This window comes from Squalius cephalus, assembly GCF_949319135.1.
Source record: "Squalius cephalus genome assembly, chromosome: 7".
NCBI classification, from domain to species: Eukaryota; Metazoa; Chordata; class Actinopteri; order Cypriniformes; family Leuciscidae; genus Squalius; species Squalius cephalus.
In genome coordinates this window covers 27,641,516-27,785,694 of record NC_137128.1, presented here as the reverse complement: position 1 = coordinate 27,785,694, position 144,179 = coordinate 27,641,516, and the positions used below count along the sequence as shown (strand labels likewise).

At 36.5% G+C, this 144,179-nt stretch overlaps 8 protein-coding genes across 16 annotated transcripts in view; 4 read left to right on the top strand and 4 right to left on the bottom strand.

Moving 5' to 3' along the window:
• The first annotated feature begins 58,835 nt into the window (after positions 1-58,835).
• LOC307161996 (E3 ubiquitin-protein ligase RNF31) lies at positions 58,836-76,237 on the top strand. Of its 3 annotated transcripts, none has more exons than XM_079877029.1 (21): positions 58,836-59,027; positions 59,409-59,499; positions 62,223-62,288; positions 62,425-62,591; positions 62,681-62,841; positions 62,977-63,068; positions 63,760-63,930; positions 64,026-64,130; positions 68,317-68,562; positions 68,651-68,742; positions 68,835-69,017; positions 69,898-70,077; positions 70,178-70,276; positions 70,399-70,488; positions 73,149-73,263; positions 73,355-73,473; positions 73,556-73,669; positions 74,334-74,397; positions 74,482-74,569; positions 74,671-74,839; positions 75,528-76,237. In XM_079877029.1, the coding sequence occupies exons 1-21, from the start codon at positions 58,983-58,985 to the stop codon at positions 75,696-75,698; spliced, it is 2,628 nt and encodes an 875-aa protein (XP_079733155.1). In that variant the 5' UTR covers positions 58,836-58,982; the 3' UTR covers positions 75,699-76,237. The 3 variants fall into 3 exon arrangements, with proteins under 3 accessions (XP_079733155.1, XP_079733154.1, XP_079733156.1); XM_079877028.1 differs by having other exon boundaries at positions 62,974-63,068; XM_079877030.1 differs by lacking the exon at positions 59,409-59,499 and having other exon boundaries at positions 62,974-63,068.
• Positions 76,238-76,589: 352 nt separating this feature from the next.
• On the bottom strand, positions 76,590-82,087 carry impa1 (inositol monophosphatase 1). The gene is made up of 9 exons (XM_079876433.1): positions 81,836-82,087; positions 80,361-80,438; positions 80,138-80,271; positions 79,929-80,033; positions 78,075-78,120; positions 77,843-77,951; positions 77,646-77,754; positions 77,396-77,547; positions 76,590-76,995 (listed from the first exon to the last, which is right to left on the bottom strand). The coding sequence occupies exons 2-9, from the start codon at positions 80,421-80,423 to the stop codon at positions 76,862-76,864; spliced, it is 852 nt and encodes a 283-aa protein (XP_079732559.1). The 5' UTR covers positions 80,424-80,438; positions 81,836-82,087; the 3' UTR covers positions 76,590-76,861.
• Positions 82,088-83,564: 1,477 nt separating this feature from the next.
• On the bottom strand, positions 83,565-99,591 carry asph (aspartate beta-hydroxylase). Of its 4 annotated transcripts, none has more exons than XM_079875791.1 (10): positions 99,257-99,591; positions 94,852-95,007; positions 94,699-94,743; positions 94,137-94,205; positions 87,249-87,320; positions 86,538-86,606; positions 85,230-86,111; positions 84,954-84,998; positions 84,762-84,806; positions 83,565-84,506 (listed from the first exon to the last, which is right to left on the bottom strand). In XM_079875791.1, the coding sequence occupies exons 1-10, from the start codon at positions 99,291-99,293 to the stop codon at positions 84,499-84,501; spliced, it is 1,428 nt and encodes a 475-aa protein (XP_079731917.1). In that variant the 5' UTR covers positions 99,294-99,591; the 3' UTR covers positions 83,565-84,498. The 4 variants fall into 4 exon arrangements, with proteins under 4 accessions (XP_079731917.1, XP_079731916.1, XP_079731919.1 ...); XM_079875790.1 differs by lacking the exon at positions 99,257-99,591 and adding an exon at positions 95,916-96,072; XM_079875793.1 differs by lacking the exon at positions 94,699-94,743.
• Positions 99,592-102,942: 3,351 nt separating this feature from the next.
• Positions 102,943-108,695, bottom strand: ttpa (tocopherol (alpha) transfer protein). Of its 2 annotated transcripts, XM_079877802.1 has the most exons (6): positions 108,415-108,692; positions 105,241-105,394; positions 104,961-105,154; positions 104,624-104,734; positions 104,297-104,538; positions 103,107-104,149 (listed from the first exon to the last, which is right to left on the bottom strand). In XM_079877802.1, exons 1-5 carry the CDS (start codon positions 108,607-108,609, stop codon positions 104,308-104,310), a joined length of 885 nt encoding a protein of 294 aa, XP_079733928.1. In that variant the 5' UTR covers positions 108,610-108,692; the 3' UTR covers positions 103,107-104,149; positions 104,297-104,307. The 2 variants fall into 2 exon arrangements, with proteins under 2 accessions (XP_079733927.1, XP_079733928.1); XM_079877801.1 differs by having other exon boundaries at positions 102,943-104,538; positions 108,415-108,695.
• A 7,758-nt stretch (positions 108,696-116,453) lies between these two features.
• u2surp (U2 snRNP-associated SURP domain containing) lies at positions 116,454-128,975 on the top strand. 2 transcript variants are annotated; one of them, XM_079876372.1, is made up of 26 exons: positions 116,454-116,583; positions 117,505-117,603; positions 119,616-119,727; positions 120,403-120,524; positions 120,632-120,699; positions 120,788-120,876; positions 121,060-121,095; positions 121,213-121,295; positions 121,380-121,545; positions 122,692-122,903; positions 123,483-123,526; positions 125,104-125,208; positions 125,591-125,657; positions 125,739-125,905; positions 126,037-126,199; positions 126,295-126,374; positions 126,466-126,553; positions 126,646-126,783; positions 126,909-127,089; positions 127,301-127,375; positions 127,461-127,524; positions 127,745-127,901; positions 127,998-128,108; positions 128,195-128,322; positions 128,423-128,590; positions 128,724-128,975. In XM_079876372.1, exons 1-26 carry the CDS (start codon positions 116,539-116,541, stop codon positions 128,860-128,862), a joined length of 2,907 nt encoding a protein of 968 aa, XP_079732498.1. In that variant the 5' UTR covers positions 116,454-116,538; the 3' UTR covers positions 128,863-128,975. The 2 variants fall into 2 exon arrangements, with proteins under 2 accessions (XP_079732498.1, XP_079732499.1); XM_079876373.1 differs by lacking the exon at positions 121,060-121,095.
• Positions 128,976-129,787: 812 nt separating this feature from the next.
• Positions 129,788-134,897, top strand: tmem59 (transmembrane protein 59). Its single transcript, XM_079875679.1, has 8 exons — positions 129,788-130,042; positions 130,224-130,329; positions 130,434-130,528; positions 130,656-130,808; positions 131,215-131,287; positions 133,883-134,015; positions 134,098-134,215; positions 134,304-134,897. Exons 1-8 carry the CDS (start codon positions 129,887-129,889, stop codon positions 134,457-134,459), a joined length of 990 nt encoding a protein of 329 aa, XP_079731805.1. The 5' UTR covers positions 129,788-129,886; the 3' UTR covers positions 134,460-134,897.
• Positions 134,898-139,281: 4,384 nt separating this feature from the next.
• lrrc42 (leucine rich repeat containing 42) lies at positions 139,282-142,629 on the bottom strand. Its single transcript, XM_079877782.1, has 7 exons — positions 142,035-142,629; positions 141,385-141,516; positions 141,125-141,243; positions 140,220-140,305; positions 140,005-140,118; positions 139,808-139,886; positions 139,282-139,662 (listed from the first exon to the last, which is right to left on the bottom strand). Exons 1-7 carry the CDS (start codon positions 142,466-142,468, stop codon positions 139,382-139,384), a joined length of 1,245 nt encoding a protein of 414 aa, XP_079733908.1. The 5' UTR covers positions 142,469-142,629; the 3' UTR covers positions 139,282-139,381.
• yipf1 (Yip1 domain family, member 1) overlaps positions 142,378-144,179 on the top strand; it is a 5,292-nt gene continuing 3,490 nt past the window's right edge. Inside the window, exons 1-5 of one of the 2 annotated variants that reach the window (XM_079877783.1) lie at positions 142,378-142,604; positions 143,130-143,206; positions 143,569-143,618; positions 143,806-143,960; positions 144,048-144,128. In XM_079877783.1, the coding sequence (XP_079733909.1) occupies positions 143,585-143,618; positions 143,806-143,960; positions 144,048-144,128 (270 nt within the window). In that variant the 5' untranslated portion in view covers positions 142,378-142,604; positions 143,130-143,206; positions 143,569-143,584. Of the gene's footprint in view, positions 142,605-142,991; positions 143,207-143,568; positions 143,619-143,805; positions 143,961-144,047; positions 144,129-144,179 lie in introns of those variants that run through there. The other variant, XM_079877784.1, reaches the window with a different exon arrangement.

Genomic DNA, 144,179 nt, shown 5'->3' with positions numbered 1-144,179 from the left:
TTAAAAATAATTAATTTTCCATTTAAAGAAAAAAACACCGTTCCGTACATAGCCTAGATCTACGCGCTCCCTGAACCCCCATAATAAAGATGGACAGTGACACAGAAATTTGCACAAATTAAGCATACGTTCCATACAATTGAGGTATTATCGAAATATCTAAATTTGAATAACGAGTGCTTATTTATCAAAAGGCAAGTAAAACGGTCAGGGTTACATTTTAGACACACACAAACTTCTGAAGGGATAGAAAAGTCCTCGGGACTTGGTACCTCATCACTCGCAAGTCGCAACCTGCATAGGTGAACAAGGCCGAAGTCCACCATTCTCCAGTTCTCTCTCGAGAAAAATGCTTGCTACACACACAGTTTAGATGTGTCCGTGGTTGATGGCCAACCAACCGCCCGCAGCCAGAGTCTAGCCCTGGCAGCATCGCGGGGAAAAATATGCAACGCACTGGAACTTTTGCACCACGAAACACTTGCGTCCCATGATTGCCTCTCTCATCTACTACGCAATATCACAGTTTGACATGTCTGTCATTGGAAAGATGAAGATTTTAAACCCGGAAGACGAAAATAGCGGAATTTTTTTTACCTTTTTCCCCCTACTATTAAATCTAACAGATGATAACATTGTCTTCAATGGTGTTCAACACACATACCTCTGTTAAAATCTCAGAAAATTTGGTTCAGGGTTTCATGACCCTTTAAGAACATCCACTGTATACGAGTGTAGTTGTTACCTGACCCTTAAAATTACTCTTATTGGTGTGACATAATGGATTCAATTTCCATTATATTTTTGACTTTGATAAAACTAGTTATTTTAGCAGTTTAAGCATTTTTTTTTTCAAAGTTCATGCAGACCGTTGCATTATTTTTATTGTTTTCAGCTGGCGTTTAACCACACTTGTCTGTACCCTTTGCTTATAAAGCACCGGATGCATAGTCGTGAAAGTTACAGCGCAGGACTTGAATAAGAAAAAGCCTCAAAACAAGCAAATGACTCAACAGCGGAATTAAAGACCATCTGCTTCAGCTGATTTATCACAGAGGAGCCGAGAGAGAGACAAGAGCAGAATTAGCAATGCAAATACAGGCCAAGGATCAGCTAAAGTACAAGGGAAAGGACATGCTGTGTGATAGTAATAATAAATTTGACTCCGGTTCTGTGCCACATGGGGACTACGGCCACTTATGCAACAGCCTCAATGACATACACAGAATATCATTTTTCATCCAATTTCAACAGTAATAGTAGTTTACCTGCATAAAATCTGTTCAATATTAATATTGTACGAGTTTGCGGAGTGTGATCTACCTTTTCTTTTTTCTTTTTTTGACATAACTGCAGTGTGTATTTTTGTAAAATATACGATCTGCAAGTAGTTATTTTTTAGAAAAAAAAAGTTCTGGTGCTTCTCTTAAAAACAGCTCAAGTACGTACAAAAACATTAACATAACGCTTTCTTGTTGATTTCATCCATGGTGTACCATGTGGATGTACAGCGATGGGTCATATTTAATGCAGCGCTTACCTTCATTGATTCTCCATATAGGGATGAAAAGAAAAAATATTTAATTAGATTAGCTCCCTACAGTCCCATCATGAAGTAATGATATAAGAAGAACGAGAAAAAAAAAAGGTTATCCTTTGTCTTTTCTAAGGGAGATTTTGGGTCTCAATAGACTCCTCACTGTTACTGTAAATTAAACAATAGGGAAACAAGAGCCAGTCTTCACCATGGTAATTAGTGAAAAAATAATTCATGCAGCTTTCACAGTAGGCATCCGCTTTGATATCTCTCTGCTGATCTTTATTTTCAGCACATCTTTATTGGAAAGAACTCAGCTCAATGGCTGCGATCTTTAATAGCATGGGGTGCCTTTGGATTTATTTTGTGTTAATTGCAGCTTAGCAGTAAAAAAGGAAACATGCCCACATTGTTGTATCCACACTATGATAGAAACTGAGAGTTAGACAAGTGATACTGAATGCTGATGAGGAGGACAACTGGGTATTCATCTAAGATCATGCATTACACATGACCTCCCCTAAGTAAACAACTGCTGTCAGAGTGTGCAACGTGATGGCATATTTTCATCTTTTGTCATCTAGCATGCAAAGAATTCTTTGGAAGCACCGTGGTATAGATTATAGCCTTTTGAATTTCTATTTTCCTAAAGCGGTCTGTTGCTGTGTAACACTGAATAACAGTGCTTTGTTCTATCAAGTATTCATTTAAGGGTCTGTGATCTGTTTAGAAAAAAGGAATCAAACTATAAGTCATGTTGACATTTCCTTATGCAGATTTCATACATTGAAAGAAGAAATTTGAAACCAACATCAGAAGCTACCTGTAATCAATGGATTTAACCAAAATTGTCTTTTTTTCTTGTATTTATTAATGACATTTTTATTTCATTTTAGGTTTTTTTTTTTGTTTTTTTCAGTATCATGGGGACTTTTTTCTGGAAAGGATCGCACATTAGCATTTAGTCGTTGGTGATGAACTGTTCTCCTCAGTTTTAAGTCTGATTGACTGAATCGTGATTTTTATCCTGGCATTATAGAGGCTATAAAACAAAATCCTCTGTAGTCTTTTGATACAAAGCCCCCTGCCAAGCAGCCGTCATCTATTAGACATGATTATAGTCATTTACAACTTTTCCTGGAGACTTGTCTCACCTTTTCAAAGACGTTTCGCTTTTTGTTTGTCAATTTTACTCTTGGCAAAGGAGTGTCAGGGGAGAAAAATAATCTGGGTGCAAGTATAAATAAACAAAATGACACAGTCGCTTATAATCATAAATTTATTTCATTTTGATGTGCCAACAAACTGCTTTTCAACTTTTTCACATAATCTACATTGCATTACTACTTGGCCTCACAACAAAGCATGTTCACTTTTTTCACACCGGATAGCTTAAATGTAACATCTAGTGACAGTAAGCAGCAAATAAGCATAAGTAAGAGCAGTTACTAGGCTAATTAATTAAAGGGATGATGGGGGAGTTGATGACCTGTGGGCCTGTTTTGATCAGATTCCAACAAGCAGCTCAGCGGATCCGCGGGTCGCCTCTAGACTGGGTGGTTCAATGCCTTCACCATAACCTGGCTTCATTATGGCTCAGTAGCTGCTTAACCACTGTTCTGTGTGCAATCAACATGCTAATGAAGCCTTCCTAGCAGTTCCTTCAGCCATGGGGGACAGAATACATCAGGCCTCCTTTGGTTCCACACGGCTGATTACAACCACTACACTAAGAATGGGTATAGCATGCTGCCAGACTCAGGTGAAGATTTAGTTGTACTGTATGTCTCAGTGGTTGATTTTGATTAAAACTAACAGATTTCAACTTTTCTTTCTTTTCATGAAGGTCACGTTAAAACTGGCTGGGAGACTTTTTATGTTCATTTATTTTTACTTTTCAAATAATTCCCTCGATTTTATTGTTTTACCCTTGTCCGCAACCCAGACTATTTTTCAACTATGAATATCCATTATAAAATATGACATATTACATATTTAAAACTATGATAATTTGTAGTTGCATATTTATTAACAATTTAAATATATATTTAAATAATGTAAAAAGATCACCCATTTGCTATAAACAATTCACTCAAATTAAGAACTTCAGAAAGTGTTATATTTGTATGTTTATTGTGTTTGTATGAAATGAATCTTTCCTCACATGCCCTTTTTTTTCACTTTTAGTTTATTGATTTTGATATCTTTATTGCTTGTTTTGACATTTTTCTTTTTTTCAAGTGTATGCATTGCTTGTTTTTCTTTCATTTATTTTCAATCTTTACCCACACTTCCAATATCATGATGAAGAAGATGCAAAAATTCTGATGCAAACATAATGTCATGCAATATTTACAGCCCTATGAGAATCTTACAGATGAATGTCTTCATTCATTATGTCTGTCATTATCATGAGAACAGATGACACAATGATTGACGTTTATTCATGATGGAATTCATTCAACTCCCACATCATTTTGATCTGTCCGGTGCATTATTCTTGGACGTAATTAACATCAGCTCAGAAACAATAACACTGCGGTGATAATTGTTGGTGAATACTCATCTTTATATTTCAGTGTTCTTTCTGTAATTAACCTTTTGACATCATACAAAATCCTAGCTGTACTTAAAGCTATAAAAACATCATATCATATAAGTAATTGAAAACAGCCTGATGATTTTAACACAACATTGCTTGGGAGATGTATCCCTATAAGACTGTTGTAAATGATAAATTAGCTTGTTCGAACAGCAGCAACACATGTAATATTCCATAATAATTGGCATGGTGATATGTATGAGAAAATTTAAATTCACATCCGAATCTACACTCCTGCACCCCAGTGATTCCTGGAGGAATCTTTGTAAATGTCAATGATGCCCTTTCTGAAACTCCCATAGCATGTTTATGAAAGATTAATGATGTAATTTGCAAGTAATAGGTGATGTTTAGGCAATATTCGAATAATGAAGTTCTCATCCATGTGTAATATATCCATTAATTATTCATTATTGCGTGTTTAATTCAGTTACGTGACAGCAACGTCCAAACTGACCTGTAAATAACTGGAGACAATAAAATAATTAGAAGATATGCTTTGCATTCTTTTATGGGGTTAGGATGGCAGTCATTCTGCAACCCACGCAGTTTCGTTGCCCATGACGTATATTAGATTGGCTAATGGCATCTCTTTTTTGCACCCAAATTGATCTAGAACCATCCATAGCAAAATGTGAATCTTCACTCAATTACTCTTTCAAACTCTTCTGTCTTACTGCAAGTAAAAAAAAAAAAAAAGAAATCAAGCTTCTATTGGCTTAGACATGACAGATTCACGGAGCAGAGAAAGAGAGAAGTCTCTGAATCACTGAACTGTTACTTAACAGATTTTCCCAGAATTGAACGGCTGACTCTTGGGTTAATAGACCAAGACACTTCTGACCCGAAGTAATGTTGCTCCAAATCAACAAATATCAAAGAGTCAGTTTAGACCGTTCACCGTGCTCATGAACTGAAGTGTCAGAGCAATATAGAGTAGCTTAGGTCATGTAAGCATGATGTCGATGTTGATAGACATTGGAGAGTTTGTTTCCAGTCATCGGCTCCTTCAGCTTTCTCCCGTTTGATGCATAACAAATGGCAGAAAAATAAATAAAACATTGGTAGACAGTGGAAACCGATGTAGACTTTACAAGTAGGCCTCATTGATTTTGACGGTCAGTCAGCTGCAAACGTGTGCTTGATGGAGCGGGAATTAAATCAGCGTTGACTGGAGGAGATTGCCTAAGGTTAAATGACAGATTCTGTGTTTTTCATCCCATACCTTACTAAAATGGTTGTTTCTGATCATGAGTTATGACCCTATAGCACAACGTTGCTGATTGCTGTAGTTTTGAGTCAAATATTTTTCAGCCTTTCACCAGGATTGAATGCAGTCACAACAGGCATTTGTTTAAAGCCTTCGAAGCCTCCAATATTATTCAGCGTAATTTAAAATAGTGCAATGTTGGATCTGTGCATTTATCTTTTTAAATCAGGCATTTTAAAGCATGCTGTTTTCTCTGGGACTTGTGTGAGAATCTGCAGACTTCTTATGCATGCTTACATTTCATGCTTAAATAAGTGATACAATGGAGAAATAAAAGACAAACTTATTTAGCTTTATTAAAAAAAGAAGCGGAAGGCGGTTCTCATACTCATTTAGGCTGAACTCATCTGTCCCTGCTTTTCTGTGAGAGGTTCAGTTTGTGTACAGTCTGTTTATTTTAATTACCAGTGGTGGAGTGTGTAAAGGCTTGATTGCTTTCACACTGAAAACACCACTGATTAAAGGAAGCCAGTGCTCTTTTGATAGATCTACCCTATCGGATTTTGATTCATGCCATCGGCTGTGGCTTTAACTGGTGTCTTTTATGTGCTCAGGGTAAATAGTTTGTTTACTAATGAATGGCAATTTTGGCAAGACACTCTATCCCATCAAACAGTCCCTGCAGTCAAATAAAACCACTGCAGCACCCAGACACGTGGATAGTTCTAATGAGAGGAAATTAAACATCAATGCAGAACAGTGTGCTTAAATAACCTGCCCAGGAGCCTTTAGCCACGAAACAAGTCTGGGGAAAAGAGTAGGTTTGTCAATTTCACCTGACTACATTTGCTACTACTTCTGATGCCAAAGTGAATTTTTCATTCTTTGTTAAGAGCACGTTCTTACATTTAAAAACATGTTTATTAAAGGGGTGGTTGATAATGATTTCACTTTTTTCATTTTAGTTAGTGTGTAATGTTGCTGTTTGAGCACAATCAACATCTGCAAAGTTAAAATCCTCAAAGTTCAAAGCAATAAAGGGAGATATCTGCTTTTTAAGAAATCGGTTTTTTTAGGAACTACAGCAAACGGCTGTTAGGGACTATAAACGACATTAGTGACACTATAGTGACATCACAAACCCTAAAATTTACATAAACTCCGCCCCTGGGAACGCAATTTATAGATTATCATGATAGAATATATGCTAATCAATGACTAGAAGATAACTACACATAAGCTACATAAATTAATTAACTAGCTATTCAGAAATGTCTTATTGCTCTACATCAGGGGTGTCAAACTCAGTTCCTGGAGGGCCACAACCCTGCAGAGTTTAGCTTCAACCCTAATTAAACACACCTGATCCAGCTAATCAAGGTCTTCAGGATTACTAGAAACTTCCAGGCAGGTGTTTTTGGAGCTGGTTGGAGATAAACTCTGCAGGACAGTGGCCCTCCAGGACTGGAGTTTGACACATGTGCTCTACATGTTGTCACTTTTTCTTGAGTCTCTCCATCATTGTCTGACTCCGGTTTGAACATAAAAGGCTAAAAGTTTTAGAAATTTTCAGTGCATGTGTGTGTGAGGTAAAAGGACACAAGCCCTTGAAGCTCCGCCCACTGTGTCGGGAGCAGCAGCTCATTTGCATTTTAAGGGACAGACACAAAAACGATTAGTTTTGGCTCACATGATTATATAAATGCTATATAAAAATATATGTGGGGTATTTTGAGCTAAAACTTTACACACACACTCTGGGGACATCAAAGACTTATTTTACTTCTTGTGAAAAGGGCATTATACCACCCCTTTAACAGCTTAACTTATTTTTACTGAACTTAAAGGAAATTTTACTTTTGCCAGCTCCAAGGCTTTTGTTAAAAAACTACAGTACTTCTGAATTTTTGTATTCCCACAAAGCACCACAACAGTATGAAACAATGATTCTCTTCTGTGAATCTTGGATCGTTATTCTGATTGGTCAAACGAATCAATATTTCCTACTACTCACCACTTTCCGTAGCAATGCCGTAGTCCGCTGATCCGGGTCTCTGAAACATCTTTTCATACATTGTTTCATACAAGCGCGATTGACGCCATCTTGCATCTCTGTTATAAATTAAAATGAACTCAGATGACTTCAGTATATTCAGTACATCAGTATCTGCATGAAAAAATAAACTGATCCTATTTACTTTGTTAGCACACATTGCTAGTCTTGTGGTGAACAATTAATCTGGGCAAGTTAATCCACAGGGGAAAAATAATCTTCATAAACTAGTCAAAATCTGAAAATTTGCTTCCCCTCTGTATTAGTGTCCCTTCTCTGATGGCATCATTTTCTATATCTAGTTTCACTTGGAAGTATGTTGCAGTAGGGAAGTCGGTTATAACTTTCGGTTCGCGTGGACTTTAATATTACTGATACTGTTGAAGTGTTCCTCTTGTTACTAGGCCGATTGTTTTGTACATTATAATGGACTGTTTTATTTATTAACAGAAGCTTTACGTCAATATACCGGTAAAATTCTAAATTAATTTCATTTCAAATAAATATTTAATGTCCATTTGGTGAGTAATAAGCTGGATAATGTACAATTAGCTGGCCATTATAACAAAATAATCCCCTTTAGGGCAATACAAGACCACTGCAGACTCGAAATTACATGAAGGTGAATAAACAATGGGATCATTTTCAGTTTTGGATGAACTTTTACTTTCCACAAGAGAGTTCCCATCATTTGCATAGCAGTCTAATTTATACTGCATATGAGTCAATCCATCCTGTCCCTGCCAACCAAACACTGAATGACATGTAGTGACATGTTTTCAAACGCTATCTATCGTTCCTTGCCTGCAGAAGGAGCGTGTGTCAGAGAGAGATGACAAAGGACATTTGTCAGAATAATAAGGGTGACGTTTATTTGTCAGACCGCAGGCAAGGTGAGCTGCAGACTGATCATTAGAGCTTTGGCCATGTCTGGATGCCTCTAAATATTCTCTCAGCTCACGCAAAGATCTGTCTCCTTGCCAAGGAAAAGCGCACTGAGGCTGGACTCCACATTTGCAACACGTCCAAGAGCTTGTGATTCTCTTTGCTTAAGTCACATGAAGGACAATTACAGTGCTATGAGTTATTTAGGTTTTACTTATCTGTGAAAGGGGGAAGCGAGTAAAAAACAGTAAGTTATTTGAAGTCGTAACAGTACAGCGAAATGTATGTTTTTATATTGGGACTAAAAATATGCATGTTCAGCTGTATATCCATGTAAAGATTTACCTCAGCAAAGGGACCAGCATGAAAAGGCGAAACACCAAAGGCCTGCGTTTGTAACTAATTGACTAAGATCTGAGTTGGTTATTTGCATTTTGTGGTTTTGTTTATTATCTGTCCTCGGCTTTCTCATTAGGGCCAATCGACTCCATCCCTGCCACTGTGTTGTTGTGCCTGCATCACTGGGGCTGCTATAAATTAGCCATATTTTCTCTCTGAGTCTTGAAACTCACAACACCCTGCACAGCATCTGCCAACTTTGAATTAGTTGGGAAAAACTACCTTTTAACAAGAAAAGGAAATGATTAACATAACTCAATATGGCAATTAAGATAGAAGAAAGGGCAGGGAGGCTTGTGACGTTCTCATGTGTCCTGAGGGACAGTTAGCTCCAGCATGTTGATGTGTCTCTCCAGGTTGAGCCAGTTCAGCTCATCTCCAATTAGCTGCGAATGTCCCCCTGATTAAAACCAGCCCAACAGTCCCCAACCCCTCATTATCCCGACCCCACATTTTTACACATTGGTCGCGATGCACTTATCTCTCCCCAGATATACGGCTGACTTTTAATTACCTCGCTCACAACGGCGCCGTCCGTTGATAAGTTTGAAGGACAGCCTGCTCTGGGGTATACGGCAAAAGAGCAAGGAGAGGAAGCGAAAGCGGAAGAGAGGGCTAGAGGTATTGGAAGCCAAATGAAGGAGGAGAGGGAGACGTGTCGCTCTCTGACAGAACATCACAGTGTCGAGGCAGACATTTCATTGCATTGCCTGCCTGTGATGTCTGAGTTCAAGCCTTTTGTTCTCCGCTCCTTGCCTTCGTGTGGTCTCCGAGGTTACGGTGACAGAGTTTGTCAGAGAGTATATGAAAGTTATCAGTGCTGGATAGAAACTTGTCAAGGTCCAGAGCCTGATCATGTGACTTAACTGAAGGACGTTTCCATCCCAGAGGCATTGGGGAGCTACATTATTGGCTGGCCTTTAACACTGTGCTGCTCTCAGTGTCTGCGTGATTATAATATATGATGTTGTTTAAAGTGTTATTTTCAGTGTAGGTTTCATTGGTATTCAACACACATTTAGCTTTCATTTCATTTTTAGAATTTGATTCTTTTTTATGAAATAAGCTTAAAGCTACACTGTGTGATAATTTCCCCCATCTAGCGGTGAAATTGTATATGACTACCCAGTGAATATTAGTTTCTGATCCTTTCAATTTCGAGGGTGTTTTAACTCCTACGGTGGCCGTATTATTCCAAGATTAACATGGCTTCCAGTTCGACTTAGTCCAATTGCGCCTTTAAAACTATTCATCACCTGTGATCCGTCGCAGCACAGATTTATGTTACAAGGTAAACAATACTTTTTCACCAATGACATGAGGAAAAGTAACGCAAGTTATACTAGAGGTCGTTCTGGCGTTATGCACAACCATGCTATGGTTAGACAAGCAACTATAAAACTTTGAATTTACACAAATAGGCTGGATTACCTGCCGAGAAGAAAGCAGGCAACTTCGGCGTCCGTTTTAAAATCTTTGCTCCTCATGAGCTCTTTTCATCTGGGAAAAGTTACTCCAATATTGACTTTGGTCTTGCTGATTTGCCTGTCGTGTTGACGTTTTAATACTCTCTTTCGCTTCCTTGGCAACTCTGCTACATGTCCTCGAAAATAGGCCTGATCCTCCATCAGCAATCTTTCAAATCTGCCGGCAGTCGCAAGTAATCTCCCCCTCGCATTCGTCTCTGTGTCACTGAGTGTAAAGCGCGAAAGGCGAAGCTTGAATTTACAGGTATGTCCCTCTTTGGCTAATGTAGTTTCAAGATGGAGGGGCAACATGGCGACCGGCATTCGAACCCCTCACCAGTATGTACTTTCAATGGCAGATTATAAACTTACGAGAATACTTTATTACTTGAAAGAAGTAAATATACATTAATGAGCACATATATTTTTGAAAGAACAAAGTGTTTTTTGCTAAGAATCAACTAAAAAAATTACACAGTGTAGCTTTAATATCAGTGCCCATGTTTGAATAGGAGCAAATCACTCCAGCCATGCTCGACATGTAATGGAAAGCCTCACATAAGAGCTGAAGCGGTTATTGAAGTCCTTCCAACTTCTTATTAACCCTCTGGAGTCTGAGCTGTTTTCTGGGCCCTGGAGGTGTTCTGACATGCTCTGACATTTGTGCTTTTTTCAGTTATTTATAAACATGTTAATGGCAAAGGTGTAAATTCACTCTATATAGCACAAACAGGGCTACCAAAATATCTGATCAACATGCATGTATATGTTTGAATTTTTAAGAGAATAATGTTTATGCGTGGTTATTGGAAAAAATTAAAATGAAAGTTGCAGAAATAAGGCCACAAAACACATAGTAAATATGTGTCAATAAGACTTTTGACTAATGGATGTGGTCGCCTATAGTTTTTTCTTCAAAATTATGTGAAAATAGTCTTGCTTTATCGTTCACATAAAACCATACATTGATTTAAATTGATGTAAAACAGGTTTTGCTTGGAAAGCCAATATGCGAGGGGGGCGTGAACGAGGAGTGGTTTTCACCTTAGATTACATTGTCCCACCCACTCTGCATAATGACTCTGCATAATTAGCCATTCATTCAGGTGTGAAACTGACTGAGCCACAATGCAAGGACAAAAGATATATTTAGAAGAAGACTTATATTGACCATTTAAGATTTTGCTTACATCTTGTAAATATGTTTTGCTATTTTATTAAAAAGGTTACAATTACAACAATAATTACAATTTTAACAATATTTCAAGTGTACTCTTTCTTTGTAAAAAAAAAAGATTATAGGCCTACATTTTATCTATGTATTCATATTTCAGTCAAATTTTTACTCATCTCAGTCTAGCAATACAGTTTGCTAAAACATCATTCACACACGCGATTTAAATTGAACTTCTGGTAAAAAGGAAGTTGATGATAGGCTTTTGACTCGCGATCTTCGCAGTAGGCTAGTGAACGCACCAGAGAAATGCACATTTATTAGGCTACATAGTTTTTTTGTTTTGGATGGTTTTGTTTAGAACCAGCTTTCTGTAAATATATTTCAATTTTTTTTTAGACATGTGAGGCGAGTAGGCTACGGGTTCATGATGATCTCCAGTTCAGACCTTATGTTGTGATTGCTAGCATATATATATTTAAAATCCAGGAAATTTGTTAATGAAAAAATTATTAAAATTAAGATACAATTGATACAAAACGAAATTCGTTTTAAAGAAAGGATTTGTACTTTCTGTTTTGAGGTCTCTGTGAATGTTTGAAAGTCTTTTAGTGCTTAGAGCGCTCGCGTCCATAATGGAGAACTGTCACGTAATATTGTTTTTTTCCTCATAAATGCGAACACGAAAAATAAAAGACAAAAGACCTTTTCTTGTTCATGGTTTTGTCATTAAATGCTCAACAGGTGCTCGAGCATCCACATGCTTGTAATGTAAAATATTATATTCGTTTTGAGATATCAAAAGTTATGTTTCAGTACTCATCAGAATTCACTGTCCTGTAAAAGGCTGCCTCAGAGTAAAGCATACAAGAGTTAATTCAATTATAAATCTTAAAATATAAAAATAGGCCATTGTGAGGTATAAAATTGCAGTTATGCGAAAAACAATGAACTGTGAGATAGAAAGCTGGAATTACTAGAAAAGTTAGAATTACCATTATTGTATATATTATTTATTGTTGTTGTTATTTTTATTGTTTATTTTGTAAAACTTTGAGGCAGAAAAAAGCTTCCATCTGTATCCTTAACTCCAAACCGCCCTAAACACTTTTTATCACATCAATATTTCCATCAATATTACTGTATCTACTCCTTGGTCCATTAGACTGAATTTACATCACAGATGAATGCAGCCTGAATTTAATCTAAGCGTTGAATCGGTGATGTTCAATTTCTATTTGGTCCAGTATGTGGAAATAAATAAGATTCTAATCTGATTTTCTACATTGTGACTTCAGCTTAAAACAGTCGGGTTGGAATTCATGTGGTTTTAGATACTTCATCATCATTGATTGCACACTTAGCCTTAGTCATGCCATTTGACTACATTACATGCAAATAATCAAAGTACAAAGGAAATGTCATCAGATTGCAAATGTGACTTGCCCAGCATAGGTGACAATGGTGCTCTGACTGATCATCCAGACAAAATGAGTAAATGCAGCAACAGTAACACAAGAGAATTGGAATAGGATTAGCCATACAGACGGAGCGACACATGAAAAAAAGAGTCTCTGCGTGTGAAATGTCATCATGATGACTGAGCAGGGTGGCATTTTAACCTTTGTTGGTACAGATGAATATGCTATGACTCCAAATCATGAATGATAACTTTAGAGGATGCAAACACAGCTATAATATCCCTCCTTCTTATCTCCTCTCAGCCTTCACGAGTGTTCTCACAACACAAGTTCAACTTCTGCTGCTGTTGACTCACCATATAAGCATTGAATGTTTGTGTGTGTGTGGTGTGTGTGTGTGCGTGCGTGCGTGCGTGCGTGCGTGCGTGTGTGTGTGTGTGTTTTCACACTTTGCTGCCGTTATGGAATGTGTAACTGCCTTAAATTCTCCTGGGTTGATCTCTCAGTAGTTCATGTTTAGTCAATCTTACACCTTGGGAGACTGCCAAGTGTTATAGCTTCTGTCTGTTAAGCAGTCCTGCTCCCGGTTTTCCAGCATTTGAGTGTTGACAGCTGTCAGTGTTGCATATTTTTCCCCTATTTCTGGAAACCAGCTAAGTAATCTTTATAATTTATCCAGTAAGCATTGTATCATTTGGTACACGGTAAAAAAAAAAAAAAAAACGATCAAATTGGTACAAAAAAAGCTGTGGTTACCAGGACGTAATATAACTTCTCCCTCTTGCAGTGACATTTCTTCACAGTAATAGCAAACCACGACGATCCGATAAATTCCCAATGGACAAAATCAAGTCCCTCCCCACTTTTTTTCTTGTTCGGGAAGCTGTTTCACTTGGATACACGTCAAAATATAGGGGAAAAAAGACTATCGTAACTTCCGCTTTGTGTCAACTTTAAATTTAGAGTAAAAACAACATACATTTCATTAACTGATATACCAACATCCTGAAGTACTAAAATATGTTTTGTGTTTTTATAATACACCGACAACCGCCAAAACACACAGGTGGTGTATAATCAAAGTACATCACAAGAAGCTTTTCCACAAGCTGAGGCAAATACTACTATATTGAAGGTGCATACAGTCAGTGTCATACACACAAATACAAAACACCATCATGGCAACACACAACAATAAAATAATGAAATAAGTATTCATTTAAAAACATTGAATATACAGTAACATCCTAATCATGTACATAACGGAGAAGAAAATATGTATTTTTTTTTCACTGTATATTTTTTTTAACTCATAAAAATTACTTGCTCTTTTTCACTTACAAAAAGTATACATCACCCTATATATAGTAGGAGAACCATAGTTTGCAGTCTTTTTCATGTAAACTTAAAATATGTTTTTACAATGTAGAGCCTGCTGCTGTATCAAGCATCTTCTAAGTTGCTTTAGTGACATCAATCTCTTAACACCCATCTCACATGGGCTGTCATCTGATTTGCAGTGCTTTTCGCAGCACATGTGTTCAGGTACCCATTAATCCATGTTAAACACATCTGAGGCCACAGGCTGTCATGTCCTCATCATGTTGACGTGTGACTTATGGCACACTGGAAACCACAGCAAGCGCATTCTCTTAATTAAACCGAAAAGAAGTATATGGGTAAAGATATAGTCGGCCAGTTATAACTGCACCTCTTATTAATTGGAATGACACATAAATTGATCCGCGGGTAATTATTTTTCTCTAAACCATCAATGGTAACAAAATGTCGTGATGTTAATTAAGAGCAGTCCCAGAGACATTTTTCCACACTAACAAGGTAGTCACATTAACAGGGAAGTTATGCAGACACTGTGTGTTGGGTATGAATTAGTATCTTAGAATATTAGGCCTCTGAATACGCTGCTCAGAACTACGCTGTGCCAACATAACGCTGGGCAATTAGAGGTTATGTATATTACAGGTATTAGTGCATCAGATTTATAGACACAGTTTTACATAATGAATTGAAACACTCTGCTTGTTCCTGGATTGATGACGTTAATAGAAAAGATGACTTCATATGTATCTAAAGGATAGTTCTGCCTACAGTATACGTATATCAAATAAATGCAGGCTTGATGAGCATAAGAGACTTCTTTCAAAAACATTTGACCTGTACTGTAAGTACTAGCCTATATATATATTTGTTGTTGTTGTTGTTGTTGTTTTGAATGAACCACCTTGATATTCATTGTATTAACAAAAACATCATTCATCACCATCATTTCCACCACATGCTATTAAACGCAATGCATCATGTGATATGTGTTGGAAATGACACTATGGTGGGGATTTCCATTCATTTAAAATCAAAACAAATTCTCCTGTGATGTGTATATAAGTTCACAAATTGTATTTGTTTTCATTTTTAAAAGTCCACAATGCAGAATGTGTCCATTTCACCAACTGATTCGATTAAATGAATAAGATATTCCAAGGTTGCATTGGTGAGAAGGGGTGATGTTTAGTAAGAAAACATATTTAATTGTTGTTTCCACAGATATTGTAGACTTCCTTGGCCTCTGCTCACTCTGTTGTAAAGCTACATGTGCAATACAATGTAACAAAAACAGTGATGTGGCTTTTTGTCATGTTACACTGCTACTTGTTGGAAATATTTGCCTGTTGCTGAGGGAAAAAAAGCTGTTTTTAAAAACAACCGACATACTGTCAAGCTACTGAAAAATGTAGCCGTTAGTAGTGTTGCTAGTTTTAGTTAGCTGCAGACAGTAATTGACAGAGGTGGAAAAGGTACACAACTTCCTTACTTCAGTTACTGTTACAAGTAAAAGTTGTAAAGACCGATTTATACTTAAGTAAAAGTACAGAAGTACTCGTTTTTAAAAATACTTAAGTATCAAAAGTAAAAAGTTAATGTCAATGCATTGTTTTATTATTGTTGCATTGTTGTATGTAATACTTACAGACCTTATGCCTCTAAATCTATGCCTGCCTACCTACCCTCATTTCAATATCATATTTATTTCTAGAACACAGTTCCAGTAGTGGGATTGAATGTGAGATTGAATAAGTGCACTCACTAACGTCCACAATAGTTTCGGACACCCAAATGGCTGTTCTCTCAAATAGTGCCCTATTTAAAGTTTTTTGGCTTTTAGTATGAATATGTTAGCCTTACTGTTAACTATAAGCTAGTGTGCTCCAAAACAATGACAAAATTCGCATTTAGAAGACCAAACCCAACGTTGAGAATGAAAATCAGGTTGATGTCGGAATCCAACGTTGGACAGACGTTGTATTGTGGCTGAAAATTAAAATCGGGTTGACGTCAGAAACCAACATCAGTCTGGTTCTGACGTCAACCCGACTTTCATTTCCAACCAAAATCCAACGTCTGTCCGACACAGGATGGTGACGTCAATCCGATGTCGGGTTCTGACGTCAATCTGACGTCAAATGTCTTACAAATTTAGTGAAGTTAAAGTAAAAAGTTTCCAGAAAAAGAATTATATTCAAGTAAAGTACAGATACTCAAAAAGTGTATTTAAGTACAGTACTCAAGTAAATGTACTTTGTTACTGTCCACCTCTGGTAATTGATTAATTTGATTAATGAATAGTAAGGTCAAGATAAACACAATTGTAATTGTCCTCTTAGACCAGATTAAGCCAGTGATTTTATTGTTAACTAAAACTATTAAACATCATTTCTGTTAATTGATATATAAAGTTGAAATAAAATAAATATTAAAGGAGAAACTTAAACTAAAAACTTGCAAACTAACTGCAATAAAATAATTTAAAATTATTCAAACTTAAACAGAAATACAAATAAATTAAAGCTAAACATCTAAACTAGTAAAATTGACAAAATTATAAACAAAATGACTAAAAGGTAAACTAAAATTAAAAACTGTCAGTGTGAATGAAAACTGAAAATATAATATATAAAATCTAATTCAAAATATGAATAAATACTATAATAGTATATTAATAATACTTAAACAACACTGATTCTCAACAAGTTCTCAGTATCATTTCTCTTTCACTTCCCTTTTCTACATTTCATTCTATACCGCTCAGGTAATATTCCACATATTTGGTGGATTCTTTCCCTAAAACTAATTTCACATGCATCGTGAAAATTGGTAACTAGAGAATGGGTTGACTATATGCAACCCAGACTTTTGATTTAATTTTTCACTTTGCATTTTCACATATTTTTCTATTCTAAATGCGCTTATTTCTATCTGTGGTTCAAGTGGCAGCCGGTGGTAATAGCCAAGAATGTGTGCAGTATTATGCCATCATGCTGTTTCTTCGGTCATTTCTGCATTCCTAAGAGCCACTGGAGTGAAACCACCTTACATAATGCAAAATGAAACCCTGAAGTAACATTACATAAATCTACAGACTAGAGTGAGCTATATATTTAGACATACATTTAAAATTTGCATTTAATTGACAGCAGTAGGAAATCCCTGGCAGAAATTATTTTTGATGTGTCACAATTAGGGGCTGTGTGCCATTTTCAAAATGACAGCATGGCAGAAGGCCAATGATATGTGCCAACATCTTAATGCTGAGCACTATACTGCTAAACCATATTTGAATTTGGCTAAAAAAAAATTATCTGAAATTAGCAGTGTTATTCAAGTACTGTATATATTCAGATAGTTTATAAGAGAATATAATAGAGAGATGTTGGTCTTTAGGATGGATGCTGTTTTATTTTTAATTGATAGATACTGTACATCAACTAACTGTAACTGCTTGCATAGTATGAATAATGTATGAAAAAATCAATGCATTGCTGTGGAATGCTAAAAGTACTTTTTGAACTTATGACATCATATAAACCATTCAACGAGTGGGCTTAGCCTTGAATTTGTTTAATTTAGGATTTGGCAGCAGTTTTAGAAAATTAGTTGTTTATAACATTTTTGCAGTAGGTACGTTTGATCCACAAAAGGTTTCTGGAACGTCAAGATGTGGGAGCAGAAAAGAGAATGAGAAAGAAGTGCTGACAAAAGGCTTTGAAGCGAGATGGGACCCTATATGTTTCATAAATAATGTGAAATCTGCATATATGCGTCTCTGAGAGACTGAGAGAGATGCTGTAGGTGGGAGAAGATGAGTGAGAGGCAGTCGACCCACCAGAGGACCTCCGCCTCACAGGAGCTCAACCTGAGACGAATGTCAGGAGCGATAGTCAGGAGGGATGTCAGGTGGAAAAGTTATGTGACGAGTCTAGACACACACACACACACACACACACACACACATACACACACACTGGTAGTCCCATCATTATGAGGACATTCCATAAGCATAATGATTTTTACTGTATAAACTTTAAATTCTATCCCCTTACACTAACCCTACACATCACAGAAAACTTTCGGAATTTTTACATTTTCAAAAGACTGATTTATAAGCTGTTTTCCTCATGGGGACCAAAAAAATATGTAATAGTCATTTTTGAGCTTGGTCCTTATAACAATAAGGTTGAGCACACTGTAAAAAAAAATTATTTCAACATTTTTTCTTTTGTCAAATCTAGTTTCTGTTGATTAAACCAATCTCCTTCATTGTATTAACTAAATTTTTAATTTCAATAAACTTATTTTTAAGTCAACCAGGAAACTTACATTTTTAAGTTAAACCACACACTCTCACACACACACACACACACACTGTTTTACAAAAGTTAATAATATATAATAATTTCTTACTAATAATAAATAAAGTAATATGGTTACACTAAAAATGTATACTATGAAATCAATGCAGACTCATTTTCTGAATGAAAATAATGTTTAACAAAATTATTATAATAATAAATATATTGTTTCATTTTAAGTCGCCATAATGATGAAATGTTCCCTTTGGGTGAAATATGCCAAAGTGCACATATAACACCATTCAGCATACAAAATTCAATATGGGGATAATCAACAAACATAACTTTAGATATAACTATAGAGTTTTTTTTTATCTAAAATCTAAAACGTTACAACAGCGCTATTACAGTTAACCTGTACATATACAAGATATTTCTGTATTGTGATGTCCCATAGTGTTGTCATTTAATTCTAACAAATTGTATATTAATATCATCCATATATTATATTGCCACATAAATATATTTGGTCAGTATTTACTGAATAAAATATAAAAATATGGAATGTGTTAAAAATGACAAATATTCAATAAAAAAGATAAAAACAAATTCTAAAAATTACTGGAGTGACTCTTCGTTAAGAATTTCCATTTCTTACCCTGCAGGCAACATGACATTAATAATTATAGTAGCATGAGAATTACAGAATCAAATAATTCAATAAAAAGAATCATCTGCTGTCGTTTAGCACTGCTGTATGATGCTGTGTAGGATCATACGTCCTTTAATGGGTGGTTTGGACATCACAGGCCACAAGCCTCCACACAGGAGATCATGATTGACTCTGAATATGGGCAGTGAATACGCAATGAGGTCCATCTGATTACACCTCTGCAAAAACCTGACTTAATTAATTAGTGCTCACTCCTCTGTGTCTTCACTCACATACACACTTACATTTGTACACACACACACACATGGTTCATCTGTTCCCGCCTTAATTAATTGCAATAACTCCTTCATGCTGCACCTGCGTGCTTGGCTGCACAGAGCATTGTGTCTCTATACCTGGGACAGATTTAAAGCCATTCACTATAAGATAGCCCACACATGCTATGTCCAAAATCACATTAACTCTGAATAGGCACTTCTTTTGAATAAGCACTTATTTTGTGACCATTTAAAAAGTATCTGGAAGTACTAAATTCTCCATATTGTCATTGTCATATGACTTACAGTACTAGCGTCATTGCATCACTTCATTGTAGTTTACAACTCTGGCCTCATGGGAAAGTAAAGTGTCCACTGGATGCGCACTTCAGAATCTCGCAGGAAGTAGGTCATCTTGGTACTTTAGTATGAATGTGTATTAGGACATACTACTCTTTTAAACTGTTTTTGACCTCCTTTATAGCAGGGGAGACTCAGTCATACATGTAGTATATGAATGAGTAGAATGTTATAATAAATCTCACTATTGACACTTTTTTGACCACTTCTGCATGTATAATGTGATCGGCCTACTTTATCATTCATAATGCATTTTCTTGTTAAGCATCTCTTGATCTCATCTAAAGTGTTACACGTAATGTGTAGTAAAGCATTTATAGCATTTTTGTCTGTATGTGTGTTATGAATGCAACTATTTTTCAGCATTAAGTCCCAGGACACTGTGTTTGTTGAGCAGTGTTGGGGAAGCTACTTTGAAAATGTAGCTTACCGAGTTATAAGCTATTGTATTTTAATGCAGTTTGGAAAAGATAGTTAATTGAACACATGCTGACCTTTTGTCACACTATGGAAGTTGCCATATTATAGACTTTTCTACAACGTGTAACTAGAAAAACAATAATGAAACACAAAACTGTTTATGAAATAGAAAATTTTTCAATACTAAAATATCAAGCTGCTGTTTTCACTGACAGAAATTGTAGAATACATTTAAAATCTGGCATTATGTAAAAATAAACAATACAATTAAAGGTTGTTAGTATTACTTCATAATTCTCTCGTCTGTGTTATATACACGTGTGTATGATGAAGTGAACTTAATTTAACAGAATTATTGCAATGTGTATGTTTTCAGTCATAACAATTATGACGATGAAGCATGATGTGGAGGGGTCACAGTTGGTTTATGCACTTGAAAGAAAAAAACTTTACTTTTAATTAGGCTAATGAAATGCATAAACTGATTAAAAAAAAACATTGCAGACTAAAAATATATGTAAAGAAAAATATGAAAAGACATTAAGGCTGGTGATTATGTGTCCATATGGAGAAAAAAAAAAAAAAAGTCACAAGCTATATTTATTTTATTTTGTGTTATTATTTTTGAAGTTTAAGACTGGAAACCAAATGTGCCAGGGGTGAATCACGAGACACTTGAGCAGCCTTTCACTACAAGCCAGCAGTTATCAACCTGTAGCTACTCTCTGCACACCCACTGAAGCTAAGCAGGGTTGAGCCTGATCAGTACTGGGAGATCTCCTGGGAAATCTGAGGTTGCTGCTGGGTGGGTGTTAGCGAGGCCAGCAGGGTGTGCTCGATCCAAACGCCCCAGTATAGATCAATGAATCAAGAAAGAGTGGGTTTTAACTGTCCATACCACAGTGAGGATCTCAAGTACATCAAACTAGACCAAAGAGGTTTGCACTTAATACACCTAAACGGATAGTTCTACCAAAAATAAAAATTCTGTCATAATTTACTCGTCCTCCTCAAGAATGATGGTAACCACCAGTTTCGGGTTCCCATTGACAACTACTACTTGGACAAAAAGGACAATGGAAGTTAATAAGAACAAAAACTGTTTGGTTCTACATAGTGCCTGGCAGAACCCTTTAAGGTACTAGAATATTTTCTTCTAAGAGTGTAGCTATAAATCCACAGAATTCCACTGATTTCCTGCCAAATTCGGAGCAGAAACTGTGGAAAAAAACACTCCATCTGGGCCTATAATGATCTCTGATGAAAAGTTTGTCTAACTAGTTCATCTGGTTAAAAACCCTAATATGCAGATGAGCAACCCAGATGTTCTGTGTGCTGAGGAGACACAAACACAACACAAAGGTTTGAAACAGTTTTGTGGGAATCTCTTGCTCTTCAGCCTCCATTAAACTCATTCCCCACTTCCTCTTGTCTTTCTCTAACCCCCACCAGCACTTACCCTCACCCCCTCCTTCCCTCTAGTCATTCCACCATCACGTTTTCTGCTTGGTTATTGGAGCTGAACATGATTCAATCAGAGTTGCTGATGAAGAAAACATTTTTTATTGAAACGGGGAAAGTGGAAACAAAGGAACGCATAGATTGAAAAGATGCATCTGGAAAACAATAGCCCAGATTCCCACCAAGGGATGCTGCGAGAGACCACTTGGGGTTTGCTAGACTCAAAGAGTGTATTTTATATTAAATCTGTGAGTGAAAGGACTTATGTTCCCAGTTTACAATATAAAGTTTCTTTTGCACTGACAACACAGTCTTGTTTTCACCATTTACATCAAAGACAGAAGCCGTTTCTCAATATGCGTTCTTGTCTGTACTTGTGTTCTTGTGGACTTGTGAAACGTCATCAGTCGCTGCCCAAGTACTGTTCCAATTCAAAGTTCACATCTAGCCAAGTCCAGTTCAAATCCCCGGATGTGTTCTTGATCCGCCCCTTTTGATCCGTAACTTGTGCGGACTTGAGACAGCCAGGTATCCCAGAATGCATCTCACACCAACCAGCAAGCGTCAATAGCAGAGGAGAAACCCCGCGTAATTTAAAAATACTGCTGTTATTGTGTCACGAAATGTAGTTTTAAGAGTATTTCAGGCGAGAATGTAGTTGTTTAAAGCTCAAATCTTTGGTTTATTTATAAAGATAGCGCCTATTTGAAAATTTGATTTGACGTTTTCGGAGTTGTGAGAACCAGGCAATCGGACGCTCGGTGCTCATGTACCCCGCCGAGAACAGCCTTTCCTCGGCTAGTCCCTCTGACGTTTGCCGCTGGCTCGGATGTCTCTAGTGGTTTAACATGAGACAAATCGTCTTGTGTATATCTAACGGACGATTTATTTATTTTATTTGTCTCATTAATCTATAATTTGTTCCCTGGCAAAACGTTAAGCTGAGGGCAAAGTGAAGTTTCATAGCTTTATTTAGTCTATTTAACTTTAACGTTGTAGCCTAGAGAGCTGACTTATGTTTGACTGAATCGTTTGCTTTATTATTGTATAGCTTCTTATACCTTTTAGGCTACTTATACTTTTATAATGGCTATATTATTGATCATTAAAACTGACATTTAACAAAAAAAGGTTATGTCATTTTATTTTATATATTTAAAACAAAATATTTTATTATACATGTTGCCTACATTCTCTTCACTGTATGTACATATATAATAAAATAAAATGACACAACCCTGTCTCTTTTTGCTAAATGTTAGTTTTAATGATCAATATTATAATGCTTTTTATTTATCATATTTTTAAAATGAAAACAAAAAGAGTCAGGGTTGTGCTTTATATTTCGTGTTGTTATAAATATGCAGTGAAGATAATCAATTGTGTTGCCTGAACCACATTTGTGTGGCCATTATGTTTAATTTTTTTTTAAATGAAAATGAAAAGAGGCAGAGTGGTGGTTTATAACATATTTTGTTTTATTTGTAGACTAGATTTGCAGAATTATCGGACTTGCGTCCTCCCGTCCTCGAGAGTTCGTTCTCCTGAGTCGAACTTGTCAAGTCCGAACTACCAAGGACTCAAGTCCGAACTTTGCGTACTTGGTATTGAGAAACGGCTAGAGTCTTTTTTTTTTTTCTTTTTTTTTTGCAAGGCAGATAAAAAAAGTAAACAGACTTTTCTAGGTAGCCTAACCTTTGTGGAAGCATTCGGTCTTTAGAAATACACAATTACAACTACACAGTATCACAATGTCACAGACAATATAGACATGAGGGACAATATACAATATTATCAAACGGCATGTGCTAAATAACAATGACAGAAAAGTTTCAATTTCAGAAACCGCTGCATTAGTGAGCTCCACCATCTTGGATTACGAATTTATTTGTTTTTTATATTCATATTTTATATGATGGGGGTGGAAGTACTATTTTCATGCATATTGTAATCAATCTGTTAACTCATTATATAAGGTAATAACACCAAAAATGTATTTGCTGAACAGTGAGATTTAACACAAAGGGCAAAGGGCAAGAATTTGGTTAGAATTCATCATGGACATATCTTAATGAGGTGCATTAATAAATGAGGGGAAGCGGCAGAGTTCAACAATCTCTGTATAATGATATGAAGAGCAAAGAGCTTTCTAGCATTCCCATTTGAAAAATTAAACCTCGCCAAAATCGCTATTTTCCTTCAGGCGGCTCATTAAACGTGTTGCTGTCCACCTTGCTCGCTTTTTTTAATCAACCTCCCTCTGTTACTGACTCTCAACAAAGGGGGGTGGATTTAAGAGGGCGCCATCAATGAGCGGCCCTCCCCTACAGCAAGGAGCTTCACTGGATGAAACGTCTGAGTGCCGAGGTAATTAAGACTCTTCTTGCAACTGCAGACTTTACTGGACTCTTCAGCCATCTCAGGAGAAGTGTTACTGAAGTCAGGAGAACAAATTAATCATGGTCAAAAATAGAGTGCTAGAACCATTGGCCTTGCTTTTAAAGTTGAATATTTTTTGTATATGTGCAATGTCTAACCTGTGCATTACACATAGTCTGTATCTTCTTGCCATTTTACTTCATTTTTATTTAAATTTAAAAGGCACAGTAAAAAATAATATAGTTAGTAGTCAAGTTAGTAGTAGAGTGGCTTGAAAAAATGCTATATCATTACAGTCATTTATGGGATCATCTCGAAGCGAGAAGCATCAAGCACACTCAATATCACTCACAAACAGCTTTAGGATTTGTGATTCATCTCTAGCAATCTGGTTTAATAAACTGATTCGTGACTTCCCAGAAGTTCATGCATACCATTTTTCTGAGTGTGGTTTATTTGTGGTGAAACAAAGGTTTAATTAAAGGGATAGTCCTGTGTCAAAAATGAAAATTCTGTCATCATTTATTCACCCTCATTCCCCGTATGACTTTTTTTTTTCTGCAAATCACAAAAGATATGTTGAAGAATGGTGATAAACCCTGGTTCTATACAGAAACCCACTGAAGAGTTTAGTGTTATATGGAGTTGAGAGTATATCTACGTTCTTATCGACAGCTGAAAGCATTATTAAAGTAACCAACATATTTAACAAATAAATAAATAAATGTTTTTTTCTGTTTGTCAAATGTAATTCTTAAAGGGATAGTTCACCCAAAAATGAAAATTCTGTCAGTATAACTCACCCTCATGTTGTTCCAACCACGTAAGACCTTCGTTCATCTTCGGAACACAAATTAAGATATTTTTGATTAAATCTGAGAGTTGTCTCACTCCTCCATAGGCTTCTAAGGGACTGAAACTTGCTGGCCCAGAAAATGTATTAAAGACATCGTTAATATAGTCCAAGTGACTCCAGTGGCTCAATCTTAAGTTTATAAAGCGACGAGAATACTTTTTGTGCGCAAAAACAAACAAAAATAGCGACTTTATTCCACTTTTCATTTCACGTAGTGTTTAAGCGTAGCGCGTCTGTGTTGCACGTCACCACGTAGGCTCACTATTGGCCGACGCTGGTCATGTGTGATACGTGGTGACGTACAACACAGACGCGCTACGCTTAAACACTACGTGAAAAGACCCGAGGCCCAGAGAGAAGGAAATGAAAAGTAGAATAAAGTCGTTATTTTTGTTTGTTTTTGCGCACAAAAAGTATTCTCGTCGCTTTATAAACTTAAGATCGAGCCACTGGAGTCACTTGGACTATATTAACGATGTCTTTAATACATTTTCTGGGCCAGCAAGTTTCAGTCCCTTAGAAGCCTATGGAGGAGTTAGACAACTCTCAGATTTAATCAAAAATATAAGTAATATAAATAATAAGATAATCAAAAATATCTTAATTTGTGTTCCAAAGATGAACGAATGTCTTATGGGGTTGGAACAACATGAGGGTGAGTTATATTGACAGAATTTTCATTTTTGGGTGAACTATCCCTTTAATTTCATTATGTTCAATCCACAAACATATACATTGTTTAATTAGAAATGGAATAAAAAGATGAAGATTAAACTAATAGATAAAACAAGAATAAAGATTTGGTATCTGAGCATGCTAAACCATTAAACTGCATGAAAGCCTAGCCTCTCACATTATGACCCAACATTTCTAAGAGAAGGAAGGTGCACTTTTTGTCCCCTAAAACAGATGCCTTAGACTGATCAAGTGAAGCATAAAACATTCTCTCCCCCAGATGTATCAGATGTCTAAATTATAATAAGGTCCATATATCAAACACACTGCAACCATCAAAAACAGGGAATATGGGGCACTCCTACAGCCACTATTATGACTGACCTTCATTACCTTGGCAACTTTCTCTTTTCAACTGATGATAGCCATAAGCTAATTGCACTAAACTTCCCAAAGAAAACATCATTATTCGTGTCTGCTGTTTTAGCCAAAGATGCCACTCTTAATGAACCCAATGATGAGACAGACATGAATCGTTTTATCTCACATTACACAAATCTGTATAACTGAAAACATTAAAGAAATATTTCCGGTTATTTTCAACTTAATGTTTATGGACCGCAAATGCGGCATGTTTTTGATTACCACAGAAAATAAATGTATTTTGTTCATCAGTTTGTAAACACAAAATGTATTTACGGTAAAAAATACTGTTTATATATATATATATTTTTTTATCTATACAATGAAATTCAATGGGGCCCAATGCTGTTTGAAAATGTCCTTGTGTTTTGTGTTCTTCCAAAAACTAAACACAAACAGTTTGAAATGACATGAGGGTGGTTAAATAATGACAGAATTTTCACTTTGGTGTGTAGGATTCTCTTAATTAAAGTGAGCTAATTCAACACAATACCTGAACATTTTGTCACATTTTGAGTTAAGTGGATCCTTTAAAAATATCTCATTGTCTTATTTTCTGACAACAACAAAAAATAACTAATTTGAGTATAAAAATTATACCAATGTGATTTAATTTTTTCATGTGGAAAAATGTTCATAATTACAAATTCAAACTAGTTTTTTTTTTCCTGAAGCTTATCTACTTCTACTTGAATTATTTAGTAAATATTTGTTTGATGTCTAAATCCTCCTTTTGATATTGGACTATATTTAGGCAAAGAACAGCGACAAAGCCGATTATAAATATCCTTGATTTCTAAATAGCAGCAATATAGAATCGTAAACGTTTACACAGTTGAAATTCAAATTGGAATTTTAATATTATATTTATTTAATGAAAAATAAATTAAAACAATATTCCCAAAATATGTTTTGTTTGAAACACTGGTAATAAAGTTTCATTTGTTAACATTAGTTAACTACATTATAGTTAATATAAACTAACAATGAACAATACAGGGTTTATTAATTTGGTAACACTTTACAATAAGATCTCATTAGTTAACATTAATTAATGTATTATCTAACATGAACCAACAATGAGCATTTATTAATTATTAATTAATCCATTATTAATCCGGTATTTATTAATCCATGTTTATGTTAGTTAAAAATCTAGCTGTTCATTGATTGTACAAGTTACTTCACAGTGCATTATCTAATGTTAACAAATACAACATTTGATTTTAATGTATTAGTAAACATTAATTAACATTACTTAAGATTAATAAATGCTGTAGAAGTATTGTAGTTCATGTTAATAACTAAAGTAGTTAACTAATGTTAAGTTGTTTCAAATCTACAGTATATGACTTTCTTTCTTCTGCTGAACACAAAATAAGATATTTTGAAGAATGTCGGAATATTGCCCCATTGACTCCCATAGTTTTTTTTGGGTTTTTTTCCAAACTATGGAAGTCAGTGGGGCCCATAAACTGTTTGGTTACCCATATTCTTTAACATATCTTCTTTTGTGTTCAGCAGAAGAAAGAAATTCATAGAGGTTTGGAACACCTGGAGGGTGAGTAAATGACCACAGAATTTTCATTTTTGTGTGATTTATCTCTTTAATCTCAGCATTTACAAACACATTTTTTAAGATCAAAAGTTTCATCTCTTAACATTAGTTAATGAACTGTGTACATGAACATTTTTATTAACCAACTTTATATATTTTTATATTAAGTATAAAAAATATTTAGTTCATTGTTAGTTCATGTTAGAGAATGCATTAAATAATGTTAAAGAATGAGACCTTATTGTAAAGTGTTACCGAACCATTCTAATTAGAAAAAAAGGAAAAACGAAACAGAAATAGAAATAAAAATAGAATCACTTCATTGTGATAAAAATAAAACTAATATAATCTTTTGAGGTAAGACATTTCTAGGCGAACAAGGCCTAGAAACAGCAACAAGGCCAATTACTTTTTATATAGTCTTGATATCTAAAAACAGCAATATCAAATGTTAAATGTTTTTCAAATCACAGTTCAAATTGCATTTATCAAAATAGTCACAATATGATTTTTTTTACCTACGGTGCAGCCATAGCTTTCATTGCAAGAGTATTACTGTACATGTATTTACTGTTTATTACAAACGAGACAAGACATTTTCTGTGGTTATCGACAAGCCACAGATGTGCTTCAAAGTTGCTGTCTTGAAAATATCCCAGAACATTCTTTTAATGCAGCTTTTGAAACACGTTAAAAGCAGTGTGTGGATCATGAGAGAGATTTCCTCCTTTTTTTTAAATTCTCCTTGCAGCTTCTCCTCCTCTGCTCGGACCAAAAAGTTTGGTTCAGATCAAATAGGGCTCGGTCCCCAGCGTCTACCCCGTCTGCTCTTCTTCACAGAGGAAGGGAGGATCACCTGTCATCCCAGTGTGTGCACCTGCTCCCCATCCTCCTATCTCTCCATCCTCCACCTTCTTCATCAGATCCTGCTTCCCCTTCATCTTCTCCTTGTCTGCTTCATTTTTTTTTTTTCATGTTTTCATTCTGTCAAGCTTCCACTTGTCTTCCTGTTCTGCTGTGTGATCTAAAATGTTCTGAAGATGCATTTGTTATTCTGAAAATTTGATCAGAAAATATTAAATACAGCATCTCTGAGCTTTTGAGACAAACTGACTGTGCATTGGCACACATCAATTTTATCTCTGGTCATGAAGAAATGTACGTTTCTACTGCTAATGCTTCTTTAGATCCTCCAGATACTGCACAAAGCAAATGAGCCTTTCAGTTTTGCTCTTCAAATTCCTGTATAAAAGGATATTTTCAGGAAGCTCAAAAACAAGCACTTAAAACTATGAATTATCACTTGTTTTCAAAATGTCAGGAAAATTAGCAGGAGGCCTATTAGGATTGAAATGAAGAGGGGAGGAACTAACAGTTACATGAGAGGCTAACTTCAAGTAATTATATTTGTTTAAACATCTTTTGTAATGTTGATGTTGTCTTTTTTTTATGTAAATTCATGTTCAAGTTACACTTAACCCATTTAAGCCCACCGCAACTAGTTGCCGCAATGTATAGTTGTCATTTTCCTTTTGTAAGTATTTTTTCTAGCTGTTATCCATGTTTTATGTCTCATTGACATGCAAGCAAACAACCAAATAAAGGATTTCAAGAAAATAAAAAAGGTATTCACTTCTTTCCTGTCACATGAGGCTGTCAACTACCTACCCCTACTTCCAGGAAGCATGGCGAAGACAGACCCTCCCAAAGAAAGGTAATTTTCATTTTACTAATAAGTATTTTTTGTTGACATATATATATCTACATAATCATGAAGGTCTAGAATCATCCAAACAAAACAAATCTTACAAGAGATCTATAGTTTTTTTGTATACTTAGTCAAAAGTCCAAGCGGCAACTATAGCTGCCAGTGGGCAAATGCCTTGTAAGTACATTTATCATGGGAAAATGGGGTATACTGTGTTAATAGGTTAATAAATCAAGGTTATTGGTCTTGTTTAGTGCATAAACATAACTTAACCCTTTAAATGACATCTCTACTGTTCATAAATTGTCACTGTTATTTTTGTTATTTGCCATTTTGTTATTTGTTTTTTTGTTTGTTATATAGATATAATTTTTTCTTCATTCTATTTATTTGTATTTATTTATTTTCATTTAACTTTTTGATATACGATACCCTGTTATGGCTGCACTTTGTTCTGCACTATATGTTCCACCACTTTAACCATTGTGCGCTCTTCGTTTGAGGTTTACAGTCAGGCTGTTTGGGTCGACCCCAGGCAACAAAAAAACAAAGATTTTTTTTTTTTTTTTAAACAAATGTAATTTTACTCAGTTTATTGATGTTTTTAGTCCACATTTGGACATTTTTACTCCACAAAATGTATATAAATAAATGTAAAAATATATATTTTTAAATAGATTTTTATAAATAAAAAAATAAAAAAATGTATGTAAAATTCACCACATTTCTAAATTTCATTCATGGGGATAACATGGATAATTTGACATGGTTTATTTAGTGTAAGATTTTTGCCCATCTTTTGGAAAATGCGGTTTTAAAAGTAAAAGAATATATATATATCACCAGACAAATATATATAACCAGACAAATATATAACAAATATATATTTAACCAGTAGATGGCTGCAGAGCTCTAAAAGTATTAAAAGTTTAAAACTAAAAGACATCTTTTCACAAGTTTTTCCAGTTAGATTATATCTACATATTATGAAATCACAATTATAACAATAAAATGTACTTTTGGTTTGACGTTTTTGTACTGGAAAAAAAAATCATTTTTTCAATAATGTTACATTATGACTATGATGATTGACTGAATATGATTACAGAATCAACCCTGATCAGGATGTTACAAAGAGTTAAAAGTTTAAAAGTTGGAGTTTTTAGAGTTTATCATTTATTTCAAACATCTGTTTTCATATAATTCTACAAATTTAAAGTGTGCCACTTCATTTCTGTCTATGTGTGTTCTGTGTTGTTTCTGATTTTGAGGATGAATTCATTTGATTCTAATCATAATATAACATTATTGAAAAACAGATTTTTGATTTCATAACATGTAGATATGAATACAACTGGAAAAACTTGTGAAAAGATATCTTTCAGTTAGTCAAATAGCAAATAGCAAATAGAGGAGCTCTGCAGCCATCTACTGGTTAAAGTGATAATCTGTTACTTTTCAAACTGCGTTTTCCAAAAGATGGGCAAAAATCTTACACTAAACCATGTCAAATTATCCATGTTATCCCCATCAATGAAAGTTAGAAATGTGGGTCAAAAAGACCCCGAACAGCACACAAGGGTTAAGACAAATGGATTTATTGTTTGTTGTGTTTTCATATTCAAGAGATTAAAAGCTATATGCAGCTTTTTTGGGTTTGCATCAAATTTTCTTCAACTTTTATTCATAATAAATTTGTTTATGAATAAAGATTGATCTGTTGAAAGCAGCTATTTTGAGATAGATACCCAATGTTCTTCTCCTATTCATATTTGACAATGAGGGGGTGCATATATGCCGCATATAAACATAACAAAACAACAACATATAGTGCAGGCCTGGTTCCTCTATCCTTTTCTCGAGACTGGTGTGGCGGTATACATAAACCCTGTGTTTCTACTCAAATACACCACCAACACAGCGGAGAACTATCCTCTTCGGCTTGATGAGACGGCTGTTGGTGCTGCTAAGATTGATGGAGGGAGAGAGGAGAAAAAGAGCGAGTGACCCGCTCTCCACTTTCTTCGCCGCAGAGCTGCCAAATACGACCTGCATGGTTCAGGCTGAGAAGGACTAATAATAATAATAATAATAATAATAAAATTTGTTACATTTATATAGCGCTTTTTCTGGGTATTCAAAGCACTTTACATGGAAGGGGGAATCTCCTCAACCACCACCAATGTGCAGCATCCACCTGGATGATGCGACGGCAGCCATATTGCAGCAGAATGCCCACTACACACTAGATTACTGGTGGAGAGGAGACAGAGTGATGAAGCCAATCAGTACATATGGGGATTATTAGGAGGCCATGATGGACAGAGGCCAATGGGCTAATTTGGCCAGGATGCCAGGGTTACACCCCTACTCTTTTTCGAAGGACATCCAGGAATTTTTAATGACCACAGAAAGTCAGGACCTCGGTTTAACGTCTCATCCAAAGGACGGTGTTTTTGACAGTATAGTGTCCCCATCACTATACTGGGGCGTTAGGACCCACACAGACCACAGGGTGAGACCCCCTGCTGGCCTCACTAACACCTCTTCCAGCAGCAACCTGGTTTTCTCAGGAGGTCTCCCATCCAGGTACTAACCAGGCTCAGCCCTGCTTAGCTTCAATGGGCAACCAGTCTTGGACTACAGAGTGATATGGCTGCTGGCTACCCGAATGAGGTCAGGTTATATCAGAAACTTGCTACCGATGGTAAAATCAATTACATGAACATGTCATGATGATATAAGTATTGATTACTGACTGATTCTTAATGTCAAATGTGCCCCTAAATAAATAACCTAATTTGAGGATGCAATATCCATCCCTAATAATAATAAGTCCAGCCCTGCTGCTGAGGAACAGCTAGAGCAGGATGTCCTAGACAAGGGTAAGAATAGCAAATCTATAAGAATTAGAAAAGTTATAAATGATGAAATAAAAAAATATCTAAGATTTTATTTCATTCTAACTACAATAGACTCTATGCACGATCGCTTCCGCGTTTTGTCTCAGCCCGCCGGTGCTGCGCCGTAAGCCGTTTTTGCATTCGGTGGAGATGATGGCAAATTACACTCGCTGTTTATAAGAGCTTTCCTTGATTACCGTGAATGCCATTATATTGTAAGGCAGTCAGCTGTCACACCCAACAGAAAGAAGGTGAAGGGCCAATATCATGCTAAATCCGACTAGCGAATTAGTTTCTAAAATCGTTGTCTCCGTTTCTGACCAGTTCATACCTGTAATGATTAAACAACTGAGGCAAGTTGAAGTGAGAATCCAAGTGCAGCTTTAATTCCAAAACATGATCAAACATAAAACAACGGCATGGTAGTGATGTTACATTTGAAACTGAAGCTTCAAAGCACGCATCGAGTATGCAGCGCAATTTCTCATGAAGCTCCGTGTCGGAGTGCGTATTGTTTTCAGAGAAACACGTGATCAACGAAAAACGAAGCCTCACTTTCTTTCCAGTCACGTGAATGCTTCACTTTGCGGGTCGGAATGTTTGAACCCAGACCACTACTCTACAGGTTTTTGGAAGTTTAAGTCCATTTACTAAAAAATTTTTATATATAAATAAGCCTATAGCCTATGTTACATGATCATTCTGACACATAAACAGCATAGAAACCATAAAATAATTAGACCAACATTTACTTGCAGCAACTCTGTTGGTATTTTTATAATTAGTATTAATATAATTGTTACATTTAATTTATTGCCACACTTTAATATGTGAATTATATTATCAGAAAACTGAATATTTAGCGTTGTCAGGCTTTTATTTGTGCTTAATGGATAAAACAACGGCACTGTGCGCTCAGCTGCTCATAAACATGGCTGCTATAAATTTGACCTGTATCAAGATGGCGCTGTTTTTGACACGAATCTTTTCTCGAAACATTCAGGGGAAGCCTCAGTGCTTCATGAGGCTTCATTTGCCCATCCCTATGGCATGGCGTGGCTAGGGTGACCAGACATCTCGAAAAATTCGAGACAGTCCTGAAATCTAAGCTGTTGTCCCGAATCCGGCCCTATAATTGTCCCGAAAATTATACTAAAGCAAAATCTTGAGTAGTTATATTGTCTGATAAAACATTAAAAACTGTCCGTGGAGGTTGAGTCGTCCTGCAGCCAGTCCCCGCCGGCTGCTCATTGGCTGCAGCATCTTTTTTTGTTTCTTTTTTGAAGTTCTACAATTTAGATATGCGTTGATAAGCTAATTTTCATTCATTTGTTTCGTTGACATTCCCAACACGCCGCTAAAAAGCAAAAACATTTCTGCAGGTTCAATTTAATGATATTAGATTGTAGTTTATCTTTTAATAGACATTTGGGCATTATAGTCACAAGCTGGCCGAAGGAAGATTTAGCTTTGTGTATGAAGGAACTCAATGCAAGATGGTTTCTTTTTTTTCTTTTTTCTTTTTACTTTCAAACGTTCCTTATCAGTTCAGGATTCATGACTGGCAGGACATGACTTACCTCTGCATGTTTATTGTTAATTCTTTGTTTTGTTGATCAGATTGCTGTGAAATTTTCAGTGAAGGGGTCAAACATGCCATAATATCAAAGTTGTGAGTAAGCTGCACTCTATATGTTATGTAATGATAATATACATCCAGCCGGTTGTTATCTCAGAATAAACCCCGACAGGGTGATCAGGCAGGGAGCCAAACACAAAGATTATTATATGGCTACTTGCCACATAAGTAAATAATTAGACACTAAATATTGATCTGAGTTGAAATATTTTATTAGGTCTTTAAACGCAAAGCTTCAGCGGAGAGAGCATTGCTAGAGCAGCAAGTTCAAACTAGACAGACATTTAAGAGATACGGTACAGTCATATCACTTATTACACAGCATTTCACCACATAAATAATTATGGGGATAAGAGATATTGATTTTAGATAAAAACTGTTTTAAAATCGTACCTGTTTGTTATCTTATAATCCAACATTATACAAAACAATAGTCGCAAAAATGGCAGCAGCTGCGTTTGTATGAAATGAGAGAGCGAGTCTGCGATACCAGATGACATAATTAAATAACTGTGCACAAAAAAATTATTTGACTGAGTTTTAATATTGTATTAGCTCACCAAATGCAAAATTTCCCAGAAGAAAAAACGTTCCTAGCAAGCGTATAACGCTGCTGACTTCAGTAACCCTGGTGAGCCTGTGTTATCTGTTTTCAGCGGTTGTTATTAGGGAATAACAAATAACTGAATACTAGGAATGACCCAGTTATGTTATTTTTCCACCTGAATGCGAGGAGTACAACTTTTTCTTGCAGCTGATTTGTGACATTCACCAGGTCTGTTGCTCAGAAAGACTGCTATTCCAGCAGCAGTTAACCATGCTCTTATTTTTATACATCAGCTTTTTAAAAAGTTTACAATAGATTGACAGAGAGAACTGTGGAGAAAGACAAGATAGAGATGAACCATTCTTTGATGTTGTTTTGCACATGGCTGCACCACCCCATTATTTGAATATCACACGGCGCACAGTTTGAGCCTGGACACTTTCTTTCTCTCTCCTGATGCTTTTGTGCGAGCAATTAAAGCTTGTGCCACAAAGGGATGTGTTTGTTAATGACATCTAGCATTTAAAAAGCTGTCATTCCTTTGTCACCACTGAGAATTAGTTTCTTGTGTTGCATATACTTTACATAAACTTAACCTAACAATGCAAATTATCTGAAGGGGAGGATCTGTTTGTTTAGTTTGGGTTATTCTGAGCTAATCACCTCCAGAATTAGGTAGACAAACAGGTCTATGAAAAAAATGGTATTTTAGATATTCTTTCCAGAGATTTTTCTAACAGAATAATTTTTCATGCATTACTAAAGCAGCTGAAATTTCTTGGCTGTATCGAATAACAGGTTATTTAGTTGAGGGTAAAATAAAACATGCCATTCTTTTCACTGGCCACCAATTAAACACAATCAAGCTATTTATAGCTATTCTAGCCATACACATGTAATTAGTGGCTGCACAATCAGTCCCAAGTGTTGAAGGGTGTAACTTTCAATAATTAGCCCCCAACCCTTTCAGTGCTGAAAAGTAGCCATCAGTTGCACAATGTATCACTTCAGTGTAACTCACACTGAGTATATGATTGTACACCTTAATAATATCAGAGGCCCACAAAATTAGGGCTGCCCCCGATTAAATATTTTCCTAGCCGAGTCGTTCATTTAAGCCATTAGTCGATTAGTCGGGGGAAAAATACCAAACCATATTAATAAGCATTTGAAATATAAATTAAGCGATCTAGCATGAACATAAAGCTTGCCACAGCGACACAGGTAAACATCGCATGAACTTTTTTGAGATCAGAACGCAAACGAATGGCGCTTTTCCACTACACAGTACAAGCTCGCCTCGACTCGACTCGCTTTTGTTTGGTTTTCCACTGTGCAAAAGTTGTACCTGTACCTGCTTCCAGGTACTTTTTTTCGTATCACCTCCGGCGAGGTTCTGAGCGAGCTGAGGCGATACTAAAATGTGACGTGAAAACACGGCAGACTGCTGATTGGTCAGAGAGAATCGTCACTATTCACTGCGTCATCATTGCACGCGCCAGACGCGATTTCCTCCATTGTCCTGTGTGTGTGGGTAGCGGGTGTGTGTCGCGTAGAAGATTACGTCACGGCAGTTTCCTGCGGCGTCGCTATGACGACCAGGTACTATTGTGGAGGTACTATCTGCAATGGAAACCAGAGCGAAAAGCGAGCCGAGCCGAGTCGAGTCGAGTCGAGTTGAGCTGGTACTGGTAATGGAAAAGCGCCATAAATAAATAACATATAATATAAATAACAGCCTTATCTTTATAAAAAAAAAATACTACATTTAATGAAAATAATTAAAAAATGTAGGACATAAATATAAAATTATATTATAAATATAAATCAAACTGAAACACTTATCAGGCAACATCAGAGTTTAGCCTTATAAAAACTCAGAGGTCCGAACACAAAAGAAATACATTATATACAAACCGATTAAATAAAATATATAGCAGGAAACTGAAACACTACAACAATATGGACAATTAGGCTATACCTAGGCTGCATCTGAAATCGCATACTTCCCTACTATATAGTAGGCTAAAAACGGTATGCGACAAAAAAATAATGTCCGAATTCACAGTACTAAAAGAGTAGGTGAAAAGTACCCGGATGACGTACTTCTTTCGGCAAGAAGTGTGCATACGATGGACACTTTATTATCCCTTGGCCATGAGGCAAAGGGAGAGGATTTGTGAATGGCAGTGGTAGGTCATACGATAATGACAACATGGCGAATGTAGTATGTCCAGATTCATACTACACACATTCATGCTATAAAGAATATACTTTTTTAGCGGTTGTGAAGTAACTGCTTATTCAAAATAACTACCTTCTCAAGTTTGCGATTTCTGACTCATCCCTAGTCTTGCGTAGACAGACCTTCAGACTGCTGGACTCCATCGCAGCTTTCATTGGCCAAGGACTGCCCAGAGGCCGCCTGACTGGCATGTAAAGCAATCAATCACAGTTTGATTTGTTCCACGTCAGGTTTAGAGGCGTGAAAATGTAACGTTGATGTCCCTACAAAAACAGACCGGTGTGTAAACTCTTGGATGTATTTTAAAGAGTCTATGCCGCGAACTGTATACTTTTGAAAATCCAGTGTTTAGTTGATCCTGATAAGCACTCATTGTCACAGTTGTAAACACAACGGCTTGATTTATCCATAAGGGGGTTTGGCGTCATTGCATCTTTGTTTCCAGGTGGACACGCACATCTACTAGAAATCCTGTAGAATTCAACTAATCAGATCATGATTTTGAAACTCCGGAAATTTTTTTTTTTTTTTTTTTTTTGCGTGCCATATGCATTAGACGTTCAGCCAACGGCCGTGGATGTGACGTCTTATTAGGCTGAGACTAGGCTATACCTGACTCACCATCACTTTTTTTCCTCTTCTTAGTCTTCTCATATTATGAGGAAGGAACACGAGTTTGTCCACATTGTCGGGGAGAAATGAGCTCCTTGCTAACAGCCGGCTTTTGAGAAGATGAGCACTCCGATGACGCCGTGTTCAGACTACACAATATCAGCCTGATTTTGGCTCGATCCGTTTGAGGTAGGGTGTCGTGTTGATAATGGGGAATTTTAATATGATAATGGGGAATTTTTTCATCTCCTTTAGTGTGTCATAGTGGATGACAACCATCCCTGTGTCTGTGACGCTTCACTATGAAAAGACAGAAAGACTAGCATATTTAATTTTTTTTTTTTTTTTTTTTGGTCCTCCACAAGTGGTTCTATGATGTTGACCAATAAGAGCACAGAAGCTCTTTCTTACACAGCTTTCAAAAGACGCAAACGACAGCCGATGGACCGGAAGTCATTCATTTGCTATGGAGATGCGTACAGGGATTGCATGGGGTGCCGAACATCTGCGGATGCAAAATTTTCGGATCCGTTTTAAGCTTTGGATGTGTTGTTAATTTTTTACTTGAGCTACTACACCGTATGTGACACGCCGACCGGATGGGATGTATTCCAATCAGATCGGTGTGAGAAATATTAATACTTTTTGTTTAACTTTATCAGAAATTAAAAACTTGCATGGTTATTGAGAAATAATCAATTATCAATTTAATATTTATATTTTTTAATGTTGTCTGGCACAGTATTTTCACTCAAATTATTGGTGGTTATTTGTCCTATATGCATAGCTGTTTCTTGTTTGCATAGATTTATTCGTTTATTCGAACATGTAAACTCAGTCCGCTTTTACAGCCTCATTATGCTTATTTGTGCTCTTATAAACTATTCTAACTCAAACTTTCTGGGAAAATGTTTTTAAAAGCTGAAAAAGTTGTCGGAAGCTTAGTGGTGGTGACGTTGAAGTTGAGCGTCCGTGGTGTAGTTTGTTTATAGTCTACCTTTACCTTTTTGCTTCTGGCGACTGCATTTAGGCTTCAAAATTCATAAAATCTGTGAAAATTATCTTGATGGACAAAACATGTAAGTATCATAAACCTTTGTTGATCACAGAGCTTGTTTTTTAGCGATAATCCAAAAGCATCCTACTGGGTCTTTGTTGAGGGAACCAGTGTGATGCTAACTGCCAGTTGGCCTACAAAGTGACGTCATACCTGCACCACTCTTTAGCTCTATTGGTGCTGCTAGGTGGTACAATGCAACAGAGGAAAGGATCCTGGAGCTATGGCATCAATCCCTTTATGATGTTTCCTAGAGGTTCTACCATGACAGAGTGTAAAAAGATAAATGCTGGCTAACGATAGCGAAGACGCTTCAGCAACCATAATGAGTTTATGGTTATTACCATAAACTCATGAGTTATCAGCACATAATGTGTGCTGGACTTAGCATTAAGCTAACACGCCGTTTTGGTAGCCTGTTTGTTTACATTCTTGTTTTCGGAAGTCAGTCAATCAATGATTGGTTGCGAAGCAACGTGTAGTCTTCTAAGTTTCTTGTGTTTGCACCCAGCCTCTGCCGAGACACGTCATGAAGAGAACAGATGTCATTGAAAGAGGGATGGGAGGTTAATTAAAGATTATGTGTACATATTAATAAAGAAAAAAAAGGTGTGCTTGGATGAATCATTTATAACGAACACTGCAAATAAAAAGAAAAAAAGAAAAAAAATGAATTTTTGATTTTGGTGACTTTGATATCGGCCATTTTTCAGTTATCATTCATAAAATTTAAATAATTATCAGCTTATCTGTATCAGCAAGTTGAATACAGGTAAATACTTCCTTTAAGGTGCAGTAAGTGATTTCTAAAATGCACTGTTGATATTTGAAATCAACCCAAACAAACACATGCCTCCCTTCATTGCTCCGCGTCCAAAATTCATAAACAATCTTTATCATAGCAGAAGCAAAGAAAAATAATGCTTTGCGAAATATAAAGCTAAGTTGACAAACAACATGGAACAACAAAAAATGTACATACCCAAGAGTATATACAAGCAAGAGTTCACTGTTAGTCGCCAGCAGCATACCAGCTCCAGACAAACAGTGACACTCAAAACTGTCCTGTTACTATAGCTAACATTACAACAACAGCATATCTTGGTTCTGTGAAACCGCAAAACCAAAGTTGCTCACGTTTGGAGCAGAAAAAACGCAATCACAGTGTCTGTTTTCAGGCCTTCCCACTTAGGTCTTTCCAGCACTGGAAAGCTTTTCTAATATTAACGCAGGTCCTGAAGCTCTTGCCTGATCATATTCCTTCTTTTTCCAGTGATATTCCTCTGACCTTTTCTCTTTTGTAATGTCTCTCAGGCTCAGCCATCTCTCTTTGTCTTTCTTCAAATCTCTCTCTTGCTCACTCTCTCTCCTCCTCCATCATGTGTGGACACACCCCCATGCTGATTGGGTACAAGTGTGTTGTGGTGCTCGTCTGATCCACTTTCAACAGCGTTTCTCAGAAATCCTTAACTATACATTCTCATTAATTATATATGATAAACTTTCTCTTATATAATTTTTTTATTCTTGAAATAAATCTTAACTGAGACAAAAAATAAGTTCAATCTCCAAAGAATAGCCTATATGAATTCAGTATGCATAATAACATACAATCTCTAAATCTCTAAAATGTTATAAACAAAAGTGCAGGTACAGTACTGTATGTATCAGGTCCTTTGCTGAAGGTCTAAAGTAAGGGAACAGGGCTAGAGTGTGCTATCTTGGCATCTACTTGTCGCTCATGTGACTCACTCAAACAGCTAATTAGAGGCAGCCAAGCTTGCTCTGTTACCAGGCAACAGCGCCATGGGGCATTGGTGAGATTAGCGAGTTGGCGAGCACCGTGCTCTGGATCGGCTGGATCAGACTGTAGGTCCTCAGCAGGACTGTTTCTCTGAGTCACACCTGCAAGGCTCTGCAGCTGAGCACTCCTGGGGTGAGCCAGGAACAAAGTCGAACACCCTCTACACCTTCGCATGGTGTTAGGGGCAAAGGAACAGACACACTATATAGAATAAGACAAATTTAGGTTATCTACTAAAACTGGAAAGAAAATCATGTGTTTGGTGTAAATGCGTCACTCGTACACATTCATCACCATTCAAATATTACTGCATAAAAGGGGACAAGTAATTGAAAAATGGACAAATGAACATTAAAATAAAGATTAAAATGCCCCTATTATGCTTTTTTGGGGGGGATAATTACCTTATATCTGTATATAATAAAGCTTTTTGTGAATATAAAATGTATGCAAAGTTTTAAAGATTAAAGTGCATGACAAATGGAGTTTTGTCTGCCAAAAAGAGCCAATTCTAAACTGCCTGAAACAAGTCGTCAGTAATTCCAGTCTAACTTCCTGCTCAAACCTACGTAGGTTTGTAACAAATTTGCGTAATGCCAGCCTATGGTCTTCCCTGGCTGCCTGCGAACAACATCTATTTTGACCCGTCCTCAAACACTGTAGTTGTAGCTGAGGCCTGGAAGAGTTTGGCTTGTGCGGTTGACATGTCAAGATGCCGTTTTCTGCACTGCGAAAGTAAATCCACTTTGCATGCACTTCCAAAAGATGTGGACTCGGGCTCAAATTGATACTGTAAAACAAACACTATCGTTACTGTTTGTATCACTGTGTATCCAAGTGCTGAGGAAACCGCTGGAGCTGAAATTCAGATATGGAGCTGAAATTCATTTAGTTTCTAACACACGCTGTAAGCAGACAAATCACAACAGACGGGGCCATCTGACCAATCAGAGGAGGCTCTCAGAAAGGCGTGGTTTGGAAAGGATCCTTCATCAAACCTTTTAGACACTGCAAGAGGTGATGCTGCAATGTATATTATGAGAAAATTAAAGTGTTTTTTACCCTGAATGCATGTAAATCTATTGTAGGAGACCTCAAAAAAAAAATGAAGAGCATTTAAAATAGCACAACAGGGGCACTACACATATGGCTAAATAAAATTAATGTATTAGGATGTATTTAGAAAATCTGCCCATCTGCACTTATACTCAGACGTGAATTATTAGAGGTCTTGGAATCTGACCCTGGAGGTCCAATGTCCTGCAGAGTTTAACTTCATTCCTAATCAAACTCACCTGCACAAGCTAATCAAGGTCTTCAGATTTAGTAGAAAACTTCACGTTTAGTAGTTTGATTAGGCTTGGAGCTAAACAGGACATTAGACATCCACACCCAGATTTGAAGAACCCTCTAATCACATATTAAAACATGGAATATTATTTGTAAATCTAATTGCTGCAACATATTCAGTTAAAAGGACTGATATAATAAAGAGTAGCAAAGCATTTCATTCTGTTAGGACTCAGCTATTAAGGCAGAACAAATGGTTTGCTATATTTTAATACTTATGTGTCCATATGTAACACATGTCCACATGTCAGTGTAAAAATAACTTCAATTTGCAATTACAAGCCAGCACCTTGTAGCTGATCTAATTTGTGCTTGCATATACATAGTTGAATCATTCACAATAAGACCAGTAACATTCAATAAAAACATTTCCATGGATTCACAGTATTGTACAGGGCTAAAAACAATTTTATTTTCTCATTTTTTAACTCTGTTCCATATAATGTCTCATTTGATTTGTTGTTTTCATTAGGAAGCTCAAATTGAGGTTGTTTTTAAAGCACACAATAAATTAGCTCTCCGTGCATCTTACTCCCACAGCCAGAATATGAATTTTATTCATTAAGACAAAGAGTTTGTGAGAGAGTTTCTTCTTCTTCTTCTATAAGACCTGTTATGATGATCATTACACCAGAAATGATGTGCTGCAATCATTTGGTACTTTTTAATCTTTTGTATTTTTGTTTATAATATTGACAAAATCATTCCATCAAGGTATTTTTAAGCATACAGAATTATCATGCTCTAGTTAGGAGCAAAACAAATATCTGTTGCAATACTGTATAAAATGAGACACATGAGCAAATAATAATAAAATTAAACACCTCACAAACCACATCTAGTGATGTGATTTAGAAGATATGTCTATTCTATACATTTTTCCCATTTCTCCAAAGCTCACTAAATTTCCTACTTGGTTAATCATACATTTGTCTACATGTTCTTAGCCTAGAAATGAGATGTGATTTTTTTTTAAAGCCACAGACTAGCAAGCAAAACCGCTTGACAGATTGAAACCGGAAGTTTGTACCCATCCATTTTTTTTAAACATTAAATTAGTTAAATCAAAACCATGAACACCTAATAGTTGTTTTTAGGTGGAATCAGTGGGAGGGATGTTCTCATTCTAGACAGCATTTGATTGGGCAAACATCTGTGAAGTGCAGGATGGTCCATTTTCCTAAAAGATAAAGGTAAGTTTTTCTAATGAGCCTGGGCTGACATTTTAAATACAAATCTACTAAAAGTGAATATTATTAACATTTAGGATCACACTTACATATAAATGATCTCAAAGCAAATACATGGACTAAAAGCCACAAAACTCATTTTGATCACATTTAAAGCTAGTTGATCTGATCTGGACATGAGAGCCTTATCCCTGTTGCTCTCTCTGTCTCTCTTCTCTGCCCTCCTTTGCTTTTTGAGGCTAATTAAAATGAAAAGCAGATTTATGGGTGGGCTCCCTCTTGTCACTTCATGTTGGCAGGACCACTTGTGACTTTCACCTTGAGGGATCTGTGCCTGTTAGTCACAAGTCCTCCCAGCAAATGACTCCCAACCGTTTGATGACCCACTCCAACCTGCTGCAGCGCTGTCAACTCCTTGAAACTAAAAAATCATCATCATCATCATACCAGCCTGGACTCAACCCTGCCCTGCTCTTTACCCCTGCCTGATAAAACCCTAACCCTGAACAACAAACACCAATAGAATGGAAAGAGCAGGCCAAGCAAACTGGAAAGTAATCTACTGATAAATGTAAAAGAAAAGAGGAACACTGAACAGCAGTGTTGCATTTAGACATTAATAAACTTTCGTGGACAGCTACAGCAGTTTTGTAATTATATTTAAAAGTGCATTATGGAACTTTAGTCTCTTTATCGCTATCTGTGGTTAAAACACTTATTTTATACTAGGTTTTACACAAGACCCACTAACAGTAAGAAAGTCTGTCGAGGCTATACCTGAAAAAAATGAGGGAATCATAATTATGACATAAAAATCTAAATTATGACTTAAATACTTAAGACTTAATAATTATGACCTTCCACTATTTACCATAGTATGACTTTTTCAGAAATGGACTTATACATATAGTATTTATTATTATTTATATATTAATATTATTTTTTATTTTAGATTATAGCTTTTATTTTTATATTTTAGTTTAGTTTCAGTTTTAGTAAAACTAAAATTAAACTATGTGCTTCTGTCCTTTCACTTTTGTCCTTTCAAATATTTTTACAAATATTTCAGTGTTTTACTTTTTGTAATTTTAGTATTTAAACTTATTTCAATTAGTTGCTAAGGCAATATTTCATATTTGCAATATTTTCATGGCAAGGTTTTTTAGTTTAAGTTTTTGTTCTACCAACAAGAATGATTTTTAATAGTTTGTTCGTAGTTAACAATAACAAAACTGGACATGACATACAAGGACAAATGCTGAAAGCCTTAAGAAACTGCCAAATCGGAAATTACCAATTATAATATCACAATTCTAGACCTATAGTGGATCAGAGTAAGACAAGACAGTTTTGCATGGAGTTTAGTACTCGCACGTAAATTGTGCTGATTTTTACCCAAATAATCATCCGCATTGCACTTTTTAAAAAACAATGTTAAGGCAAGTATACATTGTCAACTAAGGAGTTGAGTGTTTTCAATGCCCTATGACAGTTGACCAACCTTCTCTTGCTCTGGAGGAAGCCTGTGGGTGCAGGCGGTCTGGATGGATGAGGCAACTCAGAGGCCTGACATGATGACTGACAGCCACAGGGAACAGATGTGAACACACTTCTCCGTCAACGTGGCAAGAAAATGCATGTGTGTGTGTGTGTGTGTGTGTGTGTGTGTGTGTGTGTGTGTGAAATCTGAAGATGTTTGCATTTGTGCATCCCTTTGTGTGTGTGTGTGTGTGTGTGTGTGTGTGTGTGTGTGTGTGTGTGTGTGTGCGTGCGTGTGTGCGCGCGTGCGTGTGTGTGCGCGCAATATAACAACCTCCTGAAATGAGATGACAATACACGTGTTTGTGTGTGTGTGAGTGTGAAGGCATATTTTCAGCAGTATTCTTGGAGGCCTTTCCTCCCCTAAGATTCTCTTTTCACACTTTGCTGCACAACACATCTGCATCCAATGACCTGACTTAATGTCTCACTCAGGCAAATAAGATTGCAGAAGTGAAGAACAAAAGACCTATCACTCACAAAAAGGGACGCTTTCGGCTCAGAGTCATTTGACAGTGTGTAACGGCATCCTCTGAGAGAGTCTGAAGGTAATTGATTTTTTTCTCGGTTTTTTTCCCCCATTTCACCCATTCTCCATTGTCTACTAATAGAATTAAATCAGGCCAAAGAGGAGAAGGGTCCTGTGGAGGTGTTGTCAAGGTGCAGTCATCAGCATGCATTAGCAGGCCCTGAGAGGCTTCTGTGAGCACGCCTCATCTACCGTCCTCCTTCAAGGGATTAACAGACAGACAGCAATAACCAGGGAGATTTACTCACAATTAGCTTCAAACTGTAAACATCTTATAACAAAATGCGATTAGTGGTCTTGGCCAAACATGGAAGTCTTTACATGCTTCATTAATTGTGGATGTACTACTTCCGAAATTGTTTGTGTTGTTTTATTATTAGTTATTGTTTTTAATTTTGTGTGCTTGCTTGTTTTCTAAATCCCACTATAACGGCTAATGCTCTAAATAAAACGTGTAGAAATGGAAATTATGCATTTGTAATAGGGAAAAGTAACTGATGGACACTCCCTTTGAAATTGTTTCATTAAACAAAGCAAACACTAATAATAATGTGGCAGTATCCGATGAATAACATGGTGCTTTCACTTATACCATGTTACTAAATGTACCATTGTATTTAAAAATAATAGTATATAGCCTAGTAGTAAATCTTAATTTCCATTAATATGTTAACTATACACTAACACCGCCATTGGGCGCAGGCTGATATTTACACTACCATCATGACTGCTTTCATATAACAGTTTAATAAACATTGAGTTAGTAGTGAGTTACTAACATTTTAGACACAATATTGCCAACGAAAATAGTTCAAAAGAAGTCAAAGCGGAAAGAACTGTTTCACGTCTCTGAGCAGCACACTGTAGTGGTTTTTCATTCTTGAATGAATTGGTTGAGTGAATGATTAAAATGATTCCTTCATAGAGACAGTCACCTGTTGCCACCTACTGGTGTAACGGTGTAACCTGCAGTAAGAGTCACTTCAAAATCTCCATCACTAACAAAAAAGCAACACAGCCAAGCGATGCAATCAGTGAGAAGTGGACAGTAATATATCAACTTAAAGGGTAACTAAACCCCTGGTCAGAGCCTGACTCCACCCACTGGCAATATTTGAAAAATGATAGAAAAATGCTCACCTGAGACCAGCAGTGACGGATTAATTGACAGCTGCCTGCTGTCAGACTCTAAAATGGAGAGTGACTAACAGGGTCGCAAGACAACGTAAAGTACATGCATCTGATGAGTTTTATCGAGTTGATGTCAATAGCGCGCGCTCTCTGTAGGCATATTCATATTTTGCCGCTATGTGGAAAAAATCCAGTAAAATGCGGCGGCGCGTTTGTCGACCCCAGATGATTAACTTTAGTCTAACCATAAATTGTGATTATATATATATGATCACTCACATCAAGACGCTGCTGCGGTGGTGGAGTCCATGCAGGAGGAGCAGCGTTTGGCACTGCGCCGCTTTTCAGCGCGAGCTGTGTGGAGAAGCCCATTTCCACCTCTATTGCGTTAGAGAAGCAATCCCGCGTAAAATTCAGGTTGCACACTTGAGCTCCACTGGCGCCTAATTTACTAGTCTGCTGGAAAGCTATGCAGTCCAGCTGTGCTGTTGCAACCAGCAACACTACACCTACGTACCCTCCTGACCACTGTACTAAATACAGATAAATCTACGCTAACTTGAAGCTATCCTAACTGATGCAATACTATGCGTGGTAGCTCGTACCAAGGGAGGGCGTGGTGAGCTGGAACCTGCTTACGTCACGTAGTGCCGCTTACGTCACGCAGCACCGCAAACATCCAATAGGAAAATTCAACTGCAGTAGCCACCGTTCAACCTGAAGAGGGCAGCACTCAGACGTTTTTACACCATATATTGTAGAATTAAAACACTTTATACCCAAATGTCAAAAAAGTTACTCGAATAAATGAACAGCACTAATAAAGCCCCATTCTTAGAGATCATTAACTAAAAAAAAAAGTTGGTTTAGGGTTTAGTTAACCTTTAACAGACTTTGTCACTACAGAATTTACAAGTAAATGATGTGTGAATTTGATATAATGATACAGTAATATAATATAATTATATTACTTCAATGAATTTAATGCAGCTGTTTAATACAAATTTTGTTTATAATTCTGTTTATATCTACTTAATTTGCTACTTATAATTACTTAATTCAGAATACTTACTTTGTCAAACCTGGGTGGTATGATGTTGGACATCAAAAACTTATTCATCATAACCTCAGGTGATTAAAGTATTGGGGTTTTCTTGGAATCAATGACTGTGATCTCTAAATCTTCTCCTCATCAAATATAAAATATGAAAGAAAGCTGTACCTCAAAAAGATAGCTCAGAAAGAGACCTCAAAGAGTTCCAGGACTCAGATTCATGTCTGTGTTCATCCAGACATTTTCATCTCTGTACTTAAACACAATGGTTCACTTTTTCCATTTTTAAAACATACAATGAAAGAAACATAAATAAAAACAGAATTTGATTGCTTCAGTAGAGAAAAAGAGAAAACCTGAATGAAGACTGATTGATTTGAGATCCATCCTAGAGATCTTTTCATTTATTTTAGTTAGAAGCTGTAACCTAATTTGAACTCATCATAATTCAGTCCAGTCTTGTTTGCCTGATATTTCTGTTTTTCCATATCTCCACCTCAGTTCTCCAGCAACTTGTCAGCATTTATACAAAATCTGCCATGTCTTTCAAACATATGGCGTGTACTGTACATTACAATCATACAAAATAAAAACTTATCAAATTTCCTTTTGGTTGCAATGTCTCAAAGAGTTATTTAAACACCACTCCCATCCAAAAGTGAGTCTTATTTTACATTCCCCATTGTTGATGTTTGGGGGGGGGGGGGGGGGGGGGTTTATGACAGAATTCAGAGCAATGTGTGCTATGCTAAGTCAGGGTTGTGGCAGAGGTTTAAAAAAAAAGAAAGAAAAAAAGATGAGTTCTTTCATCTGTCCGTTTTTGAAAGAGGAGATAAAAGGACTCAATAAAAATCTCCTTGAATCTATTTCTCTCCAAAATCATATTCCTGACAGATGTGTTACCTCTTGTTATTCATCTCCTTTTTGTTTCACTCCATTCATCCCCCTTACAGGAGCAGAGCTACATGGCATGCGCTGGTTATTTCCAGACGTTAATATATGCATTTTAAAGACTTTGCCTTCATTTGAAGAATGCAACGGTTACCCACACCGAGATATCAGAGAAACGTTTGAAGTGAGTGCTCTCCTGCCCGCCTTTGTGTTCTGGGCTTGTAATATGAATGAATAATGTATCAGGGATTAGAAATTCATAATGCTCTTGTTTTCACCTTCCATGAGGCTTTCCCCCTCTCACATATCCCTGCGCTGGCCTGTGAGTAAAATCTCATTATGGCAGATTCCCTGAGGTGGGCAGGGCCAGGCCTCGAGAAACGGCCCGGATGGCACCGGGAGACTGTACGGATGATGGAAGCTGGAGGAGAAGAAAAGTTTTAATCACCTTTCACCAAAACCACTCCACCAGGGAAGGCAGGTTTGTGTTATGTGCTGGAAATTAAAAGCACAAAAAACAAACAAGCAGAGTTTGCCTGTGGTGATTAATGCTTCTAGCGGGGGAAAATCAATTTTGTAAAGCAAAAAAAAACAAACATGACGTCTGTGTGGTACATCACCAGGAATGTGTTTATGGAAAGTAAGAGTGCTGGTGACAGGAGCTTAGCTGTACTAAGAGCTTCTGGAAGGTGTCAGTGATCGGTTTACACATATTTTACAAACCGAAAAGAAACCCGTGGGCAGGGCTTACAGAGAATTTTCACAGGTGAAAATGAAGAACATGTCTCGCACAACATCTACAAAGCAGTTTTGCCTAGTAATGAAGAATATCCACAGGGCATTTCTTTCAGGATTGTTCATAGGATATGCTGATTAGAGGTAGGAGAGAAAGCCCTGTAGCTAATATCCTCTGAGATCATAATTTCAACCAAAAAAAAAAAACAAAGAAAACTGTGCCTTCGTTGAGATCATATGGGGATTGGGGAAAAGATGTCAGTGGCTACTAGTCTTAAATCTAGCAAACTGTGCAAGTTTTGTTAAATTAATTATGCTCGGTTGCATTTATTTGATCAAATGTAAAACTTGCAAAATTGTGAAATATTATTACAATTACTATTTGAATGAATTTTTAAATGTCAAAGCTGAATTTTCAGCATCATTACTCCAGTCTTCAGTGTCACATGATCCTTTAGAAATCATTCTAATATGCTGATTTGCTGCTCAAGAAACATTTCTGATTATCATCAATGTTGAAAACGGTTGTACTGCTTAATATTTTTTTGTGAAAACTGAATTTTTTTTCAGGATTCTTTCATTTATAGACAGTTAAAATGGAGAGCTTTTAAATGAAATAGAATCTTTTGTAACATTATAAATGCCTCTGTCACTTTTGATAATTTTAATGCATCCTTGCTGAAAAACAAACAAAAAAAAAAACAGCACATCCAGACCAGAAAACACTTTTGTTCTCATTGATATATGAATGCTTCAAATGTTGTTAGATTGTCCTGAGATTCCATTATCCTACCTAATGATTGTTTCCTACATTCAAAATGTTTTTCAGCACTAATAACACCCAAGTGTTATTTGTGACACTAAAATTATGATGTTTTTGAAAAGAGCAACATTCAAAGTAAGCTTTCTTAACCACACTTGCCTATTGGTCATCTTTTGCATTTGAACTGTGCTGGTTTGGGAATAAAAGGGAATATTTCTCTTCAGGAATATCTCCTCTTCTGTGCAAACATGTAGGGTAAAACTAAAGTTTTCTTTTGTGATCATAAAATCCAGTGAGGAATACAATCCTGTTGGGAGGAGTTTAAGAGGTGTGGGAGACAAGCAGAACGATGGGTTACAAATGTTAAGAGCTACAGAGGAACCACTGCAACACTGAATCAGCAGAGAAAGAGTGAGATTTATTCAATTAATAAACTCTAAGGATACAATAGGGAAGCTCTGATATATTTATTTTGCATTGTTGTAGTTATTATTTTCCTAAAAGACTATGGCTTTAAATGTATTATAGGACTGAATAGAGCCACCTCGCCTTAGTTAGGGGCAATGCTTGTACTTTGCAGAAGTTGCTGCTGACTTGCCCAGTTTCTGTCATAGAGATCTGCAGGAAGGAGGGTGGTAGGTCACCATGGAAACCCAGGATATTTCATGTCTGTAAGCCACCAAGGGATCAATGAAATATTAAACTCAAAGACCATTCAGCAACTAAGGGTATTAATAGTATTCCAACTTCCAGCCAGTGTGCTCTATAGACGCAATAGTTTGTAGTTACACAAAAAAAAAGATAAAAAAGAGAAAGATACTTTATTGATCTCTGAGGGAAAACTGTATAACTTAGTTATTCTGCTGATCATCCAACAAGACGATTAAGACAAAATGTTTAATATATGAGTATTTGATCCTGATATTGTATATGTGCTTTTCTCTCATTTGAGCTATAACAAAATGCCTTTCCCTTGTTTTTCTACAACTTTGAGTAAAGAGAGGACATAGTCGGCAGACCAGTGTATAAATGCAACAAATCATCTCAAATTAAAATAGATTCTAACAAGACAATCCTTTCTTATTACCCTGACCAAGAAGAATAGATTGATTAGTGTGGATCTAACTGAAGGTATTCCTGCGGGGAGAAAACATCAATTCAAACGAAATGCTAAATCTGGACTGATAAATTGAGCTTGCAGCTATGCTGTAATTAAAAATAAACCAATAAGTTGGATTGTCTTAAAATTCATTACAGTTCAAATAACTTAAAATTCAACCAATTAAGATGTTTTTGAAGGGATTTCTTGCACTGTAAGATAATAATATGTATAGAAGAAGAAAAAGAAAATGTACTGATAATTTTATGTCAGGACATTACTTGTTAAGTTTATGGACATTTCAGTCATTACAACTCTTGGAGTGGATTATTTCAACCAGCATTTATTGGCATGGCGTTGGAAGAACCAATCAGCACTCGGTTAGAGTTTCATGCCTGAACTATGTATCTCCTTTAAACCTAAAACACAACAAAAGGCAATGCGTAATTCAAAATACAAGGAAACACCTGTGAAAAGTCAATACATAAAATTCTTTCATATTAAAACAGTATGGGCCCTATTTGCATGGACCTTTGTCTTTCTTTTCCCTCACCCACCACAATCCGGGGTACAGAATTAAGTTTGATATTGTGTATAACATAAATGCACTCTAAATTTCAATGGTTCTCCAAATACGGATAGCAGTAAGTGAGAAATTTGCTCATTAAAATTTGTTTTTATTCAAAGCTGATCAGTTTCATGCTTGCTGGACTGGAGCAAAGCATACAATGCATAGCAAAAAGGCAGACTAGCTGATACAGAGGTGATCAATCATTTTAATTGAGGCCATATAGATATCTACTTGATCATGCCTTGAGAATCTACACGCTAGAAAATATAAATGGAAACATCATTAACAATAATGCACACACATTTGATTTCTCAAGCGGTTTTCTTATTTCTCAAAGTCAGTGGAATGCTAATTTCTGCTAATTTTAGTTCTGCTAATTTCTTCTCCATCTGCAGGATTAAACACACTTAAAAAAGGAAGGCATATGAAATTCCTGATGGGATTAACATTTACAGTACATTCTCTGTGTTACCTTGGTACAACCTTGATACTTTGGAGAAAAATAATTTTCACAATAAATGCATTTAACAGCATTTTCATGAACGTGTCTTCTGACATCTCACAATAAAGATTTACCAAAAATGTACTCTTGCAAACGTAGATGTTTTATGACGGATGCATGTCACCCCTGCACTTACAAATAAATAGAACCTGTCCATCACAAGATCTGAAAAGATGCTGTCATTTTTATTGGTGGAACCACCAAATTGAACTATGATTTATGATGTAGTCCAATGTAATCTCACTTATAGGGGAATGTGGTTCAAATCAGCTTTAACACTCTTTTCAGTTTTCTACAAGCTTAATGTCATGACAGCTGTCATATTTATACCATCACTTTTGCTAATTCAGCATTAAATTTGTTTTTACTGCAGGTAGTTTGTTTATATTTGCTGTTTTTATTCGATCATATCTTCTTAAAATCTAGTGTGTCATTTTTCTTGTTAGTCAGTTGATGCAAGTCAGCAGACAATAAAAATGGACAATAAAAGATGTTGACAAAATGAGTAATGAGTTTGATCAATCCTTACTTGGAAAAGCAAATAAAAAAAAATGAAGGTAAAAAGTAAAATGAATGAGATATATCTCATAAATCATTAAAGAGAGAGGACTCTGGGTAGCCAAAGCATCTCAGGAGAAGAAGCCCAGATACAGATACATCATGCATTTGCATAGCAAATATGTCACAAGCTCAACATGATCTCAAAAGAAAAAAACGTAATGGTGACAATTTCATTTGAATTTGTGTGAAACGTAAGCATGAAGGTCCACTCCTAAATATACCCTTCACTGGGGCATAGGCAGATAGTACGAAATGTATAAATGAGATTCATACAAATTAGCCACCAACTCACCAAAATGTAAAATAGTTACGAATTACCACAGGGACGGAGGACAAGTTAAAGATAAACATCAGATGCACGTCTTGCTTCCAAGTGTTGAAGCATCAGCATGTAGTATAGAAAGGTCAACTTTAACATTATTGAGGCACATGCTTACCCAGATTCAGATTTCTGAAATTGTGTGAGCAAACAAATGTTTTGTATGTGTTAAAGAACTTCAGATTTTCTTTCTAAAATAGAGCAAATGAACTACGCGCAATACATGTGTATATGATCGAATTAAACAATCAGTGTAAAAGAATAAAATGATTAGCATAATTATTGAAAACAAAAACATCATATACATATTTCCTCATTCTGATAATAGTCTGATAAAACTGCTATCTGGTAGAGTTTATTTTGTTAAGCATTACAGAAAACAGTTTCCTTATTATCAGGGTGTTTTACAAACATTATCAACACAACAGACTGCATTCATTGTAACGACACTGGTGGAGCAACAATTCACTTTGGTCAACAGAACGTATTTTAATTTTTTATTTCACCAGCATATAATTAACCTACAAATGGCCTGAGGTGGCCTGAGTTCAAATCATGATTACTATATTTGCAACTCTGCTCCATATTTAAGCAGCACTTTAACTTGTGTGAAAGCTTGCAGTAAAGTGTGATGCAACATTGTATGTAGCCTAGTTTGAACAATGTGTGGAATATTTTATTTATTCAACTCTCAGGTGACTTTAGAAGCACTTAGAGTCTGACTCCTCATACAAAACCCTCAGACAGAGCAAGAGTGAGCAAGAGATATGCCCAAAATCATTGCCACATGATATCAGGGATACAATAGCCCACTGCCATTCTGAAAGCTTGATAACAGTGTTTGAACATGATGGGCAGCACGGACGGCATACTCCCTAAAAGGTTTCCTGTATTGTGGTGGCTTTTGATTGGCCAGAAAAATGGGTTACATTCTTACCCAAGTATATTGTAGATCTTGGCCCTAATCCTCAATAGAGCAGAAATGTAGCTGTGTTTGAATTTGTATGAAGTCCAGTGAGTATGAAATGTGTAAGCTCAACTTTTTATATATCCTTCAGGATGGTACCAACTGTGCCATTCGTATTTCATATTTTTTCGTATTTCAAATTTATAATTGGACCATTTTTGTCCAGCTGTGCAACTGTAAGAAGCAAATGCATTGACAACTACTGTAATTTGCTGTCATTCAACATTTGTTAGTACCCTTACAAACTAACAAAATTACCCAACCTCAGTTTCAATCTGTTCATTTATGAGCTTATGAAAGAGAATATCACACCCTATAGTCTCGTGAACTTAACGGACACACGTATGTGGTGGCCCTATTCACAAGGCTGCAAGTTAACATGTTGGGTGCCATTTGGGAGAGGGCCGTTTCCAATGTAAATTAAATTAATTATAAATGATATCTAATTTAATAGGAAATGAAAATTGCTGCCCATTTTATTGGTGCATAGAGTGTGTGTAGGCTATTTTGTAAATGTTTGCAACTCAATCACAAGCACTACAATTTGACCCACTTGAACACTTGGTCCAAAAACAGGAAATAAATAAGGTATGTGAAAAGTGGTAAAGTGCAAAGGTGTAGGTATTGGGACATGCCCAATGTCTTGTCTGAGTGAGTCCATGGATCATTCACTCAAGTGATTTGATTCAATGCTGATTCATTTGTGAATGAAACATTGCTAGTGTCTGTTGCCTGCACATTATTTTCATATACAGAGTAAAATCAGACATCTCAATATTAGCTTCTTGTTTTATTGAACTGTTGATATATTCAGAACAACAGCATGCACTCTTGCTTGTGTGATATTGCCTTAATTGTTATGACAGGTCGAGGCAAGGAGAGGACATGTGGATCTAGTTGCAGCAAAAAAAAAATAATTTAAACCAAAACAAAGGCGCTATATCCAAAGTGGAGGGCAAAAACATAACAGCTAGGCATAATAACATAGACAATACAGGACTGAGAAGTGAATCAAACTGAGGGCTTAAATTCACAAGAAAACGAGGGACTAAAGAAGACATGGGTAAAAGTTATTAGTTACCACTGAAAACAAACTGGACATGAAAAAAACAGGAACTAATCAATTAGCCTACAAATCAAAATATTTATAATCTAATTCTTGACCATTTAAACTATGCTCATGAGGGTCAAAATAGAGAGCAAAATATTTAGCAGTTAATTGGTTGTTCTATTTCTACATTTATAATTCACTACATGTTCATATCAAGTGTAGCTTAATGTTGACCATTTGTTATTTGAAACTAAAGTAGATGTTTTTCAGGCAGCAAGATAATGTTACTGTGCTGTAGGGTTTTCAGGCTAAATGGCATGTTTCTTTGACCTAATAACATGCTTGTGTTAAATGTGCACTTGCAGATGGTTAAAGAGTTCATGCAGATGTGGATAGCTTTAGAGAGGTGCTGATGGAAAATGTGCTGTGGCAAGCTGAAGGGTTAACGGCCGACTGCTCTTTTCCAGTGGGGGGTTTCTCTCTTGCCTTTTCCCTGTAGTAAAGCAAGCTGAGCACTGGTCAGGGATGCCCACTGGCTCTCATTAAGAGATGCCAAATCATTATGGATCCCTTCCCTTCCTGCAAAGCTCCCCTAAACCTCTGGCGGCTCACGGCTGTGAGCTATCATTAGCAGATGACAAACCCCATTAGAGTGCCCCCTCTCTGGGCTGGAGTGGATCTGACAAGCCCTCTTTAGCCTTCAACCAGTTCAAAAGCGCAAAGCAATGCATTACATTTCCTTTTGGTAAATACACGCATACAGAAGCTCAACAACATACAGATATTTCCACACTATCACATATGCACATAGCCTTATTTATAGACATTCACAAGAACAAGCCTACATAATTTTAGAGGGCTTTTTTCTTCTCTCACTTTTCTCTTTCATTCCCTTTTTTGGCAGTAGCTGCAACTCCTTTTCCACAAAAGTTGGCATGGCAAAGTGTACAGTCATTAGGTGTGGATTTTGAATTGTGCAATACGTAATAAATCAATTCATGAAACTCTATCTCCATTTATTTATCTATCCATCCATCCATCCATCCATCCATCATCTATCTATCTATCTCGATCCATCAATCCATCTATCTACCAATTCATATCCATCTATTTTCTTTATTTTAAAGCTTGTAGATCGAAAGCCCTGTTAAGAAGAGTTTGGGTTTTTTTCCACTTTTTACCATTTGGATTGCTTTTACTTCACAATCCCACCCTGACAGCCCTCCACCCTGCACCAGGTTTTAATTAGAGCTATCTGGTCGGGACCAATTGCTTTGCTTCTTAGTCCCCGCAAAGTCTTGCACGCCTACTAATTTAAAGGGACCTTGATGCCTGCGGGACTTTTTATATCCTTCCAGGCAGAAGTGTGCAACGCATGCCCACTTTCATGTGGAAAACTTTGCATGTGACAAAGAGACTTAGCTGCTAGTAATGCCGGCATTATTGAACCTCAGAGAGGTTTTCAAATGGGCCCTCAGACAGCATCGGTCTGTTTGAGCCTGGATTCAAGTGTGCGTGGCAGCTGTGTAGAGCCTTACCCTGAACCAATAAAGTCTGTGAAGCCTTGTGTGTGCACTTTGTGGTTGTGTGTGTGTGTGATGAGAGAGGGGACTTGCAAGGCTTAATGCACAGCTGGGGTAAATTTACTCCAGGGGCAATAGCGGAGAAGGCCTGCTGTTGCCAAAGTGAAATGCATAGAGAGCCTGTTCAATGAAGTGTGCTTCCATTGTCTGGAAGTAGGGCAGTGGCACAATGAGGACTGGACCTGGGAGACCATCTCACCTTGGCTGGAGAAAGCTGTTGTTACAACAAGCCGATTCGCACAAAGATTTTGAGAGTGTGTCTGGGAAACTATTACATTTATGGCGTCCTGGAAAGCCTTGCAAAAAGTAATCTTGTTAGTAGGCTCACTGACATTTTTAATTTGCTGTAATATGTAAGGGACAATGTACAGTCAATTGGTCAATATCACAAAATACACCCTGACACAGAGGGGATGGGTATTATTTCTGCCTATATTTTGCGATAATGAACTGTACTTATGTGCCAAATAAATGAATAAATGCACATGAGATATTGAGTTTCAATATTTTATATAGGTAATTATATTATCTTTAAGCTTCCACTAATAAAAGAAATATAGCGTACAAATCAAGACGAACATATTCAAGTAATATTAATACGAAAGTCCTCCAATGTCATTTTCACGTCACAATCGATAATTGACCCTTTGCAGGTAGTTTGATTGACAGGCGATCTGACCAATCATAATCCGCCATTTTTGTCCAACAAAGCAGTAGATTAACGTTGGAGGATTTGAACTTGAAAAACGGTGTGTACTAACGTCTTTCCGCCGTTAAAACAACATTCCTTCTTATGTTAATTCATGATTATTTGATGCTATAAATTAACTAGAACGAAGAGATGATCGGTTCACGAGCAGCTTTAACTGAGGTGCTACATTAAAGAGCCACAAAACGTTTTTTATTGTTTAAATTTCTTAAAAAAATGACCAAATTTGAAAGGTGAGACTTTGTTTCATATAACGTAACCTGCTCTGTCCTGTCTGTCAGCGCGTTGTCAGTGTCCTCTTTGCTCCGCCATGTATTTTTCACTGCGTGAGAACATGGTTAAGGCGTGAGAGCGGCGTGGCTTGTCGGACATAGCAACAGTAACTAAAAGGGGCGGGTCTTTGTGAACGGTCAATTGAGATTTATTATTTTAATTTATTATCGTATTCATAAACACACTGGTTTGTTGTGCAAATTTTACTGTTTATTGCACTGTGTTGTTCTTCTAGTTATTTACCTATGCATGCTTCCTAAATTATTAGCCTACGTTTTGGCAAAACGTAAGAATAGGGAACATACAATGAACATTTATGGTCATATAGACATTTGACCTATATTTAAAACATCTGGTGGAATAACTAAAGAAGAAAAGGTGGTTGAAATTATAGGCTATTGAAAATCAAAAGGCAACATCTATCAGAATGCCTATTTCCCCGATGCATTGGCCCACTTTCAGCTAGTGGACTTGCTCATATTAGGGGTCACCTTCACACTATGGCATAATCACACATGGCAGGAAGACATTGTCATCAGAATCCCGGGTCATGTCATCACAATTGAGTGACAACTACATTCGTTTCACTGCTTCTCTTATCTGTATCTTTCCATCATAAATCACTGTTCTTTATGTGGCCTGTCTGTCCACCCCCTCAGTCCTGTGTTCTGATCACCACATGGGTTCAGAAAAAAATGAACTTGGAGAATGGGAAATAAGTCCGAAAATTAGTCAGTGTTATCTCAGTAGGATAGCGCAAGATTGTTTTGGCCAACTACATGGAGCTTAAATTCTGGATGCTGTCAGTCACTATAAAACCATGAGATGGCCAGGGAATCAGACTTTCTCTTTCTCGTAATATTTAGGCCTAACAGTTTTTATGAAGGAAAATCAGTTTGGAAATACAATTTCATGGCTTTAAAAGGTATGATATTCATCGATTCTTGGGATAAAAATATGTCCTACAACTTTACCAGCCATAAGTTTTAAAATAGCTAAAGTACCATTCCATTTTTTTTTCTCTCTCTCTCTCTTTGGTCAAAATTCGCATTACATTGGCACTCATCATAAAACCACAAAACTTTCATATAGATTTGATTATATAAAACATATATTTTAAATAAACATTACAGTCTGCCATGTCCTGACAGAAGCAAGATATTCATTTAAAAACATTTATACCTCTTTTGTATCACAACTTTTTGTCAGCATTGTCATATGCTGGGGGGCTAATTCAAAATAATTCTCTATTACACAAGCTTTTTGTATTGTTCATATACAAGTACATGTTGAATAGGGGGAAAATGTTTTATGTGAAATGTTTTAAATGTGAAAACCAGTTGCATAATAATAAAATGTTATGCCAATATTATTACAATTTAAAATGTAATTTATTCCTGTGATGGCAAAGCTAAATTTTCAGCACATTAGTCCAGTCTTCAGTGTCACATGATCCTTCAGAAATCATTCTAATATGCTGATTTCCTGCTCAAGAAACATTTCTTATTATTATTATCATGGTTATCATTATGATGTTTTTTGTTTTGTTTTGTTTTTTCAGAAAAACAGAATTTATTAGAATTTCTTTGGTTGCATAATAAATGTCTTTACGTTTGATCAATTTAATGTATTCTTGTTGAATAAAAGTATTAGTTTTTTTTTTTTTTTTTTACAGATCTCTGTAGCTGCTCAGTAATTAAAAGCTGAACTGTTCTTTCTCTCGGTGTATTAGGATGCAGCGCAGTGCAGAGTCCTCAGAGATTTTATGTGTTATACTGACATCCAGTGGTACTGCAACAATGGACGTTGTTCATTGCCAATATTATATGCTCGACAAACAGGAATATTGTTTTAATCTGTGCTCGACTTTTGCCTCTAACTCCATGTCATTATCTAGAACAAAAATTCAGTTTGGCTGAATCACTGGTGTTTGATAAACAAATATCGGAATAACATAAAACTAAAGAAAATCTCGAACAGCTACATTTCTGCCACACTCAATATGGAAGACAACTACAGCCATGTTTCAACTTTCGGTATCAACGAGACGTAGTGACGTTCATGGGCAATAGAAACCAAAACTGTCTGTTTGACATGTAAACTTAAGCGATGGAGGAAGCAAAAGATATGAATTCTCGCTCTGATTTTAATATCACTTGACGCTGAATGCATGAGCGGTGCTCGTGCAGTTAGAGGATGTCGCGCGTTACAGCCGATCTGAATTTTCAAACACTTATCGAGGTAGGTTTACTGTCAACACCAGCGAGGCTGACTGTAATGTTTACTGAGCTAACAAGCTAATTACCGGTAGTGCATCAAGATAAAAACTGAGCCAGATGATATACTGAACTAGATATTTCAATATGAGCAGCTGTCCGGTCAGATATCATGATAAACTCCCTCAGGGATCTCCTTTCAGAATATTCAGTCAATTTGTTTACTTTGCGTTTGATAGTGGTGATTAAATACCAGGTTACCACAGTTTTATTGAAAAAAACAATTAACTATAGGCCTATTGGTTAATCTTCTATTAGTGAAATGTGTCTTGTTGACGTTGTGGTGCATCAGACAGGATCCAGATGTCACTATGTCCTGATCACTATCTTGACATTTTCTCAATAGTGTAATTACTGCTACCCAGATGATGTGCTTGATGACATCAAAGATGTGTCGGCAGTTTTCCCAAACCTGCAACTATACGTGGACTATTACTGTAAGTTGATATTTGAAAGCACAACAGTGGTCTAACAACAGATCTTTGTCAAAGTGTAGCAGGGGTAGTTTGGGTTATTTCACCCAAAAATGAAAATTCTGTCATCTTTTACTCACCCTTATGTCGTTCCAAACTCGTAGGACTTTAGTTCATCTTCTGATAACAAATGAAGATCTTTTGGATGACATCTGAGAGCTTTCTGTCCCTCCATTGACAGTCCACGCAACTGACACTTTGAAGCTTCATAAAAGAGATCGTAAAACTAATCCATATGGATTAAGTGCTGAAGAGACACAATCACTTTATATGATGAACCGATTTAATTGAAGCTTTTATTCACATAATAAACATTCCTCAACTCACACATTAGTTGTGGTAAACGGAAGCGCACACAAGCATGTTCGCTCGACGTGCAAGAACCAATGAGGTTTGTTCTCGTGTACGCAGCACTTTGAGCTTCCGCAAGAACCAATGAGGTTTGTTCTCGTGTACGCAGCACTTTGAGCTTCCGCAAGAACCAATGAGGTTTGTTCTCTTTTGTTAAAGCACTTATAGTTGAACTTCTGTTTATGTTCGTTGGTCTGTTATCTCAATAAAATCCTAAATTCAATCTGTTATATTAATACATCGAACAAAACAACAACAGTTGCTAACACTTAAACTAAAATTACATATACATTTAAACAAATTCAAAATTTTAATAAAAAAGCAGTAGTTAAATGGATTATGGCAGTCGTTTCATGTAAATATATTGGGGAGATCAGGGCTAGTTGTCACACAGGAAAACTAACTATGTCTAACTATGAGTCAAAGGTCTAATTACAGAAATGTGTCTTTTTTTCAAACAGAGGTTTTCAAACACATTTGTTCAAACCCCGCTTAAATTAAAATGTTTTTTGTGACTTCTAAACTGAAACTTCAATATCACCAACAGAACAGTGGACACAATAAAACCACAATGGCATACATGCAGAGAAAAATTAGCGGATAGATTTGAACAAAATGTCATAAATGTCAGGTTGTGGCAAGTTGTCACATGTTTTAAAAGTTATTATTTAAAAAATTTTTTGCTTTGTGTTTCATAATTACTGTTTAAATTTTGCCTATAATAGCCTTCTGAAAGGCCTGTAATAGTCTGCATACCCTGCAATTGGGGGATATTGTCGTACAAGTTCAACACGTTTCTTTTTTTACTAAAAAATAACAGCGAGCTATGTTATAAATAACGTGCTATGTTCAATAGCATTTTTTGTTACCAAGACTAAAAAGACAAAAAAAAAATGATCTAACAAGTCCACACCACAGCTATAATGATACCGACACTAATTTAAGGAACGATATAGTTGAAATCACTTTCAGAATTATTATTTTTTTCAGCTGAAAACGATTCATAGCCAATCAAAATCCATCCAGATTCATGGAACATAACTATAGCATACCTGGAATAAACATAACGTCATCGTCCATTGGCATGGATGCTAATAAACACTATCTTTCATAAGTTTGGGGGTTTTTTTTCAAATGTTTTTGAAAGAAGTCTCTTATGCTACAGTAAAAACAGTAATATTGTGAAATATTATAACAATTCAAAATGTAATTTATTCCTGTGATGGCAAAGCAAAATTTTCAGCAGTTATTACTCCAGACGTCAGAGTCGCATGGTCCTTCAGAAATCATTATAATATGCTGATTTGCTGCTCAAGAAACATTTCTTATTATTATCGATTTTGAAAACAGCTGTGGTGCTTCATATTTTTGTGGAAACCATGATGGATTTTTTTCAGGATTCTTTGAGTATGTGGTAGATTTTTCTTATTACGCACCTGACTATGTCTCCTACACCTTGGGCGTCTCCAATCGACACCAAAGCGTCTACAGTCGACACTTAATAATCTTTATACTCTAGCACTGCGTCTACAGTCGACAACTGGCTTTAAGTTGGACGACGTCTCGTCCCTTTTCCTATAACACTATCAAAGTGTCTAGTTAGCTTCCCTTACTAACTTTCTGCGCAACATTAACTAGACAGACTCCAAACAATGCCTTTGAATATGGTTTAATCACGGCCGGAGGAACTCAGACAAATTTCAGAGAGAATCCCACCAGCAAAAAGAATACAACAGTTTTTATAGAATAGGAGAATGGCAAAAATGGCATGATACATTACATAATTTCCCTACAATTTGACTGGTTCTTCATATGCAAACCCTTCTGTTACTAGGTAGAAGCAACTTAGATCTCAAATCACTAAAAAATGGAAAAGGTTAGAAGTTCAGTTGATTACTCAATATGTCATGAGACTATTCTAGACTGTTATATTTTTGATATTGTCTTGCCAGCATCTCAGAATTTTCCACTGGTTTCGACACAAACTTCTGAGTACATTTTGTTCAAGTGTTAGAATGTTAGGCCTAAAAGAGAAGTAAAGTTAGATGTTAGAATTAGAATTTATTGTTATTGCATGGTAGTGTAGTAATCTTTATAGTTTTAGTTCTTAGTGTGAATTGACCTTAAGGTATGTGCCTATACAGAAATTGACTATTGAAAGTATTGAACACTGATAAATATTCACTGGCGTACAGATTGTACAGATTATCCCTGTCTTCTATATAAAACGAAAACTCTTAAAAACAAGTGTATAACCGATATGTAGAATTTTTGCTTACTGTGCACATTTTCTTGCATGTGTATTTGCTGAGTCCGATTGTCTTCTCTTTTTACAGTCTATCCCAACAATGATAAGAAGAAGTTGGTTTATTTGGGTGGCACTGTTCCTGTAACATATGAAGGTAAACTGGTTTCAGAAGATCTACTGCAACATATAACTCATCCCTTCCCATGTTTATGTTGTTCTTTGTTCTTTATTTATTCTATTGGCTTTCCACCAACTGAAACTCATATGGTTTGTTTTATGTTGTTACAAAGACTCCAAGTACAATATTCCAGTTTGCATCTGGATCCACGAGACCCATCCCAAAAATCCACCCAGGTGTTACGTCTGCCCTTCACCCTCCATGGTTATCAATGCTAAAAGCAGCAATGTTGATGACCATGGTCGCATTCTTCTCCACTGTCTCAGCAACTGGAAGATTGTAAGTCAGTTATGTAGTTATTTCACCATTACTTCTTTGAAGTTAATCATTTATATTTGTCACTCTGGATTTAAATGTTTGATTTCCAGGGGTGGTCAAACTTGTCTATAGTTCTGGAGGAGATGATTGCCGCCTTTCAGCGCGAAACTCCTCTATTTGCCACCTTCCAAACCCCTCCACTATGTTCTCAAGCAAAGCACCTGCCGGCTGAACTGGTAGTTCAACCGAATCCTGTTTCATCCTATGGCAGGTCAGTGCATGTTTTGAGTTGCAGCTTAGTCATTCTTATCAAAAGCATTAGGCCTCAGTCTCTGTTTATCACCTTTTTAATGATCAGTGGTACTGATGTTGTCTTCAATTTTCTTTTTTGTTGTTTGTGCAGCAGCTGGCCACATACAGGCAGCAGTTCAATGCAGAAGACGTCAACAGCTCAACACGAAGCGTCCACTTCATCTGTGCCTCAGCGTGCCAGCAACAGTAAACATTGATTTTTCTGCTGAACATTAGTCTTGCATAGATTATTCACTACTTCAGATTTTCAGTTTTATGCATTTTTTTACTCTCTATATACACCAGTGTTATTTTAGTATTATTGAGTTAATATTAGAGTTTTTATTAAATTGTGGTTATTTTTCTGTTTTAATTTTAATTTTAGTAAAAGTATTGTAAATGTTTTTGCCATTTTTATTAGTTTTCAATATTTTGCTATATATATATATGTCCATGTAGTTTTTGTTATTTTTAGAAAATGAAAACTGTTGACTTGGCAACTAGCTAAAAAGTTTTAATAGTTTTTTTTATATATATATATATATATTTTTTTTTTCAGTTAACTTTCAAATTTCAAGTAACAAAAATATTTTCTTATGGTTTTAGTTTTAGTTAAATATAATAACCCAAGTCATTCACAGTCATCACTATAATGTGTTGAAATAACAGCTGAATGAATTCATACTTGCATTGCCCATCTGATCACCACAGTTCAGTTTGTGAGAGGATGTGATCTTTAGTGAGTTGGTGAATAAAGCTTAAATCTCCATCTTGGAAGCAGAAAGCAGGCAGCATGCTGATCCATTACAGTTTCCGAGATTATCGATTTAGTGCTATGAATTAATGTTTCAGACTTTCACTTTTGATTCCTGGCTAACCATAATGTTTCCTTCACTAGTCCTACCCAAGAGTACAAAGTCCCAAATGAACCTGAATCAAGTCAGTGAAACAGAGATGAGTGGGGTAAGGAGATCATACACGCAAGAGTTGCTGGATTTTGGAATCACATTTGATGCACAAGCTTTGGACACCAACCACCAAACAAACCCATTCATTTCTCCTGCCTCAGGTAATATGTTTATGTAATATGTAAATATGTTCAGGCGATATTTTTAAACACCCTTTGTACAGTTTTGAACTAATTAAAGATTACCTCTGCTTCAGCTCCCATCAGCAGTACTTCTAATGTAGATGACATAGACGACATGTTCAAAAGCCTTCAGTTACAAAGAGTTGTCAACGTATACCAGTTAAGCAACAGGGAGAAAGGTAAATTACACATCATTTAACCTTGTTTTTAAAGACATGTGGCTTTTTGTGCGAGTATACTCTTAAAAGATGACAAAATAAACGTCTTATCTTTTTAAACATACTATGGCATCATTTTAGGTTTGAACCCTTTCATATAAACACATTTTATAAATATTAATACTTTTGTCCATCAATTTGTATATTCTCAAATGTCAGGGTGGAACAACTGCAAACATGGCTCTTTTATTATGAATTGACAAGGTAATGTCAGTAAACATGATAATGCATCATCCAGAGGAGCCCAACTGGTCCTTATGGCAGAATGAAACAATTTGTAGATCTCTCTCAAATACTGGTAAAAATTTCTAATTTCAAGTATGGGTAGGTTGGTACACTTTTATGTCAGGTGGTACAACTACAGTATGTATACACAGCGCTCGCAAAATCGCCTGCCCGACGTCCCGGGGCGTTGTGTTTTCCAGTCGGGCTACCAAAATGCATAACCGGCCTGCCCGACGGGCTATCTGAAATAGTGTTCGCTTCAGTCTTGTTATAATCAGATTCAGCGCGTTATTTATCTTCAATCCGCAGCGGCGCGCACGTCAGAAAGAGAGAGAACAGGGTGTGCGTGTGTTCATCTGAGTCTCATTGGTCTGTCACTCATTGGTCGGTGGTGCTCGTCAATGTCAGAATATTTGAGATGACCAATCAAATCAAAGTAGGCGGGCTTTATGTTCACAAGAAGCTGCTGAGCGCGAATTTGAGCAGAGCGACTCGCTTCAGTTTACGGTCAAGTGCGAGATAAGATGTAAGTAGCTAAACTAAACATTTCATATTTAACAGCTTTTTTAGGTCATAAATGTGAAACAAATGACAAAAATAATCAGGCAAATGAATATACTTTTGTCTAATTTCGCCATTTTGAACTGAAAATAGGCCTGTAATGTGACTAATAATTAGTTTACTGTCATTGTGAGGGGACATTAGCATTAACAAAGCCATTTTCATCATAGGCACAAGAATAATAATGAATGTGTACATGTTGAGAATTAATATACAATTTGTAGCCTTCAGTAAATTAAAAAAAGTTCAGCTTTAGGTGGGGAAGAACCAGGGCAAGATGAGGAGACTGAGAGAAAAAGAAAGAGTGATGGATAAGAAGTGAGAGCAGGTATCATCTACTGCCCGCTGACATGGTTTTAAAGCTATTTCTTATCCTTTTTGGGCCTTCAAACATCTTGAAATGGACATATCAGAGAAATAAAAAATTTGAACCCCCTAATAACTTTAAATGTAGGACCTCTTTGATTATAAAGCCCTGTCTACGGCCCTGTATTAAGAATAAGATCAATAATGAATGTGTACATATTGTGAATGAATTTAATAAACTTAGTTAGGCTACCTAGCTTTCCTAGAAGCTTTCAGTAAATTAACGTGTCTGAGAAAATGATTCATAAATCAACCTGTCAGTTGACCCTTTGTTAACTTTCTTCACTGACAGACAAAAATGAAAAGCCTATATCAGTCAAAGCTCAGCTTTAGGAGGGGAAGAGACAGAGCAAGAGAAAAACAAAGAGAATAGGAGTGTGATGCGAAAAATAAGGAGAGAAAAATAATCAGCTGCCCACTTACATGGTTTTAAAGCTATTGTTATCCAATTTTTTTTGCCCTTCAAAACATCTTAAAATGCACATATGTAGATCAGAGGAATCAAAATTTTCTCGGGGGAGCCCCCGAACCCCCCTAACTAGCATATCTCACATTCAGGACCTCAGTGATGAAAAAGCCCTGCCATCTCCATGTTAATGAAACTAGTTAATAGTGAGTATTAGACCCTAAACTAAAGAGTTACTTTTATTTTATTTTATCATACCCTCATTGGGGGCTGAGCCACAGACACAGACTGATTCATGTTCCATACTGGTCACACAAATTTCAGTTCAGTTATTACCAGATGCATATTTGTTGATATTTGTGTTTTGAAAAAGTTTTTGATTCATTGTTTTGACTCATAAATATTCTACATTAAAAATTGTAGTCTTTTTATATGGGCTAGTAAAATTCATTTCGGGCTACCAAAATCTGAAGAGTGCCTGCCCGAAGGGCTACCAGCGATTTTGAAATTTTGCGAGCCCTGATACATACAACTATTTGGCTGTACCACCTGACAATTAAATTTTATTTAACAACTGAAACTTGTTTAAACAGTTTGTTCATGACTCAAAAAATATGCATTACATCAGTTTTGAAAAGATTTTTAAAAAACACCTTTTTTGAAGCTTTATTTATCAATGACACACATATACTGTATATATAGTGTGTGTGTGTGTGTGTGTGTGTGTGTGTGTGTGTGTGTGTGTGTGTGTGTGGTCTGATGGCTTATAATAATGTGGACAGAACAACCTCATAGCTCACAGTAGGTCTATCTATAATTGTTTATAAGTTATTATTAAATGTCAATTTCCCATTGGAGATAGTGAATGGAATTTTTACTTTACATTCTACATCTTCCGCAGACGAAAAAGTAGCTAATCAAGATTCATGGCTATAAAGTAGCTTCAATATGTCCCACCCAGATCTTGTTTCAGTCGGAAATACATCAACACAGGAATTGTCAAGCAGTTTAACTGGATTATAATTGAGCTTGAACTGTCCAATTGCTGGACATTCATTTTCTGAATTTAAAACAGATGTATTGAACAGTATAGCCGTTTCTCAATATGCGTTCTTGTCTGTACTTGTGTTCTTGTGGACTTGTGAAACGTCATCAGTCGCTGCCCAAGTACTGTTCCAATTCAAAGTTCACATCTAGCCAAGTCCAGTTCAAATCCCCGGATCCGCCCCTTTTACCAAGGATGCATCGAGAGGTGACTTGTGCGGACTTGAGACAGCCAGGTATCCCAGAATGCATCTCACACCAACCAGCAAGCGTCAATAGCAGAGGAGAAACCCCGCGTAATTTAAAAATACTGCTGTTATTGTGTCACGAAATGTAGTTTCCACCAGGCGAGTTTTTAAGAGTTTTTCAGGCGAGAATGTAGTTGTTTAAAGCTCAAATCTTTGGTTTATTTATAAAGATAGCGCCTATTTGAAAATTTGATTTGACGTTTTCGAAGTTGTGAGAACCAGGCAATCGGACGCTCGGTGCTCATGTACCCTGCCGAGAACAGCCTTTCCTCGGCTAGTCCTTCTGACGTTTGCCGCTGGCTCGGATGTCTCTAGTGGTTTAACATGAGATAAATCGTCTTGTGTATATCTAACGGACGATTTATTTATTTATTTTATTTGTCTCATTAATCTATAATTTGTTCCCTGGCAAAACGTTAAGCTGAGGGCAAAGTGAAGTTTCATAGCTTTATTTAGTCTATTTAACTTTAACATTGTAGCCTAGAGAGCTGACTTATGTTTGACTGAATCGTTTGCTTTATTATTGTATAGCTTCTTATACCTTTTAGGCTATTTATACTTTTATAATGGCTATTATTGATCATTAAAACTGACATTTAACAAAAAAGGTTATGTCATTTTATTTTATATATTTAAAACATAAAATATTTTATTATACATGTTGCCTACATTCTCTTCACTGTATGTACATATATAATAAAATAAAATGACACAACCCTGTCTCTTTTTGCTAAATGTTAGTTTTAATGATCAATATTATAATGTTTTTTATTTATCATATTTTTATAATGAAAACAAAAAGAGTCAGGGTTGTGCTTTATATTTCATGTTATAAACATGCAGTGAAGATAATCAATTGCGTTGCCTGAACCACATTTGTGTGGCCATTATGTTTAAGATTTTTTTTAAATGAAAATGAAAAGAGGCAGAGTGGTGGTTTATAACATGTTTTGTTTTATTTGTAGCCTAGATATACATAAAGAGATAACCGGAGTAGCCAGAGCGAGCTGAGTGACGCTATCAAGTACGCCGCTGTTCCATTTGCAGAATTATCGGACTTGCGTCCTCCCGTCCTCGAGAGTTCGTTCTCCTGAGTCGAACTTGTCAAGTCCGAACTACCAAGGACTCAAGTCCGAACTTTGCGTACTTGGTATTGAGAAACGGCTTATGTATGTTCAGCGTAACATTCAAGTGATTGTAACGTTGTTCCAGTTTGTACTGGTGCCTCTTACACACATTGTATAAAATAATGCTAACGTTACACTGAATAAAAATTGACTTTAATTTTCTCATGAAGATGTTCTTAATGCTGGAGGACCGTGGCAGGATCGTGGTGGGAGTCCCAGGGTTCACCCAGGATTAGTGGACAACCATCACAAGGTGGTGGTGAGCAGGCTTCCTGTGGGCATCTCTCCCAGCAAGATGAAGAACAAGCTCACCATCTACTTCCAGAGAAAGCAGAATGCAGGAGGAGAGGTTCTGGATGTCAAATACCCTGCAGCACAGCCAGACCAGGCCTGGGTGCTCTTCAGAAATCAGAGAGGTACTATGGGACATAACTGGTAACCAACACTAAACAAAATTTACTATTTCAATGAAAAGTTTTAATATCCACTTTTGTGTTTTCTCAGATGCAGAGCATGTTCTGAGGCAGCCTGACAGGGTGATTAGCATTAACGAGCAGGGATTTCTTATTCAGCTGAAGAAGTTTGAGGACATGGAGGTAAGAGAAGGCCAAATCAAGATAGCCTTTTCACCTATTTTTCACTCACCCATTTTGTACAAGATTGCATTATACAAAGAACCTACTGTCAGATCCCAGATGGAGTCCAAGGTGAGAAAGCCGAAATGTTTAAGAGCATTTTGAGTCTGGAGGGGTGCAGTTTCAGCTCCACAGATGTACTGGAAGCAGTGCAGTCATGCCGAGACCTCCCTTCTGCTCTGAAATATCTCTGCCACGATTGCCCTATATGCCAGGAGCAAGTTTCCTTCAACAGGGTGAGAATAAATGAATTGTGTTCTTGACCTAAAAATATTGAGCCACCTTGAAAATGTTATTTACCTCAAATGATAATTATGCATTATATTGATATTTAATGATAATAATTAATACACTACTGTTCAAAGGTTTTGGGCCAGTAATACATTTCTTTTTTTAATGAATTAATACTTTTATTCAGCAAGGTAGCATTCAATTGTTGCAAAAAGAATGTTACAAAAGATTTATATTTCAAGTAAATGCTGGTCTTTTGAACTTTCTATTCATCAAAGAATCCTGAAAAAATGCATTGGGTTTTCTCAAGAAATATTAAGCAGCACAATTGTTTTCAACATTGATAATTAGAACTGATTGAGCAGCAGTATTAGAATAAATTTCTGAAGGATCATGTGACACTGAAGACTGGAGTAATGATGCTGAAAATTCAGCTTTGCTATCACAGGAATAAATTACATTTTAAATGATTAGAGTTGTTTTAAATAGTAATAATATTTCATAATATTATTGTTTTTACTGTATTTTCAATAAAATAAATGCAGCTTAATAAGCATAAGAGACTTCTTTCAAAAACATTTAAAAAAGTTCTATTTATTATTATTCACTTATTATTGTAATAATCATATTACTATGGTTATTACAATATTTAATACTAACATAATTAAATGATTATGATTACTGCAAATTCAGGACTTAATTTTACAGAGCATTTATTTTAAGCATAAAACTCTCTCACTCTGGCCCCAAGACATCCAGCCATTCTTATTGTTTTAGCCATGATATTAGTTATATCATATTATTGTACACATGAGGATAATACACTGTAGGATATATCTCTTTCATAGTCCTAAATGTAGTATCTGCCTCTCTTTTCCACTTCAGATGGTCACTATGACACACTGCTCTTGCACATTCTGTGAGAGCTGTTTTAAGAAGTACTTCTCCTCTGTCATTAAGGAGAAGAATATAGTACATGTTGTGTGTCCCCTCTGTAATCTTCCCGATGTACGAGGAGGCCGCAGGGAGGAGTCTATGGAGTATTTCAGTCTACTCGACACACAGGTGTGGAGCTTTTTTTATCTTGTGCCTGATTCATTGAAATATAGACCATATGAAATTGAATATAGAATATGACTAACTGTAAATGTTTTTGTATCTGTAGATCAGGTATTATTTAGACCCCGAGATCCATGAGCTTTTCCAGAGGAAGCTCAGAGACCAGGCACTGCAAGAAATGCCCAACTTCCGCTGGTGTGCACATGTAAGTTCCATCATTCACAGATCATTTATAATGCTGTATAATGTCAGGTCTGACCATGATAGCAATTTATGTCTGGTTATATTTTTGTAAAGTTGGTAAAACAGTTTTTTTTTTTTTTTTAGTGTTGCTTTGGACTACTTCATGAAGCAAACAGGCTGAGGATGGACTGCCCCAGCTGTGGGAAAAGCACATGCTTTCAATGTAAAAGGCCGGTAGGTTTTACCTTTGAAAACCACAATGTAATGCTTTGCATCATATTCCTTAGGCTACGTTCAGACTGCAGGTAGTAGTGGCTGATTTTTTTGCTGATACGTGTCTCAGAACAGTGTGAGCAGCACAAACCACATGGTATGTGGTTTCTATTCTGATTTGGGCCACTTTCTTATGTGGTCCTAAATCAGATACAGGTCTGGGTCCATAATGTATTCACAGAACATTTTATCATACCACTTAGAGTTCTCCTAAATAGCAGTAAAAGTTCTTAAGTAAGAGTTTATTCTTAAAATCTATTCACAAAGCTGCTGAGACCAACTGTTAATAAGGAATAGAGAGAGGACTTAAGCTAAGAGAAAAGGCGGGGTTGAACTCGTTGCTATGGATGATCTCAACATGCTTACTAACTATGGCCACAGTGATTGGCTGATTTAGTTTTTGTCAGTGAAAATCGAAAATCATAGAAATATTAGTCACAGAAATATTGTAGAACAAGGTATCATGTTACCATATTCAAATAAATGTTTTAAAATAAAATGTTGCCGTATTCAAATAAAGGTTTTAAAATAAAACATGTTGTCATATTCAAATAAAGATATTAAAATGTAGGCTAAGTGTCACTAATTAAACAAGTATATGTTCAGCTAATTGTCAGCCACTTACATTGTCTGCATCTTGAAAGATTGCAGAATTCAAATGACAAATGATGTTTTATAAACAAAGCTCGAGAGGATCGAGGCATATATACATATATATACTCAGCCGACTTTTTCTGCATCCCTCCGCCACCCCGACTCCTCACTCTCGGCTGGTTCCTATCCCCAGTCGTGGATACGGGGGAGTATTCTGGGTTTGGGCTAAATTCCGAGCTCGGAGCCCTCGATCCCCTCGGACATCACGCCAAAAATGCTTATTTTACTCTTTTACTTTTTTTGATTATTTGTAAGTGTGAACTCGTGAAACAACTGCCACAGGTAATGGGACATGGTTTATTTATTAATTTATTTATTTTTGACATTTTTTGCCTTTTTATTATGATAGGGCAGTGAGTAGATAGGAAGCGAAGTGGGAGAGAGAAAGGGGGGACGGGATCGGGAAAGGTCCACTAGCCGGAACTCAAACTCCGGTCACCTGAGCTTCCCAAAAGGCTATTGGCTCCGACAATGGGACATTATTTTCAACTCGACTGCAATGCTTTATTCTACATAATCAATGCATATTGCCTATACATAAATTAACTTTTATGTTATGTCATCACAGATGAAAGTCTATAAATCAAAATATTGATTGCATTTATGAAGAAAAGGTTCAACACCCAAGGCTCAGCACCTATTATAGTGTACAATGTCTTTGGGTGGATTTTAGGATTGTTTGTGATTTGGTCTTAATGATTTAGGAGTCCTCTTGACTACCCCTAACTTTTCACAGATTTAGGATCTGGTTTTAGCTCTAAAATGCTTTGTGAAATACTCTTAGAGCAAAAATTTAGGAGTCCTACAATTAGGACTGACACACCCATTATTTTTAAGGAGTTTCTCCTAAATCGGCAAGTCAGGAGCTACTTAAGCCTACTTAGCCTTAAGATGTTTTGTGAATACGGCCCCTGATGTTTTGCAATGCGACCTCAGTCTGAACAGTCATATCAGAATTCATACAACTTTTACGTCACTCTAGATCAACATTTATCAAAATTTTGCGCTGATGGGTGTCATTCAAAAGATTTTACATACTGGTTGTTCTTTGTTCGCTCAGTGAATATGGAAGATGGCAGTTAGTCAGTCATTATAAAAAAATGTTGCTAGAAAGAACATGTAAAACTGGGGCTGTTGAAAATGGTGGCCAGACAAGTACACATCTGAAGTAAACCATTCTTAGGCTGTTTCTCAAAATGCATTCTTAAGTGATCTTACATCTTTCTGTTTTTGTACTACGTCATCATCAACCGTCAAAGTCTGTTTCCAATACTCAAGAACACAAGTACAGAGAACATGTGAAAGTACCCGGATGTGTTCTTAATATCAAGAATGCATCAAATATTGACTTGAGAGTATTGAACGGTTAAAAATCCCAGAAGTCATCTCAGGCGGACTACGTACGGAAGCCTGTAAGCTTGCTCTCACTCAAGAGATTCCTGCTGAAAGCTCGTAAATACGTGACGGCTCATGAAAGCAAACATTTGTTGTTTTGTTTGGCATCATTTTAATGAAGTTATAAATACCTGGAGAAAGACTGTAGTACTTTTTAATTGGCATATATAAAAGAATCTTAAAGTTGACAAAGCGTAACATTAAATATACGTCTTCAAAAAAAAAATCAAATAATAGCAGTTAACTAAGTACATTTTTTAATAGGTTATGACATCTGTGAAGTTAAGTTTTATTTATTGTGTATTGGATGATGCTGTCCCACTGCCTAAAATGTGCTGAACGGTCAGTTGAGCAACAAGATCACAGCACATCTCAATTCACACAAAGATGCGTTGTGTCCTTCCTAGTTCGTTCTTTCAAGGGAGCCTGGCAAGAACAGTCTCCGCGAGAATGCAAGTCCGTTCTTTGCATTCTTAGAATTGAGAAGCAGCCTTATTGTTGATTCCCTGCATTGTGATTGTACTTGTTATCTCATATTTATGGATGCTGTTGATCTGATGCTTGTTTTCTAGTGGGCTCCACAGCATGAAGGAATCTCATGTAAGAAGTTCAAAGAGTGGGAGCAGCTCAACAGCCCCGAGTACCAGAACTCAAGGCTGGAGCAGCTCCTCAGCAGGAACAAAATAGGTAAAACAAAAACTCTCAATGACGGTTCTTGGTGCAAAGTTTCTTGTTGGAACTTTTTACCAAGTTGTAACATTCTCCATGACCCTTTCAGACTGTCCAAAATGCAAATTTCGCTTCTTCCTGGCTAGAGGAGGCTGTTTGCATTTCAGATGCACTCAGTGCCAGCACGAATTCTGTGGAGGCTGCAGTCAGCCATTTAAACAAGGCTCTGTAAGTTTAGTTTTCTCAGCAGTTGTCAGTGTAGTTACCACAGAGCTCTGTATCAATTAATTAGCATCTGTTGTCCTTACAGGCCTGTAATTTTTCAATCGAGTGCACAGCTAAAGGGTTACATGCTCACCATCCTCGAAACTGCCTATATCATCTGAGAGACTGGAGTGTCCCGAGACTACGGACCCTGCTGCAGGTGACAGACGTCTCTACTGTAATCTAGCATAAAGGCCCCGATATACTTCAAGCGAAATCAAAGAGCAAACTGGTTTGATGTCAAAATTAAGTTCTTTTCACGAGTTCAAAATAGCTCACCAAAGCTGGTAAACACCTTCGAACTACCATGGCGATTACGTAGTGGGTAGGTGTGCTGTGAGGCTCCGCCTTCTCCAGTTCATTTCTTCTATTCAGTCCGTTGAGATCAGATGCATATAAAACATGAGCACACTGGAAAGCTGCTTCATTTAAAGCAATGCATTGTATAACGTGGATTATAAATAAACATGACGTGACTTGACTGGAGTGCTGAACTGCTAAGCTCATGCAAACATATCTGTCGCAATGATCAGATGCTTTCTTAACTGCTGTTTTCTCACCGCTGTCATTTTTGTTGTGTTTGTTATTCAAAGAAATAATACATATTACATATTCATCTAAACACCGCTCTCAGCAGTATGGGTGGCGTCAGATGACGTTCACTAACCGTATACCGCTGCTCATGTATTTCAAACTTCTTTTTACCCCTAAGCGAAGAACGAAAAAGAACTTCATTGTGAGTTTATCGGGGCCTTAAACCCGAAACATTCATCGTACCCTGCCGTAGTTAAAATTGGCTAAGCTACATTTATTTATCTTTTCAGCACTATGGGATATCACATCCTCTCATGTTCAGCCCCAAAGATTCGGTGGGGAGACACTCTAAAGGTACATCATTTGAAATAAGCCTACGTGTGAATATCGGATGTTTAGATGTCACATTTCAGTGCATGTTCAAATGTGTCCTTGTAGGCATCTGTGGTGTAATGGAGGTCCAAGAAACAGGAGCTGTGAAAGAGGAGCCATGTGGTCGACAAGCCGGGTACAATGGTTACTGCACGTAAGGAGAACTTACTTTGATAATCCTTTATCATTCAGTGAAATATGTTCTGCCATAAATACAAACCCAGAGATTTTCTCAAATTTCGTGCTCTCTTTTAGGTTACATTATAAAGAGTGTCTGGTGGAGCTTATAAACAATAGTGCACTGGATCCTGTGGTACTATTTGATGGTGCAGAGTTGAGGGTAGAAATGGACCGCTGGAAAGTGCCAGTCCCAGACAAACAACCTTTAGAGCCCGATCACCGGTACGAGGACAGACTGCGGCAGGTTAGTGCTTACTGGATTTAAAGCATTCATGTTACTATGTAATAGACCAAAGCATCACTTGTGCACTGTGTAGTTAAACTGTCATATCCTGTCATTTGAGACAACAATGATTATTGTACATAATAAGGGAGTTCTAAGTGAAAATAATAATGCCATAAAATGCACATTGTTGTCTTGTGGTTTTAATTGAACCACCTTAAAGAACCCACGCATTCATAGTTATTTTAATGTCGTTTAATAAGGAATAATAATAAGACAATTTCTGGTTCTTTAGCTAACGTTATCATCGCTTTTCTTTATGTACTTTAAGTACGAATACCACAACGATGTTAGACAACCCACATCATACATAAACAGTTTTTTTTAGAAAACTATCATGAGTACAGTCTCAAAAATACAATTTATAAGAATTTATTATAATATTTTTATAATCATTTACATATTTTGTTACACGTAAATATTACATTTATACATTAATAATTAAAAAAAATATATATCTTTTTTGTGATTCTACCTAGCAGTATTTGTTTGCAAAGTCTTTAAAGAAATACAGCCATACTTACAGTACATATACAAGCTCACACTGTGACATTAATAAAACAATGAAATTGTTAGTTGCAATTATGTGTTAGCCAGAATGTTATGATTGTGATTGCTTCATATCATATCAAGTGTTGTATCCTCTCAGATCTTAAAAGAGAGGGTGGGTCTGACCAGAGTGGCAGCTCCTGGACTGAAGACAGCTGCTCTTCCCACACCGTCCCCCTCTTCTCCTCCTGTAGCGGGAGCTCCATGGTACTCCATCTTGAGCCGTGCCGTGCCTGAGGAATCCCAGCAACTATTACTGCTGACTGATTGAAGAGCATGGACTGTATATGCAATTTTGCTGTCACTATTAACACAAACGAATTGGCAAATCTCTGGATCCAGCCAAATTGTTCTTCAATACATTATAATGGAGAAAAAAAGAAAGTCTTTCTTACCCTTACACACATTTTAATGTTATGTCAGTGGAAAATTATGCCTTAAAATGAGCAGAACGACCAGCAATTCCAGATTTTTATCCGTTTTTACAATATAAGCACTAAAGTTTCTGTATCATACTTATAGTCACTTCACATAATGCTACTTCTCTTAAAGCTTGTGATTTTCAAAACTTCTGAAGTTCTCTAATTGTTGGCTGTGAGTATCTACTCATACTTGTTTTAACTGTTTTATATTAATTTTATATTAAGTCAGCATACAGTATATGCATTATACTGAGCACAAGTTTGCACTTTTGGCCCTTGTGAAATGGGTATTAGCATGATCTGTAAGAAGTATGAGAGGTTATGTGTTGCAAAGTTTATTATTTTCTGTGTGAATAACGGTGAATAAAACATTTATTTTCTCACAGTCTCATTTTTCTGTTTATGAATGATGAAATAACATGGCTGTTAAAACCAAAGCCTAACAAGTTTGTGTGTGTGTGTGTATATTTTCAGCTGCCAGAAATATTTGTGCTTTTTTTTTTTTTTTTTGTATTAGAAGTTTTTCCAAAAAAAAGCTGGCATTGGAGCTGTTTACTGTTGGAATCACTCCGCTTGTCGGTATTTGTCCGTGCCAGACAGACGCTCTTTCAGCAGGTTACATTGTAACGCCAGTAAGTGGGAGAAAGTGGCTTTTTGTGTATTTTACTAAACCGATTCATGCAAAACACTCATTCGGAAACCCAACGGCTGATTCTGCTTTGAAGTCGGCAAAAATAAGTAAGGTCTCAAAGGTAAGTTACTCATTAACTTACTGTTTATTGAACTGCTGTATAAAATATACAAGTAACATATTTAATGGCAATGAATTGGACATTCAATAGCTAAACGTTTATAATCAAACATCTGCACATAGCTTTAAACAATACATTTTTCACCATTGTAAGACAGAAATCATTTATGCAACATACAAAAGATGATAAAGTGTACTGAATTTAAAATGTACTAATAATATCATACTTCAATAGCACAGGAGCTTTCTTCAAAATACGTTTTATTTTATACTAGGGTCCACCGGTGCGTCATCTCTAACAGCTGAAAATGCCTCAATCTCTTTTATGATTCTCTCTCCAATTATGTTGTTATTTGCTGCAACAACTCTTCTAGACATCATGTCCATCGGTCCACCTGTGGGCATTTTAGGGGGGAAAAAACATGCTAATACACAACAATCATTCAAATTTAATAAAATAAGTAATTTCTAAAAACACATATTTTGGAAAAGCAAAATACTGACAAAAATAGAGTAATGAGATACAGTTGTTGTTAACATTCAAAATAGTGTTATTGTTATCCAACACTTTTTTAAAATTGTTGTAAAAATAAAATAAAAAATAAAACTTAAGCTTTGAAAAAAACTTAAATGATAAATGTTGCCTTGGCAACTAACTGAAATAACATATCGTCAGCCTCATAGCATAATTGCCTAAGTCTTTTTTTTTTAAATATCACTTGGGCAATTATGCTATGAGGCTAACGATATGTTTAAGTATAAAAATAACTGAACGCTAGCAAGAGCTCTTTTTACCTTCAACATCCATGAGAACTCCTCCTGCCTCTGAGACTATGACTGCCGCAGCTGCTACATCCCAACAGTGGATCCCAATCTCATAATAGGCCTCTACACAACCAGATGCAACCAAGCACATGTTGATGGCAGCAGATCCAACACCACGTATCCTTAGGAAGGAAATGAATATTCAAGAGGTATTTGTTAATGCACATTACAGTATAATCGTGTACACATGAGCTGTGTGTGGAAGAAACGTGGCACATACCCATGAACTGGCAGACACAAGATCTTCCTCATACTAGAGAAAATCTTATCAACAATTTCAGGATCTCTATTAGAGCCAAACTCTGTAGCGATGATTGACTGGTTAATCTCTGTTATATGATTTGGAAACAATTGGAGAGAATTCAGATGACTGCCAACAAACAAACATGGATCAACATGCTCAAGAAGAAAGGTCACCTTTTTGGTCCGACACTTGCAGCGGCTGTCCATTGCAAAAAGCACCCTTCCCTTTTCGAGCAGTGTACATCTTGTCTTCTATGCAGCTATATACCACACCAAACTCTAACTGCAATAGAAGAATGATGAGTTTGACAGACACTCTTCCCACTGGAAAACTTCCAAACCTTCCAAAGGCATGATAAATGATCAAGAAAACAAAAAAGTGCATTTGAAAGCAAATGATGCTTACCGTTTTGTTGACAGCAAAGCCAATGCATATAGCAACACATGGATATCTGGACAAAGGAAAGCATATTTAGTGTCGCTCATGCTAGAAAAGTATGAAAAGTCGCAAAGTATAAGTCAAATATGTAATTGATCAGATATATCATGTCTGACATATCATTCTAAGACTGAACTGAAAACACAGACTGTCCTTACAGTCGTTAAGTGTGTCCCCGACTTAAGGGTTTCTCATAGTGATAAAAGTCATTTAACTTTCCTGAACATATGCCAGTGGGGTCCAAAATTGAGACCACATTGAAAATCTGGGGTTTAAAATCCCATTTAAACCTGGAAATAAACTGAAATTTTTAAGATTAAATAAAATAAATAAAAGTTATGCCTGAAAATGAATAAGAAATTTTGACTTCATGACTTTTTTACTCAAATTGTCATGCTGATTTAGCCTGGCTAACGTCAGACCAAGTCTCATTGAGACTTGGTCTGGGAACTACGTGTGCATTTTCTCGTATTTGAGGCGTGGTTTACGAATGCCCAGAGCCGTTTATTGGGCGCTATGAATGTCTATCAAATGCGCCTGTACGTAGCTCATAGCCAATCGCTTCAATTATACCAGATGACGTATGTAGAGTGACAGAAATTCGACGAGGAAAAAGACGATGGGTCAAAGATTTATTTGTACACGATGGCGTTTAGCGAATATTACCGTTTGTGCAAGATAAACATGAGGGTAGAAGGTAACGTCGAGTCTGATATAAACAAACTGCTTCGGTGTCGTCATCATCTTGCTGCTCCCTCCCCGTTCTGTGATTGGTTCCCTTTTTCAGGGGAAAAATTGTTCCATGGTGTCCAGACTGCCTAGCAGCGTGAATAGAATCGCGCTGCGAGCAAGGCAGTATGGGGAAACCCAGGCTAATGCTGATTTATAATTTGTTATTAAAAATAGTTTTTTACATTTTCATTTAAAAAAAAAATGTATAACATTTATAACACTATACTTTGTATTATATGATCTTTGCATCAAATTACAAAAAATATTTTACAAGTGAAGGTGTTTCTATTACAGCGGCTGTGGGAGTGACCAACGCTATCTCACGACCAATTCGTACGAGTGAGTGAGTGGCTAATGAATTTGTACGATTTGTCTAAACCCACGTGATGGGTAGGTTTAGGGGTGGGGTCAGGTGTAGGTCATTCTTACGAATTCATACGAATTGGGCAACTCGTAAAATATGTACGAGTGAGGTCGTATGAATTCGTACGAATTAGCCACCTTGTAAAATTCGAACGAATTGCCATGAGATCGGGTTGGAGTGACTGTAAAATTGACGTCTTTCTCTCTTTCGACTGCCGTTATCAATCTCGCTCTATTTTTTTCCTCTTTTTGAAAGTTGTGAAAACACTATTGTGGAGTTTTTCTTTTGCTATTTGAGCAAATGGGAACACAAAAAATATATTTAATGTACTCTCTCATTCACCGCTGTATACTTATTCAGGGTTTCTCAAACTCGGTCCTGGAGGGCCACTGTCCTGCACAGTTTAGATCCAACCCTGATCAAACACACCTAGCTGTGAGTTTCTAGTGATCCTGAAAACATTAATTAGCTTGCTCAGGTGTGTTTGATCAGGGTTGGAGCTAAACTGTGCAGGACAGTGGCCCTCCAGGACCGAGTTTGAGAAACCCAACAATGGCGACTTCCGCTTCTGACAACCCCGGAAATGTGAAAACGGTCTATTAAATTATGACATATTTAATTGTTTTTTCTTTTCTTTTTCTTTTTTTTAATTTACATTTATTTAATTTCACAAGTGGTCCGAGACCTTTGAACCCCACTGTATCAGTGAAAACAATTTTAATTACCCATGCACAAAGTTAGTGGTCCCATCCACAGGGTCAATAATCCATGTTGGGTTTTCAGTCAAAACACAAGGTTCTCCTGCAGCCACTGACTCTTCACCAATGAAACTGAAACAAACAGGAGCAGACTATGGTATATTCTGTTTACTTTAGATTCAATATGCTCTATCTTGGAAACTTCTGACCCTGTATTAGCATGAAGAACTCAATACCTGTGTCCAGGAAACTTCTCCTTCACTGACGTAATAATAAGTTGCTCCACATTCTGGTCTGTTTTAGTGACCAGGTCAACAGAAGAGCTTTTACACATGATCTTTAGGTCATTCTGCAAAGTATCCCTTACAATCTGAGGACAACAGAGATAATAAGGTTTCAGTACAAGAAAATTACAACAACAAGAAAATTGCATCGTTTAAACGAACGATGGTATCTCACCTCTCCTGATTTCCTGGCCACAGTCACGGCATGGTCCATAGCATCCTGCCAAAGGTCAGGCATTGTGAGAGCCCCTTTCTGATTGGACATAAAAACATATTTATTCTCATCAATATCAGATGTATATTAATATGTAATGTTGCTCTAAATCGATCCAGGAGTCCGAGTCACACTAGATAAAAGCTGCATTTTAAACCTCATTTTATTTGACGAGGCAGCTTGTTACTGATTAATTCCATATTTTTACCACTTTTCTGGCAGTCCCTTAATCCCAGCACACACTCCTTATATAGTGTTCTTTCTATAAATAGGCCTCCAACTGGGTCGAGGACTTTCTTTAAAAAGCCCCTACCCTAGCAAAAACGTACTAGACTCTTTAGGCCAATTCACACAGCACAGACAAACACCAACAAACACGTTTGTTGGGTCCCCTGTCGGCGTCTGTTGTCGTTGGTCGGGGTTTGTTTTTATTTTTTTACAGTCTATGGTTTTCACCCAACTGAACATGTTCAATCAAAGTTATTTGGTGTCTGTTGGGCTGTGTGAACATGACAGTTATTTTTCATAACATTCTAAATACATCGGCCAACTTGTTGGTGTTTGTCTGTGCAGTGTGAATTGGCCTTTAGAACAAAAGATTCGATATAGAACCTAAAAGGGTTCTGTCAGGCTCAGGCGCTTCATATATAGAACATTTGAGTTCCCATTATAGGATCTTATGGATCTAGTTTTAATGAATTCATTTTAATTCATTATTTATTTGGATTAAATTGTATTAATTAAACAGCCCATAAACATACGTAATCGCTAGAAAAAAAATGAATAGCCTAACCCATTAAACATTAAAGTTTTATGTAATCATTTGAGAACCTTAAAAAACAAAACAAAACAAAAACTTACATAGAATATTTTTGGCGTTAATGTTTTACCTGCTGCAAAACCTACATCAATTATAATAATGTGTCTTTCATTTAAGCTCCATTTTGACAGTGGTGACTAGTAGTAGTCATTTCCACCTCATCTAATTTCCACCACATTTTGCACAATAAATACTGAAATTGTGTGCACTTATTTCACTCTCTGTTTAGAATCATGTTTTTGTTAGATATCTCTTAGTTTAACATTCAAAGTCTAAGTCGAGGACAAGGGTAAACATAAAAAGCTTAACGTTAAATCAGCTGACAACTAGAAACCCAGCAATATCTGACGGTACTTGAGCATTTTAAGCATTATCCATAAAGTGTATGTCTGAGCAATGCATAGGCCTACGTGTTCATCCTAAAACTGCATGACAGATGAGTTCTAGCTCATCTTTAGTGAAGATACTGTACAAATCTGCTTCCTTTCATCGCCATTTATCATTTAGCCAAATATAAACATCGGTGCAAACAATGCATTATGATCTACGCGTATATATAACGACAATCCAAAAACGAACTTGACACAATAACACAATAATAACACAAACATCTTACCAATCAATGACCGGCGAAATGAAGACTTTCTGCTGTTAAGATTGTTGTGTTTCCGGGTTCTTCTTGAAGGACCCGACGAGATAAACCATCGGCTTATTTTCAAATAACTGCCTAAGCATTTCGTACAATGAAATATCCAACTTCTTCTTTTATGTAGTTAAATACTATACGTTTAAATGTTCTGTTTAGCACATAGGTGCGTTCTTAAAAAAAAATTATATCTTACTGATGCGCATGCGCCGTATGTCTTTCTTTCTCTTAGCATCCCTATGACAGCCTGACCCTTTGAACTGGGCATGTAGTATATTAGCTATGAATCAGTATTTAAATGTGAAATGCTGTGAAGTGTATTCTCTGAATTTACATTTGTTCTTTGGACAACAGAAATCTCTCTATTTTTACTTTTCAAGAATAGACATCATAAAAAATAAAAATAAATAAATTGTAACAGGTCTTCGTGCTTCTTTTCATTGTTGTATTACATGGATCAGAATAGATTTTTGTAAACAAACAAAAAAAAGAATACTACTCGACTTTGTTGTCCCAACCTTTATTGCAGCACTCAAACAAAACATTTACAGTTGTTTACAGATTTGTGTCACCCAAAACTCCCTATATTTTCAATGCCTCAATAACTTAAAATGAGTTAGCCTATACAGCAGGATTTCATGTAAACCTCTGAATAGAAAGCCTTGAGTAAACATCTGTTTGTATGTGGATTTCAATAAAAAAATACCCCTTATACAAATGGTGTTATTGCTGGTCGTGAGGTGTCTGTCCCTTAGAGCACAACCCATACTAAAGCTGCTATACCCAACCTTTCACATATGGCTTTGAGAAGTTAACACTTTTGTAGAATTAATTCAATTTGACTATAAAGTGTCAAATTCTAAATAAAATAATTCCTTAAAAATCCTAAACAAGAAATGAATACCACTTTAAAAATTCACATTGACTTCAAAAGTGTTAGGGGTCAAAAACACCCTCTAGTTTTGTAGAAAGAAGAAAACCCTAAAAACTACATTGCAGCCATATGTTATGAAACCATCGAAGAGATTTGCAGCATTTCCTAAAGTCTAGCACAAAAACAACATCTATTCTGGCAGGCCCCATAAAACCACAGTGTTAACACACAACATTACAATGAAAAAAAAGAAGAAAAAAAAAGATCCACAGTGAAACACTTCAGGAGCCAGAATTGGGTTTCCTTTAAAAGATCAAACCGGTTTTCAGTTTCTTAACCGTTTACTCTGCATCAAGGGTGAAAGCTACATTGTTCTGATAAAAAACATGACAACATTAATAGTAAATAAAAAATGCTTTTGTCTTTCTGTGATATTAATGTGACAAAATACCATAGTCATCTTCCTTTCTGAATATAGTACAACAAAACTATTGTTTCTATATTGTATTCTTACAGATGTGCCTGCAACAGTTGAAAGGGCCAGAATAAATGCACTGGGAATTCAATCCATAGGCAGTGCATTACATTTGACAAATTAATTAGCACATACTGACTTGTGATGTCTCACAAAAAGCACTAAGAAAAATCTTTACCCTGCTACAAAAATACAACATTTTGTAAGGTAGGTTGCTCCATATTTATGTGGGCATCCTTCACCAGTTATTACATAAGATGGCAATCCCATTAAACAACACTTTCTCATACGCACACTGCACAGCAGCTGGAGTGTCTGCCTGAAATAGAGCTTGTCAAATCATGAGCCTATGAAACAAGACTTACTGAAAAAGGCATGAGCATAAATAAAATAGTTTGATGGGGAGCAGACATATGCTTCTGAATTTAAAAATGTGAAATCTAAATATGAAGAAATGCAAAAACAAGTTCTCCACTCTCTGAGCTCTTAGCAAAACAGTTGCAGTATTGAGGAAAATATCAACAGAGGTACTTAAATGTTGACCATATACTGAAAAACACATAGGAAAACACCATGAATATACATACTAGTGAGAAAAATGGCTCAAATGATTGCTTCGCATAAAGTTAAACAAGATTTTTTAAATTGACACAAACATGCACATGCACGCCCATTCATACAAAGTTCACATAGCAATTATCTTGGTTAACCTGCCAGCATAAACTTGTCCTTGATATGCAACATTGGAAATGTAGACTCAATACATATCGGTAGTACAAAACCTAAGGGTAAAAAGAGCAAAAGATCAGTGCAGCTTTGCATAGTACCTTCACATAAAAGCAATTAGATTTAACGAAGAGAGACAATGATGATTGTGAAGATATCTGAGCTACAAAGCAACATGAAGGTGTTTGAACATACATAGGAAACCAAACTATCATCCATGATCATTAAGAAATGGCTACTTCACATCTATGTTAGAGGATAGGGAAAAAGCTTTGTCTGTAATTACAAAATAGGGATTAGAAAAAGGAAAGGGGGGGGGGTCAAACCACCAAACAAATGTTGACAAAACATTCAAATAAATGTGTACTTGTACACAAGAGACTACATTATCAGTTAACAAAAAGGCTTGTTTTAAAAAAGAAAAAGTCCAGGAAAATGAAAGGGTAATATAATAGCATTCTCTTTTTTTACTCCATGGTGGGAATCGGCAGCTGCACATTTCCAGTGGAATGCCATGTGGTGCTGGTCCTCTCCGCATCTTACACACTGCCTAATGTTTTATGTTTCTGTAAAACATGAAATGATTGACATTAAATACACTTAACCAGCTGATGTTTTTAGTTGAAGCAGACACTGTATTAGGCAGAGACAGTCCATTTGTACATATGTGAACTGGAGAAAACACCTTTTTGATAGAGCAGATTATGAATAAATTACACAGAATTGTTAAATACATAAATGCCAGAGTTAAAGAAATTGTCCTTAATCAGATAACATTTTTACCCATTATGAAAAGGAATATAAATGGCAAAACTGTATACCTGTGGGCTCTAATTCAAGTTGTTCTTCTGTTTGGTTAATATCCTCTGTTAATAAAGAAGCAAGGAAATAGAATTGTGTTAGACATTAAGCATAGAATGTATGATTCTAAAAATTTCTGTACAGATTTTCCACATTAGAAAGTCTTCCGATTCTTTATATATTTTTTATAAACATAAAATGAAATTACCAACCTGCAAAGTCTTCCTCAGTCTGCTCTTCCTCAGAAGCTGCATCCTCTGTAACAAGACAGGCACATTTCACAACAAAGCAAACAAAGAACTGCTCATCTGTTCAGTGTAAATTCTATAAATTTGTCCACTTCCTCTTTTGTCTCTGATTGTGCAGTATCTGATGTTAACAGATGTTTGCATCCACATTAATGTACTATTTTAATAAGACACTGTGTATTATTGCTTGTTGCTGCATAATCGCCAGCAGAGTGAACTTGCAAAAACAAGAAAACGTACCCTCTTCTTCCATATTCTCTTCCTCAAGCTTGGTTTCCTCCATTATGGAGTCTTCTACTTCCTCATCTTCCTGAACTGTCTCATCTGTTTCCTCAATAAGTTCCTCTTCCGTTACAGTCTCTTCTACAGGGACAGACTCCTCAAATGTCTCTTCAGGTGTTTCTACTTCTTCCACTTGCTCTTCTATTTCAGGCTCCTCCACTTGTTCAGGTTCTTCCACGGATTCTTCTACTGGTTCAAGCTCCTCCACAGCTTCTTCTACTGGTTCAAGTTCCTCAACAGCTTCTTCTACTGGCTCAAGCTCCTCAACAGCTTCTTCTACTGGCTCCAGCTCCTCAACAGCTTCTTCTACTGGCTCAAGCTCATCCGCAGATTCTCTTACCTGTACAAGTTCCTCAACAGGTTCTTCTACCGGTACAAGCTCCTCAACAGGTTCTTCTACTGGTGCATTCTCTTCTACTACTTCTATTGCCTCTTCCACTGGTGCATCACCTTCCTCCAACACTTCCTCAATTGCTTCTTCCACTGGTGCAACCTCTTCAACTACCTCCTCCTCCTCCTCCTCTGGAGTATCTTCATCTACTACTTCTATTGTCTCTTCAACTGATGAATCTTCTTCCACTGGAGCAACTTCCTCAACTGGTATGACCTCTTCCTCTGTTGCAAGCTCTTCCATTGCCTCCTCAAAAGCCTCTTCCTCAACTGAAACAGTGTCTGTATCCTCTGCTTCCTCCACAACTTCAGGTTCTTCCTCAGGAACTTCTTGCTCTTCTTCAACCTCTGGTTCCTCCTCAGCTACTTCCTCTTCTGCAGGAATGGGCTCTTCGTCTACTGTCAGAGGTTCTTCCTCAGCAACTGGCTCTTCCTCCACAGTTTCTGGTTCTGCAAGGGAAAATAAGGGAACACTTTATTTTACACTGTCCGTGTTACAGATGTAGTTACTGTAGCAATAACTATAAATTATACATAATTACATGCAACTAACTCTAAACCAAACCCTAATCCTACCCTATAGTACGTACATGTAGTTAAGTATTATTACTCAGTACTAAATGTATAATTACACTGTAACACAGAAAACTTCAAAATAAAGTGTAACCAAATATAATTATAGTAAAATCTAGTATACTATGCTCCTACTGTGCCAATATATTTCATACATTATCCAATTCATAGGTTAGATAAATTTATGCTAAGATTTTTTTTTAGTAAACACATACATACACCTATAAATCACAATACTTGTGAGTCAAAAAAATAGCAACAATTACAGACTGTAACTTCAAAAGGACATCCTAAAAACTGTACCTGGTGGCAGCTGAGCTGCTTCTTCAACTTTAACAGCTTGGATCTCTTCCTCCACAATAGAGTCTGGAGCTAATGCGGGAAAACAATTTTTTTACAGTTTAGCTTGTTTTTTTATTAGTTTTTATTTATTGTTAAAAGACTTTGTTTATCCATGCTTTACTAAGATTTAAACTAGATCAATCATGCATGTCTGCTGTTCATAACAGGTCAGTGTGATTACGCTCATGTCATGTTACACAAGAGCTTTTTGTGGTATGTGGCAAGACTAGTTTATAACTGGTGGGTATTTCAGATACAAGTGTTCATAGGTGACCATCAAAATAATTTCTATATAGTACACAAGTGGTGCATATCCATAATAGTACACAGTCCTTGTGTACACAGAGTTAATGTTTAATCCATACGCAAGATAAAGTTAATTCCCCTGCAGTCAAACAAGTGCTTTCTTTCATATACTTTTAATTATATATATACTCTTTAAAAAAAATGAATTTCATTGGCAGGCAATCATTACATTACATCGGCCATCTTGTAATAATGGCAGTAACTTGCATATTTTCGTTGCAATTTTCATCACAATGTCTATTAGGATTATAAAAACCTACATCTAATTTTAGATATTTCTAAGATATTTCTATGATCTATGCATCAATAAATTCTCACTGCACCCTTATTTACTGCTTAAAACTCTTGTGTGTGATTCTACTTTACCTTCTTCCACAGGGTCAGCAGAGGCTGCCTTAACCGGTTCACTGTTCTCAATGGTGGGCTTATCTTTCAGTCCTGAGGATTTTACATGTGGATGTGCATACATGAGGCAAGTGTAAAATATAAATCACATAAAACAAGCATATGACTCTAATCTATGAAGTGCATTAAATAACCTTTACATGCCATTTGGTTTACTTTTGCACTAGAGATTTGAGATTTACAGGTATGTATTTAACTTTTACAGACACAAAGGTATGTGTTTGAGATTTTAAAAACAGACAAAAAGGGAAACAGAGGAGAGGAAAAAGGAATGTTTATAGAAATGTTTATAGATATAGTATTAAGGGACAGACAAGCATTCTTGTGGAGAAAAAAAGTCCCATTTCAATACTGTGCAACTGTTTGTTCTACTTCTTATATCAATCAACACTGAAAAGAAAACTCGAAACACCGAAAAAGCAAATCAGGATACTCATATATTTTATTGATATCACAATAATTTTCTCTCTTAATTAAGTAATGCAACTCATTTTATTTATTATAAATGAACAAAATCAGAAAAACACCAATGTTGAAATCTCACACTAGCTAGTATTTCGTAAGAATAAACCAAAAATCCTACACTCAAACAAAAACATTAAGGGAAATAAAAGAAATTCCACCTGACAATCAGTATAGCACCTTGTTCTGATTCTGCTTCTACTAATCTCAATGTTATGATTAACATCACTGATCATAGAGACAAAAAGTCTTGCCTTCGGCCTATAAGGGGTGGTCTCTGAAAACTGCTCATAACGGACTGAGATCAAAGTTCAGCCAGATGTTAACACAATGTACACAAAAGACAACATGTTCTGACATTTAATGCCTTACATTTTCTTTTTAGCTGCAGCCTTCTTGGATTCTTTGCCTTTTGCATCTTTCTCAACCTTTTTAACGTCATAATCAACAGGTTTCTCATGGGTTTTCTTTTCAACTTCTGGCTTTTCTTTCACCTCATCTTTTTCCACCTTAGTCTTCTTTGCTTCTTCACTTTCTGCCAGTTTCTCTCTTTCCTCCTTCTCCTTTCTAATTCTTTCCATGGCCTTTTCAACATCCTCTTTCTCTATTCTCTCCCCTTCCTCTTTCAGTCGAGCCTCAGCCCTCTCCCAAGCTTTGGCTTCGGATTCCTCTCTGATGCGGTTCAAGGTCCTCTCTTCCTCCTCTTTGGCTAGGATGTTCCTCACTTCTGCCAGTGCCAATTTAGCTATTTTCCTGGCTTCCACTCTTTCATGGATGATGGTGAGTTGCTGTTTCAGAGCTTCCCTTAGCTTCAAACCAACATCTTTGGCATGGGAAAGCTCTGGGGAGAAACTCTGTTTGATGACGTAATCACTGTAACTGAATTTCTAACACTACGCACACCAAAACGCAATTAGTTGGAAAGATGCAAATCATTTCACATCAGAACTCCATTAGTATGTTAGAATATCCTCTACACTCAACCGATTTAACTGAAAGGCCTCCCAATTGTCCAACACAATATTCAAAGGCCGGCCATTTAGGCCAAAGTAGTTCTGCTGTAATTGATATTTTTAAATGAATTATTTAGATTGCAAGTTTCAAGAACTGCATGTTTTTCAATAAATGATTGTTTATGGAAAACAAAAATCATTACAATTTTATGAAGTTATATTTTAAATATATAAATAAAAACAAACCTAATTTACATAATATAAGTAATCCAGTGGCCCCCTTGGAAGTTTGCTTCCCAGATGAGAACCACTGCTCTACACATTACGCTAGAAGATGATGTAGTTAGGATATGTTTATGACAAGTCCACAGTTCCTTAATATTATTTGCAAATAGCCTGGAAAATGTCATTGTTCATGCAGGCTCATAAATGTCAACAACAAAGAGGTCTTGTTGTTAAACACTCCTTGTTTAAACAGCAAAATAATATATAGCTTAAAAAATTTGATGTGAGCTCAGTCATGCAAACAAACAAGTCGATCAAGTAAACTCCCAAAACCACACAAGAGACTTGTCTGCTGCATGCACAGATCAAGTGAGCAAAATACCTCCTTTTCTCCTGGAAACATCTTTAGAATTTTCATCTAGTGCAAATGAGACAAATTTAAGTCAGTGACTGCTACTACAACTCGTACATTTTTGTGTTACAAAACACTGCATGATGATTTATGTAATGGTTGGGGATGCATACTTTTAAATATTGCTGAGAGAAAAGAAAATCTTTGTAAATAGTATGCTTATGCTATTGAAACAAACACCTTACAATGTGCATCACACAACTGAAATCTGCAAGTAGTGGCTATTTGTACAACATTTGAGAATACCCAATCGTATTAACAAATACAAAGCCAAACAAAGGAAAAATATGGCAGCAATGGCAAAATAATTAAACCGAAGGACCTGAATTGCTGATTTCCGAAAATAAACACTAAAACTGTACTTGAAATGTTTGAAGGTATAATTACTTAAGTGGGAATGAAGGAAATAGTACTAACTGTATCCCTCAATCTAAACCTAATTCTACACACTTAATTCTCTTAGAATACACTTCCAGACACAAAAACAGCCGTTTTGTAAATAAATCCTGATATGTACGCCGTAAATGTACTTTTTGTGCAAGTATTATTTAAGTTATTGACACTCATAGCCCTCTCAATTCCCACCTAGTAATACAGAAGCCGTACATAAACACTATTATTTATCAGGCACACTATTTCAGGTGCTTTAGATTGGCAGGTAGGAACTGATTGTTGACGGTTACAGTACTCTGGGGTTCAGGTGACGTCTCCTACACAAGGACCTTGAACTAGTTCTTGTCTAGAGCAACTGATGAAATGAATTAATGTGCAATCTCTTTGTTAGTTAAGTAATAAGTCTGTACAGACCAGTGGTTCCCAAACTAGGGTGCCTCTGAGTTTTAAAAGGGGGACGTGGCAAGGCTAAGGGATAGTGTATAGTCAGAAAATTGTTATGCAAAAGAAATCTCTTCAGATTGAAGAAATTATTTGCTTATTATGAAACTACTTGCCATATAAGTAAATTGAACACAAAACATTAATTTGACATTTTATTATGTCAAGATGACTCACAGTACCCGCTTGAGCGGTCTGTTATTAGTTGTAGTAGTTGTTATCATGGAATAACAGAGTTAAAGAGTCAGAATTGAGTATTGCAGGGAGCCATGTAAAAATATAAATGAATGATGCATGGTTCTGCACTAAGCATGGACAAGTTTGTGAATTGACTGCTAGTTCAAGGTAAACAAAGCAGACAATGAGTAGATTTCAAACATCAACTACCAAAACAACACCTACACCAGACGCGAGCATCACAACATGACAAAATCAATTAGAACCTATTATAATCAGTGATGCCATCTACACTGGATGCAGCACGACGTGACAAATTCCTGACTATAAACTGATGCTCCGCTCCATTTCTGATGTACTCCAAGCACTTGTGCAACTTCAGACACAAAGGACAACTGGATTTGTAATGTTCAATTATTTTGTTGTGTAGGCCAGTGTAGACAGCCTCAAGACAAGAAAGTATGACAAGGCATATCTCGTCCTGGATTCACCAATACAAGGACGGGTAATGAAGAGAGACCAAGTGTGTTGCGTGCCTCAAAATGTTTGCTTCTGACAGTATGAAGCCGAACGAGTTAAGATGCCACTTGTAGACTTCACATCATGAACAAAGAGAAGCCCGTTGAAGTTGAGAAGTCTGAGAGTGTCTTTGTGTAGGTGCATGTAGGTGTACAGTATGCAGATGGGGCTTGAAAATATTTTGCTCTACAAAAGGGGGGCCCGGCAGAAAAAGTTTGGGAAACACTGGTATAGGCAATAGTAAAAGTTTCTTGTCTGAATTTAAAGGGTTAGTTCACCCAAAAATTATAATTCTGTCAGTAATTACTCACCCTCATGTTGTTCCAACCCTGTAAGACTTTCGTTCATCTTCGGGACACAAATTAAGATATTTTTGATGAAATCTGAGAGCTGGCTCACTCCTTCATAGGCTTCTATGTAATCGATATCTGCCATCCCAGAAAGTTAGTAAAGACATCGTTAAAGTAGTCCAAGTGACTACAGTGGCTCAACCTTAAAGGGGTCATATAATGCCATTTTTGTACAAGTTAATATAATTCTTTAGGGTCTAAATGAAAAGTTTGTAATATACTTTAATTAAAAATTCTCATTAGTATTGTAAGAAAACACTCATTTTACCTGATCAAAAACAGCTCTGTTTTCAGCACGCCATTTAAGTGCATGTGTCTTTAAATGATAGTGAGCTTTGCTCACCCCGCCCCTCTGTTCTGTGGGGCGTTTTGACACAACACACGTGGAGTGTTGCCTTGACAATAGTTGAGGGTATATTTTGGAGAAAGAATGGCAGCGGGAGTCTCTTCAAATTTTACTGATCTGTTTAAAAAATAACCAGTCTGTGAGACTATGACAGTCATTAGGCACATAAACAACACATACTCAGACAGGAGCTAATACCTTTTTCAATGTTCTCGTTTATAAAGCAGTCTGGTGAGAAATGATTCGCGCAAACATGAAAGCATTGACGTTGATCGTGGGGAATATTCCCTTCGAAAACAAAACTCAGCCACTGCGTCTTCAGCGGTTCGGATTTAGGAACATCAAAATGACTGCTGTGTTCGTTATTACACCCAAGAACAGAACACCACAATCGCTTAGACGCCATTCTGCTCCAGCGTATCAACAATGGCGGACTATGATGACAGTTCGCTCAGGGCGGGTCTGTGTTGAAACGCTGCTGTCAATTAACAATCGTGGGAGGGGCGTCCGACCGTGTGACGTCACACGGTCAGACTGCTTGATTTGAGACAGTGGAAAACATATAAGGTGATTTAAAAAAAAAAAAAAAAACACTAGATGGATTTTTATCATTAGGCCTATATGATGGTTGTGTACAGGCACTGCCAGCACACATTTCAGTACAATCAACTTGTAAAAGTGCATGTACCATTATATGACCCCTTTAAGTTTATCAAGCGATGAGAATACTTTTTGTGTGCAAAAAAAAACAAAAATAACGACTTTATTCAACTATTCATTTTCTTCTGTGTGGGCCTCTGAGTGAGTTCACGTAGTGTAACAGCGCAGCGCTTCTGGGTTGTACGTCAGAACGTAGGCTCACTATTTGCCAACGCTCAGATTTCATCAAAAATATCTTAATTTGTGTTCCGAAGATGAACGAAAGACTTACGAGATTGGAACAACATGAGGGTGAGTAATTACTGACAGAATTTTTTATTTTTGGGTGAACTAACTCTTTAATTGAGGTAATACTGCAAGAGGGGTGGAATATTATATATATATATATATATATATATATATATATATATATATATATATATATATATATATATATATATATATATATATATATACTTTATATACTTTATATCCAAGCCTATCAATATTCTCTACAGCTTTGATAAAGGAGAGCAAAGGCAACTCGCATAAGAATAAATAAACAAAAACGTAACAACTTGACAATGTTATGTAAAATTGCCTATTTTGTAGTACCAAAAAGGTTAAAGGAAATACAAAACACAAAATAATGAGTTGCTGAGGATGCAAATCATCCCAAAATGCAATTGTAATTGTAATTTAAAACGGCTCAAAATAAACCATTCACTGCCAAAAAAGAAAAACGATAATCAGATTATAAAACAAGAATGTGTCAAATGTACAGTGTTAAATTGCAAGACTCAAATAGAAATACATACTATTGTTCATGATATAAGGGAACTGAGGCATGCAGCAAAGGTGATATGTTCATCTTTCAGCAATAAGGTCATATGCAAAAGGTAAGTAGTATATTAGTAGTTAAAAATAGCAGTTGCAAAAGAGCTGCAACAAAGCATAAACTACACAAGTTCAATATTTGCAAAGGTGTTAGTGTTCATAATGACATCATCTTCTCAAGAGTTCACAGGTTCCAAAGTGACTGTTGGCAATCTTCCCAACAAAATATTTCTTCAAGTGTTAGGAACAGAATCAAGCCGTCAAGGGAGTAAGTCCTCGTCTAATAAAGTGCTTCTGTCACAATCGCAGTAGAAAACACAACTATTGGTTTTGAAGGCCTAAAATAACGCATGTCTTTTGGCCCTGAACCCCTTCAGTCTGTGACGCGCCAGCAACATCTTCCGCTGCTGCCTCGGTTTCTTCATCCTCTAGCGTTTCAAAAGGACTCATAACGTCATAAAGGAAGGTGAAGAAACCTTGAAACCAATCAGTGCCCTCTTCTGCTAAAATATCGAGGACTTCCTCAAGTGAGTCTGAGTTTTCTTTGCTGCCATCTTTGGTCAGCCCTACGCAAATGGGAAAATAAGGAAAAAAGAGAAAGAGAGGGAAAGAAAGAACAGTGGGAGAGCAAGAAAACAGAGAGAGGGTGGAGGTGGTTTGGTTTGCAAGGTTTAGTAGATAAGGATTCAGTGCTATAAAAAAGTGGGTAAAGATGCTATTAAAAGCATATGAGGTAAAGGAGAAAAGGAACATGCATGCATGGGAAGTACCAATGAGGCAGTTTTTAATGAATGTAGGGCTCAGTTACTTGTGAAATCAGTTAAACTACCTGCAAAATGAGAAAAAAAATGTATCTCCTTATGATATGATGTAGCCGTTAAAACATAATATTGGCAAGCTGGTCTAATTCTCAAACTCATGCAATAAGGCAATAACCTCATCATCATGTGGTTTGAAAAAAATGATACAACAAAAGCATGAAAAAGTACCATGCACGTGAATTAGTCCCATTTAATTTGTCATTGCACAAAAGTGAACCAAAGTCAGTCATGCAAAACAATCGGGTAAGAATCTCATTGAAATCAGTGCACTTGCCTAGTAGTACTTTAGCGTCTTCCACATCAAAGTCCCCATCACCATCAGCATCATAGGACACAAGTTTACCTAATAAAGTAAAGTGAATCTGATTTAGTCATTTGGCAAGCATTGAGAGTAATCCACTGTGCCAGTGTATATATATATAAAATATATATATATAAAAAAAAAATATATTTTTTTTTTTTTTTTTTTTACATTAAGGATATTTCTTAGTTTAAAGTATCCCAAAAGAGATATGTTCTACACATTCTACAAAAATAATTGTGTAGAAATGGAAACTGCTTTATTACAACTTTCCTTGGCAAGTCATTCCATTAACATTAGCATTTATTATATACATTCAAATAGTTAAAACATACATATTGTTCAAAACCCCCCAAAAGTTAACAATATTGCATGTTTATAGACATACATTTATATATTATATGTATTCAAGTATGAAAAATGACACTAAAAATTAAATGACCCTTTCACTCCCCTACATTGAAATTGAAGATGATAGATTATGTCAAAGAAATTAGGTTTATGGTGGTGATTATCACTGATTCAGATGTCATACCTTGTAATACCTCTGAAAGATTATAGCGAAAGTCCTTTGCTTTGGCTGCATGCAAATTAAGGCCAGATACAAAAAACATTAATGTAATAAGAGGATTTTTAATACTACAATCAATACACAAAGTCTGAAAAAAAAGAGAAACCAAAGACTCACCAATTACACCTTGATAGTCAACAAGGTCAAAATACACCACAGCTACAGAGGTCCAGACACCCAGGAGGGCCAAAACCATGAACCAGGTGAAGAACGAGGTTCCTCCTCCAACCTCTGCCTTCTTCCCATTCTTATGCGCCAGCTGTGGCTTGGCCTCTGAAGGACAAAAAAAAGGCAGATTATACACAATGTCAAGATGAAATAAATAAAAAGAAAAGTACCAACTGATTCATTAAACAAATTCAATGCAGCACAGCAAAACCCTCTACAAGTATGAATGAGGAATACATGCTCAAAATTGAACCATGCCTTTAAAAGAAAGATTAGTCCTTTAGTATTACTACACGCATAAGCATTTTCACTCAATGCCACTAGTTGATACAATATGCATGTAACATTAGCTTTGAAGCTGAAAATCTATTGTAGACCAATCAATTCTTTCTATATTTAAATGCATGTAGAAGATTCAAGGGATATCCGATTCAGGTGAAAGATTCCCCAAAAGATGTTTAAATATTCCATTTGAAATCTATGGTAATCACAAGGTGACAAAAGTCTAAAAGAGTGCAGTTATTCTGAGGTCTGTTGACACTCCTCATGGAACCGTGGTATAAATACATCTGCATTCAGAGCTCTAGTGGGAAGAATGAACAGGTGTTTTGTCCGCTACGTTCTGCTAGGTCAAACCACACATGTTCATATACACTACAAACATTAGTAACAGACATACAGAGAGAAATAACAACACTAAAGTGTTACAACAAAGAAATTCTCTTTTTACATGTTGTACAAGATATCATATAGGCCTATATACGAACTTCACAAGAAAATTTTATAACAAAACATTTGAAAGCACTCCTGCAATCTCCCAAAAAAAAACAAAAAAAAAACAACATCAAATTTGTACTGCTCATATATACACAAAATACAAATTTAACAAAAAAATCAAGTATTATGAATAAATTATTTTTCAAATATTAAGGCTTCCTCTCACACCCCTGTGATTCATTAAATGTCATCTCTTGTCATAAAAGCTTATTCCAAAAACATACAAATACTAATACCGGTTTCTTCGTTCACCACCTTGACCTCTGCATTCGGCTCCCCCATCCCTCCAGGCAAAGTGGGGAAGAAGAGAGCGTCCTCACCCAAATCCTACCCCGGACCCCTGTACAACAGCAGGTCTTCTGCCTTTTTGTTCCTGGTGAATTGAGCCGGAACTTAATATGGAACTCGACCAGCAAATGGATTATTTTTAGAACAGTCCGCTTGAAAGCCAGAACATCTCAAGCACTCATAGGAAAGGGTAGAGGCAAATCCCACTCCATCCTGCTGTTCTTAGTCACATATGAAAGCTGAAACGGCTGATTGGTCACCCAAATCACTATACTTAACAAAAGAGCAGTGCAGAATGGAGGATAAAATGCTTGGTCACATACATGCGTTTTAACGACATGCAAATCAAACTTTGGAAGGCTTTTTCAAGCCTCCAGGCGAGGAGCATGTAAATCTGAGGCCAACTAAGTGACTATTTATCTTCCATACAAGGACCGGTCTCCCGAGTTTCTTGATGAAATGATAAACATGTTAGCGGTGGCTTCTGCTTGGATTTGTCAAAAACAAACCAGCCACATGTTAGCACAATTTCTCTAAAAAAAGTGTCTCAAAAGAAAAATAAGGTTTCAGATACACTTCTTGTAAAAAAGGTAGCAGCAAGGTTGCATTTATTTAAACAAAAACTGTAAAACAGTAATATTGTCAATTTTACAACAACTTAAAATATTTTTTTCCATGTTAATATATTTTAAAATGTAATTTATTCCTTTTACTTCAGTGTCATGTGATCCTTCAGAAATCATTCTAATATGCTGATTTGCTGCTCAAGAAACATTTATTATTATTATTATTATTATTATATTTTTGTGCAAAAGAGTTCATTTTCTTAGGATTCTTTGCGGAATAGAAAGTTCCAAAAGAAAATCTTAATGACCCCAAACATTTTGAACAGCAGTGTACTTTTCATGTGCATTTAATGCAAATCAAACCCCCAAAACTTTTAAGTGAAAACTGCATGAAGAGTATTTGAATCTTTCAGACAGATCAAAGTTGCATGCAATGTTTGGAAATAACAAGACACGCCCCTAAAGACAAACACGCTCGGTTCAACTCGTCACTAAATCTACAGGTAGTCAAACGGCTGCCATGTGTCCTAATCAACATCTTCCCCTCCCCCATTTAAACCTGCTATGTAAAACAGTGCTTCAAACACTTTTTTTTTTGTTTTTACCATATCTGTACAAAATGTTCATTGTCAAGCTTACATAATACTGTAGTGGAATGTGTGCCTTGAAATACCTTCTCTTCTTCATTTGTACATACACACCCTACTGCTTAAAGCAAGAGTTTGTGTCTGGTCACAGGAACAAACACTGGACATTAACCCCTTATGTGATCTTATCAGCGGCATACACCCCCGATTGGAATCTTGAATGACCAGCAAACCTCCCCCTTCTTTAGAATAATAGATCCTACTGGTTTGAAAGTCCAGTGGGTTGTCCTGATGTCACAACAGGAGTTAAATATGTCAGATTATTCAAGACATTAAATTATTAGAATACTTTGTATGCTTTTATAAAGTGTTAAATATTATTGTCATTCATAAGAATATCAGGACTGAACGGTGTTACTTGTTAAATTACACACAAGTGTATTATCAAACTTTGCATGAAACAGAAAATTGAACATTGTGAGATAAACACTGCATTTAACAAAAGCAAATAAAACATTTACTGCACAAACCATGTATGACAGAATTGTATTAGATTCAATGCCCTTGAAAAACAACATGCAAGGTTATTTGGACAGAACTTTGGAATCAATAAAGAAATGCTTGAGAAAAAAAAAATTAAGTGCAAGCACATCATGGTGGACTGTCATTTCTTTACCATTTCTTTGGAAGTCCGCAAGTTATTCTGTGGTGCTGAAAAGATCCCTGAAAGGAATGATTTCGACATTTGATAAAAGAGGGCATTGCACCACTTTACGAACAGCTAAGTTCACTTTGATGAATTTGCTTTGCAATCTAACTTCGTTATAAATGCAGCATTTAAATGGGTGCTGGCCGGCTCTAGACTTAGACTAGATAAATATCATTACAGGAAAAGCTTACCATAATGGATGAAAACCCAATCTATTTTACAGATTTCATATAAGAATAGGCATTCTTATGGCACATAAGCAATTGAGGCTCTAGTGGCACGTCAATGACACCAACATTTTAAATAAAAGACATGTTGTGAGAGAGAGAGAGAGAGAGAGAGAAAGAGAGAGAGAGAGAGAGAGAGAAAAGTTTCAGGATGCATTAAGCTTTTCCATGAACAAAACTGCCTTTACCAAGAACAGTAGCTAATAAACAAAAAGAATGTGCACAGTGGCCCAAAAAAAACAGCATAATGCACACAATACCAAATAGCCTAATGCAAAAAATATTAGCTCATAAGATGTAATATAACTGAAAATGTGCATGACTGAGAACAATTCTACAGTATAACTGCATGCATTGGAGTTCTATCTATTATCAAGTTTTTGGGGTAACATTTTACACAGCTTTTCGTTCAACTTAACCTTTTTTACAGTGTAAAGTCAATCTATACACATGTGTATAAACTGTATGGGTTCATGTACCTTCAAAAGTCCAATAGTTAACCATTCTACCACTCTTACATAACCACGCAGTTACTAAAGTCAATAATAGTAGCTAGATAGCTAACCCAACACCCGGAGAGTGGGGTCCTGCAATGTGGCAGACTTTCTTTTCACAGGGTCTGTGGTGACATGGGACCCTAGAGGCCACGTGTAACCCCTCCCACGCTCTCCCAATATTGACACGTGAGCATTTAAGAGTTCGCACTGGGGCAACTCTGACTCCAGCGATGAGCAAATATTTATATGAAAATATAGGTCATTTGCTGCTGTTGGAATTAGCAAAACAGTATAATAAACTAGGCCTTTTGGGTCTCGTGCAAATGAGACCAAAAAGCATGCAGAAGTTCTGCAACTACTTCCTCCCATTTTCCAAGTGCACAGACATGATCGGGGTGGGAGATTTAATACACGCCACTCCGACTGAAAAGTTCTTACTCGCTGCGACGATTAATGAACTATTTGCGATTACAGTGTAACACAACTAGTGTAGTTTATATAGCACAACTGTCGACACAATGCACTGTGTATATTCTTATTTTTTGACCTGTTGTATCTTTTTGTTGTGTCTCTTTGTGGCTGATAATCCATAACCACTGCATTTAATATTACATAAACAAAATCAATGTTGCCGCCTGATTAACCATCAGGCCTTCGCAGAAATGCACATATTTTCGACGGAAGAAAATGTAAACATACATACCTTTTTTAACTGTTCCTTTTGGATTTCTCTTAGCCATTGCAAGTGGTAGTTCTTCGACGTTTCTTACTCTGTACAAAATGAATTGACTGTAATTCCAGTCTCAGTTCTGGTACGGATGCCCTGCAAAATCAAATCCCTATGCCTTCAGACACTGAGGCCCAGCGCAACCCGTCCCCTTTTTGAGTGACTGAGCGTTCGACCAATGCTGTTCAGACAAAGCCGCTGTGGGCGGGGAAAATAAAAATGTCATCCAATCGCCGAACAGTGGTCGGTGACTTATTCAATCGTGTGGATACCTGCGGGATACGACCGCCCAGTTCTTTCCTGTTTTTTTTCTACCAGCACTGGAACGTGGCAAGATGGAAGGTTGCACTTATCGCGAGATCCAATCCATGTTATATAGTGCTGTGAATGCAAAACAATTCACAACATTATTGCAGTTCGTATCGATGCGTGTAACGGTCGAATGAATTCGTCGTGTGATGTATGACATTGCACTTGAATATGTTGTTATTTGCTAAATTACTGCAGTCTGGACTCTAGAAAATGAGTTCTGTTCAGCCTCCAATTTACTTGTAAACTTAGCCTGTAGGAAGAAGCACACGCTGAAGGAAACAAAGTTTAGTTTCTCAATTATACGAGCATTTTGTATTAAACTAACTTAATTAAACCGTATTTGTCCTTATAGTACTATATAAATAAACTTTGTTCTTTTTTGCTTGGTACAAATTGTCCCATTGTTGCGCCCCACCCCCTTTCCGCTTACGTCCACCTCATCCAAAATTGTTGTAGCACCATAAACTGTAAAAAGAGTAGCACTAGTGTGTAACTTTACTCACATGAAGTTAAAACTTGTTGAACTATAATTCGGTTATACACTCTGTTATTGCATTCACATATGAGAATCTTAAACAATAATGTTTATTTTCTGATTACTTGGGGTTTGGACATGTTTTGATCGAAACAGGAATCTGTTTAATAGTAAGTGTAAAACAAAGAATGAAGTACCATTTGCTTTTCAGATGTAATGATTGTAAAGATAAAATTCAGCTGAAACCCACAACCAGATATTATTGTACAATTGGGACAGTTACCCCAGGAAAGTGGATTTATCTTTAAAGAATCACATACAATTAAAGAAGAAAAAAGAATATAGATAGATAGATAGATAGATAGATAGATAGATAGATAGATAGATAGATAGATAGATAGATAGATAGATAGATAGATAGATAGATAGATAGATACACACACACACACATATTTGCATTAAATCATTTGTCAAAAGCTTTTGTCAAAACATGTGCTTGTTTGGCAGATCTGTGTTATTCTAACCTCTCAGACAATGCTGCCATACTACATGCATGTCAAACATAGTAACTGAAAGATAAGAAAGAAGGATTAACTTTGACTTAATTAAATCAATGTAAATTCAAAATCTATGTTGATCCTTTTCAAACAACCATTACCACTTAAGTGATGAAACACTTGAAGATTAATCTGTCCCACATGCATGATTTCTAAACCCAAAAATAGGCAAGAACAGTCTAATATGGAAATTAGAGGCAGGATTAAATATGGCAAGTGTGCAAGACTTTGAATTGTACAGACACTAATTGTAACTTTAGTAATATATTTAGTCAATGCTCCAACATAAAATATAAATATACTACACTACTCTTGCTGTGTGCATGAGATACATGATAGGATAAAAGAGGTATGGGAACCATTTGGGCCTTTCCCACCATTTGGCATGTGTGAGAAAGTGTGATTTTCTTCACAGTGCAAATCCCCTGGATACTTTTGCCTATTCATTCTGAAGTGGTAGTTGTCCCCACATAATGTTTCACAGTAGGGCTTTGGATATTAATAGTAGTGTGACATGTACAAAATTCAACAATTGGAGGTATGACATTTTGTACAACATTATGTATTGTGTATTTGTTACCACCAGAGGGCATATGATAATTGTCAAAAAATATACTTTCGATAGATTCAACACTATTCTTGAAAATTACTGTTTTAGATATGTACACAGTTGAAAGTACCTCACATATGTTGTGCAAGTAATAACATTAAGTTTGTTGCAGCTTGTTGATGTTTTTCCCTTTGGAAACAACGTTTGGTACACCAATTGGAATAACATTGCGTTACAGCCCTTACACAATGACACCATGGTGATAGGGAGGGATTGTTATCTTAGTATCTCCTTCGTTCCCCCTGGAGACATTCCATTTTTATGTCCCTAACCATTACTAGACTACAAAACTATGGTTTTAAAATATTTCTTAGTGATATTCTTATTGTTACTGTTACTTATACAGTGGTGGTCAAAATTGATGGCACCCCTGATAAATATGATAAAAAATGGCTGTAAAAAATAAATCTGCATTGTTTATCCTTTTGATCTTTCCTTCAAAAAATTGGCAAAAATCTAACCTTTCATTGAAGTAAAAGAATTGAAATTGGAGGGTGAATCACATTAAAATAAATGTTTTTCTCCAAAACATGTCGGCCACAATTGTTGGCACCCCTAGATTTTTTTTATGAGAAAAATATCTCTGAAATATATTCCCATTAATATTTACCTTTATTTAGCACACCAGGGTGACTAGGAACATGAAATTGTCCAGCTATGACTTCTTGTTTCACAGGAGTTTATATATGAGGAAACACAAAGGCCAAATTCCCTTAATCATCCATCACAATGAGTAAAACTAAAGAATATAGTTCTGATGTGCAGCAAAAGATTGTTGAGCATTATAAAATAGAAAGTGGCTGTAAGAAAATATCTAAAGAATTGAAAATCCCCATTTTGACCATCAGGGCAATAATTAAGAAGTTATAATCAACTAAAGATGTTACGAATCTGCCAGGAAGAGGACGTGTGTCTATATTATCTTAATGCACGGTGAGGAGGATGGTTTGAGTGGCCAAAGACTCTTCAAGGATCAAAGATGGAGAATTGCAGAGATTACTTGAGTCTTGGGGTCAGAAAGCCTAAAAAAAAAAGATCAAACAACCCCTACATCACCACATGTTGTTTGGGAGGGTTTCAAGAAAAATGCTCCTCGCTCCTCCAAAAACAAACTCCAGCATATTCAGTTGTCAGACACGACTGGATCTTCAAAAGGGACCAGATTCTGTGGTCAGATGAAACAAAAAAAGGGCTTTTTGGCAGCAAACCCACCAGATGGGTTTTCGTGCAAACAGGGATAAAAAGTACCCCATGCCTGGTTAAATATACTGCTGGATCTTTAATGTTGTGGGCCTATTTTTTTGCTGGAGGTCCTGGACATCTTGTTCAGATACATGGTATTATGGATTCTAGCAAATACCAACAGATAAAAAATCAAAACCTGACGGCCTCTGCTAGAAATCTTATAATGGGCCGTGGTTGGATCTTCCATCAGGACAACGGTCCAAAACAAACATCAAAATCAACACAAAAATGGGTAACTGAGCACAAAATGAAGCTTCTGCCATGACCGTCCCAGTTCCCTGACCTGAACCATATAGAAAATGAGTGGGGTGAACTGAAGAGAAGAAGCACCAACATGAACTTGTGAATCTGAAGGATCTGGAGAGATTCTGTATGGAGGAATGGTCTCTGATCTCTCGTCAGGTGTTCTCCAAACTCATCAGGCATTATAGAAGAAAACTCAGATCTGTTATCTTGGCAAAAGGAGATTGCAAAAAGTATTTAATAACAGGGTGCCAACAATTATGGCCAGCGTGTTTTGGAGAAAAACATTTATTTTATAATGTGATTTCCCCCCCACTTTCAATTCTTTTACTTCAATGAAAGGTTAGATTTTTGTGAATTTTTTGAATGAAAGATCAAAAGGATAAACAATGCAGATTTATTTTTTACAGCCATTTTTTATCATATTTATCAGGGGTGCCATCAATTTTGACCACCACTGAATATATATATATTCTTATTGTTTAAATCTTACAATCTAAATAGACAGGCAAGATAATGGAAGATAATAAGAATTTGGCAGGAATGTAGTACACAGCCTGGAGCCTCTTCATTCACCCAATTGGATTTGGCAGCTTAACAGTTGAAAACATCTTCACACAATGACATTTGCGATTGTCCAGTTCCCACGTTTATTTGAGTAGCACATTGTGTATATATCTTTTTATCATTATGGTAATGTACATTAAAGTGGGAAAAAAATAATTAACAGTTGTAGTTGGATAACAATTGATGACAACACAATTAAATAATGAGCCACTAATGTAAAACAGTGATTTTCTTCTGTCATTAGATACACTGTCTGACAGGAAAGGTGCAATAAACAGAACAAGAGGTATATACATGGTTTCAGAAATTCACATTTAAGGAAATCTGTAAACAAGAAGAGCTCCAGTAAGGTCATTCGTCTCTGGTTATATTTGTTTAAGAATCGGAGCAAAAGGCAATAGACCAAAGTGCCAGTTTACAATCCCACTTAGAGTATACTAAATAAGTACATGCCCTCAGCTTTTTATTTATTTAAAATACAGCAAAGATAACTGAATGCTGCAGTTTACCATTACATTACAGATCATTTGACTCCATAAACACAGAGGTTAATGTTTTGTAACATCCTGAGTTTTGTCTATTGTTATGAAAATAATACAATAAAAACAATGACAATTCACAAGTAAAAGAAACATATTAATGATAATGATATTTCAGTCTCATACAACATTGTACACTAGTTGTGTTATTTTAAAGATACTACAAAATCCTTCTTCTAAAAGCAACAAACATCTGAAATATAGTGCTATATTGTATCTTCAGAGGTATATCAAGTACTTGCAATGAATATCTGTGTGATATAGAATTCAATAAAATCACATTATCCAAATGTGATAACTGGGAATGTCACCTTTTCCAGTCTGGAATGAAAATAAAAGTAAAGAAAAAAAAAATCCTATTTAGTAAAAGATTGCAATTACAATTTAGGTCAGCAATATTATCCTTAATTTCATAGAAAGTATGTAACTTGCCACAGCAGAACACAAAGAGCACATGGTGAGAAGTACCTTCATTTTAATTAGTCAAAGGCGGATGACTGAGAAGCATCACCTCCACCGCCTGATTCTTGCGGGTTGCGCAAGTCTATAGAGAGCCTATAGAGATAATCTTCAGACTGCATGATGAACTCAGTCCACTCTTGGCACACTTCATCTATGCCTGGTCCGGTTCCTCCATACACAGGAGGGAGAATAGCCTTCGGAAAGTAACTGCAGAGACTTCGGACATATGAACAGCCATGCATATGAATCTATAAGGAAAAGCATCACCATAGATATTAAACTGATTAAAACGAATCCTCTTAAAATCCCATAGTCTACTTAAATGTTACTAACCCGTTGTTTGATTTTGTCTGGAAGAAATGGACGGATCATGGCAAAGACGGGACGGAAAAAAATGGGCTCGTTTATCAAATGGATGCCGCGTACTTTCAAAGGAAAGGAATCCTGCAAGACAGATTTGATTTTTTTATTTGGTGGATTCATTTGAACTCACTCGATAATGTATTCATATATTTTTTTCCATTTTTAAAAATAATAGCTATATACTGAAAAACAAGTTTTTCTAGATGTGGAAGGGGTGTTAAACCTAGATATTTCTCCAGATATCCAATTGATAATTTCTTGACTAAAATATATGATCTTTCGTGAAAATGTTTAAATTGAAACGTACCGTGAGTACAGATGATATCTTTTTTGCCAGGGAAGGATTTATCTGCAGAGCATGACCAAAGCACCAATCTTGGAGATCAAAAATCACTTTGAGTCCATTTTTTTGAGTCTCCCACTCTCGAACAATCAACTCCGACGTAATGAGGCTCACACGAAAAACCTCGTAAGCTGTAAATTCTTTGGGGTTCCACTGACCTGAAAACAGTGTTTGAAAATGTGTGATATTCCCCATTATATTTTTATTTTATTTTATTTTTTATATTGTTTGTGTATGTACTTGCCAATCCGATAGATTAAAACTCGACCTCCAGCATCGTCTCGTGATCTCAAAACTCCATGGTAATTGTTTTGGAGAAGTCCTATGATGGATAATGGCCGTAGATCTGCAGTTATTTCTGGACATTCTTGTCTCCATTTATGATAGTTGATTAACAGCTGTTGAAAAACACAATATCAATTATATATTAGTCTCAAGTTTTTTATTTTTAAGAAAATTATCAGGACAAAAGAAGCATTACGCATTACATTGATTATGGTTGGTTTGACATCTGAATGCAATGTCAGTCAGAAAAGAAAAAATGTGTACATCAATTATTGAACATCCAGTCCCTACCTAGTCAGTATGGCTGAAATAACCCCAAAGTTACTTTCACTTAAACTAAAGTGAGTGTTTGTGGGCCAGATATTTACAGATGTTTACACTAAACAAATAATAAATAGACAAGAAAACATTGGCATAAATTTGCTATAAGCTATAATGTACATAAATGAACTGGTGTATATGAACATAATATAAATGGTTAAAGAAGAAGTTAAAATAACTAATAAATAAATAATAATAAACTTGAAAAGAAAAAAACAACTATAAAAACTAAAATAGTGATGATACACTTGGAATTATATTATGCATTATCTTATTTTGCATAAATTCGGAAATTACATATATGAATGGGTGTAGGATACATGGGGGACGTGTAGGCCTACTTTTACCGCACTAGTACTTTTGTACTTTTAATCAAACGTAAATTCGCCCCCCACACTTTTTGGGGGCCAACTATGTTCACATTAGGGATGCAAAATTACGAGTTAACGAGTGTATATTGGAATTAATGGGAATAAAATGTAAATTTGCAAAACTGCAGGTTAACCTATAACAGGGGACTTAGTTGCAGTTGATAAAAAAAATTGCCGTATAATCTTGGTTAAAACAACCAGATTTAATGCAAATTTAGTCAAATTTCTATCCTGCTCATTCCTCTCTCACATGCACATACTGCAGGGCTCACCCCTGAATCTGATTTCATTTTATGGGGGGGGGGGGGGGGGGGGGGATTTTATTCAACATTCCTGTTTATTTGATGTTCAACAAAAAAATTGATTAAAGAGTTCTACTCACAAATAAATCAAAGTAAAAAAAAAAATCAAAGGTCAAACAGCAACCTTCCTGTCTCTCTCTTGAAACCAACACGGAAGTGACTTAAACTGCAATTCATCGACTGGCCTCTAGACACAGGCTGCAAAAGAGAGTCAAATTATATTAAGCCTTAAAGTTCTGCATAATTAAGGGCGTGGCAACTTGAGTGACGGGTGGATTGCCGCTGCTGTCACTACTAGACGTTTGTCTGCTGTCTGTTAGCTGCATAGACTGTAAAAAATATGGACAAAGCGTCTGTGACGTCACCCATAGACTTTCTGAAGAACGGTTTTGAGGCCGTTTATGGGGGGTATGGGCGGCGCCATCTTGTACGATATTTCAATACAAATGTTCAGAAAGGATACAGAGGTGGTATGATGTGTTGTGTCAGATCATGGTCGAGACGTCAAATTTCAGGAATTCCACTCGGCGCAGCCTATATGCTCGTTATCAGCTGTCAATCAAGCTGTCAATCAAAGTTAACCACGGCCTTATTTGTCATACATTTTATATCTAAATACGATCTAAACTAACGAGTTAGAAAAAAATTCACCCCCCTCACAGTTGTCAGGCACTCGGAACCTATCGAAAAATACAATAAAAGTCCATGGGACCAACCTGTAAAAACATGAATTTATGCTGTGAAAACGGACATTTTAACATGGGGGTCTATGGACATTTGCTCCCTTTTGGGACCTGCCCCTAGCGGATTTTCGATGTATTGCAGTTTTTCGCACTTCCGGGTAAGCTTCATTTTTCAGATTAGAATGTTGCCGCTTGGTTAGCTGTCACGTCACCTCAGCTAATCCCGCCTTTTTGCCAATTTTCGTTTATCCGGGAGTGACGCGCGGTGACGCGTTGCAAGATGGCGATGGCCGACTCCGCCCACTTTAGGCTTCAAAAATGCTCTCAAGAAACCCACAGGTGATGTCACGGACACTACGTCCATATTTTTTTACAGTCTATGGTTTTGCATGCATGTCTGCTTATGACCAAACAAAATGTATATTTATGTTTGTATATGATACAATTTGCATAAATTACCCCAAAATTTCAATGAATTCTCGTAAAGTTTCAAAATTGGAATATTTCAAAAATTTCTCAGCTTAACCGGAAATTTTCCACCCCTTTGCAACCCTAGTTCACATAGAGTTTTTCAAGGACCAATGTGAATAAAATATCTAGATTTAAATTCAAAGAGACAAGATAGTCTGTGCATGACCTGACATTTTATTCTTATTCAAAACGAGGCGATGTGAACATTATGAAGTGACTTTGGCTAAACAAACTCATGTAATGTAGGTTTCCTTCATACTCAAAGCCAGAGGGCACTCCCTCACAGAAAGTCCAAAATGGACTCAGGTAATAACTTATGACATTCCAGGAAATCCCCAATATGGACAAAGGTGTCCAGCTATGGCTGTAGCAGAGCAAAAAGCAGAAAACGTTTGACTGATGAAACGTGAAAGCAATAATCACACAACAATCAATGTATGATTTATGTTTTTCAAGCCATCTCGGGGTATTTTTATAACAATAAAGTATATGAATAATAATGCAGTGCTATTGATAGACGTTATTACAGTACAGACGCTATAAAATATATTGTCTGTGATATATATATATATATATATATATATATATATATATATTTATTTATTTATTTATTTATTACATCCATGATGACTTATGCACAAGTGTTTGTAGTACATAAACCAATCATAAAATTATCATCAGGACAACATAGGAATGGGGGGGGGGGGATTTGATGTCTTAGCCAGTAAAAAGAATGAGAAGAAAAACTAAAGCCTGTCAATTAGGTATTTGACATGTCTGTCCCCTCACTTCTGAAGTGATGGCAATTTTACCCCAGCATACATGTGAGAGGTGTTGTGTAATATCAGCCCGTAGCCTAAATGTTATTGCAAATCAAATCACGTCTCACCAACGGTGTTACTATCACTACAGAAAGCACGCGCGTCAGTTTACACATTAATCATTTGAGTTCAGTCAAAGTTTAGGGTGAAATAGTGTTCCAAACCTTGAACGCCAGTGCCACATCAAAGTCTCTCGCCTGCAAAAAACGTATCAGAAATGTTTTCGACAAATCCAAGTGTCGAATGCTTTTTTCTGCTTCTGCTTTTTGCCTCAGCTCTGCCAAATACGGTGCAATCCGAACAGAATCGACAGGTAAATTAGTTAATTCTTCGATGTTGTCAACTTCCTCAGACTTCATATTTGCGCGAGCCGATCGAGTGTCATTTTCTCCGAGCAGCGGTCTCACTTAAAAGGGGGCAGGGAATGAGCCCCTCACATCCCAATGAGAAGCCTAATGTTTTTTTCACCTTTGTACATGTCAAGTTTCGTCAAACATTGACCAAGCCAACTTCGCAGACTGAATTAAATCTCTCTCGTCCAAATAAACAGACTAGACCCACGCCTTATTCAAAACTGAGATCAATTGTTGACAACAACTTGTGTAGACCTACGGCGCAATTCATCCAGATGTTTAAGATGAAGTCAACATGAGTGTGAAATTAATTAATCATATTGCATACCACTATGAAAAAATTCCACTGAACTTAAACCCAAAATTCACTAAATAAAAACCATGTAAAAGATAACAATGACCAAACAAATATTTTAATTAATTTTATACAACAATTTAATTCCTGTTACAACTTTCCCTGATTTGACATTTATTAACCCTTTCATGCATACATTTCAACCACAGTCAAGGTTTATTTCCTATATGTTTTTATTGCTCTAAGAGTATGAATAACAAGATCTGATCTTCTTTTATTTTTCAAAGAGATTTTCAGATGTCCACTTGAGTGGACAGTATGTGTTTTAGTTTTAACTGAAGAGATGCTGTATTAAACATTATACAGTAATAACACAGCTCTGGGAACCCAACTCAGACTGTAGAAAATGCTCAAGTCGAGTATGCCGATTTACCTTTATTAGTTGATAATTCTGATTATGTTCAAAATGGACAAATTTCTACCGTAGCTCTCCTCTCTGAGAAAACCACAGACTGAAATCTACATTGATCAATTGATGTTTTCAGACAGTGGAAAAGAACTAGCGATCAGGGGTTTTCAATCTCATCTGAAAGCAGTATTGGGGATAACTAATTACAAGTAACATGCATTACATACTTTTTTAATTTCACAAGTAAAGTAACGCACTACAATAACATTACCTAATTAATTTTGCATATTAAGTAGCCTATTTTCAAGAACACATAAGTATTGCCACAGCATATCACCCTGTAGCCCAAGATTGGTTGCCCACTGAAAGCAGAGTTGAGTCTGGTTAATATGGATGGGAGACCTCCAAACTAGGTTGCTACTGGAAGAGGTGCTAGTGAGGCCAGCAGGGGGCGCTCTCCGTGTGGTCTGTGCAGGTCCTAATGCCCCAAAGTGATGGGGACACTATACTGCAGGGTTCACCAATCTCGGTCCTGGAGGGCCGATGTCCTGCAGAGTTTAGCTCCAACCCCAATTAAACACACCTGAACCAGCTAATCAAGGTCTCACTAGGCATACTAGAAACTTTCAAACAGGTGTGTTGGAGCTGGTTGGAGCTAAACTCTGCAGGATAGCGGCCCTCCAGGACCGAGATTGGTGAACCCTGCTATACTGTTACAAGCTCCGTCCTTCGATGAGAGATTAAACCGAGGTCCTGACTCTCTGCGGTCACTAAAAATCCCATGGCAGTTCTTGTAAAGAGTAGGGGTGTAACCTCGGTGTCCTGGCCAAATTCCCTCCATTGGCCCTTATAGTCATGGCCTCCTAATAATCCCCTTCCATTGAATTGGCTCTCACTCTCTCTCCTCTCCACCTATATCTGGTGTGTGGTGAGCGGTGAGCGCCCTGGCGCCGTTGTACTGTGGATATTGTTGCATTATCCAAGTGGATGCTTCAAACTGGTGGTGCTTGCATGAGGAAAGAATCCTGACATGATTGTAAAGCGCGTTGGGTGAACAGAAGTACATATGAAAGCACTATTGAGAGCCTAAGTCCCTCCCCTTCCGGTGGACCACCATGGGACCTTATTTCGGGAAAAATATTGTATGGTAGTCAATGGCGAGAGACAACAAATATTTTGATGTTGTTTGAATTGTGCCCTGAATTACACATATGATGTTTGTCAATTTAAAAGATACATTTTAAAGTCACGAAAGTCGCAGTTTGATGTAAAACTGTTGAGGTATAAGACTGTGAAAATACGTAATTACAAAGACTACAAACCCAAAAGGCGCACATGTGACGTCATACCTTTTCTCTCAATGAATGAAGCTAACTTTACTGAAGCTAACGTCTGTCATTTTTTCTATAGTCTTACGTTATAATCGTAACGTTACGCCGTCATGCCTGAGTGTTTTGTACCAGACTGCACACATACGTACATAGTGCGAGACGAGAGATGTAGTTCATTGAGCGATTTTCACATTAAAACTAAATGTTACTCTTCTGTTTTATAACAAAATGCGACTTTCTTGACTTTCATAATTATCTTTTAAATTGACAAACATCATATGTGTAATTCAGGGCACAGTTCAGATGGAATAAAAAGATAAGTTGTCTCTCGCCATTGACTACCATACATAGGCTATTTTTTCCAAAATAAGGTCCCATGAGCCGGAAGCGGAGGGGAGGGACTTAGGCTCTCTATATAAATGCCTCATTCATTCATTCACTCAATAACAGTCACAGTATGAATTGTAGCTGATGCATGATGTCCAATTTATTGGAAAGATGATTAATCAGAATTTTCTTCCGATCTAAAATCAGTGCTTGGAAAATTTAACAATAATTTGACTCCCTGGATGTTACTTGATGGTACAACTAGGATAGAAGGAATGGGTTTGGAAGAACAATCTACATACATCGGCTTGCCACTTGGTGACAGTGTATAGGATGATGCACTAATGTCCAGTGTCCACTGTAGTGGTCGATATGCAACTGTGCAATCAAAACCCAATACGCAAAAAATGCCTTGTTGAATAGCTGTCCACTGTATAGTGACCTCTATGTGTGAAAGGGTTAATAGTTCAGCCTAAATCTTCAGGTGAAATCTTCATTAAATAGCCTACCTGAATGTAGCCTATACATCAGTATGGTTTTACTGTGTTAACTTGTTACAGATATTACAGATATACAAAAAAAATATTGTTTCAGATAAAAGGACATTAACAATGGCTTTAAATTTACCTTTTTCACGTTTCTGGGTTTCTCAGAAGCGGAAGTCGTCATAGTTGGGTTAACTTTTATAGAGTGGTGCAGGTATGACGTCACTTTGTAGGCAAATCGGCAGTTAGCATCAGACTGGTTTCCCCCGACAAAAACCCAATTGGATTTTTCAACAGGCTTGTGGATTATCACAAAATAAAATAAAAAAGCTCTGTGATCAACTATGATACGTGCGTTTTGTTCATAAAGATAATTTTAAAAGTAAAAAGCTAATGCTAACGAACTAGGCCTACACCATGGTCCCACTACTTCAACATCACCATAGCTAAGCTTTTGACAACTCTTTCAGTTTTTAAAGCTAAAAACATTTTCCTGCCATCGTAAATATACGACTTCCCACCTCGTAAATATGAACTTCCCATGGAGGACTTGAAAAACACCATAGGCTGCCTTCAAAAAAGACAGGATAATGTGGGCATGCAGAACGATCAGATTCGGACGTGCCTTGTTAACTTCCTACCTCATATCCTGCCTGCGGAGGCAGCATTTTTCAGTTTTTGGACGCAGCTGCGTCTCAATTCTACGCCCTAAAAGAATGTACTTTTTGTGAAGAAAAAGTGCATACTTTTGAGTGTGTAGCAGAAGAGTAGACAAGCTTTGGGACATAGGCTACACGTCATTCAATTGCGTCTTTATAACGGTTGCTCTGTCGCTAACGCATCCTTATATACTGTCTATGAACGCATCCTGTCACGCAAACTGGCCTGTCAATCATCTTATCAAAGATACAATCCTCCACATTTCATATTTCATTTCATTTCCTACGTATCGGAGAGAAATGCAGAAGCACGTTGATCTACAGTCGCGGGTCTTTCATGCCGAGACTCAGCTCATATAAATGCATTTAAAGGTTAATGGCCAAACGCATCTTTATAAAAGTCCACATTATATTGCAGATGATATAATACGAATAACATTAAATAAATATTTTTCTATCAGGTTAAACTTTGATTATTCGCTCAAACATGTATCTAAACATACGGCCTTAGAGTGTGCCAGAGCTGTTGAAAAAAATCATATTTAATGGCTCTGGACTGGAGTGTGCAAGGATCCACACTTCAAAAATCCACCGGAAATAGTAGACCATCCGGGGACTTCTGCTATGGGCCTACTCATTTCAACATAGCCTACTATGCTTTGGGACACACTTATTTTAATCTCACATAGGCTACTGTTTAGGATGATATGGACATTGAGACGAAGGGCATGTCTATGTTTTGGCCTACAAAGTGATGTCATGGACTCATACCTGCACCAATCTATAGCGGTGAATGAGAGACTACTACATTAAATATATTTTTGGTGTTCACATTTGCTCAAATAGCAAAGGGAAAACTCCACACTAGTGTTTTCACAATATAGATATTGATAACGGCAGTCAGAGGAGAGAGAGATGTCAACTTTATCATCAGCTGCTTTATTAGAACACCCGCAGCAGCAGCGTTGTTTTGCAATGTAATTTACAAATGTAATATAATACAAAGTATAGTGTTATAAATGTAAATACTTTTTTTAAATGAAAATATTATATATATATATATGTATATGATGTTGATGACCGTTACAACACGTCATAACAGTCTGTGAAAACCATAGGTGAAATATTCTATACAAACCCACTCCTCAGAAACCTCATTATGTATTTTTTTTTTAATGAAACAATAAAATAAATTTCACCCTTCAGTGTGTCTGTTTGTCATCTTCCCAAAATGTATGTCACATTTTATAACATCAATCAATCAGTCGTTTGACACGTCATTTGTTGGCTAACATAGCCTGATAGCTAAACTCAAGGACGCAGGGATTGAACATCTGTCTGCATGATGACGTCACGCGCCTCCCTTGCAATGTAGCGCTCGGCGCAGTTTCCATATTTATATGTCGTTGGCTCGTCATTTATTTGAAAGTCCTCTTTAATATTAAGCAGCGATATGAACACATTTTCATGGCTTCACGGAGGTATGTACATGAACACCTAAATCCTAAAATTAACGTAGATAACAAATCCGTCTCATCCACCCTTGTGGGATGATGCAGTGATGATGCAGGGTAAACGGATGCTGCCTGCCGACGACAGTGGGATTAAATAATAATAACCTTATGAATGTTCTGCGTATTTTGGTTCGATTTAATTAGCAGATATTTTGAATCAATTATCCTTTTTTTCTTCTAATTTTACATATAGAGGCATAGCCTACATTTGGGCTTCATTTGCGAGTGTTGTCTAATGTTCGACGTTATTCTGTGTATTTAATTTCGAATAGGCCTGTTAGCCATAGTTTAACTGTTATGATTTTGATGCTTTAGGTCACAGGGATGGAAAGCTGTATTTGATGCCTTGGATGTGCAGGCATTCTTGCATTGCCTCTGGCTCTGTGCTTTGTCCATCAGAACACAGGCTTCCAGTAGGCTATCAGCAGACACACGGGATAAGGAAATATTCAGCATTACCAGGATGAGATTCATCTAAATAGGCCTTAAAGTGTGCTTTTGAATAAATACTGCTGCCAGAATCAGATTTGTCTGGCCTGTGGTGCAAGTCATGATGTATATCCTAAATCTAAAACAGGTTCAGCTGCTCATCAGGTCCTGAAGAATCTCTTTTTGCACTTTTGGCTCTCGCTTTACGTGTTCACAGTGGACCTTGATTTAATTTATTTCAATTAAGGCACGCGGTGAATGCCAAGAGCGGAGCCACATATCCTTCAAAAAATATAAAGTTGCCTGTTTATGACTATTCTAAAGGTGTTTCTTTCAATACATTTATGTTATATTCCTAGTACACTACTAGGCCTACTTAAAATGTTCATACAATCAGACAGGTAGATTTCTAAAGCCTTTACAAGAAGCTCTTCCGTCATCTCTGTTTGCATACTTTCACATGGTCATGTATGTATTCACAATTTTGTGAAATTTCAAACAAAATACGGACTCTGGCTAATTTTTTTTTTATGTTGACTAATTATGGTCAACACATCTAGTTCAATTAAAGGTCCTCCTTTTTTATTTATTTTTATTTAAGGTTTCTGACAGGCTTAAGTTTTTCAATTGTATAAATCATTTTGAAAGTGTGTATTCTACCATGTAAATTCAAAATGTAAATTCTAACATGTTTTGGTTTTTTTTTCTTTCTTTTTTTTTTTTGACAGTGCACTGTTGGTTGAAATCTGGTTATCCTGAAGTTGTGTTGTAAAAAAAATGTCATGTCACCTCAAATACAACATGATGCAAATCTGAAACTTAGAATGCTTATAACAAATAAAGTATTTGCATGAATATGAAAACTGTGTTCCGTTTGAAACTGTTTAACAAAGATTACTAATATGATCAGCTTTACTGGAGTCCTTGCAACAAATTTCTTCATAGGCTTCTGCTTTGCTGATGTGTGAAATTTACTGCTCTTAAGGAGTAATTTCATGTTAGCAATTTAGCATACATTAATTTCAAGGGTTGATGGATTCATTTCTTTTTTATGCTGCTTATTATCAATATTCTTACAAAAATTACATTTCATTTATTGTCTGGATTGAAATTATTCATATATTTGCACCATTTAAGTGTTTGTCTCAAAATACAAGGCAAAGCTATAGAAGCATCTGAAGTGCATTATACAGACTGTTTAATGCTGCACATAAATGTATGCAGGAATTACAGTTGCAGAAATGTTATGAAAATGTAGGCTATATAAAAAAAAAAAACAGATATATGACATTAGTGAAAATACAAAATTATAAACAATAAATAATGGATGTCAATCACTGCAAAGTGCTGCATCAGATACTGCCCGCTTCAGTGGGTCCAGTGTTGGGTGTAAATCATTACTACTAAGTAATTAATTACTGCAACTTAATTACTTTTCCCTTGAAAAAGTCACGTAAATGATTACTCTTAATTTTTCTGATGTAATTGCATTAAATACTGTATAGACTATAGAGAAATTCTATATAAAACAACTGTGGCCTATCAAAATTAACGTCTAATGTTAAAATAATGTAATCTTTTCCTTTTAAATACATTTGTCAGGTCAAGAATAATTTATGTAACATTACATAATTTGAAAGAATTAAAAGTGCAGTTTCATGTCTGTCCTTGTTTTGTTCAACTGGTTGAGGTTGATTTGGGATTTTTTTAAGTATAATGTAAGTAATGCAATACATTTAGAGAGAGTAAGAAGCACAGTAATCTAATTAGGCCACACTGTTAAAAATGTAATTAACTAGTAATTAATAACTTTTTTAGAGTAACATACTGAGTGGGTCAGAGCTTCCATATTTTAGTAGCCTACTACTTTTACTTTATGCAGCATTGTATTACAGAATCTGCTGGAACTAAAGGCTTGGATAGGCCTATTCATATACTGAAAATTTATTTACAGTGGCAAAAATTATTATATTGATTGACCCATATCATGTCTTGTTGCAAGCCAGTTTAGCACAGCAGGTGGCAGCCACGGAATAGGTATAGCTCTATGGCTTGCTGCTGGTGTTATTTTGGTCGGGCTTTCATCTGGTAAGGCTAGGACCAGGTTGTCAATGAGTGAAACCAGCTTAACACCAGTTTGGCCAGGATGTGAGATCAGCTTGAAACAGCTGGAGGCAATCTTAAACCAGCTAAGACCAGCAAATCATATGAAATAGTAATGTTCAGACTAAATTAGCCTAGGTACCACATGCATTGTACAAAAACAATTATTTTAAAATTGCATCCTGTGATATTTCAATGTCTAGTATATTAATAACAGTTCACAAAATGTATACACTAGTACACAGATTGTGCTCATAGGCCTATGCCAGGACATTGACAGACTCATCTTGGTCGGTCTTCAGTGTTACGTCAAATGGACTCGTTCACACTGGGAGAGTGAACGCGCTTCACGCGCTTCACGCGCTTGCACAGTGTCGGGCAAAATGGCGGACAAAACGCCAGGTGGGGCGCAGAAAGCCAACTCTAAGGTATTTCATGACTTTTCCATTTCATATCAGTATGTTAAAGCCGACCTTTCTTGTTTATGACAAGAAAGACGAAATAATATTGTGTCTGACTCAGTGGTGTGTCGCTCTGTGATACGAAAAAGGTCCATTGAGCTGCTCGGTTGTGATGCTAACTCGCTAGCAGTGTAGTTAGCTAGAAACCGGCGGCTGCACAGATTTTTTTTTAATAATACAAACCCCCGGGCTAAAATATGTTTGCCATACATGCTACATTTGACCCTCTTATGTTTTAAAATTCTCTTGACACCACCACAGAACATGAAATAAGTTCATGTGTGTTTATTGTGTGCTGACAGAGCTATCACGAACGTATCTTTACATTAATTATTGTATTACATTAATATATGGACGCTATACTACTATATAGAGAAGATGGGCTTGATATAGCGCTGTGAATATCTAATTTGCGCGTTCAAAGTTGTGCTAACTTGCTCCTTTTGCTTTGACGAGCTAACGTGATAATGTTCGTCTTTACTATAGCCACGTGAAAGGGTCAACAGAAAAGGGAAAAACAGCTGAGATAGTGCCATAACCATATTGTCTGTATTTGTGTTATAGCCACACCAGCGCATCTGTCCTGATGTTTTCAGTGATTGGAGCTTACTGCAAAGTGCACATCTTATTGTGCATGGCAAACAGTTACATCTTTACTTCACAGAAGCTAAACAAATCATCTCCGAAGATAGATAGGCATTTTTTTTCCTTCTTGTTTTCCCTTTCCTTTCCTTTGTGCAGTTTTGTTTTTATACGTTTTGTAAAGTATATGAAGAATGCACTAACATCTATTTTTTCCCTAGGCAAGAAACCTAAAGGTCTGTGTATTAAGGAAGGGGATGTCATTGCTGACTTGTATAATTTCATGTTTTTCATATTTTCATGCAGGCTTTATTGGAAAGTAAGTTAAAGGCCTTTAGTATCGGCAAGATGGCGGTTGCTAAAAGAACACTAAGTAAGAAAGAGCAGGATGAACTCAAGAAGAAGGTAAGTAGATGAGGTCCAATACCAGACTGATACCACACATTAAATGACAGGGGAGATCACACACTACTAGACTTTAAGTCATTCTGAAAACTACAAACTCACACAGAAATGTGCAGATCATTGCTAGGAGAGTTATCATGTTAATTGAAAACAATGTGTGTTCTAAAATCAGTTCAAAATATCAAACATGGTTGAAATCCTCTGAATGGACGGTTTCATAGTCTAAAGCTAAAAAATCAATCTGTGCCCAATCGTACACTCTTACTTTCAGTGAAATCTGTTAACTCCAACTGCCCAAAACCTGCAGACTGGCTCTGGCAACTATCAGTCATAGGATCAAATATGTTTGAAAGGGGCTCATGTTTCTTTGTGATTTAAAAAAAAACAAAAAACCCCCCACATTATTCAGAACAACTTGAAAGTCTGGTTGTGTGTGATTCTCAGTCATTTAATAATTGATTTTTCTGCCCATTATTTCATAATCTGCTCAGATTTTAAGATTTTAGAGTATTCAATTTCCAGTCTTAATTTTCATTTTAGGGTGAACTATCCTTTTAAGTCATCATTTACTGAACCTGGTGTTGTTCTAATGCAGTATGCCCTTATTTCTTTTATGGACCAAAAAGGAGAATAAAAAAAATGTCCCGCTCACATTCGTCCATGGCAGTGAATAGCAACCAGCCTCAAGCGTTTTAAAAAAGACGCAACAGAATCATCCGATACGACACGTGTGGTAAATTCCAAGTGTTCAGGGGGGTATAGCATAGGGTTTGGTGAAAAACAAACAGAAATGTAATTGTGTATTATTTGAATTATTTACTTATTTTTGTATTGTAGAAATGTGTTATTTAAAGCTGCAGTCCGTACTTTTTTTGTGTTAGTGAGTACATCATGAATCAATTTTCCAAACCGTGTTTTTGTATTATCCTGAATCACTATGGTACACCTTTAATAAGTATTTATATTCAGAATATTTTAGACTGGTACGGTTCGTACCACTGCGGAGTAGCCCAGTACCTGCTTGACTTGTCAGAGACATAAACAGAGAGAAGTAGCTCCAGCTACAATGTTCTTCTGCAAGACGCATGCAGTTCTGTTTATTAACCGCCAGAGCGCCAAAAGTTACGGACTGCAGCTTTGACAAAAATCCTGACCTTGGTCGTTGGATTTAACTGCACGTTTGTGAAACTCTATTAGCGCCATAGTTCACTCCAACTGTCCCAGAAAAAGCACACAAGTTGAGAGAAATCAAGATGAATTAAAATGCGACATTAATACAACTCTTAGAAATCCCAAAAAAGTATGTGTGTACCTTCTTCACTGAGTTGAAGTCTTTGTTTGTCAGTCAGATGACAGTCAAAATGACAGTTGACAGATGTGAACGGGAGTGAACTGCAGTGCTAATAGAGTCTCACGAACGTGCATGTCACGTAACTGTGCACAGAGAAGACCAGCAGCCAAGGATTTTCATTAAATAATACATTACATTTCGATTCGCATACTATCATATACCCCCAGGATACTTGGAATGTATGGTGCGTGTCACATGGGATCATTCTGTGATACTTTTGTGTCTTTTAAAAACAAAAATCTTGATGCTGGTTGCTATTCACCGCCATTATATGTACAATCTAAGTGGTACATTTTTTTAGATAGGATATACGGCATTAAAAGAACTCCAGGGTGAGTAAACGATGACTTCATTTTCATTTTAGGGTGATTTATCGACTTGCATTTTACTGATCCCCTATAATGCAAAAATTCTTCCCAGTCTAGTCGATCTTCAGTGAAAATTACTCTGTGCCATTTTTCTTAGTGTATCAATATTGTAATTAACATTAGAAATTTTAGAATTTCACTGCACAATTGATAGTACATATTACAGTTAGACCAAAAAGCAGTATTATCAATGCACAGAACATAAACACATTAGTAACTTACATCCCAATAAATCTCACAAGTTTAACATAATTCCACATTATTCCACTTTTGCAATCTGTGATTTCTCACAGGAGGATGAAAGGGCAGCTGCGGAGATCTACGAAGAATTTCTCGCTGCGTTTGAGGGAGGTGAAGGAAAAGTGAAGACATTTGTACGGGGTGGGATTGCTAATGCCACTAAAGGTAGGATTAGCATGTGGATGTTGCTGCAGTGACCATAAGTTTTTTTTCCCCTTTATCATTTATTATATATATATATATATATTCAAAAGTTTGGTTTTTGACAAGACTTTTTAAAATGTTTTTTGAAAAGTCTCTTATGCTCACCAATACTGCATTTATTTGATCAAAATACAGTAAAAACAATAATATTGTAAAATATTATTTCAATTTAAAATAACAAATTTTCTGTTTGAATATATTTTAAAGTCTGATATATTCCTGTGATGGCAAAGCTGAATTTTCAGCATCATTACTCCAGTCTTCAGTGTCACATGATCCTTCAGAAATCATTCTGATATGTTGATTTACTGGTCAAGACACATTTCTTATCAATGTTTTGAAAACAGTTGTGCTGCTTATTTTTTTTTTTTTTTTTTGAAAACCATGATAGATATTTTTCAGTATTCTTTGATGGATGGAAAGATCAAAAGAACAGCATTCATTTGAAATGGACATTTTATTACTTAGTGTTGTAAAATTAGGAATCTCTAATAAATAATTTCCACAATACCAAACTTTTGAATCATATATAAAGTTACTTTGCATTTTCTTTCAAATTATGCAAAATGGCCAATTTTTATATACATTCCTCTTAATTGTCCCTGCTTTAATATCTGTGTGACATATCCATTACAGAGGAAGCGGCAGTCGATGAAAAGAAAGGAAAGCTCTACAAACCGAAGTCAAGAGTTTTGGAGGCTAAAAGTTTTTTACCTTTGGATACTCCACCACAGTTTTTAGCAATAGATAAACGCAATGTGAGTCTTGTCATTTATTTTCATTTAACATTATTTAAAAAACAAAAAAAACAAAAAACAATCTATTTTGTGTTATTTACCTGTTCTTTTTCTATTATATTGCCTAGGCATCGAAGAAGGGGGATAAAGAAAAGAAAAAGAGCAACCTTGAACTCTTCAAAGAAGAACTGAAACAGTAGGTGTTCTTTGCATTCTTATTTAACTAATGACAGCACCTTTAAAATGATGATCTCAAATGTAATGCTACGGGGGTTTTTTTGTAGGATACAGGAGGAGCGCGATGAGCGTCACAGGTTGAAGGGCCGAGTCAGTCGTTTTGAGCCTCTTCCCACAATGGAAGGAAAGCGATCCTGTAAGTTCTTTCTTGTTTTTTTCCCCCATCAAAACAGTCAGTTTCACCCTATGTTCACTCATGGTGTCAGACCCAGTCAAGTTTGTGCCCCTCCCACATGTCTCGGCCGCTGCCACAATTCAGCAGTGTATACGCTTTCAGATTCAGGAAACAAAATTCACACTGCTTTTCTTCTGCTTTTAGCGGATGGTTCTTCACGAAGAAACCGTCCGTCCAGTGGTAATTTTGTTTTATATACTGTGTAATGCAATGGCCTTTTTGCTGTTTATGTATCCCATCATGGAAGAAGGGATGGTAAAACGTCAGTTGTTATTCAAAGATTCTTCTTTTTTTCAGTCTTGGATGATTCAGCTCCTGGCTCTCATGACGTTGGTGATCCTACAACTACAAATCTGTATTTGGGGAACATAAATCCTCAGGTAGCTGATCTTTTTTCTCTGGTGATTATTGTTAGGTCTCAAGCACAAAAATGTCCATTCTAAAACTGCTCTTTCACCCTCTAGATGAACGAGGAGATGCTCTGTCAGGAATTCGGTCGCTATGGTCCATTAGCCAGTGTGAAAATTATGTGGCCCAGGACTGATGAGGAAAGGGCCAGAGAAAGGAATTGTGGTTTTGTAGCCTTCATGACGAGAAGAGATGCTGAACGCGCACTTAAACATTTAAATGGTAAATAAATTCTTATTCAGATCTGTTAGAGGTCAACCAATATAACATGATAAATTGGACGCTGTTTTGCTCCTTTTTCTTCACATCGGCAAATAAGGTTTTTTATTTGGCCGATAACTGTTGGAAGTGGGACTTTTATTTTGACAGCTCTAAAAACACAGCACCTTAGCAGGAGCTCCCATTCTCCTCCTCCATTAGTTGCCCGTGTTTAAAAGTTCTGTCTAATAATTGAAAGGCCAGTGGTATAATGCTTTTTTAAATATGTACTGGTGGCATTCAGCAAATATACGTTTGTTTTTTTAACAACTTTTTTTGTGAAAAATGCTAATAGGATTACAGAATCAAGAAGTTGCTCTATGAAGCATAAATCTGTTTATTTTGCAGATTTGTTTTATAAATTTTTTCCAAATTTGCTTCAATATTTGTTTCTAATTATTTGTACTAAATATTATGTAAAATAACAAATTTAATTGCAGAAATAATGCATGTTATTTACTATCTTTAAAAAGTGAGATGATATATAGGCCTATATCAACTCTATGTCGGCCGTCTGCCACCCTGCTCTCTAAAGCCACTTTTCCACCGTTGGGCCAAACCATTCTTCTTGCTTTACTGTTCCATTCCGTGCCAATCCGGCCCAGCCGGTACGGATATGGTTTAATTTCCACTGGGGTTGACAACGGATCTTTTTGAAATGTAAAGAGCAAGAGTTTACAGACGATATGAGATGTAAATAGCTACCGTGTTATGAAGGATGATCGGATATTTCTATTATTAACTTGTTTACTTCGCTCAAATAGCATGCTTGGCCAGCTACAGAGAAACTGGCAACAGACAAGTGATCAATCCTGAGTGGCGACGTCAATACACGCATTCTACCAGCACGGTTAGCTGAATAAGAATTCCAGGCTGAGAAATTGTGCCGTGCCAAACCAAACTCAAATGAATATATAATTATAACCATTGCTTACCACCCTTAGAACCGTTCATCTCAATGATGGAAAAGTGGCTTAAGATTTCAGCATTGGCCATAACAAAAATGTAATCGGTCGACCACTAAAATCTATGCATTCTTTATAATCACTTTGCGTTTATTGTTTCCCTCTTGGTACTAATGAATAATTTGGCAAATGCTGACCATTTCAGGCAAAATGATAATGAATTTTGAAATGAAACTGGGATGGGGCAAAGGTGTACCAATTCCTCCTCACCCAATATACATTCCACCTTCAATGATGGAGCACACCCTCCCACCTCCACCCTCCGGTCTGCCCTTCAATGCCCAGCCCAAAGAGAGGCTGAAGAACCCCAACGCTTCAATGCCTCCCCCTCCGAAGTGCAAAGAGGAGTTTGAGAAGGTAACTTGGCATACGTGGGACAAAAAGATTTTGGTTAGCATGGTCATAAATGTAGTTAGGGTAAATTACTATCTTAGTAATGTTTGTTTATATGCATTTTATTTGTGTGTGTGGAAGAAGTGCAGACATTTTTCATCTAGCTTTTTGTGAAAAGTTTTTGTTCATAGAATTATGCAATTTGACTAAATTAGCATTTTTGGTAAAAATCGTATAAATGACATTATATGTGTACCATGCTGATTGTACCGGTAAGTGTTTTGGAGTGTAGATTACTCATTGTCATTGCACAAGACATTTTATAGGTTTTGAATGCAAGTTAAGATAAAACTGTTCTCCTTTGATACTGTCTGCTTGAAAGAAATGTAAAGAGACTTTTTAAAAATATATTATGAATGTAGATTGTGTATGATTTCACTGCCTCTTTCTCTAAGGAATGTGTTCAGTCAAGTTTTAAAACTGACACCGTAGAACACGTTTGTTGTTGTAGGAGTATATGTTGCATTTAGTGTTATGCTTGTTTCTTTTTAACAATACTCACATATATTCTATGTTTATTATCTGATGTGACTTCATATCCAGACTCTGTCGCAAGCCATAGTCAAAGTGGTTATCCCAACAGAAAGGTACATGTTTTTCTTTTTTTCCAAATTCTTATGAAATGTAGAGAACTTATCCCATCTCTGTAGATTGAAAGATTGGCCATATCCATGCTACCAGAGGCTGGTTTGAGTGAGCAATAGTTGAGGCCTTGCATGAAAATCAGGAGCAGCTACTAACAATACAAATCACACACATGCATTGCATTTCTCTACAAAGGGTTTGCATCATATTGCTCAGATAGTGAAGGTCATATTAGTACAGAGAGTTCTGTGGGTTTATCGTTGTGGTTGACACATTTCTGTTCAAAAGTTTGAGGTCAGTCAATAGTGATAAAGACATTTATAAAGTTGCAGAGATTTCTGTTTTGAATAAATGTTGTTTTTTTAACCTAGTTGTCGAAGAATCCTAAAGAAAATGTGGTTTCCATTAAAAAACTGAAATTCTTGAGCAGTAAATCAACATATTAGGATGATTTCTGAAGGATCACGTGACACTGGAGTAATGATGATGAAAATTCAACTTCCATCACAGGAATAAATTACATTTTAAATATATTAAAATAGAAAAGTTATTTGAAATTGTTTCTTAATGTTACTGTTTTACTTTGTCTTGCATAAGAAACTTCTTTCAACAACATTGAAAAATCTTACCAGCCTCAAACTTTTGAACAGTAGTGTACATTTTGAATGAATGCTGTTTGGTGTTTGTAGAGCCTCCTTTTAAACAGAACTGTTTCAGATATATTAGCGTTACGGCATGCTTGACCGGTTGTTCCACTGGATTTTGAGAGAGTGGCTCAGGTTTAATCAGACATACTACATCAGATGTTATCCATTACAGCAATACTCATTTAGCAACTAAAACACTACACAATAAACATTCACCTAGTGTCAGTTACACAAAAAACAGCCCTCTGGCTATTGCTCACTTTAACTGCCCCAGTATCATGGCACAAAAGCAACACCCAATCCCCGTAGTCTCAGTGACCTTTGACATTGGCCTTGGTGAGCAGCACAAGTTGAACTGTCTGCAGCAGCGAGGGACCAGAAAAGCGTCACAGGATGGATTGGGGAAAGTATACAGAATGATTGCCTGACATTGGTATGATCGGCTCCAATACTTGTGATTTGTGTTTCAGTACATTTGAAAAACATCATCTCTTGATTTTATCGGCCACTTCACGAGCCAGTCAGGAAGCCAATTGTTGTCCCTATATCTTAACTGACTCTAGAAGTGCTTACATGATTTTGTCCCTCTCCATCCACACTTGTCTATTGTCAATAAGCAAGAAAAATCACTGTCACTCGGCCTCACATTTAGTATCTCAGTAGCACGTCCAGTGTTAAGTTACAAGGGCAGAATGCTATGGCTGAGACTCAGGTGTAGATGTAGAGAGGATTGAAATGTTTTGATTGTTACAAGCTGTTAGACTGCCAGTCAGTTTTAAATGTTAAAAACTCAAACATGTCAATAGACTCATGGATAGTAAGTGCAAGGATGTTGCATTTCATCAAATGTCATAATGTAGCAGTAGCATTTGTTTAGGTGTGGCTGTTGATGGCGCTGAATCTGTTTCGCTTTAACTGTGTTTTTCTCGTAGGAATTTGCTCTCTCTCATCCATCGAATGATCGAGTTTGTTGTGCGTGAGGGTCCCATGTTTGAAGCCATGATCATGAACCGAGAGATCAATAATCCACTCTACAGGTCAGTGCATATTTATGAATGAGGCTACTTTTTATTTATTTTTTTATTCCAAGGCGTGAAATGAGAATTCATCCCATCTCTTTTGCAAATGCATGTTTAAGAAACAATTTGACTTCATAATTTAAATATAAAATGTCATAACTGGATCTTCCAGTAAAATGACACTCTGCCCCTTTCTTACAATCGACTGCACTCTTGCATTTACATCTGCCTCCATCCAATCTGCAACCAATTAATAGAAATCCCCACCCTAAATTTTTTTTTCTCAATAATTCAGTGTTTCGGTTAGATACAAGTCACAATATGGTTGGAAAGATCTTAAGTGATTTATATAATTGTAATTGTCTTGATTATGTATTCAGAATTTGTTTGTATTCTACAGATTTTTATTTGAAAATCAAAGTCCAGCTCATGTTTATTACCGGTGGAAGTTATACACCATATTACAGGTTAGTCTTATTTATTTTCATGATTTTTTCAAAAACGTATTGAAATGTCCAGACATAAAATTTCTAAATGTCCACTCATAGGGCGAATCTCCTACAAAATGGAAAACAGAAGACTTTAGAATGTTTAAGAACGGATCTTTCTGGCGACCACCGCCTCTCAACCCTTATTTACATGGTACTCCTGAAGAGGAGGAGCGCGATGATGATGATGATGAAGAAAGTGGCAAGAAGGGCACCTTGAAAGACGAGTATGTCTTCCTATTGAAATCTGTCTTAATGGATTCTATGGAGATCTTGAATTCTTCTAATGTGGCGCTACCAGTTTTTTGGTTGTATTCAGTATTGTTGGTTGTGTGTACTATACTCTCGTCTGCTGCAGTGAGAGGGATAAACTGGAGGAGTTACTCCGAGGTCTCACGCCGAGGAAGAGCGACATAGCTGACGGCATGTTTTTCTGCCTCACGCATGCCGATGCTGCTGAGGAAATAGTGGAATGCATTGCTGAGTCTCTGTCCATACTTAAAACCCCTCTGCCAAAGAAGGTTAATTTATACTGTAGAATTAAGATCGACAATTATGATTGATTTTTGTTTCATTCATCACTTTTGTTTACATCTGCATTTCTGTCCTCCCTCAGATTGCAAGGTTATATTTGGTGTCAGATGTGCTGTATAACTCCTCAGCAAAAGTTGCTAATGCCTCTTATTACAGAAAATTGTAAGTTTAACAATTATTTTAAAGTGCGCAATCAAGGTATTAGTTCTTGTTTGTCGGCTTTTTAATGTGTTTGTCTTTTATTCTTTTACAGCTTTGAAACAAAACTTTGTCAGATATTTTCTGACCTAAATGCCACTTATAAGACAATACAGGGTCATTTACAATCAGAGAATTTTAAGGTGCGCCATTCGGCTCAAATTTTTAACCCATACTGGTTTTATAATAAAGTTAACTATCTGGATTTGACGTTTCTCAATTTTGGTCCTCACAGCAACGAGTAATGTCCTGTTTCCGTGCATGGGAAGACTGGGCAGTGTATCCTGATCCGTTCCTGATTAAACTTCAAAACATTTTCCTGGGACTCGTCAGTCTCGATCCTGAAAAGGAGATTGAAGAACTGGTGCCAGAGGTTAGTTTGGTAGAGATTGGCTGATTGAGTTATGATTCATAGATTGTCAATAACAAGATTTGAGTTGTCACAACTCCTCTCAGCATGGACTGAATGATTGGATGTTTATTGCGTTTTCACTTCAGCTGCCAGAAAGGACTGAGGACATTGATGGTGCTCCTATTGTGGAGGAAGAACTGGATGGCGCTCCTTTCGATGATGTTGACGGCATGCCCATCGATGGAGCTCCAATTGATGGCGCACCACTCGATGACCTGGATGGAATGCCCATCAAGGGAACAGATGATGATCTGGATGGTATTCCTTGTAAGAATGCTGACAACATTGTTTATTTGTTTGTTTATTTATTTATTTTACCTTTCATACACTCAACTCCCACTTAATAGACTTAACACATCACTCTATTCCAATATCGAAAAGAATATACTTTACATTAGAATTGCTAAATGTCATGGCAGATGTTCTAAAAGAAATTTGTTTAGGAAAAAATGTCAGGACTTTTTTTTTTCTTCTTTAGTTGATCAAAAACCAGGTTTTAAGGTCGCTCCGTCAAAATGGGAGGCAGTGGATGGTGCTGCTTTGGAAGCTCAAGGTTAGTCCAGATTACGTTTATCACATCATCTAAACCTTAGTTACCTCCTCCTGTACACATAAAATTGATTTTTCTCTATTTTTAGCTGTAACCACGTCAAAATGGGAAATCTTTGATCTGCCAGATGAATCTGAGAAAAGTAAATCAAGGTACGTTTTCCTAGTTCTACTAGGCTTGGGAAACTCATGATTAAAGGACATGGTAACGTCTTAGAAATGTCTGTACTGATAATTTTTTCTTGTTAAGCTCAATTTTAAAATATTAAATTTAATCTCTATAAAATGATTTCTAAAATTTCTTATAGTATCACAAAATTCACCAATACATTTGCCATGCAGTTTTGATCTAATTTTCACTTTCTTGTCATAGTTCAACACGTGAAACTGAAAGTAAAGACACTCTCAGAGCTTCCAGTGCTGCAGAGCAGCAGTCCTACAGTAATCCTGTTAGAGAAGAATATGATTCAAAGTCTGCTAAATTTTTTGAGATGAGTGAAGAGAAACGTGCCAAACTTCGAGAAATTGAGGTATACCTAAATGCTAATAAGTGTACTAAATATAATGCTTCCCATTCTTGAAGCTTTTAGAGATCCTGGTCATGTTTTTCTTTGTCTGTGTTACAGCTTAAAGTTATGAAGTTTCAAGACGAGCTTGAATCTGGAAAACGACCCAAAAAATCTGGACAGAGTATTCAAGAGCAAGTAGAGCTTTACCGGGACAAGTTACTACAGCGGGTTAGTATCATCTTAATTGTTTTTGACATTAATTTTAGTCCTTCTATTTTGTTTGAAACCATACTTTTTTTTTGGACATTGTTCAGGAGAAGGAGAAAGAGACTGAGAAAGACAAAGAGAAAGAAAAAGAAAAAGAAAGAAAAGACAAAGATAAATCTGATATGTCCCACAAAGAGAAGGACAAAGATGACTCCACACCAGGCAGAAAAGAAAAGTAAGATCCCTGCATAAGACCCTGAAACTCCTTCAGCAATTGAGTAAATGTCTTTCAGAAATGGAGAACTCTGAATGCATTTAAGATTGTTTATTTACAGAAAACGGAGACACAGTCCCTCCCCCAGCCCCACCCGAAGTAGCAGCAGTAGGCGCGGCAGGTCGCCCTCACCACGATCTGAGCGCTCTGATAGATCCTATACAAAAGACAGCTCTCGATTGTCTTATAAAGACTCTCCGAGAGACAGTAACCGCAAGTCTTCTAAAAGGTAAACGAATGATTTCATTTCTTCATCGTGGCAGCATAAAACTCAATCCTGTGTGGTGGTGTTGTCATTACAAGCATGTTTATGGAACTAAGCTGAATGTAATAATCTGTATCATTTTTTAAAATGATTTTAGGTCTCCTTCACCACCAAGAACACCTAAGAGGTCGCGTAGGTCCAGATCAAGAACGCCTAAAAAATCCTCAAAGAAATCCAGATCTCGGTCACGATCGCCTCATCGTTCTCACAAGAAATCCAAAAAAAGCAAACACTGAGACTTCTGGCTATGAAAATATGCCTGGGTTGTCTTTTGTGCCTCAAATTTGTCCTGTAAATCAGTGTGAGGGACATTCCCTCTTTAACCCATCCTTGTTTTGAAGCTCACTCACATTGGCACAAGAACTGTGTTCAAGGGTCATCTATTGGGTGTTTTATAATGTCATTTAGGAGCTTCCTTTGATGTTCCAAATGTCCGAAGAGAAAATAACTGCAGTGGTTGGGGCAATCTTCCTTCAACACAAAAACTTGTCTTATTCTTTTTTTTTTTTTTTTTTTCTTTTTTCTTTTTTTTTCATTGTTTTTAGATCCCTTGAAACTGACTTAAATTAAAATAGTGTAAGTTTCAGTTGTATAGATGTTTGCTTTTCAATAAAGACAATTTATGTGACTCTCTGAAATGCCTTAGTATTTGCTCTTGCATGCATCCCAAATAAACTTTAAAGTCTTAGAAGTCTTAAAGTCTTAAACCTAGTATATTTAATTAACGAACCAATTTTAAGCTATTTTATAATTTATATTTATTTATTTATATTTATAAACATTTAATTCTAAACCAGAGGTTGTCAATCTTTTAGATGACCAAATATGATCATTGTTGGTCAAGGGGAGAAGAATATAAAAATATCCGAAAACATAAAAGGCAGCTACTGTATATATTTTTATGTGTAAAGACTGAATTTATACTGTGAAAAAATATAAATATGGGGAAAATATTATAGTTTCAATTACATTTGCATTCTAATTCTAAATTTTAATTTATTTTATATACATATATTTTTTTAAATCTTCATTTGAATCCATATTTTAATAAACTATTTAGTTAGTATACATTAATCTTATTATTTATTACATTTTTACAGTGTTTTTGTTTTTCCACGGTCCCCCTATGCTCATGAAATGCCTTCACGGCGCTTGCGCCTTGTAACTAACTAGGAAGTGCGTACGCGTTATTCTCGCGACATTTCTGCTGGTACACAAACAAGGAAGAATCTTTCAGTCGATGTTTGGTCTTTCACAAAAATGAGTGCTATAAAGTCCTGCGGGATTTTGATAAGCTTTTGCTGCATATTTACGAGCTCCTCAGCATCTTCCGAGGTCTTCGATGGTGTTTTAGGAAACACTGCGTCTTGTCATAAAACATGTCAAATGACTTACAGTTTGCACACTTATCCACGGGTGAGTTTGTTTACGAACAAAGAAACGCAATTAACATTTTCAACCATTCGTTAGTTTGTCTTATTATGAGCTTGTGCATTGTAGCTTGTGTTTGTAAAGTTAAATAATTTGTACGTCAATAACAACTGTATAAGCGGAACTGGTCTATTTGCTTTATTTGGCCTGTTTGTTTTTGTAATAGGAGGAGGCGCTGTACGCCTGTCAGAGAGGGTGTCGTCTCTTCTCCATCTGTCAGTTTGTGGGTGACAGCAAGGATCTCAACGAAACCCAATCTGAATGCGAGTCAGGTAATATTAAAGTATTGTCTGAATCCTTAAAGGATTCGCTTTGCTCTATGTTGATAACAGTGTATTTGTTATGCAACCAGTTGAGTGTGTTTGACTTCCTGCAGCCTGTCGTGAAGCCTACAGCCAATCAGATGAGCGCTACGCGTGCAATCTCGGATGCCAGAGCCAACAGCCATTTGCAGAACAAAGGATGGAGCAGGTGTGAAGAACATATGTGAATAATGGCTTTTGATGCTCATAGTCATTCCATGAGCAATTCTAATTGCATGTCACCAGGGTGCTTTTTGAAGTCACTATATGTTTCTTCTTTTTATCCGGGTATGAAGTTGTTGATGATGATGCCCAGAATCCATCTCCTATACCCACTGACTTTGGTGAGGGGTTTCTGGGAAGATATGATGAGCCAAGCCCACAGCTTCATCACCTCATCCTGGACATTTTATCTCCAGGCAGATGATGGCAAAGTAGTCATTTTCCAGGTAATGTGGTGATAATGTTAAATGAAACTTTAAAAAATATATATAATTAGACTGTATTCATAAGGAGGTACTAGTGTATAAAGCAGATATGCCCAAACCAGTTTGGCCTGCGATGCCATATCACAAGGTGGGGAAACCATTGAAGCATCTTAATTTCTAATCTATTTGTTTATTTTTATTTTGTTGTATTGAAATATAAGTAATATGTAAGTGAATTTGATTTTTTTTTTCTAAATTACATTTGAATATAGTTGAATATAATGTTCTGCTTTATTTTTAAGCCACCAGCCTGTAGTCGATTTTGATATTTAGCCCTTCATAGTAAAAAGTTTGGGCATCTCTGGTATAAAGTAGTAAAGCTTATTTCTGTGCCAATGATCAATATGTGCTCTTCTCTCTTTTCTAGTCTGAGCCGCAAGTTCAGTTTATCCCTCAGTTTGAATTCCAGACAGACGAGACCGAAGAGTCACAGAGCACTTGTGAGCACTGCACATAACATGCTTATGCTTTCCGCTCTGATTAATAAGCAAGATGTGGAAAGTGTCACACTTCATAACCGTTTTATTTGTTTTCATACTTTAAACCAGGATTAGGCCTTAGTTCAATTAGGACATTTAAGTTTCTTTTTTAAAAAGCTCAAACATTCTTGCAATTTACCCCCGGTTTCACAGACAAGGCGTAAACCCCTGAAACCTACGTGTACAGATGCATCTTAATATATCAGTGTTATTGTTTTGTCTCAAGATGCACACCAGTACTGTTTTCTAAGGGACTTAATAAAAGCTACTTAAATGTATTAATTGAACTAAGGCCTAATCCTGCTTAGTCTAAGCCTTTTCTGTGAAACCAGGGGATAATATCATACTAGTTGAAAGTCACAATGTAACAGAATTAGCAGATCCTTTCTTTTGTATTGTGAAATAGTGATAGTGAAATAGATTTCCAGAAAAGAAAAAAAAATGTAGGTCAGGTTATATACATCAGTTGTTGCTTGGACAGAGCCAGATCTGAATGCGAGATCACAGTCGATTGTAAGAAAGGGGTGGAGCTTAAGCTGACTAAATCATTGAAAATATATAATATGTAACAGAGAAAAGTCCACAATACTATGACCAGAAGATCCAGTTATGGGATTTTAATTCAAAATGAAATTAAAAATGAAACCTTATTTGTGAAACCTCTTAGAAAATGTTGCAGTTCTGTTTGAAGCTGCTAGTGTCACAGAAATTACAGACTGCTCCATTAAGAAATGATGTAATGAAGTATGTAATGAAAGCCATGATTGGCCAGCAAAGTTCCTGACTTAAACGTGTCACTTTCCACTACAGCCTCTTAGCATCCTTCTCTTAAAGGAGAACTTGGCAACTTTTTTAACTTAATAAAACTGTCTAGAATTCATTTGGATGGTTAAACAACCTGTTCTGGTGATATTGGTGACTTTCCCCGCTCCCCCCAGCGTTCCCAGGCGGAAAACCAACCTTGCAACTTGGGGACTACCGTCCTGGCAAGATAGAAATTGGAAGTCTCGTGAGAAGCGAGAACGAGCGCGAAACACGAATTGCTTTACGGCAATTCGACATAAACACACACGCATGTATGATGTATTACCAGATTACCCACCTCGGTAGACATAGCTCCACACGATACAGTTGGCTTGCTTCGATCAAAACAAACGCACATGAGCAGCGGTAGAGAGGGGGAGGAGGCCGCCGCAAGTGAGTTTTTTACGACCGTGTTGTGAAATATACGCCCCCCCCACAGCTGTAGGGGGAGCTCGTGGGGAAAACATGCGACAACAAAAGGAAAAATCAGCGAAGAAGTGACTAGAGTTCGCTAGAGTTGCCGAGTTCTCCTTTAACCCTATAAAGCAACAGTTTTAAGGCCTCTGATTTATCAACATGATCAACTTTTTGCACACAATCTACTACATGCCTTCTGTCGTCTGATTGATAGATAATTGATAGATAGCCCCCTTCAGGTCATGGAACAGATGTCGTTTTGCTGTGAAATCTTTAATGATTTTTTTTTATAAAGTAAATGTAAGAATAACTTTTATATTAGTAATATTTCAAGATTAACATTTACTGGACTGAAGCAACTTAGGTGGCTTTTACACTACACCATTTTCAACTAAAAATGAAAAACGTATGCGTTTTGGCCGTTCATTTACACGAAAACGGCGTTTTCAAAAGTTTTTTCAAAGTGCAAGTTTTTGAAAACGGCAGCGTTATCATCTCTGTGTAAACTACTAAAACATTAATTTGTGAAAATGGTGACGTCATGCACATGCGTATTACGTGTTCAGTCTATAGGCGTGGAGTTTTTCTTTACAAAGTAACAACGCCAACTACTGGCCTGGCAGCAGAATACAGCGTTTTTACTCATTGTCGTGGATCCGTGTGAACAGGGATCGTTTTGACAATATTGATTAGGCCTTTCCGTTTTTAGTACATCGTTAGTAAGTAAGTAAAAATTATTTGTATAGCACATTTCACAGATAAAAATCACAAAGTGCTTCACAACAAAAGGAGGAATACACAACATTTATAAATACATTACAATACATAATCAAAAATGAATTACAAAAGCAAAAAATAAATCAGAAATAAACAAAAAATACACATAAGACCAGACTATCCACCCTACAGTCTAGCTAAAAGCCTCTTTCAATAGAAGAGTTTTCAACTGTGTAACTGTATGTGTTAAAATAATAGTACATCGTTGTCATGTATACATATCCTTAGCTTAACTTAATTATCCATTTATTTATTTTTAGAAAAAATCATGTTAAAGTGCATGTATCAAATATGATACAACAGATATTTGAGGAACGTTTATTTGTTATTTTATCATCATTAAAGTGATAAGTATGAGCTCCATTTTCTCCTATATCATAATATATGAGCGATAAAAGCCTGATGGTTTAAATTTGATACTCAGCAAAAAACATTTGTACATTGTCTAAAGGTTAAGTAAACTTTTTATTTTGCTGACTATTATTTAATATATTCACAGGGTTAATACAAGTTTTAAGATCACAACACTAATATAGCACCCCTTGTTTTTTTTAATAGTTGTAGATCAGGGGATGAAAAGCCCCGTCTATAAAGATTACCCAAGGAGCTTCATTCAGGAGAGAGACAGAGACATGTTCATTGATAGAAGCAACTCTGATGACGATTACAAGCTCTTCAACTGCCTTTCAAGGTTGGGCACATCTTGATCTCTTATTATTCGCAATCTGTTGGCCTTGTTGAATATAAACCTTCATGATCTTGTGTACTGGTAGGAACCCGTGGTTGCCTAGCTGGATCCTGACCACCACTCTGGTTCTGTCTGTCTTTGTTCTGATCTGGATCTGTTGTGCCACAGTGTCCACTGCTGTTGAGCAGTATGTCCCTGCTGAGGTAAACTACTTCACGTTTCTTAGCCAATCACATTTCTTAGTCAATTCCATTTAACCAACTGTTCCACACATTCTCATCCTTTCAACAGAAGCTAAGCATAAATGGGGATATGGAGTACACGAAGGACACGAAACTGACCCCTTATCTGCAGTCTTCTCTAGTGATCATCAGATCTCCTGGGGTGGAGGAGCAGGAAGCGGGACCCCTTCCGTCAAAGGTCAATCTGGATCAGTCTAACATTTAGTCAATCTAACATCCAAAGGAATTGGGGTCTCATAGATTTGGTTTTCTCTGTTAAAGTTGTGATTATTGCTCTAACTCATGTACTATGGGGTTTCTCCTTTTTCAAATTTGATAAGCGTGGGAATATATTGTGTTGATGTTTTGGCACTTTAAAGGCATTACCTATCAAAGTGAAAGCTCTGTAGGATCTCAGTTTTCCAGGTTACTACCCATTTGTAGAGATGGTTTACTTTTTTCTTTTTTTGAGTGTTCTCAGTGTGATCAATAACAGCTTGTGATTTGAGGTACATGTGTTGAATAATGAAACATTAACATTTTGATTTATGCTTCAGTTGCAGTGGGTGAACATTCATTCACATCATGAAAGCCTTGTAAATGAAAATATTTTACAACCTCAGATTTGTCATCTTCATATTAATAAACAAACCTACAAAAAGTGTTCAGTCTCTATTTTGTATTTTGTAAATTTTTTTTTTTTTTTTTTAAATCAGATATCTAGTGTATCCTGTGTAATTGCAGTAGCATAGTTTTTGCTGTGCATTTTGTCATTTGTTTGGACTAGTCAAAACTGATATGATTTTTGTTTGCGTGGGCATGTCAACGCCGGAAACAAAGATTATGCACAAGTGCTAATGATGTTACTATTGTAAGGGGGATAATACAGATAAAGACCCAGAACCAGATAAGATTAATGAAGACCCAGTGTCAGGAGTGCAGTCAATTGAAGAAAAGTTTTACTGAAGATAGTTGGTAGCTTCATCAGCAGAAGTCAGCTTCAAGACTCACAAGGAGTTCGTAGTCCGCTCCTTACAGTTACAAAGATCACAGCAATTATACCCTACACCAAGGTCTAAGCTACGTCATTACTTCAGGTTGAATGATTCTGATTGGCTAAGAAATAGATAAACACATAGTAAATTTCCACACATGGACTGATTGGCAGTAGCACATGTCCATGGTCTGTACGGCTGCTACCAGGACCCTGAGTTAGGTACGAGTGTCCCTCCGAGGTCACAAGTGTCTAGGCGCAAACATGTTGAATAAAACAAGTCAGTCAATCTCCAATAATGCCAAACCAAAAACCAAAATGTTAACCTGTTCCTTAACCTGTAACCTGTTCTCACACACAGAGAGACATCGCTCCTTCAAGGTTGGATTTGGTCGGCTCTAACTATAAACAGGAGACTCTTCCCAAAACATCAAGATAACATGTTCTTTCTCTCAATGAGAGGACACTTTAATATAGAACAGTAAAGTAAATGCCAAGAAATGGTCACTTAAACTATTGGTTCCAATGACCCTTGTGACCTATAGTTGTCACGGTGAGCTAGAAGAACAGGTATATTTTTTAACACGTTGAAGACCTTTCTCAAACAAAACGAATCCATGTTTCATCTCTGGAAGCCGGGCTAAATGAGCAAGCACTGCATTCCTGGCATGGGCCAGACCCTCAATCACCTTTAAAGAATACATGAAAAGAACATTTTTGGTAATCACACTCATATAATGTATAGAGGAAAAATATTGATCATTAGTTAACAACTTGATTGTAAACCATACTGTATATGTAAATCACTCATCAAATCACTCAAAAGGATATATAGATATACCGAAGAGACAAGGGATTCCAGAATTTCCCCCTTTACTATCTTGGGCACTCCTGGGCCATTTATATGGCCTTCTGAGGACTATATTTTTGAATATCAGATGCAAGAAGAGTATATTGTTTTATTTTTATAAATGCTTCAAAAATGAAACCAAACAGGACACAACCTCAGGTGAGGAAATTAGCCTACGTAACGCTTTAATGACAGTTAATTGAATCTATTCTATATATCTATCCTTCTGTATTGCTTGAAAATATTATACATTCTATTTTTCAACCAATAGAATTTATTTGATAATTATTGTTACTTTTCATACTGAGATGGTCTGATAACCCAGAGAGAACTGAAACTGAAAAGGAGGGTAAGACATACTTCTCTAACTGAGAGTTCCTTCTCTAGACAGAATGTAAATGTATCAAGCCTAAGTACTATTTTAAGCTATTATGTTAAATACAACTACCTTTTTCAAATAAATGCTGTTGTTTTGAACTTTCTAGTCATCAAAGACTCCTAAAAACTGTATCATGGTTTCCACAAAAAAATATGAATCAGCACAACTGTTTTCAACATTGATAATACGATATAGAAAACAATGTAAATGGTAATTTCACAATATAATTGATCAAATAAATGTATCCTTGGTGGTCATTAGAGACTTCTTTTAAAAATATTAAACAGCACTGCTTTGACTGGTCTAATGAATACATCTGCATCAGAGGCTAAAAATGAAGCAATGTACTAAAATAGATTATTGGACATTTTGTTTTGTTTTTGAGGTCAGATGTGTTGTCTGAGAGCATTGACTCTAGGCATGTGTTCACACTACCGTTTGTCCTATTTTGTAATTTGCTTTGTTTTTTAAGGCTGGAATACACTACACAACTTTGGTCCAAATGTTTGCCCTTATTTGCAGTCTGGACGAATCAATGCTAGTTCCCAAATCTCAGAGCCAGTGTTCAGTTCTCAGAAAATTGTGACATCATTCTCAGACATGGGAATTGTGTTGTGTTCAGAACGACTTGAAAGTCTGGTAGTGTTTTTTAGTGTCCATTTTTCCAAAGTCAGTTAGTTCTGATTTTAATATTAGCAGATTTTTATAATAAAACCTGTTCAGATTGTAAAAGTTGTGTAGTGTATTCCAGCTTTAAAGGGTTAATTCACCCCAAAATGAAAATTCTGTCATCATTTACTCAAGTTGTTTCAAACCTGTATGAATTTGTTTCTTCTGTTGAACACAAAAGATATTGTTAACCAGACAAATGATGGTAGCCATTGACTTCAATAATATAAAATAAAATAAAAATATATATATATATTTTTTCTGGAATATTGCACTATTTATTATACATGATCTGTCCATGCACATCATTGTTTTAAAATGCATGCCCTTGTTGTCTTTAAAGGGATAGTTCGGCCAAAAATGCTATTTAACCCATGATTTACTCACCCTCAAGCCGTTCGAGATGCATATGTCAATCATTTTTCAGACAAACACATTTTCAGTTAATTTAGAAAATGTCTTAGATCTTTCAGTGGTTATAATGTGAAGTTATGGGGTCCACCTCGTTCAAGTCCCAAAATGTGCATGCATCCTTCACAAAAGTAATCCATCCGGCTCCAGGGGGATAAACAAAGGCCTTCTGAGGGTAATCTGTGCGGTTTTGTCGTAAAAATATACTTAAAACTTTATAAATGAAAATATCTTGCTTCCGGCAACGGTCGACGCGCGTTCACGGCAGATGGATGCCAGTGTAGGACGTAGCGTTTGATTTAGCTGTACTTCGTTCTACGTCACGACGCTTCGTCCTACGTCATACACCGGCATCCATCTCCCGTGAACGCGCGTCAACCGTTGCCGGAAGCAAGATATTTTCATTTATAAAGTTTTAAATATGTATATTTTTACGACAAAACCGCACGGATTACCCTCAGAAGGCCTTCGTTTATCCCCCTGGAGCCAGATGGATTACTTTTATGAAGGATGCATGCACATTTTGGGACTTGAAGGAGGTGGACCCCATACCTTTACATTATAACCACTGAAAGATCTAAGACATTTTCTAAAATAACTGAAAATGTGTTCGTCTGAAAAATGATTGACATATGCATCTCGAACGGCTTGAGGGTGAGTAAATCATGGGTTAAATATCATTTTTGGCCGAACTATCCCTTTAACTCCCCCTCCCTCTAGCAGTCACATCTCTTCTCTTCTCTGATGACGCGATTACTGGAGCAAGGGTGGGGCAACCTGTCACTCAAATGACATCACAGCAATAGCAAACCTCAACCATCCAATCAACAGAGTGCTGCAGGGATAGCGTATTTTTATAGGCTAAACCCAGAGAATGTGTCTGCTAAACCCCAGAAACGAGTAAACATTTTAGCACTTCCGGTTCCATCGTCCTCCTGAAGTCAATGGGTTTTTGGTTAAATGCTTGAAATAAGGTCTGTGGTGAACTAAAGCTCAAGATATTTTCTAAGACATAAAATACATCATTAATACCCTCTTGTGATTTTTTTTAAAAAGCATTTACATGTCTTGAAAAAGGCAGTTGCTAACAAGTGGCTAAAGGTTGTCAGGGACAGTAAACGTCATCAATCGAACAGATAAACTAATCTACTCACTTGTCAAAGCCTCTTTGCGTTTATAATTGTGCAAACTATTATACCTCAAACTTTCAGGGAAAATGTTCTTATAGAAAGAGTTGTCGGAAGCTTAGTGATGGCGACGTTGAAGTCAAGCAACCATGGTGTGTAGTTTATTTATAGCCTATGTTTAGCTTTTGACTTCTGCCTGTATTTACACTTCAAAATCCTTAAGAGTTGTGTTCATTTGTGAAGTTTATCATGATGGACAAAATACGTAAGAATCTTAAGCTTTTGTAAGTCACAGATCTTTTTTTCAACAATAATCCAAAAGCCAATTGATAAATTTATCAAGTGAACCAGGTTGAATGCTACTTTCTGGATTGGCCTACAAAAATATGTCATCCCTGCACCACTCTATTCCCCATAGACAAAATCAAGTCCCGCCCTATTTTTTTTTTTCTCGTTCGAGAGGCCGTCGCACATGGATATGCCACGATGAAGAAAAGGCTATCACATCTTCCGTTTCATGTCGACTTTCAGTGATTTACTCAATGATTTTGTATAAATATACCCATGATTGGCAGCCAGTCAATTTGTCTGAGAAAATAAAAGATTGCAGTACAAAAATAAAAAGCAAGCTGTTTTTAATCGTAAATAATCCAAACTAAAAGCATTTCAGTGTCACGTTCCTCACAGAGGAATGCACTGCATACATGTGTGTGTCCACTCAATAGCTATTTAACAGATCTAAGTCCTCCGCAGACAGAGCTGAGAAGGATTGGCGCTTTGCCATAGGAGTTGAACTTGGCTCTTCCTCTGATAGTCTCCTCTTCTTTCCCTTGTGTGCTGCTGCCACTGCTGATGAATGTGTGTTGTGTTCTGCTGTTGAGCTCAGGCCACAGAGATCAACCGTATAAAAGTGAACTGGCACAGCTTTGTCTTTGTTTGTGGTGGCACTTGTCCCAGGCCAGGAGTTCAACGTCTCTCGAACAAATTTTTCTCTTCCATCTACAGAACAAAATGAAAATCATTACAATATACAAATTATTATTATTAATATTAGAATTATTTTTACTAATATAATTATTTATTAATATTATATAATAATTAATGTGTGATAAAGTGAACATGTAGCTAAAAAGAATAAACTCACAGAAACGGAGAGCATTTGTTCTTGGTTTGGAGTCTTTCTTTGGTACTTCTGAAGCTGTAATTTCCCATTGGTTTATTACCTGATTAAAAAATTGAATTTTTATACAGAGAGGGCACAGTATAAAACCTCTACCACCACAACTTTACATTCAACATTACCTATCCATCATGGATACTATATAACCTTATATGTGTTACCTGTTCAGCCCAGCCTTCCGTGTTGCAATCCGAGTGTCCAAACTCCTTCAATGGGGTCTCTGAGAGGACCATTCTCATCTTCATTCTGAAGAATCCTTTCAAAGACACATTCACCTAAAAAAGATTGTTTATAATACACAAGACCTAATTTAAAACTTCAGCAGTTCATACAAAGTTAATGAAACTCATAGATGTTATCTTTTTAATTGTGTTACCGTCACATTTGTCCTAGATATGTCTAGTTTCTGCAGTGCTTTCAAGCACGTTAGATATCCAAGACCTTTCTCTGTGATGGGATTCTCTGTTAAGAAATAAACCGAAGTACAAGAGTGTAAATTAGAATAAAATTTTGTTTTATTGTGCATAAAATACCTGAAAATAATTATGTAACACTATCTTTCAAAAGTTGAGGGACATTTCTTTCTGCTTAATATTTTTGAGGAAACCATGATACTTTTAATTAAAAGAACAGCATTTATTTGGAACAGAAATCTTTTATAGCCTTTACTGTCACTTTTGATCAAATTAAAGGTGCACTGTGTAATATTTAGGAGGATCTGTTGACAGAAATGCAATATCATATACATAACTATGTTTTCAGTGGTGTATAAACACCTTACTTAATGAACCGTTATGTTTTTATTACCTTAAAATGAGCCATTTCTATCTCCATACACTGCGGGTCCCCTTACATTGAAATGCACCGACATGTTTCTACAGTAGCCCTAAACGGACAAACGGGTTTCGTCACTATGTTGTTCTTTGTGCAAAGAAGCTAGCTAAAGTCAGCGAATAAAACACTGACACAATGATGAACAAGTAACAATAATATTTGCAATAACATATCGATTTACTTAATTTATCTTTGTAAAGAAACCTCATTGCTTAACTGGCTACTAACTCTCTGCTGTCTCAGACCACGACATCTTTTCCTGTCGGCCACCGTAACTTCTCTTGGTTGCAATTCGCAATCTCACCACTAGATGCCGCTAAAAATTACACAGTGCACCTTTAAAGCATCCTTGCGGAGAGAGAGAGAGAAAAAAAAGGATTTCTTTCAAAAAAATCTTACTGACTTTTTTGTAAGGTAGTGTCTGACTATACAAATACATTAACTAACCAGAGAGGTCCAAAAGCTGCAGGTTTTCTAGGCCTTTCTTCATCACCCTCACCGGCGCAGTCAGCCTCTGAAGGCCTGCATCAGAAAGGCAGTTTGCACCTATGAAAAGTTTCACAAGACTACAGAAAAAAAGGAAATGTAAGGGGAAAAAAGAAAGTGATTTTACTATTTATCACAAACTAGAACAAATTGAACACCCAGCAATCATTTGAAATGTTTCTTTTATTTATGCAATGTACACAATTATGTGTTATCCATACCTAGCCAGAGCTTCAGAGGTTATGTATTTAAAAACCTCATGGTTGTCACCTAATCTACATCCATAGAGGTCCAGGCACTCCAGACTCTGAAACTGTCTGATCTCTTCCAACCTCTCAGGTATCAAAAGGTACCTGAAAAGACAATAATACAGCTGTAAATGCTAGTTTCTGATTATAACGGGTATATAGGCCTACCTAGGCAGCATTTTGGATGTCTCTAAACCTTTCATTAGGTTTTGAAATAGTCATATTGTTGTTTACTTCAGTGGTTTTCAAAGTGGGGGACGCAAGGCAGTGAGAAAAACAGTGTAAAGATTTCAATAATTATAATAATAACTTAAAAAATATTAAAATGATATTAAAATCAGAAAATAGGTAAATAAGTTAGCAAATAAATAAATAATGCATCTAACAGTACAGTGCTATAATGAGTAATACAAATTTATTTATCAACTTTTTATTTATCAACTCCAAATATAAAGACATATTTATAATATACATTTTTCACAATTTAAATTGGGCCTTTATACAAGAAAATAAATAAATGGGTGGCTTTGAAATTTGAGGATGGGGGACTTTTGGGGTCCGTGGCATTTAAAAATTGATTGATGGGTTTTGTTGTTGTTGTTTTTTTTACATTTAATACTTACCTGTTTCTCAAGCACAGTGATTTCAGCACCAGCTCTCCATAGGCCTCACAGAAGACCTGCAGTGCTCTGGGTGCAGTTTGTGGCTCAGTGAATTTGTGTCTCTCTTCGGCGGCCGAGAACAACTTATCAGCCATTTGCTCAGGAAAACCGACTAGCGAGTCCACATGCTCAATGTGATCAGCGATGAACTGCAACGAGATGTCAAATAAAGACTTCACCGTGTACCGCAGACTCCCCTCCTTGTTGTAGGTAAATATGAAGTGGTCTCTTCTCTTTGTGTGGCTGGCGGAGGGTAAAGTGTCGATGCAGAGTTGAAAAGAGAAGTCTCTGTTGAAGAGTCTGTGCTGCGGAGCATCATTCTTGTCTGCACTGACATATCGCAGTTCTCCTTTCTCCCTGACATACACAGCGCCGCAGTCCTCGCTCAAATACATCCTCCTTACCACCTCTCGACACAAACCGAGAGTTTAAAGTCCAAAATATTCGGTTGTCTTTTTAAATTCAAGAGTATACTGCCGGAAATATCGAGAAGTTTGGAAATCGTAAAGAGATTTAAAAGCGACGGGCTGTGTAAGTAACATCCCTCCTCTGTGTCGAGTTTCACGAGCATTCCAAAATAAAAGTCTTTACTGAAATCTTTACGCTATAATGTATTTAAACTCGCATTGTACTTCGCAGAAAACTGCAGTAGTTAAAAATCTTTCTTGGAGTTACTTCTGAGTCTTTTACCTTCATTCTTTTTCCTGCGGTGCCTTATAACTCTGACGTGATGTTTTCTCTGAACCACAAGGTGAAAAACACCAGGTTTAAAAATAATTTGAAAGGCCTCATTATGGACCACTTTTATTTTGCTACGCGTCACTGTGATTATTTATTTCCGCGTTTCCATTTCCACAACTTCAAAGCAAAGTTTAAGCTCCTGAAACATTTAAGAAGTTTATTTAACACGACGACAACATTAGAAGTCTTGTTTTGCTATAACGTTACTTGTAAAGGCATCTGAGAGACTGCAACTTCTTAACACAATTTGTTACGTTCTAACTGCAGTTTTGTGTTTCTGGTGTATAATATCCGCATACGTCTGGTTGTCAACAGGTTGTACAGTGTCTCACTCCTGCTATACATGATCAGGACACTTCAGTTACACCAATAAGTCATCTATCGTTCATGTGGTACGTACATCTTAATACTTAATACTTAATACTTACTCATCACGTACTCACCTATTACTTTCTTCCGAGGAACACAAAAGAAAAAATTGTAGGAATATTGAGAGCCTCAGTCATTATTTACATTCGTGGGAAGAAGATGCAGGGAAAGTAAATGGTGACTGAGGCTGTCAGTCCCTCACATTATGCCTAGTATATCCCTTTGTGTTCCACAGAATAAATAAAGTCTGATTTAAAACAGAATGAGTAAATGATTGTCATTTTGCTTTAACTATCCATTTAACAGCCTACAGTATCAACAATATCAACAACATAAACTAAAGCTTGTCTACTTATCGATCTTCTATTGATGCCTTCTTTCACAGAGCACATAGACCTGTGATGGCAAATACTGATTTTCATCTGGAATTTCAAGGTGAGTCCCCAAACATTTAACAACATATTTGAAAAAGGAATCCCAAAAATATCACCCGAAATAAATAATTAATTTTTATTTATTTATGAATGAAAACTGTTCATTTAGCATAATAATAAATAGGATATTGTGGAGTCTGCCTATTGCTCTTGAAATTTATCCAAAAATATTTTCAATATTGTGCTAGAATTTGAAGATGATCAAGGATTCATTAAAAGTAACCAAGGTTCCACAACAGTGACCATCGATGACCCCATCAAATCACGAAAACAACGAAAAGCTACTGGAACTGCCCCTGAAGAAGAAGAGATTGATCCATTGGACAGCAATGACCAAGCTGAGGTAAATGGAACAGAATCGTGAAAATCTGACATGTTCATTTCCCCAAATGAGGTATTGACTCAAAATATATGTTGCTTTGTCAAACAGCTTCTGTCAGGTGAAAAAAAAAGTGCACCTTTCTGGACGTTTGAGTTCTACCAAACATTATTCGATGTGGACAGCCATCAGGTCAGCCAGCTGAATCTTTATTGTAGGATTCACCGCTCGCACTACAGCGAT

What these genes read in the sequence shown, in the direction of transcription:
- LOC307161996 (XM_079877028.1), top strand. Translation starts at nt 58,983, where the DNA reads ATGTCGCGCGTTACAGCCGATCTGAATTTTCAAACACTTATCGAG. An exon ending in ATTCATTTCTCCTGCCTCAG is followed by an intron (nt 63,931 to 64,025) that starts GTAATATGTTTA and finishes CCTCTGCTTCAG; the next exon opens with CTCCCATCAGCAGTACTTCT. An exon ending in AGCCATTTAAACAAGGCTCT is followed by an intron (nt 73,474 to 73,555) that starts GTAAGTTTAGTT and finishes TTGTCCTTACAG; the next exon opens with GCCTGTAATTTTTCAATCGA.
- impa1 (XM_079876433.1), bottom strand. Translation starts at nt 80,423, where the DNA reads ATGCCTGACCTTTGGCAGGATGCTATGGACCATGCCGTGACTGTGGCC. An exon ending in TGGCCAGGAAATCAGGAGAG is followed by an intron (nt 80,272 to 80,360) that starts GTGAGATACCAT and finishes TGTTGTCCTCAG; the next exon opens with ATTGTAAGGGATACTTTGCA. An exon ending in GAGAAGTTTCCTGGACACAG is followed by an intron (nt 80,034 to 80,137) that starts GTATTGAGTTCT and finishes TGTTTGTTTCAG; the next exon opens with TTTCATTGGTGAAGAGTCAG.
- asph (XM_079875790.1), bottom strand. Translation starts at nt 95,961, where the DNA reads ATGGGGGAGCCGAATGCAGAGGTCAAGGTGGTGAACGAAGAAACCG. An exon ending in TGCTGACCCTGTGGAAGAAG is followed by an intron (nt 86,607 to 87,248) that starts GTAAAGTAGAAT and finishes TTCCCGCATTAG; the next exon opens with CTCCAGACTCTATTGTGGAG. An exon ending in AGAGAATATGGAAGAAGAGG is followed by an intron (nt 84,999 to 85,229) that starts GTACGTTTTCTT and finishes GTCTTGTTACAG; the next exon opens with AGGATGCAGCTTCTGAGGAA.
- ttpa (XM_079877801.1), bottom strand. Translation starts at nt 108,609, where the DNA reads ATGAAGTCTGAGGAAGTTGACAACATCGAAGAATTAACTAATTTACCT. An exon ending in ATGTGGCACTGGCGTTCAAG is followed by an intron (nt 105,395 to 108,414) that starts GTTTGGAACACT and finishes GTTTTTCAACAG; the next exon opens with CTGTTAATCAACTATCATAA. An exon ending in AGTTTTAATCTATCGGATTG is followed by an intron (nt 105,155 to 105,240) that starts GCAAGTACATAC and finishes CACTGTTTTCAG; the next exon opens with GTCAGTGGAACCCCAAAGAA.
- u2surp (XM_079876372.1), top strand. Translation starts at nt 116,539, where the DNA reads ATGGCGGACAAAACGCCAGGTGGGGCGCAGAAAGCCAACTCTAAG. An exon ending in AGTTATACACCATATTACAG is followed by an intron (nt 125,658 to 125,738) that starts GTTAGTCTTATT and finishes GTCCACTCATAG; the next exon opens with GGCGAATCTCCTACAAAATG. An exon ending in TTGAAGAACTGGTGCCAGAG is followed by an intron (nt 126,784 to 126,908) that starts GTTAGTTTGGTA and finishes TTTTCACTTCAG; the next exon opens with CTGCCAGAAAGGACTGAGGA.
- tmem59 (XM_079875679.1), top strand. Translation starts at nt 129,887, where the DNA reads ATGAGTGCTATAAAGTCCTGCGGGATTTTGATAAGCTTTTGCTGCATA. An exon ending in GTTTGCACACTTATCCACGG is followed by an intron (nt 130,043 to 130,223) that starts GTGAGTTTGTTT and finishes TTTTTGTAATAG; the next exon opens with GAGGAGGCGCTGTACGCCTG. An exon ending in CTCTTCAACTGCCTTTCAAG is followed by an intron (nt 134,016 to 134,097) that starts GTTGGGCACATC and finishes GTGTACTGGTAG; the next exon opens with GAACCCGTGGTTGCCTAGCT.
- lrrc42 (XM_079877782.1), bottom strand. Translation starts at nt 142,468, where the DNA reads ATGTATTTGAGCGAGGACTGCGGCGCTGTGTATGTCAGGGAGAAAGGA. An exon ending in CGGAAGGCTGGGCTGAACAG is followed by an intron (nt 139,887 to 140,004) that starts GTAACACATATA and finishes TTTTTTAATCAG; the next exon opens with GTAATAAACCAATGGGAAAT. An exon ending in AACAAATGCTCTCCGTTTCT is followed by an intron (nt 139,663 to 139,807) that starts GTGAGTTTATTC and finishes TTTGTTCTGTAG; the next exon opens with ATGGAAGAGAAAAATTTGTT.